General features: G+C 38.2%; 1 protein-coding gene across 1 annotated transcript; it reads right to left on the reverse strand.

Annotated features, from left to right (window-relative positions):
* Positions 1 to 31,731: 31,731 nt before the first annotated feature.
* Positions 31,732 to 96,335, reverse strand: LOC114645949 (solute carrier family 13 member 1-like). Its single transcript, XM_028793878.2, has 16 exons — positions 95,958 to 96,335; positions 70,693 to 70,821; positions 64,771 to 64,907; positions 61,869 to 62,050; positions 61,047 to 61,092; positions 60,737 to 60,785; positions 55,979 to 56,017; positions 54,857 to 55,002; positions 48,071 to 48,190; positions 46,047 to 46,148; positions 45,852 to 45,953; positions 45,668 to 45,768; positions 45,320 to 45,450; positions 42,710 to 42,871; positions 41,317 to 41,454; positions 31,732 to 34,224 (listed from the first exon to the last, which is right to left on the reverse strand). The coding sequence occupies exons 1-16, from the start codon at positions 96,054 to 96,056 to the stop codon at positions 34,087 to 34,089; spliced, it is 1,821 nt and encodes a 606-aa protein (XP_028649711.1). The 5' UTR covers positions 96,057 to 96,335; the 3' UTR covers positions 31,732 to 34,086.
* Between the last annotated feature and the right edge of the window lie 47,844 nt (positions 96,336 to 144,179).

Consider the following 144,179-nt stretch of genomic DNA (forward strand, 5'->3'; position numbering starts at 1 on the left):
GTAAATATTTTTAAAAAGAAAAAAATTCTCATAATTGCTTAGTACAATTTAATGTTTTTAGCCAAACTTAGTTTTCTAATTTCTATATTGTTCCCAAAACACCGAACCTGGGAAATAACAGTTCAATTTATTAGCCCAGGAGTCCAATTAAAAACAGAAGTTGGTTGGAACAAAAACCTGCAGCCACAGTGGGTCACCAGGACCGAGTTGGAGAGACCGACTCCAAACTGATGCAGGTGCTGCTTACCGTAACTCACACTGACTCATTCGCATTGTGATCGTCTTCTCTTTGTAAAGTTACGTTGTCACAAGTATTACGTATGAAGTAAATGTTCATTATATTAGAATGAGAATAGGAATATACCTACATTTAGATCTGCAATGTTAATCTCTCTGTTACGTTGTAATGAGTAAGAAAGTAGTGTTTATAAAGTTAGGCATTCAAGATCTGGAAGGATATGTGAGAAGAAGTAAGATTATTGTTTTTGGCCTGACCATGTGCTAGCAGCTGCAGAGAATACAGCTTGTATTAACAACAGAAATCTGTCTCCATCCAGTTCTTTTTGTTCCCAAAAAGGATTCCATCCATCTTAGAAGAGAAAGCGTTGTTACATTTGGTGACCAGCGGTGTGGCAATTCTTTTTTTTTTTTTTTCTTCTGTTTCTTTCTGGTGGATGATTTGTACTAAGGACGGGTTTTTCTGACAACATAACTTTACATTACTCCCTCCCTCAGGAAAGAAACGTCCACGTTTCTAGCCTTATAAGTCTACAACCTAGAAAATACATCAACAAGTTAACAATGTAATATTTTTAACCCATTACAAAGTCTTTAAAACGTTTTGGTAGGATGGTAGGGCGACGAAGTCGTTGCTGAGTTGGCTCCTGCGGAACACCTTTAACAGGAGAAAGTGCTTCTAAATTTGTCCCAGATTCCAGCTGAACAGCAGGATTATTGTTTGTGTCATGTCCAAACTGAGTCGAGTTATATTTACCCAGCTGAACCTCAGTTTCCTGTTGCCTCTGAATAACTGGTACAAAGGAGAGCGAGCCAGATAGTGCAGTCAGTTTAGGTAACTTTCCTGAGGGAGGGAGTAATGTAAAGTTATGTTTCACAAGTATTAAATTAGAGATCTAAATGTATGTATATTCCTATTCTCATTCTAATATAATGAACATTTACTTCTCTAATTTAATACTTATGACAACATAACTTTGCAGATTTATATGGTGTATAAAATGTAATCTTTCGTACTTTTAAACCGCTTAAAAGAAAGTGTTCTAATGACTCCGTTAGAATGTCAGAGGATGACAACTTCGTTACCAGAACTGACGTGTAACCTAGTCTGCTGCACCAGTTCTTCCATGTTTTCAAAGAGTTTAATCGATATAATAATATAAAAAATTTCTTCTGGTAAATCATCAATTGTCTCTCTGAGATACGCGATAACATCGGCAGTACTAGGCACTTTTTTGCGCTATCTCGTTTATTTCCAGCTCCTGTTCTGAAATACTGAATTAAGTATGAGCAATATATAGAAGACGATTCACCAATCAAAACACAGTAACCCCTAGAGCCCACCCTCTTAACTTTGACGAGTGAAAGTGACAGTTTTATGTATTTCATAATGCGTTTGGAGGAATATTACGGACAAAATTAAATAAATAAATAAGCAACAAAAACATTTTTCACGACATTTATTTTTGCTCAAATTTCCTAGTACTTTTATTTATTTGCGCTTTTATTTATTTTTATTTCTTCCAAAGTGTTCCTGTGTATTTTTTAGGGATGAAAGTAAAAAAAAAATCCGATATAGTACGATTTAAATTGGATATTGCACTTGAACATTTCATAACAGCTTTTTGCCAATGTTTAATAACCATCCATCCATCCTCTTCCGCTTATCCGAGGTCAGGTCGCGGGTGCAGCAGCTTGAGCAGAGATACCCAGACTTCCCTCTCCCCGGCCACTTCTTCTAGCTCTTCCGGGAGAATCCCGAGGCGTTCCCAGGCCAGTCAGGAGACATATTCCCTACAGCGTGTCCTGGGTCTACCCCGGGGCCTCCTCCCGGTTGGACGTGCCCGGAACACTTCACCAGGGAGGCGTCCAGGAGGCATCCTGATCAGATGCCCGAGCCACCTCATCTGACTCCTCTCGATGCGGAGGAGCAGCGGCTCTACTCTGAGCTCCTCACCCTATCTTTAAGGGAGAGCCCAGACACCCTGCGGAGGAAACTCATTTCAGCCGCTTGTATTCGCGATCTCGTTCTTTCGGTCACTACCCATAGCTCATGACCATAGGTGAGGGTAGGAACATAGATTGACTGGTAAATTGAGAGCTTTGCCTTACGGCTCAGCTCCTGTTGAATAACCAATCATTTTAAATGTGAAATCTGTATTTTTTAACTTTCATATCGAGCAGTCTTCAGGACTGTCATTTAAAAGTGTGACATAGCTGTGCTTCTTTACTTAAGGATCCGGAGTTTGCCTGTTCGCTCTGTACTTGCTGGGATAGGCACCAGCACCTCGCGACCCTAAAGATTAATCAGGCATAGATAATTGTATGTTAGGGTAAGGTTCAAAAGATAAGTGTATTTCTTACAAAAATCCATCTTAAAAAATAATAATACTTAATCCTACCTAAAGCATTTCACCGTAGATTCTATTATATCGTGTTCAAAATAATGAAGACAAAAGGTGCTGCTATTTTAATCTGAGAGTGTGTGATTAGTATTGAGGCAAATAATGTTTCTTTATGCACACATTCCTGAGAATAAACAACCTTAACACTAACATTGTAGTTTCTGTAAAACATCCTTTCTAATACAAATTCAATCACATTAGTCTGATTTCAGGTTCATACACTATATGCCATTTCACTAGTTCTGCACAACCTGTATTGGTTTGATTCTTTAAATCGAATTAAATATATACATACTGTATATGCTTAATGGACTAATATTTCATCACATAAACTTAAATTTGTAAAAGTAGAAGTTATTGCTAAACTTTCAGGAAACTGGAACTGATGCAAAGAGGAGGAAAGCAGTACAAGGGCAAAAATGGCAGAGAAAGTGTGGCTGGAGTATAGTGTGATATTAGGTTTTTAAATTTTGATACTAGTTTTTCAAAATTGGATATCAACATCTACAAACTTGATATTGTGGTTTTGAAATTTAATCTCATGTACTGAAATATTAATATCAAGGGGTTAAAGATTGAAATCTACCTCTGAAAATTAACATCAGCATTTTAAAATCTGATGTCAACTTTTGGAAATTTGAAAAAAGGGTGACTTAATCTTTTAACGATATCAAAATTAAAAAAAAAAACTAAAATACTGAAATTCTAAACTTTGACACCAGGTTTTTAAAATTTGCCATAAAGTGTTTAGAGACTGAGAAATTTGAAAACAGATTTTAAACTCTTGACACTGGACAAAAATACCTGATAACAAATTAAAGCAAACTTGTGATACTGAATATTAAAACCCTTGATATTGATTTCCTGAAACTTGAAAACAGATTTTGGAAATGAGATATCAAAATAAAAAGTCACTTTATACTAGAATTCTCAACTTTAGAAGAACCAAATTATCAACAGGCTAATTAAAAGGGCAAGCTCTCAGTTACAGAACACACTTTGGACCCCCTGGAGGTTGTAGCACCGGAGAGAATTAAAACAAAACTGAATGCCATTATGAACAATGCGGCACATCCCCTCTTTGACACAATAACACTGAGTACTTTCCAGCAACAAATTATTCAGAAGAAGTGTGTCAAGAAACGTGACTGGGACTCCTTCATACCAACAGCAATACATCTGCATAATGCTTCACTGTGACTGTGACAGCCAACTCAGAACTTTACTTTCTTTTTAAAATTTTGTTCCTTTTTAGTCATTCTGGTGGGTGTTCAGACTATAGTGTGCATGTATATTTATTTCTTTACTTATTTACCCATATTATTTATTTACTTAAATGGTCTTCTGTTAAAAAGTCAAATTTCTCCCTGGGGACAAATGAAGTTCAGTTTATGTATACAAAATTCAAAATGTCAGTATCAAAATTGAAAATGACAATATATCCGATATCAACTTCTAAATTATGATATCCTGTCTGTATCAGATCTAAAAATGTACCATATCAGTGATTTAAATTCTGATACCTCAAAATATGATTGAATGCTAAAAGTTGGCTTCTGGAGATAATGTGGTTCAAGCCATGGGGATGTACACAGCTATAGACAGCAACAACAATAACGAAATGTCTGGGGAGGCTATACCAGAATTAGTTTTAGTGTGCAGACTCCTTTAATATTAATATTAACCTACCTAACGAATAATATTTATCACTAATTTGCTAATGACTACTGATGTGCAAGTTCACACATCATTTGCATCACAAAAAAATCATTCAAACAATGGGGCGTTGGTGCCTGGTGAATTTCAGTTGTCAGCAATTATTGTTAAAATCTTTGACATCATCATCATCATGATATGATAAAAGTAGAACGAAATACATTTAAGCATTAAGAAAACCAATAGCCTCACAACCATCCACTGTCCAAGAAAATATATTGGCTATGAAGTTCCTAAACTGAAACAACAGCTCTTCAAGTTTATAATCAAACTTTTTGTGAAATAAACAATGCCTAGCCACAATAACAAAACAGAACATTCAGAATACACAAACCGCACAACTCAAGCACAGAACTCGGAGACTGTCTAGCAGCATGATCTGCTTTCTTTTTTCAAATTACTGTGGCTACCTTTAATGGGATTTAACTTTTTGTATCTTTTCACTGCTTGTTCTGCATACAGTGAACCTTTACTGGTAAAAGCTTGAACTAGAAGTGCAAAAGTGGAATCTTCTTATATAATACGCTACCATGGCTGTTTGTCTGTCCAGGATTTTAAATCACCTGTAGCTTGCAAACTGTTTCACCTGTTGACCTGAAATTTGGTACACATATACTATGTGACCTCTACTGTCCACTTTTGGGGTGATGATTTTTATTACTCTTTTTATTTTATTATAGAATTAACTCTCGGCAGTGGCCACCAGGGCAGCTGTGTGGTGCATGCGTATGGGTGCCATTCTCATCCCTACCATCTTCATCATCACTTCCCCTACCTCTTCATATCTTAAATCATTCTTGAGGCAGATTGAACACTTAAGTGCCAGCTTAAGTGAAAAATTAAGAAAAACGTACTAAGTAACTGCAACACAAACACTGACTTATTCAGTTTTAATGCGAAAAGATGCCGACGAAAAAAGAGAAGAAGCGGACCGCTAGGGTGGAGAAAAGAAGAACTGCTCAGCAAGCAGCAAGCGCATCAACCTCTAAGCAAACGAATAGTAAATGGACAGAGAAAGAGGATGAAAACCAGGAATGCTCAAGTCAAGTGGATTCATTGCACATTATCGTGCAGTACGCTGTTACTGTATATATATAAAGAAGTCAGTCTTCATTGTAAGGCTGAGAATGAGAAGAACTAGCCTTCAAGTCCACTCCCTAAGCTGGAATGTTCAGGTTGCACATGTGCTCACATACCCAAGAGTTAAGTGGGCACACTGCAGGGCCTATAGAGATAGCCTTATGAGCTGGAAATAGGCTTGTAGCACACAACAAGGAGAGAATTTATATTTATATAAAAAAAAAAAAAACAATATTTTTCTAGAAATTACATTAAACATAAGAGGGAAAACTGGAAAAGCAATTGCTTAAGAGAAAGTGGAGGGTTGTTATAAACATTCTAAGAGAAAATAAAATTACTGTGGGAATGTCATTACTTATTTTTGAACATTATCTGGTTGGGCTGAGCCTCACTAGTCCTTAAAGCTGACGTCTCACTGGAAAGCTGTATACACTTATACATACTGTACATTTTAATGTACACATCTCTCGGCATAACCTACTGCTAGTGCTCATGTTTTAATCCCGTCATTTGGCCTGCATACTGTATATTACAGTAAGCCTGGGCCAGCAATGTCACACAGTCGTTGCGTGGAGTTTACACATTCTGTCCATGTCTGTTCAATTTTTTCCGGGTATTTCAATTTTTCTGCCACCATCCCAGCAATGTACAGGACAGGTTAATTCACCCTTCTAAATTGGCTCCATTTGTTTAAGAGTGGGTTTCTGCCATATTCCAGATGCCACCAGGACTGTTGCACATATGGCCCTGAATTTAATTTATGTTTGTCATTTTATCAGTTCCTACAACAGAAAAGGCTTTACTTTGTTCAGTTGTTACAATTGTAGTATTAGAATGGGTGGAGTAGCAGTTCCTTATGTTTTTGTGTTAGCTTTGGGACTTTGTTTTGTATATTGGTCTGTTGACTGTGGTGGTGATCTCTAAAGGCAGTTTTCAACCCTTAGTGGGTCAAATGACAAGGTCAGATAAATGGCATCACTGTCCATTACACTACCAAACATCAATCCTGAAACAACATTTTACAGAACTGATATTTTAAACAAAACTGGATTTATATTAAAATGCTTCAGGACATCTGAATCAACCGAAATTGCAATGAGGAATCACACTGACTGTTAAGGTGCATGTGACACAGAAAAACTGTAATTGTACAAGAACATTTAGAGGATCTGTGTCAAACTGGCAAATGTCAACAGTGCTTATGGATACAAATGACTGAAACTCTTAACATTTCACTTATACATACAGTATTGTGGTTTCTCTTTATTATAAATTTGTTGCTAGTTTTCCTGGACTATTTTTGGAATGCCGTATACACCATTATAGAATTATTTTGGGTTGCAGAATCTGTTCCAACCATGATTTTTTAGCTCAGTTTCTATTTTAACATTGTCATTAATAATAATAATAATTGTCTGCATTTTCTCCCAATACCATCTTGTTTTTCATATGCACTGCCATTTTGATTATTACTATAGTCTTCACAATGTTGTCATGCAACGTCACATGGAGATGCACGGCCCTGACATCATAATGGTAGTTGTCATCTGAAACTGCAGGTAAATCAAAGAAATTCTCTGTGCTATTGTGGTTAGAGATAGGGAAGTTTTTTTTTCTTCAAGGTTAAGAGCTTCTAATTTCTGGCTTTATACTTTGATTTCTGGATAGTAATTTTGTTTTGATAAAAGATTGGATGGACTTCATTTATTCATCCATTTTTTAAAATCATCTTATCCAGTTCAGCATCAAGTTACAGCAACTTAGAGTTATCAATCCTTCTATCCTAATCATCGTTGGGGTGTGAAAGAAAAACTGACACAGACCCAGGAAGAGCAGCCTAATTTAAAAGAGACAATGACTGAGATAGCTTCAGTCACATGCAGTCAGTAACTACCAGAAAAAACTATTTATTTTACAGTATATGTACAAGGGGTGTTCAATTATAAACAGGAATTTTCATGCTGTTTTCTTATAAAGAGTGCAAGGTAGACATGACTCCTTGGACAAACACATGCAGTTGTCATTACTAGTGCTAGCTGCTCTTTCTCCCCTTCCTGTCAGTTGTAATCAACGTGTCGGAGAAGGAGGTACACAGTAATGTTGTGCACCTAATTATTATTAAATGTTTGAGAAATTAAGGAGTTATTCCATCTCAGATTTATTTGAGACTTAAAAATCAGTTAGGGGATGAGTGTCTCCCTCAGTCGAGAGTGTATGATGGTGCAAGTCATTCAGAGAGGGACTATCATCTGTTCAGTCCACTTAAAGAATTTTTAGGAGGGAAGAAATTCAAGTCGAATGAGGAGGTTATTGACGCTCTGCAAGAATGGGACAACATGCAGTCAAAAGACTTCAACTCTTCTGGGATTAAGAAGCTACCTGAGTGCTGGAACAAATGTATTGTAGTGGCAGGAGACTATATAGAAAAATAGTGTGTGAGTCGTTTCATTGTATTCGATAAATAAATTATACTTGAACTCCCCTTGTATATTCTGTGTATATACGTGAATACATATACACACACGTACTGTATAGATGTATACAAAATGCGTGCCCTGAGAATGTGAAAGACTATATGTATTATTATAATTACTATTATTAAAGTGACTTAGAAAGAATCAACAATTTTCAAAAACATGTTACTCAGTAATTATGCATCATATAAACATGTAGTCTGAAATGATTTGTAAGTGATCTCCCTTAACTTTTTTTAAAACCTTACACATGCTAAATATGTGTCCCTTGTGACACATGGTTCATATCAACCCTGTAATCTAATTAATTCCAGACCCTTTAATACACACTGTACAGGTGTTTCCTCAAGCTCCAAAATCTAAAAAAGGGTGGCTACAATTTCGAGCATAGTACTTGTTATTATGATACCTGGTTGATGAGATGAGTAATATATTTGGATATATACATACATTTATACATACTGTGGTGGATGGCCGGGACCCTTGCCCACCCAGGACGCCTCTTCTTTGTATGGCCCGGAGGAACAAATATGGACAGAACAGTACCTCCCCTGGGATGCTAGAGAGAAGCCCCCATGCGTAGCAGTGGTGCCTCGGATTCCAGCAGGACTCCATGGGAGATGGAGTTCTCTACAACCCTGTTGGGATTCAGGGGTGCCGCCAGGGGGCACTGCAGTGGTTCCTGAGCCCATGTGGGCAGTTCTTCCGCCACACCTGGAAGTGCAGCCAGAAATGGAGCCAGCAGCCACCACTCCGGGAGCCAGAGTCGGGAGGAGGGAGACAAAGTTTGCCAGAGAGGAATGGAGGAGAAAAGAAGAAAAAGTATTACATGTGTTTGGTGCTTATTGGGACTGTGTTGTGCCTGTGGGATCGGGGAAGGCATTACCCACAGGCAGACGAAAAGAAAAATAAAACATTTATTTGTTTTATAAGTGTGCCTCCCTTGTCTGTCTGTGTCGGGTTGGGTGGCTGGCACACCCCCTAGTTGGCTTGTTACAATACATACATACATACATACATAAGATTTAGATTTGTATAACAGTGAGGATAAAGAGAAGCAGGACACACCAAACATCACAGAAAAAATTAAAGAGGTCCTGAGCAATTTCAACTCATAATTGTTGTTTATGCTTTGTAACATGCACAGATTGAGAAAACATATCAAGTAAACCAGACTAAGGTCCTTTTTAACTGCAACATATTTTAATTTCACTGTGACATTTCCAACCAAATGATATAATGCATATGGTATTTCTCGACTATATTGAAATTATATTTAAACTTAAAGTAGGTGTCACGCACTGGCATCACTTATAGAGTTATGTAAGCAATTAGTGAATGAATGTACGAGTACAGTCAGCTTCAGTTTCCAACAGACACCAGTGTTGCATTAATGGTGGGGCGAGACTTACTTTTTCAGTTTGTCAACGTATGAAATGTCAGCATGCCAATCTCTTTGTATTTCAATCTTTAGATGTATAAAGTGGCCTATTCACATAACGACAGGCCCCATTTTGAAACCAAGACAAAAGATAGGCCTGCATAGTTTGACAGGGTGTCACCTGCACACAAGTTTGCTTAAATTATAATCATTCAGTTTATGCATTTGACTGTGTGAAAGTTGTTTTTTCACTGTCTCACATTCATTAAGTAATAAGAATGAGATAAATCTTTTGGCTATAAGCAGCTTATTCTTCATTTAGAGAAAGTCAAAATTAAACTCAACATATAATCATCTTTTAGGAAACAAACATCTTTGGGGCAAGAACACTTTATGTTCAAATTAAGAATTAGAGAGCCTGAAAGTCAGGCAAATATAGATTCATCTGCTTTGGCAAAGTCCAATTAATGCAAGGTATCCAAGCACAAACTGCATATTCAGTTCAGTTAATTCACACGTATGTATGAGCAGCACACAGGATGCTTACACATAGTTAAAATAAGTTCAAAACTTTACAATATTGACATTTTAACATTCTATTCATATTACGGTAAACTTTAAAGTAGAAATGCTCAAATATAAATAATGTTATGAATTTCTTTTAATACACTGTAAGACTTAAGGCCAGTTGGCAGGAGAGGAGAAAGGAGAGAATAATAAAGACCTCGATTTGACAGCTGTTCTGAAAGAAATAGACCTCTTAGGGGTCCATGGACCTTTATAACAGCCCAAGATGTAGGTTTGCAGACCAACTGGATATTCCCTTCCTTCAGGACATACTACAATATCATACTCTTATGCTGAAATAGACAGCTGTGTAGTAAAGTATTCCAAGTACTCTGAGGTCTCTGACAGATTTCTTCAGTAGAGACACTTGGCAAAGTGGCAGTGCTTAACAGAATGCCGAAAGGAGAAACTAAAACAAGACCATCTTTAAAATGGGAAAATTATAAACAAATACAGATTTGATATATGAAAACCTCAAAAGCTTCTTTAAGGTTATCCTATAAAGTAGGCAGTCTTCCACTGGTATTGAAATGTTAACACCACAGGGGCTTCCCTTATAAAACAGTTTTGGGGATCTAAAGGCTGAACAGTTTTATTATCCTTGTACGTTCTGGATGCCCAAAATCTTGTGATTATAATGTACAATCGAGGAAATTAAGTAAAAGGGAACCAAATCTGTTTAAAGCTTTTAATGTTGAAACCCTCCACCCTCACCTAGAACAGAGCGCAAATTAATAATAAAATGAGAAAAAAGAGACACTATATTACATAACCTTATATAAATTAAAACAACAGGATTTAGCAGTGACTCAAGCAGGAGCTCAGCAAAGTTAAAGTAACTTTTATAAAATCTTGCCAAAATTTAAAGAAACTCTGCACAGTTCCATATAAAGAAAAACTGATATTTGTTTCTAGTTTAACCTCATATAAAGTATCATATTCCCACTGAGTTAAGGAGGGTTCCATTAAGATTTTTCCAATTGAGAAGAATTAGCTGGCATGCTAACAATGTAGTGTAGGAAATTATATAAACCAGTCTAGAATAACTCTAATTCTGCTGTAAGATGATTTGCAATAATAGAATGTATTATTTGAAAGAAAATATTTTCTCATAATAATTTTGGACAGTCCTAAAACATATGCCCTAGTGAGGCTGGAGCTTCCAGGTATCTTTCACAATTGAAGTCTAATCCCTGATAAATTTAAAACAGTTTTAATTTGGAAAGGTGTGTGCAGAGACCAATTTTAAGATGGATTACAGTGTGTTTTGCACAAATTGAAGAATAGTAAATTATGTGAATGACTAACTTCCACTCGTTGCCTGAGATATTGATAGAGAGGTCTGTTGCCCAGGATTGATAAAGGTGGTTTAGTGGTGAGCTCTGTGACAATATTTGATACAGTCTGGAAATGCTGCCAATATTATTCTCCATACTAGTTAAAACATTTTCAAGTATGAGCGCTGAAAGTGAAATGAGGAAGTTAGGCAAATTATTTTTAAAGTCCTTAAACTGTAAAGAGAAAACTCTCCATTGAAGGAAATCTAAATTTACAAGAAAGCTGATCAAAAGGTGCAAACATCCTATCAACATCAAGATCTCTGAAAGTTAAGATGCCTGGTGTCTTCCAAAATGTAAATGCTGTTCATTTGAGAGAGGGCTTGAATGCAAAATTATTCTGTAATAGAGCAACAGACCACTGGGTTTCTACCTTAAAGTGTTTTCAACATTGGTTACATACCATAAGTTGAGTGAGTGAAGAACATTTTGATTACTAAGGATCTGCACTGGTATCCCGAAGGTTGCCGGTTCGAATCCCCGTCACTGCCGAAAGAGACCCTACTCTGCTGGGCCCTTGAGCAAGACCCTTAACCTGTAATTGCTCCAGGGGCGCTGTACAATGGCTGACCCTGCGCTCTGACCCCAAGGGGTATGCGAAAACTAACAAATTCCTAATACAAGAAATTGTATAAGGCGAAATAAAGAACAAAAAAAAAAAAAAATATAGGGGAAAAATAAAAATGACCAAAGCACTAAGCATAACACAGAGTGAGGAGTTCTTATAAGATTTTCTTTCCAGATACAACTAGGCCAGTGCATATTCAGCGCTGTCTTCCCCTTTCCATTACCTCATATTACGAATAGTTGCAACCCAGCAGTATAGTTAAGTCAGGCAGCCACCTTCTGCTATTGATCTTTGCAATATTGATTTTTTTAATAAATAGCATTTTCCTCCTACAGAAAAAAGATACTAGAAACAAGCTATTAAAAATATATTAATAAATATAAGACGACTCTAAAATACAAATACAGTTTTACTTATATTAGTGTTGCCTAGTAAAGAGTTGACCATCTATCTGCATCTTGTCTGGTGCTTTCTATCAAACTGACAAAATTTAGTTAAAAAAGATCTTTACATTTCTTTGTTATTGTACTGGACAAAGCAAGCTTAGATCTTATAGTGTGATTTATGATTACATATTTCAAATTATTTCAATGTTAGATGGGATTGTTTGTAGTTCTGATTGAATAGACTTTTTAAATCTTGAAATTTATGTTTGAATGTTTTTTTATTTAACTTACACTGTAATGTATTTATCTGTAACAAATTTAGATTAATATTAAAGAAGAAAAAAGGGGCTGGTAGGGGAAGGAAAAAAATGTTAAAACTACACATTGGCCTTTAGCTGATTCCAACATACGTAAGAACTCTGTGTTGGTACTTCAAAGAGCTGGAGCATTTCAAATTAACTGAAGGCCACACACCCAATGGTGCAAATACCCCATAAATAAGTTTTAAACAAAGATGTGAATTAAATGTGCGCATAATAAGAAAACATTAATTTTCCTATATTTCTTGGCTGAAAAAAGAAAAACATTTTTGACAGGGCAGTGACTTGAGGGTTATAAAAAGATTTGTGTCAATAAAGGCTACTGCATGTCACATTCCATGACTTTTCCAGCAATTTTCAATCATAGGCTACATAGATACAGTCTTAGCCAGTTGGCAGCGCAGTCCTGTGAAGCCGGTCATGTAATGTGTCATGCCTAGCAACTCACTCCAACGAGTCTGTGACTCCCACTGATAAAGTCAAACAGATTTTTTTTTGTCTTTATTTGTAGGGGTGGGCTCTGTGTGCATGAGAGTTGATAGCCAATGAATGCTTATCGGAATGTGTAGCTGTGTTTTCCCTAAATTACCAAAGTTAAGCAGCTCTAGCATAAAAAATGGGATTCAACAAAAGCCTGACATGCTGAAATGATTCCACAGACAAAATAGATAGATAGATAGATAGATAGACAGACAGACAGACAGACAGACAGACAGACAGACAGACAGACAGACAGACAGACAGACAGACAGACAGATAGATAGATAGATAGATAGATAGATAGATAGATAGATAGATAGATAGATAGATAGATAGATAGATAGATACTTTATTAATCCCAGGGGGAAATTCACATATTCCAGCAGCAAAAATATTAAATTAAAGAGTAATAAAAAATGCAGATAAAAAAACAGACAATAACTTGAATAATGTTCAACGTTTACCCCCTCTGGTGGAATTGAAGAGTCGCATAGTTTGGGGGAGGAATGATCTTCTCAGTCTGTCAGTGGAGCAGGACAGTGACAGCAGTCTGTCACTGAAACTGCTCCTCTGTCTGGAGATGACACTGTTTAATGGATGTAGTGGATTCTCCATAATTGATAGGAGCCTGCTGAGTGCCCGTTGCTTTGCCACGGATGTCAGACCGTCCAGCTCTATGCCAACAATAGAGCCTGCCTTCCTCACCAGTTTGTCCAGGCGTGAGGCATCCTTCTTCTTAAATATCTTCATTTTTAAAAGTTTTAGTTAAAATTCAAAGTAAAACAGTTCACACACAAAAAAAAAAGAAAATTGAAATAGCAAAAAAAAAAAAGAAAAGTTCTTGTTAAGAAAAGTTCTGTTCAAAGCTTAAATCTTGTTACATTTCAAATTGTTACAAATCACTTCCAAATGTTTCTGAACCATTTCAAAACGGTCAGAAAACTGTATGCCTACCCCATTTCTAAGCTGAAAATGGGTCTTTTAAGTCCCTGTGTACTGGGACCTGTTCTAAACAACAACTGACACAATTAAAACACTGCATCTCAGTTATAGCAAGAAAGTTTTCTCTCTTACTAAATTATAGGGGGAAAAGACTATACCATTGTCTATGAAAGAAAATTATATTCTATTGAAATTAAGCAAACACTAATATATTCGTCATTGTTGTTATTGTTTACATCCCTCCTCGGGCAGACGTGGAGTCAGCGAGTGACATCATCCATTCTGCTGTTGCTAAGTTACAAACGCAGCACCCTGAGGCGCTTGTGCTAATCGCTGGAGACTTTAGCCATGTGACGTTGGACAAAACATTACCTGCCTTCTCCCAGTATGTGGACTGTAATACCCGGGGAAATAAGACTATTGATTTACTGTATGCAAACGTTAAAGACGCATACAGCACCACCCCACTGCCTGCGCTTGGGAAAGCAGATCATAACCTGGTTCTGCTTCAGCCTCACTACAAACCAAGAGTGACGGTCCTACCTACAATCACACGATCATTCAGGAAGTGGACCCTGGAGGCAGTGAAGGCTCTGAGAGAATGTTTTGGAACTACAGACTGGGATATCCTGCAGGGATCACATAGTGAGAACATTGAGGAGGTTGTTGACTGCACTACTGACTACATCAACTTCTGTATGGACATTGTAGTTCCAGTAAGAACTGTACGCTGCTATGCTAACAACAAGCCATGGATTACAAGTGACATCAAGGGCCTTTTGAACCAGAAGAAAAGGGCTTTTAAAGGCGGTGATCAGCATGAGCTCAAGCGCTTGCAGAAGGAACTCATAGTCCAGCTCAGGGAGGCGAAGGAGCAGGAGAAAGCTGGAGCAGAAGTTGCAGAATAACAGCGTGAAGGAAGTGTGGGATGGGATGAAGATCATCATTGGCTGCAGCTCGAAGCGGGGTACCACCATCGAGAGAGATGTGAAGAGAGCAAACCAGATGAACAACTTCTTTAACATGTTTGACCACCCTAACCCACTCTCACTCTCACCTCGGAGAACTGCACCCTCCACACATCCTTCTGCTGATACCAGCATAGGAGAGACATCCCCACCCATAATTACAACAGCGCAGGTGAGCAGAGAGCTGAGGAGACTTCGTGCCAGCAAAGCAGCGGGTCCAGATGGAGTATCACCACGACTGCTGAAGGTCTGTGCATCGGAGCTGGGGGGTCCTCTACAGCGCATCTTCAACCTGAGCCTGGAACAAGGGAGAGTCCCGAGGCTTTGGAAAACATCTTGCATCACCCCAGTCCCAAAGGTATCACGTCCTAGTGAGCTGAATGACTTCCGGCCTGTTGCTCTGACATCACATGTGATGAAGACCACGGAGAGGCTGCTGCTTCACCACCTGAGGCCACAGGTTCAACACGCCCTCGACCCTCTGCAGTTTGCATATCAGGAGAAGGTGGGAGCGGAGGATGCCATCATATATATGCTACATCGATCCCTCTCCCACTTGGACAGAGGCAGTGGTGCTGTAAGAATTATGTTTCGACACTTCTCTAGCGCCTTCAACACAATCCAACCTCTGCTCCTTAGGGACAAGCTGACAGAGATGGAAGTAGATTCATACCTGGTGGCATGGATCGTGGACTATCTTAAAGACAGACCTCAGTATGTGCATCTTGGGAACTGCACATCTGACATTGTGGTCAGCAAAACAGGAGCGCCACAAGGGACTGTACTTTCTCCGGTCCTGTTCAGCCTATATACATCGGACTTCCAATACAACTCGGAGTTCTGCCATGTACAAAAGTTTGCTGATGACACTGCTATCGTGGGCTGCATCAGGAGTGGGCAGGAGGAGGAGGAGTATAGGGACCTAATCAATGACTTTGTTAAATGGTGTGACTCAAACCACCTACACCTGAACACCAGCAAAACCAAGGAGCTGGTGGTGGATTTTAGGAGGCCCAGACCCCTCATGGACCCCGTGATAATCAGAGGTGACTGTGTGCAGATGGTACAGACCTATAAATATCTGGGAGTGCAGCTGGATGATAAATTAGACTGGACTGCCAATACTGATGCTCTGTGTAAGAAAGGACAGAGCCGGTTATACTTCCTTAGAAGGCTGGCGTCCTTCAACATCTGCAATAAGATGCTGCAGATGTTCTATCAGACGGTTGTGGCGAGCACCCTCTTCTACGCGGTGGTGTGCTGGGGAGGCAGCATTAAGAAGAAAGACGCCTCATGCCTGGACAATCTGGTGAGGAAGGCAGGCTCTATTGTTGGCATGGAGCTGGACAGTTTGACATCCGTGGCAGAGTGATGGGCACTGAGCAGGCTCCTGTCAATCATGGAGAATCCACTGCATCCACTAAATAGTATCATCTCCAGACAGAAGAGCAGCTTCAGCGACAGACTACTGTCAATGTCCTGCTCCACTGACAGACTGAGGAGATCATTCCTCCCCCAAACTATGCGACTCTTCAATTCCACCCGGGGGGGTAAACATTAACATTATACAAAGTTATTGTGTGTTTTTTCACCTGTATTATTATCAATCTTTAATTTAATATTGTTTTTTGTATCAGTAAGGTGCTGCTGGAGTATGTGAATTTCTCCTTGGGATTAATAAAGTATCTATCTATCTATCTAATATGAGTTTAACTCAAAGCTTAAACTTTCTAAGATTGGCTGTTACAGGAAGTACAATGTATTTACTGCAGCGATGAGGAATAAGGGGTTTTGGACCACAAAAACAGAAGACAACCTCGTCTGTGTAATATCTTTGTTTTATGTATTGAATGGAAATATGAAAATAAATAAATTAAATAAAAAGGGCAGCATTTGCATCTGAATTCTGCATAGCCGTTAACCCTTCATACAATGCCAGCTGTATCAGGCAGCAAACATTTTGCTGTCAGAAAAAAGGATGAGAACAATTGTGCAGAAAGTAAATGTGACACAAGTCGTGTAATAGGACTTTGGCTTAATTCTGGACAAATTGCATGCTGATAGAGCAAACTGTTTAGGTTCTCTCATTTTAAAAGAGAATCTTATGTTGTTGTTATGCAGTATTCCCAACAATTACTATAGTTTGTTTTTTCATATATTTAAAGACAAGTGGTTATATTTACAAGAAAGTATACCTGTTAATGTACACTGTGCTTTTTAGACAGAGATCCTATAAATGATCTCTTACTACATGTAAGAAAATCATGGATTTGATTTTAAAATGAGTACAACAAAAATATATAACCCTGCTGAAATGAACTTTCAAAGCTATTTATTTTTGGAATTTTTAAACTGTAGATTTAGCCTGTTTGAGAAATATATTGATTAGGACACTTGCCAGATTTCTGTAAAATATGACTAACTTTGCATATTCATAAAAAAATAAATGTTTTAATAAAGTCATTTAGTTAAACAAGACTCATCATTTTCCATTCATCTAACATTAGCAGAATACCAGACTGTGTCCAATATTCTTGTTGAACTCATTTAAAAGCATGAACTGGCATGGCCCCTCTTAATCTTGCTTTATTTAAGTATTCCCTTATAGTTCATACACTGGAGTGCAGGAATTAATCTAGCAGCTGTGTTACATTCTTCTTGTAATTTTGATACTACAACTTTGCCCAGTCTTTCAAATGAAATAATACTCAATGAATAGTTGAAAGTTAAAGCTGAGTCAGGCAAGAGTACCCTTTTGTCAGAACTTTTATTTGCAAAAAAGATAAGAAAATACCATAAACACAAGATATAAATATTTCAGGGTGGGTCTGTAAAAAATCCAGACATGGATGCTAAATTCCAACATAGACCGCATTCAGCTTACAATTACATATAAGAAAAGTGTTTAGTGAGGCATCAAAATCAAAACTAAATACATAAAAATGGGAGCATATACTATGGGGCCAAAAGAAGGAAAAACTTGATTTACAAATGCAAAAGAGGAAAAAGGTTGTCAGATCACTGCCAAATAATAAGGAAAAATAGATTATTATAAGCAGGAAAAACAAAATTTTTGGTAATAAAATACTGCTGATATTATTACACTGCATACATTTATTACTACCCAAGATGATAATAAACATAGTAACATGCTTGTGTCTAAGTGTATAAAGGTGGCCAGAGAAGTTACAATACAAGGAAAGAAAACAAAGAAATTACCATTACAAATAAGAGAAAGTGGCTAGTATGTTGAGACACTTAACAAATTTCATTGTCGAGTGAAGCAAAACTGCTAAAGGCACCAACATTTGCCCTACTTTAACCAAATATAGTTAACTTGAAAAATAAGGACCTGTAAATGTTTTAAATCTAATATTAGACCATCTTGAGCCACCAAAAATGTTATATGTTCCATGTCATCAGTTCTACAAATTTTTATAACTATACTGAAGGAATCCAACCATTGGGTATATTAATTGTTACAGACAATGCTAAAGGCACGGCTCCTGCACCTCTAATGTTGTTTACATCATTGTAATACTCTTCACAGTATTCACTGGCCTCTCAGGTCCTGCAGATGGGACAAACATTTCTATGCATAATCAGTGTGATCACTCACAATTGCTTTGAATTTTGCCTTGTCCTTCTTGAAATATTGGTAGTATGAACTGAACATGGGCCACCAAATCAGAAAGTATTTTCTCAGACCACTGTGCCAAAATGGAGAACTCCTTAGGGATAGCAGCCAAAGAGACTTCTGACTTTATAAGAAGGGAGGTCATGGGTAGCTGCAAATTGTTTTAGCCAATTGAACATCTCACGTCAATGCACTGACAACAAGATTAAGGCGTTTGCACTACTGACCTCAGTTTCCCCTATCATATCACCTACTGCTCCTTGTGGAACATCTACAAGTTGAGCAGTCTCATTACATGGGATTGTAAAAAATCTGCTTCAAGAATAAGAAATGTCAATGAGATTTCTTCTGTGAGCCACGGGTCTACACAGAATTTTTTTACAGATGGTAGGATGTCAATTGATTAATGCTTTCAATGATCAAAACTCTGGAGATGTACTGATACAGTAAGGTCCATAAAAATTTGGACAGAGACATCTTTTTTCTAATTTTGGTTCTGTACATTACCACAATGAATTTTAAATGAAACAACTCAGATGCAGTTGAAGTGCAGACTTTCAGGTTTAATTCAGTGGGGTGAACAAAATGATTGCATAAAAATGTGAGGCAACTAAAGTATTTTTTTAATACAATCCCTTTATTTCAGGGGCTCAAAAGTAATTGGACAATTGACTCAAAGGCTATTTCATGGGCAGGTGTGGGCAAGTCCGTCATTATGTCATTATCAATTAAGCAAATAAAAGGCCTGGAGCTGATTTGAGGTGTGGTACTTGCATGTGGAAGATTTTGCTGTGAACAGACAACATGCGATCAAAGGAGCTCTCCATGCAGGTGAAAGAAGCCATCCTTAAGCTGCGAAAACAGAAAAAACCCATCCAAGAAATTGTTACAATATTACGAGCGGCAAAATCTACAGTTTGGTACATCCTGAGAAAGAAAGCAAGCACTGGTGAACTCAGAAACACAAAAAGACCTGGGGCCTCATGTATAAACGGTGCATACGCACAGAAATGTTGCGTACGAACGTTTCCACGCTCAAATCGCGATGTATAAAACCTAAACTTGGCGTAAAGCCACGCACATTTCCACGGTACCTCATGTCCTGGCGTTCGCAATTTCTCTGCTCGGTTTTGCAGACTGGCAGCACACAGCGTCAAAGCAGTGCTACTGTTCCTGTGTGGTCACCCTTTCTTTCTTAGCTCCACATTCCTGACGCGGCTTTATAAATACACTGAAACTAACTGCATATTGTTTATTAGTGTAATGCATCTGATTGTAATTAACCTGCAGCAATATAATGGTCCAGGGAATAGCCATAGTATTCCAAATACCATAACTGCTTTAGCGTTGTTACTCTCAATGCATCTTCTTCTTTCAGCTTCTCCCGTTAAAGGTTGCCACAGCAGATCATCTTTTTCCGTATTACTCTCACTGCACCACTCGGAGTATTTATATCACTTTATCTGAGTGGGGAATTCTCGGTATACAGCATGAAGCAGACGCTGCCTCAGCCACGGCAAAACGCTTCAGAGACTTCCCTGTACGGACTTCGCGGTTTAGAAAAAGTTTCATCCCAAGAACTATAAACGCACTCAATCAGTCCATCAAATGCTCCTTGTAGAACTGTTTGGACTTATAAGTACAATCACCTCACTGTAAACTTGGGATACATTTATAATATTGCACATCCTGCGTCACTTTATAAAGCACGTATTTACATTTGATGACGATATCATTTTTAAGATGAAATGCAGCAAAATATGTTGATTATATTATACAGATAAAACTTTAACTTCATTTAAATAATCTGTATTGTTAATAATTAAACATGTGAGGACACGGTGCCGCAGCGCTAGCTAGTTCATGGATTGTTCCTGCATTGCGTTGTATTCTTGGTCGTGCTGACGCGACACTGGAAGGATAGACGGATAGAATAATTAAACATGTACTACGAAGATATTTCAATGTTCCTTAAAAGTTTTGAAGAATCTGCGTTCTAAGCTTACAAATGGCTTCACGTCTATTACAGAGCTGATTGTGTGGCGATTGGGTATTTGGAGAAAGAAAAGTAAGGACAGGAATTGGAGGTTAGTACGTTTGAAAGAGACAGTACTCCTGCAATAAATTATTTCATCAAAGGTCGTGCATGGCGCAGCAAGCCTCTTGCGTGATACATGAACAAGCACTGTGCCACCGTGTTCCCATGTTTAATAACATGCTTTAACTCCTATCATCATGAAAAAGATATCACGTATACATCTCAGTATTTTAATTATTCAGAGAGCTGTAATATCACGAATGTAATGGATTCTGTGTCCTGTCAGAGAAAAAGAAAGCCCATTTAAGAAGCAGGTAGTGATTCACACACATAGAGCACATAGAAGATCAAATACAGAACAAAGCATTTAACGTGCTACTTTAGTTACAATGGGATTTGATAATCTAGTAAATTAAACGATTTTAAGATGAAGTTTATGATGTTCTACTTTAATGGCAAAATAAACTACGTGATTAAAGTGGAAATTTCGAGATTAAAGTTGACATTTCGTGCTTTTTTCCCACTGTGTGCCTATTTTTTTGTCTGTACCCTAATAAGCTTTCATATGACACTCAGACGGTGGGCTCCGATCTTTTGCCTATTTCGGGCACTGTGCGACTTTGTGAACTTGAGCTTTCGAGTTTCTCCGACACTCTGTCACTTGATCAACTTCATTTTGTTGCTTATATAACTGTTTAAACCAACAAATAGTACGTTTTTCCTTTGCCTCCATTTGGTATTCGCTGAAATTCTTATATTTTCCCCCGTGCTTTTCCCATTGTCTTTTCACAGAAGGCTGAGCTTAAGGGCTATTTATATTGATTTGCATATTCAAAGAGGCGTAATTCTGGGAGGAGTTGGGGCAGGACAGAAGTCGCGTACACGTGCGTTACTGTTCACGCTGATCGGAATTTATGTAGCGGAAGAACGTGAAAGTTTGTGTACGTACAGATTCCTGCATCTGGATTTTTCTGTGCGTACGCACATTCCTGCTTTTGTGCTTACGCCATGTTATAGTGTGAGTTCTACGCACTGCATTATGCATGAGGCCCCTGGACATCCACGGAAGACAACAGTGGTGGATGATCACAGAATCATTTCCATGGTGAAGAGAAACCCCTTCACAACAGTCAACCAAGTGAACAACACTCTCCAGGGGGTAGGCCTATCGATATCCAAGTCCACCATAAAGAGAAGACTGCATGAAGGTAAATACAGAGAGTGCACTGCAAGGTGCAAGCCACTCATAAGCCTTAAGAATAGAAAGGCTAGATTGGACTTTGCTAAACAACATCTAAAAAAGCCAGCACAGTTCTGGAAAAACATTCTATGGACAGATGAAACCAAGATCAACCTCTACCAGAATGATGGCAAGAAAAAAGTATGGAGAAGCCATGGAACAGCTCATTATCCAAAGCATACCACATCATCTGTAAAACACGGTGGAGGCAGTGCGATGGCTTGGGCGTGCATGGCTGCCCGTGGCACTGGGACATTAGTGTTTATTGATGATGTGACACAGGACAGAAGCAGCCGAATGAATTCTGAGGTGTTCAGAGACATACTGTCTGCTCAAATCCAGCTAAATGCAGTCAAATTAATTGGCCGGTGTTTCATGATACAGATGGACAATGACCCAAAACATACAGCCAAAGCAACCCAGTAGTTTATTAAAGCAAAGAAGTGGAAAATTCTTGAATGGCCAAGTCAGTCACCTGATCTTAACCCAATTGAGCATGCATTTCACTTGTTGAAGACTAAACTTTGGACAGAAAGGCCCACAAACAAACAGCAACTGAAAAAAACGCTGCAGCAAAGGCCTGGCAGAGCATTAAAAAGGAGGAAACCCTTTTACAGCTGTGTTTGGTGTTCTTCCAGATGGACTTGAATTGGAGAAGGACAAGCAAACGGTGATTGCATTCACTACACTCTTGGCACGCAGACTTATTTTGTTAAATTGGAAGAATCCTAATTCTCCTCTGATAAGTCAGTGGGAAACCGATGTTTTATATTATTTGAAATTGGAAAAAATCAAATTCTCAGTTAGAGGATCTGTACAAAATTTTTTCAAAATCTGGCAGGATTTAATCAATATTATTTTAGAATAAGAGAAATAACTATTACCGCATTTAACTCCCTTCTCCATCTCTTATTTACATATATATTTACTTCTCCCTTTCTTTTGTTTAATGTTGCCTTATTAAAAAGCCTTAAGCAATTTTCCTTTAGCTAAGCTCTCCTTCTCAGGGGTGGGGTTTGATTTGTCTTCAATTTTGTTGGGTTATAAATTGATCTGTTTGTATGGAATGATTACAATGAAAATTAATAAAATAAAAATATAATCTAATAAAATTCATTGTGGTAATGTACAGAACCAAAATTAGAAAAAAGTTGTCTCTGTCCAAATATTTATGGACCTAACTGTATATGTACAGAAGTATTTAAAAATACATCTGATCTACTTAAATTAAAATTGTCTGCTTTAGTATGATGTAAAAATAACTGGTTGGATTTTTAAAATGAAATGGATACATTTTTAGGATATTCCAACTCTGAATATAGGCGGCTAAGCATTGTCCTCTACTTTACACCTTCATACAAAATGGTAATAGTTTGTTGACAATTATACACAAAGCAAGAAACAAAACTAGACAGCACTTCATACGTAGGTTGGGTGTTTTTATACTGGGTAGAAAGAAATCTACCGATGGGTGTGTATTATCGTGATATTTCCCTCTGCTTAACCTTTACCTAGGGGTAAGTATACTCATCATATTCGATACCGAGTTGATCTCACTGTTACACCTTAAGATTAACACACACATACTTTACATAGCTATACGCATACACACAGAAACTCAACCGTGCCCTATGAATGACAGACACACAGCTGGTTAATCTCCAGCTCGTTAAACCACACAAGTGCCTTATGAATAACATAACTTGTCATTCTCCTAGCACTTCATGAGACTTACATACACACAGACCCCAACCACAACCGTGCCCCATGAATGACACGCATACAGCTGGTTAACCTCTGGCACTTTCAACCACACAAGTGCCTTAAGAATAACACAGCCTGTCACTCTCTCAGCACTTCAAGAGACTTACTTATTACTGGCACAAAAACATACAATGTTTTAAAGATATCTCAAACCTAAATATTACTTTTGGTCTACAAGAATACATTTAAACATACAAAGGTTCAGCACTCTTGACTATAGGAAATGTATCAGCTAAAAGTGCCTTACATTACATACTGTTCCCTACTTTGGGTAAAGCTCTCACCCTCAGCCCTTAATAAACCTCGCAGCACAGAGGTAATGGCAAATCTCCAGCTGCACCAGGTGGTCAAAGATATCTACCTTATTACTTCAATCACTCTAGACATTAAGGCAAAGCATAGAAAGTTAAAAGCAGCATGGTATTTTTTACAGGAATAATGCCACCAGTAGAACAAAGAATAATAGAAAATAGGACTGATAGTACAGTCTATATAAAGATAGTCTTTAGAAAAAGCTTAGAAAAGTTAAAGATGAAAGGATGAATGTCTCAGGCAGCTTGTGATCTAGCACTTGTAGTTATTCATGATGCTTCTCTGACGATCAGATGGAAATGGCCCCACATTGCTGTCGCTCTGTTCTCTTCCGACATCTTTGTCCCTTCTTCCTCCCTCCTATATCGCTGTTGAGACGAGGCATATTTATTATAAAATTCTACCAGGGGGTTTTGTAAGATGCGATTGTTAGATATTCTGATTGGATGGCTGTCAATATGATGAATTAATTCACTGTCCATTTTCCAAACAATAAAACTTTTTTGATGTTGCTTGAGGTATCGGCAGGTCTTCCTTTCCCAGGCTGTAAACCAATTCAGCTACTTGTTGTCCCAGTTGCCCAGGTTATAAACTAATCATTAACTTTAGGCACCAGCATGTCTTCCTTTCTTTGTTGGAACAACTGTTTTAAAAGTGAGGTACAACTGGGAAGAGGATATGCTTTGATGTGTCCTGAATTTAGTTCATCTGTTGTTGTCTTGAGCAAAATATAACAAAAATATAGAACAAATTTTTACAGATTTTGTACCCCATAACAGGGTTGCATTGTGTATATTTAAGTTTAAAACATTTACATGAGAGAAGGAAAAGGCTTCTGTTATGAAGTGCTGAGTGTTGATTTGTGAAATTGAAGTCCTCTGTGTAATATGATACAGTCTACCAAAATGTAATAGAGGCCTTTTTAATGACATAGTGAAAGGAATTAGTCAATTCCCAATTACCATCTACAGTATTTACCCATACAACTTCAAACATTACCAGTTCTTTGTCCGCATCTGCATCGCTCAACAATAATAAGGCACAGGAAAACAATGTAAATGTAAGGCACTCATTAATGCTCAAACTGCTTCTCAAATTTTCAGCTTTATGTGGTACGTGAGAAAGGCCAGGGTTTTAAGAGAGGAAATTATGAGGACCTCCAGCATAACTAAAAAAGAAACTCTGCCCTAACATACATTTTTGAGATATTTTGAATGTTTAAATGATGAATCAGTTCCCGATGGTGACGCAACACCACTGTACACATCAAACCTTTGCAGTCCACGCCTCTATCATCAAAGGCAAAGATGTCAAAATGATGTGGTATAATAGCTGTTTTAGGAAGCAATTATAGTTCTGTTTTTAAATAGAATTTGTATAAGCTGTAACACCTACAAAAAACAAATACTTCAGCTAATCATTTATAAAAGAAGTTTAACAAGATGTTATATGCCCTAGAGAAGGTGACACAGGTGCTTTGATGAAGATAAGGGACACAGTAGCATGTGAAAGGGGATATAATTATGTGGAAAGTAATGTTTTGAATACAAAAGCGAACCAGAGATATGATTATCAAATGATTTACACAATACAGAATGTACATCACAGAAAGAAAAGACGATGGGTGGGAGTACACACAGCATAATATGCTTTAAGGCAGTTAGAAATAAACTGGTGGCACAAAAAATTTGTTTGCAGTAACAATCAGGTACAGATGTTCTAACAAAAATCACAATTACCTATTGACTGAAGAGACATGGGCAGGAATAAAGTAAAAGAAGCACAGGGACATATGGATAATGATTTGGAGTCGTAGATCATTTTGAAAGTAATGTCAGAACAGAGCTAGTGATAAGAGCAGGAACAGCAGTGAGAAAGATAAAGTAACACAGAGCAGAGCCAGTGTTAGGAAATCAGCAGATCAGACATTAGACCAAATAATGAGCCCGTCCTTGAGGTAAAGCTGATGAGGCAGAAGCAAAAAGAATGAGACTACTAGACTGAAAGAGAGAATTACAAAGTGTAGGCTTCTTTCAGCATCTTGGCTTGCAATTTTCACCAAACTATGTGGGTTATGGGAATGCAAAGACTAAATACAAATTTTAAATATATTACATATGCAACATTAAGTGATCAACTATTTTTAACTAACACATTTGAATGATGAGTAGCAAAGTGGCACAATGGCTAATCTTCTAAGCTTAGCTTTGTCACTGTCTATGACAGTTTAGGTTGACTGCTCATTGTAAACTGTCTTGGTATCCCAAGTGTCAGGAGGTGCCTCAGTATGTCCTCTAATGAACGAGTTCCCTATCTGATTAAAGTGTAAAGATGTCAGCTTTGGTAAATTCAAGTCCTTTGAGTATCTTGCCGTTGTTATTCATGGAATTTCTCAGTTTCTAGTATTTTCTGTGTATAGACCTCCTACATACAATGAGTCTTTCTTTGAGGAATTCTCAGACTTGGTGTCAATTGTAATTACGAACTATGACACGTTCCTAACAGTCAGTGGCTTTAACTTTCATATTGATGATCAGTGTGACCCGAAAGTAAAAGAATTTGTGAACCTCCTGGACTCTTAATCTGAGCCAGCACATTAGTCAGCCTACACATAAAGCAGGTCATACGTTAGACTTAGTAATTACTAAAGGACTAAAAGTTGATGTGAAGCAGATCATTGATGTTTGGTCTATCAGACCATTTTCTCTTACTATTTAATACAGAAATAATGATAGAAAATATTCATGAGAAACATATTGTTAAAAAAACGCTTCTTTGATTCATCAGCAGCTTCAAAATTTTCAAACATTCTAAGCAACCAGTGCATTTGTAGTGCTTACTACAATAGCGAGGATAATGTAAATAGTAAGGTGGAAAATTTTAATATTAAGGTGAGAGCTGCTGCTGACATAGTTGCACCTGAAAAAATCTTCTAGCACTGTTATACCATGGAAGACCCAAAGAGTGTCTGATCTAAAGAGAATATGCCGGAGAACTGAGCGTAAATGGAGAAAAACTAAACTGATTTTCCACTTTGAAATATTGAAGGTTAAAATAACAGAATACAACAACACAGTCCATCTTGAGAGGCACTGCTATTTCTCTAAAATTATAAATAACAATGCTAGTAATCCCAGAGTCTTATTCTCTATGATTGATCATCTGCTAAATCCAGGTCACTCAATGGAATGCCTCCAAAAAACTTCCAGTGAAACCTGTGAGACTTTTGCTGTATTTTTTAATCAAAAAATTAATATTAGAAAAATATAGTACATCTCCCCAATACTGAACCTTTTAAACCCAGATACTCCATTTTAAACAAATTTAATTCTTTCACCAGGATAGATTTGCCTGATTTATATAAAATAATTTCTCAACTGAGACCCTCCACCTATGTCCTTGACCCAATACCAACAAGTCTTTTCAAAGAAGTATCAGGCGTGCTAATTGATAGCATTCTTGACATAGTAAACTCGTCATTAGATACGGGGTCTTCTCAGACTGTCTTAAGACTGCTGTAGTTAAACCCTTGCTCAAGAAAAATAATCTTTACTCCTCTGCTTTTGAAAATTTCAGACCTATTTCTAACCTGTCTAAACTAAAATTCTAGAGAAGGCAGTCATTATGCAGCTAAATGATCACTTGAATAAACATTCTATTGAGTTAAGTTTTAGTCGGGTTTCAGAACAAATCACAGTACAGAAACTGCACTCGTTAAAGTAGTAAATGACTTGTGGATAAATGCAGACAGAGGCTATTTATCAGTTCTCATCCTCTTAGATCTGAGTGCCGCATTCGATACCATTGATCACAATATTCTTAGAAATCGCCTTAGTCAATGGGTGGGCCTCTCTGGCAGTGTCTTAAATTGGTTTGAATCCTACCTGGCAGGTAGAAAATTCTTTGTTAGTTGTGGTAATTATACTTCATATACAGGTGCTGGTCATAAAATTAGAATATCATGACAAAGTTGATTTATTTCAGTAATTCCATTCAAAAAGTGAAACTTGTATATTCAATTCATTCATTACACACAGACTGATGTATTTCAAATGTTTATTTCTTTTAATGTTGATGATTATAACTGACAACTAATGAAAGTCCCAAATTCAGTATCTTGGAAAATTAGAATATCAATTAAGACCAATGCAAAAAAAGGATTTTTAGAAATGTTGGCCAACTGAAAGGTATGAACATGAAAAATATGAGCATGTACAGCACTCAATATTTAGTTGGGGCTCCTTTGGCCTGGATTACTGCAGCAATGCGGCGTGGCATGGAGTCGATCAGTCTGTGGCACTGCTCAGGTGTTATGAGAGCCCATGTTGCTCTGATAGTGGCCTTCAGCTCTTCTGAATTGTTGGGTCTGGCGTATTGCATCTTCCTCTTCACAATACCCCATAGATTTTCTATGGGGTTAAGGTCAGGCGAGTTTGCTGGCCAATCAAGAACAGGGATACCATGGTCCTTAAACCAGGTACTGGTAGCTTTGGCACTGTGTGCAGGTGCCAGGTCCTGTTGGAAAATGAAATCTGCATCTCCATAAAGTTCATCAGCAGCAGGAAGCATGAAGTGCTCTAAAACCTCCTGGTAGACGGCTGCGTTGACCTTGGACCTCAGAAAACACAATGGACCAACACCAGCAGATGACATGGCACCCCAAACCATCACTGACTGTGGAAACTTTACACTGGACCTCACGTAACCTGGATTCTGTGCCTCTCTTCCTCCAGACTCTGGGACCTTGATTTCCAAAGGAAATGCAAAACTTACTTTCATCAGAGAACATAACTGGACCACTCAGCAGCAGTCCAGTCCTTTTTGTCTTTAGCCCAGGCGACACGCTTCTGACGCTGTCTCTTGTTCAAGAGTGGCTTGACACAAGGAATGCGACAGCTGAAACCCATGTCTTGCATACGTCTGTGCGTGGTGGTTCTTGAAGCACTGACTCCAGCTGCAGTCCACTCTTTGTGAATCTCCCCCACATTTTTGAATGGGTTTTGTTTCACAATACTCTCCAGGGTGCGGTTATCCCTATTGCTTGTACACTTTTTTCTACCACATCTTGTCCTTCCCTTCGCCTCTCTATTAATGTGCTTGGACACAGAGCTCTGCGAACAGCCAGCCTCTTTAGCAATGACCTTTTGTGTCTTGCCCTCCTTGTGCAAGGTGTCAATGGTCGTCTTTTGGACAACTGTCAAGTCAGCAGTCTTCCCCATGATTGTGTAGCCTACAGAACTAGACTGAGAGACAATTTAAAGGCTTTTGCAGGTGTTTTGAGTTAATTAGCTGATTAGAGTGTGGCACCAGGTGTCTTCAATATTGAACCTTTTCACAATATTCTAATTTTCCGAGATACTGAATTTGGGACTTTCATTAGTTGTCAGTTATAATCCTCAACATTAAAAGAAATAAACATTTGAAATACATCAGTCTGTGTGTAATGAATGAATCTAATATACAAGTTTCACTTTTTGAATGGAATTACTGAAATAAAACAACTTTGTCATGATATTCTAATTTTATGACCAGCACCTGTATTATATATGGTGTTCCACAAGGCTCTATCCTGGGTCCCCTGCTCTTTTTGATCTATGTGCTTCAGTTAGGCCAGATTATCTCGAGGAATAACGTGAGCTACCACAGCTATGTTGACGACACACAGCTGTATTTATCAACAGCACCGGACAACCCCGACTCTCTTGATTCACTGACCCAATGTCTCAGTTGTGTTTCTAAATGGATGAGTAGTAATTTTCTCAGACTAAATAAAGAGAAAACAGAAATTTTAGTGATTGGCAAAAATGGATATAATGAAGTTCTTAGAAATAAACTTGGTGCATTAGGATTAAAAGTCAAGACAGAGGTAAAGAATTTAGGGGTAACTATTGACTCTGACCTGAATTTTAAATCACATATTAATTAGATTACTAGGACAGCATTTTTTCACTTAAGAAATATAGCAAACGTTAGACCTCTTATAACATTGCTAGATGCTGAGAAATTAGTTCACGCTTTTGTTTTAAGTCGACTAGATTACTGTAACGCACTCCTCTCCGGACTACCCAAAAAAGACATCAATTGATTGCAACTAGTGCAGAATGCAACTGCTAGAATCCTAACTAGGAAAAGAAAATCCGAGCACATCACCCTAGTTTTGATGTCACTACATTGGTTACCTGTGTCATTTAGAATTGATTTTAAAATACTGCTTATGGTTTATAAAGCCTTAAATAATCTCACTCCATCTTATATTTCAGAATGTCTTACACCTTACACTCCCAATCGTAACCTTAGATCTTCAAATGAGTGTCTGCTTAGAATTCCAAGAGCTAAACTTAAAAGAAGTGGTGAGGTGGCCTTCTGCTGTTATGCACCTAAAATCTGGAAAAGCTTGCCAATAGGAATTCGCCAGGCTGATACGGTGGAGCACTTTAACTCTTTCAAGGCTGATGTCGACTTTTGTCAAAAGGAGGAGTTAACGATGATAATCAACTGTAAACTGTGACAAAACCAACCATTATGTTAGACTCTTGTTGGTAGAAGGAAAGTTAGATTCATTGATTTGACTGAGATTCCCTGTGCTCATGTGAGTAGCAAGGCACACACAATGGCAAAAATGGCACTGACATCTGGCGAGAGATCAAAGCGAATCCGAAAAGCAAAATACTCCGTGGACAATGTCTTGCCTATTATCTCTGAACTGGACTATGACTTGTTGGACTCAGATTTTGATACAAGTGATCAAAAACGAATGTGAAGTTTCAGCTTCAGCTGATCGGTCCCCAGCTAGTCATGGTACTGATAATGTTCGCCAGGGAGGACTGACACTTAACAATGATAAGAGGTAGAATCCAGATTGTAATGCAACTGCAACTGTGAACTGCTGTCCCAGCCACGTGAAGACAGCCTGGCAACAAGCCTGCCGCTCATTCTTGGCAAACAGGCAGCCACAGCATGCAGCAACGGACGTTTTATGTTGATTTCTGTGTGAAAGCATCATTTTTTGGAAAAAATATTCAGCCCTCAAAGAGTTAAAAAAAACTGCTAAAACACATTACTTTAACATGGCTTTCTCATAGCTTCATTTTAGTTTAATCCTGATGCTCTGTATATTCAATTAATTATTATTTATGATGGCTTCAAAATCCGTACTAACCCCTACTTTCTCTTCTGTTCTTTATCTGGTTTTCTGTGGTGGCCACCTGTGCCACCACCACCTGACCAAAGCACCGTGATGTCCCTACATTGATGGATTAAAGGCCAGAAGTCCACATGACCATCATCATCAAGTCCTTCCATGAGAACCCTGAATACAATGAGGACTGATTGAGGTCATTGATGTTAGGTAGAATGCCTACCTAATGGGCTGAGTGGTCTCGTGGCCTTGGAACCCCTGCAGATTTTATTTTTTTCTCCAGCCAGCTGGAGTTTTTTTTTTTGTGTTGTTTTTTCTGTCCTCCCTGGCCATCAGACCTTACTTTTATTCTTTGTTAATTAGTGTTCCCTTATTTTAATACTTATTTATTTTGTCTTTTTTCTCTTTCTCTATCATGTAAAGCACTTTGAGCTACATTGCTGGTATGAAAATGTGCTATATAAATAAATGTTGTTGTAGTTGTTATCCTGGGCAGGTTCCTGCCTTACACATAATGTTTCCTGCAGTCTTGAGTGCGTTTAATAAATGAATGGAATTGTGAATTATACCAAACAGATTCAACGATAACCACCATTCTCTTTAAAGAAAAGCCCTACAATTGATTTTGCACCAGAAATGAAAATCTACTTTGCAAAATGCTTTGATTTTTACACCACAAGGAATACATATATTACTTCAGGAAAAAAAAAAACAAACAATGTTAGTCTCAAGAAGAATCAATATTAGTCAATAAAAGACCATTTATTTACTTATGAATTTCAATAAAATGGTTTTAAAACAAATAAAATATAAACTTGTACATTATAAATCAAACCCAACCCATGAAACTGAGCCGTAAATTGCTTCAAACAGCCCAATAATGACACAAAGTTAAAGTTTGCCATCTTGCACATACTTGCATCATCATAAAAACCTGACCAGCAGGATGCAATATAAAATTCCCTTGATATTAAGGATTAAAACAATGTGATCATCAAGTCTCTGAAATACTGAAAAAGTACTTAACAGTGGCACAAAAATTAGTTGTTTTTTTTCTTATTACACACAATACAAAATGTAAAAATATTTAGGATATGTGTAAAAAGAAAAGATTATATTTAAATAATCACATGGAGTTCACACACTAATCACATAATAATAAAGCCTATTACTGTGCAGCCTGCTGCTTCCAGGCTAAACAATAAACCTGATGTAACAAGTAAGTATGGTCACGCATGTGCGCATGGACACCACCTGGAAGGCCCAGGTAAGCCTGCCAATTTCGCTCCAGTGCGAGAGGGGGTACTGTGTTAACGATATCTCCAGTTTCCACTGCAGCGCCGACCAAACCCTGGGAGATGACGCCTATTCCCTGCCTCCACCTCGGCATCTAAACTTGCCCCCTCCATGTTCTGACTTTTTTTAACAAACGACACAGGGATGTTGTCACTTTTGGACACACAACAACTGGAGATAGTGTTATCCAGTCCTGTCAGGGCCACAACACTGCTTTTCTTTTGTTATTATTATTGATGCTCAGCAGAGTAGACAATTCCTGTTATTAAATCAGACTATACAGCTTGATACCCTGAAACCTTGTACCCATGTCTCATGGACTCTACAGAGTATTTTTGATGCATTTTACTGCCAATCTCACAAAAGTTGATTTTATTTTTGTTTAACACACAAATTGAATATTGACTTTTAAAATGCAAGATGTTTCTCAACTTGCTCTTTAAAGTCATTATGTGAAATCAGCAGAGGGCTAAACTGGAAAAATTCTATAACTAGAGCGGTGTAGGTTTTCCATGTCTCCAGTACACCACCAGTTTTCAATTTGACTGAAGTTGGTGAACTTAATTTTATATTTAAGGCCAATCATTAAATGTATGAGTACAATTTGTGTTAAAAAGCAAGTCATTGATACTTTAGCTGTACTAGATCACCTGAGCACTACCAATATTAGGTGGCCATTAGTCTCAGAAAAAAAAAAAAAAACATTTTAGTAGTTTCTACCTGTACATAGCCCTTTCTTGACATTTTACTACTATTTTTTATATAAAACAATATTTTAGCTCTTGCCTAGAACAATAACAGGGATGTAGTTAAACTACTGCATACAGTGTATAATTCTGATTTTCAAGTTATTCCATCTGCATTTGCAGAAACGCTATGGATATTAAATGGATATTAAATGGATATTCAATACAGTATTACTGAATTCCTGCATATAAAAAGCTCATGAGGTCTTTTCTACCAGGCATCATTCAGCCTTTCACAAAAGCTGATTTAGTTCAAAGTGTGCCACAGTTGTTCCATGTGAGTGCAGCACAAATCACTGCAAATTACTTTCTGTTGCAAGTTTAGCTCAATCAAGCAAACAAAGGATTGGCTGTTCAGATGTTTAACTGTTTGATGTGTTTAATTAGTGCTGAAAGAAAACTTTAGTGATAAATATCTGAAAAATATCCGAGTTAGAAAGTTTTACAAATTAAGCTAATCAAGTTTAATAAAAAAACATTGGCAATAATTCATACGAGACAGTAGCAAATTTCATTTGACTATCAGCTTACCTACAAATAATACAGTGTTTTACATTTTCAGTTTTAATCTTATGTCTTCGTAAAAGGTTAAACAATCTACCATGTTTTGTTTTTAAATAGACCAGTATGCCCCAAATCCCTGATAACAAGACACTTTACACTAAATCTTCATAGAGAACATACAGTGGTACCAAAAGTCATTGTGCAACAAAAATCACAGCAGACTGGTAATGATTTTACTTTCCATGTTAACCACAATATGAACAAAATTTGCAGATTTTAATGATACATAATTTACATAACATACATAACATATCCTTATTTATAAATTTACTATAAACTATTTTATTGTAAGCAATGTCTATTTGAAAAGTGCTCTCCTATGACTCTCTCCACCTGTCTTTATATGGCCTACTGAGTGGCTATAAAATTAAACCCCATGCACATCACACACACACTCCTTCTCAAAAAAAGTGATGCCAGATGTTGTGGTTTGAGAAAAGGCTTCAACCAATGAGCATTTTATTATGTCCAAGGAAGAGAGGCAGGAATTTCAAGGAGACAATGTTACATTCTTCAAAGGTGCCCATTTAGGAAAAGTGTTCAGATTAAACAGGGGGACTCCCCAGAGAAACACTGCTAGCAAGACACAGATAATACTGATAATGTTCACTCCAAGGCCAGCTTTCACCTGGGAGGGAAAAAAAAAAAACAGAACAAAACAGTGTTATCACAGTATTGTGCTGATAATCGTATGAAATAAACAACAAATAACCATAAAACAAAATATTAGAAATACAACATTTCACTGCTGGCTAACACCACCACAGTCCGGCGTTTCAATCCTTATTCCCAGGCATAATGTCTGTGTGGAGTATGCATGTTCTCTCCATGTTTGAATCAGCTTTCCACTGGTTTTCCTTCTACATCTCAAAGACAAAAATTTTAGGCAAGTAAAGTGTGTGTGTGCGTGTGTGTGTGTGTGTGTGTGTGTGTGTGAAGGATCCCCATGATTCATTAACATTCCTGGTTACTTTCCATATTGTGTCCAATGCTGCCAAGTATAGGCACTGGATCAATGTGACCCTAAACTTTGTGAATTTCCCATTGGGATTAATAAAGTATCTATCTATCTATCTATCTAAACTGGATCAGTGGTTTCTGAATTGGACCAGGAAATGGTGGAACAGTAGTTCAATTTACAGGGTGTTCAAACATAAATCATACCCTTGGAGAAAATGAAAATGTACAATATGTTCTTAAAAAGAAGCTGTCAGCAGGTTCCATGCAGTTTAAATTAATGATAAGTATTATATTATTTTAAAAGGCACAGACACCATTACACAACACAAATCTTGTCTGGAATTGCACAGATTCATTTCTCAAAGACCTCAGAAGGAAACAGAGAGGAAATGCAGTCAAGTGCTTGGTCATAGTTACTTGCAGTGCACTAAACTATGGGTGTCTGTAAACACCTGCATTGATTACTAAAACAGCAACCACATTTGTCCCACCATAGTTTGTTATTTTAGCAAGTTAGATGTCAAGAATCAACTTAAGTACACTGTCCTCCACAAACAAGCAATGGAATTGAAAATGGCCTGTAAAAGAAATACATAATACTTAGCTGAAGACTGCAAGATATGAAAGAAATGGGAATATGACAGATGGCCTAATTCAATTTTTAGGCTAAATGAATCCTTAAACAACAAAGATTGTAGAAGAATAATGAGAACTAAGAAAAGCAAGATAGACATTTCTAAAAGGAAACGTTGCTTGCAGGGCATAGTCTGGCCTTCTTCCTAATTATACTATAAAGCTAACTTTTGATGAAGAAAAGCAAAATTTTAAATCTTGTTAAATAATCAGGGGAAATCTTATGTTCGTAATTTCACGCTTGCAATCCAGATGTGTATTCCAGAGGTAAACATCAATCAAGATAAGACGTCAGTGTTCTGTTACATTACAGCATCTTTCTAAATCCAGTTCTCATTGCATTTGTCACTGTTAAAAACACTGTCAATACTGTCATGAAAAGAATTTTATGAGGAAAGTCAAAATGTAACAAAATGCAAAATTTATTTTAGATTAAAAACATTTCCCATTATACAGGCTTAAAGTGCTGTCAAAATATATAAATTAATTTTAGTCATTCGTCATGGGCTCCACAGAGACAGTTGCACAGACAACAACTGAACCCATATTCCTAAAGTTGTCAGGCAGTCATGCTGTTTAATGTGCTTTACTCTGCATACGTGGTTCTTGTGTTTTTCCAGTACTTGTGTTTCTCTGTGCCATTCCATCACAAAACACACTACAAGAGCCACATTCATTCAAACCAGGCCAACTTTTTATTACCAATTAACCTAAAATTCATATCTTTAGAACTGTGACAGAAAACAAAATATCATGAGAAAACTCAAACATCACACAATATTTTATACAAATATTATATATTATATATAATTACATAACCTCTCTAGAAGAAGTGCCCTGTAAATGCAGTTTCGGTTAAGACCACAAATTGGATTTGGTTGGGTAATGCTTATTGTTTAGCAGTTAATGAAAAAGCTCTAAGTGAACTCCAAGAATTTGAACCTCAAATATGGAATTATAAAGCTGGCAAAATGACAGAACTGCAATTTGTTTTTCCTGTACTGACATTTTGACAAAGTAGTTGGACATCAGGTTTTGAAATTAAATCGATCTGTCTCAGGGTTTCCTGCAAACTTGTCTATCAGCTCCAACCAACTTTCAACCAGACCTCTATCTGGTCCTCACTGCCATCTCAAAATTATATTCGACCAACTACTCCTCAGTTCTGCAACTCTCTCATCCAACCAAGCCACGCTGCTGTCCCAGCAATGCCTGCTCTCCTTACCCCTACACTTCTACAATGGTATCATCTCTAAGGTGCTCAAAATGTTCTAATGTGTTTTATTATTTCTGGTGGCTCCTCTAGAGGAACCAGGTTTTTATTTCAGAAACTGAGATTAGATAGTCCTGGATCTCAGAACAAAATCCAGCTTGCTATACTGCGATTTGGCACTTGTGGACTGGCCAGTGTCAGAACACTGGATTTCAATTGGCTCATCCAATCTTGAACAAGTGAATCAAGATTAACGCGTGTTAAGCCCTTACAAGTCAAGCATTGAGCAGCCAATTAACTACGGACTACAAGTCTGAAAAACAGAGGAGGCAGCCTTCATACAAAGCAAGAGATGCTGGTGGCTGTACATGATGATTATCTGCATATCTGACAAAGGAGGACTGATACAGCAGCTGCCACAGCCAAGGAAACAGATGGTTTGGAGGAATATCACTGATTGAATCAATGCGTACAACAGTTACTGAGTGAAACCCAGGTAATTCTTGTGTGGTAAATTGTTGCATTGTACAAAATATACCCCTGATGATAATACTCTACTTGAAAAGGTTATATGCCCTCAACTAAGCATTGTACTCCACTTTCGTAATATCAATGATAACAAAAGACCCATGACTGTAAGTGTTCAGAATATATAGCGTTGTTCTAGCTGTTACTGTGACAGATGTGAACAATTTTCCTGCCTGCATTTAACCCTATATTGTCCAGTAATTACATGTCAAAAAAACCCAAAGGTTAATTATTTTCACGTACAAATTTGCAACAGATGATTCACAGCGCCAACTCTTTAAATGGCAATTTATCCTGTTCAAACCTGAGACTCCAGATATTTGGCCTCAACATTTGTGCACTAATTATGTGTGTGGCATCTTATATCATTTTAAGAATGGATAAGAAGACACATTGATATATATATATATATATATATATATATATATATATATATATATATATATATACATACTTGGGAATCATTCATAAAAGCCATCAGAAAAATGAAGTACAATACAATGCAGAAACAAAATTGTTTTCTTATTCTATTACAGAACCCCAAGTTGAAAATATGTTATTAAGCATACCGAGTATAGGCATCCACTAAAGAGGAGAGTCTTCAGAGGCATATCTTTAAAAGGGGAGGAACTCCACAGAAGGGCTGAAGGTGTGCTTGTTCCACCAGGGAGTCTATTATCGGTTATAACTGCTCAAAAATGTTGAAGATTTTTTTAAATCTGATAGCACTACCTGCGCCTCAGTAGAATTCCTTTGTGATGCTGATTATTTAATTCTGTTTCAGGAAGATAGTTCGAGTATATGTATATGTGAGCTGATGCCACTTCAACGTTAGGCACACTTTCATGGTCACTTTGCCAATATGTGTGGTATCTCTAATTTAGTGTGGTTAGAGTTGTGTGTCTATGTAGACTGTTTATTTAAGAAGGGGCAAGATATTTTCAACATTTCAACTCTTTTCTGCTTCTTAAATAGTGCAGCTGGGATCAAAATTTTTGACAAGATATTTATGAACTTTTATCTTTAGATTGAATGCTTTGCTTATTAATTATTGAAACCTCAAAGCTTTAACCTTCATGTTAAACCTGCTATTTGCAGATTAGTTTCAGAGCATTTGTTGCCGAAATTACTGAGCTGGATTTCATCAAATACTATTTTCTGGAACATGCAAATCCTGAGCTTGTTCTAAAAACAGGATTAGCTAATTATCCTCATCTTTGGCCTAATAAATCACATAATTCCAGCTTAATCTGTTCCAGAAATGCAGGTTTGGTTAAATCCAGGTTTTCTGGAAGGAATTAGTCCAATTGCTGTGAAACCCACTTTACTTAAACCAGATTGACACTGCTTTCTGGAACAGACCCAGAAACTTTTCTATTTTGGCAACATATTCTTTTGCTCACAACATTAAAAATACATCTTGACACTGATTACATTACTAATGAAACTTTATTAAGCAGTGATCTTGAAAGAAACACAGATCTAAGAATGTAAAGAAAATGCTTTCATATGGTGAGAAGTTTAGAGTATTTAATGATCTCAATAGTCACTGTGCATATCTGTCTCTGGGTTGTTCCTGCATTCTGCATCATGGACTTTGTCTTGCATGTCTATGAGCCATCGTATTTGTCTGCTCCTCAGTTGCTCCGTATTCAGGATTATTTATTGCTTGTCAATGAAGCTCAGTATCTTGTCCTCTTATTTCTTCCAGGTCTTCATCAATTAATCACCTTTTACAATTTGCTGGATGCTCAGCAGAAGTTGCTATTCTTTTTCTTTCTACCATTATGGTGGTCATCAACTGATTATGTGATAACTTTGCCAGAACCATATGACCACAGATCACTTTGCCATCCTTTATGTATGTTTAATAAAGTTCAATGCTCGCTGATCAATAAACTGAATACTTACCCTGGATTATCAGTTCTTCACAGGAATGAATGGTGCCCTGGAGAATTATCAATAGATGGCCCTGTGCTTTAAATACAACACACTTTATGCCCACCAGTTTTCTGCTACTTAAAATGTTTGAATTTCCAAAACATATCAGGCTATATTCAGGAATACTTTTTGCTTACCTATGTACATCAGCGTCACCATCTGTGGTGTTCCCAACACTCAGTTGGTGTCACTGCTCTTTTTCTTTCTGCCATTACTGCGGTTATCACTTCATTTCACTTCACTTTGCTGCCTTTTATGGCCACCAGGTTATCACTATCTAAAATTTCATATTCAGGATTACTTGTCATTTGTCTATGTGCTTCAGTTTCTTGTCATCTTACTCTTTCTTGTTCTTCATCACTTAGTCACTTTCTGCGATGTGCCTATCACTCACACTGTTCTTCTTCTTTCTGCCATCATAGTGGTTAACACTTGTTTCTTGATTACTTGACCAAAAGTCATGGCCACCAAGGTTGCTGCTACCTATGTTTTTTTTAAATTTCCAGAACGTTTTAGGTAATAAGCTTTCGATTAAGACCAAGATCAATGTTCAATGTTTTAGCCCCAGCAGCTCACGAGCAATAACATGATAGACAGACCTTGGCATTTTACATTTATAGAAAATAAGACAATCCAGTAGTCCGTTTATGGTGGTTTTCCTCAAAGCCTCCAAGATCATTCCTAAGAGAAAGGGGAGACTAACATGCTTGAAACGTTGTACTGACCACTGACCTTAGAAATTTAGTACTTATCAAGCTAACTGGTAACTAACAAATTGCTTGTTTAGGCATTCTGGTGTACTCTTGCCACAATGTACAAGGCTAAAATTCACCACAGTAAAACCCTGCTTAATTATCACTTATGATTTCTAATAGCATTAATAACATTAATGACTAACAAATAAAGAATTCTAATCATTTGTATCATCAGAAATGTTAATCTTTCTTGTCAGTTTTAACATGCATGCTTATTAGAGTGAATTAAATCCTTCAGACTGAACAATAATAAGAGTGCATATTTCTCCACCTTTACACATGACGTCATGTAAAGAATGAAATTTAAAAGGCATTTCTAAACAGGTTTTTCTGACTGCTTTTGCAGCAGCATTTCTGTATCTTTTCTGCTGTGACATTATTTGTTCACCCATTTACTTAAAACTCAGGTTATTAGGAAAGGAGAGGAAATCCTCTAGGGCTGGGTTTCAATGCAGCAAAACGAAGTCGTCTCAATAAATGAAGTACACAGTTAAATCAGTCCTGAGCTGTCAGGGAATTCTTGGGCTTTCTTCTTGTTTGTTTGCTTATAAAATCTTCACTATAATGTAACAGTGTCTGAAAACCAAATAAACTGATTTGGTTTTGCACTTCATCATTGCTCACGATTATTTATAAGTGGTCATTTCGCTTCGTCATTATGTTTATATGGATGAACAGAAAAAATGTTTCCACACTTCAGCTATTCCCAGGAGTTTAAAAAATGTAAAAAATAATTTCCTAATGATTTCAGTACAAACTGACAATTTATTAGCATACTTTGTGTCATGTATTTGTACACAAACATATTAACATAAACACATACTGCACTTATTAGTAAACCACAAACACGAGGATAGCAGTATTTACAACACAGATGCTTCCACATAGTGCACCTTATGCTAATAACAGAAGTAGGGTCTCACATTAAACAACTTCAATTTCCCATAATTACAGCTATCAAAACAGTAAAAGAAAATCTAATGGTTCTTAAAAGGCAGGCGAGAGCAGTTATAGATGTGTTTTTGCCCAGAGTACTAGTGATTGACGCAGCTCAATATGACTAATACTTAATAAGTCATGAAATGTAGAATGATATTGGCACAGAAACAGAAAAGAAAGATGTTATCAAAATTGTTCAATAGGCGGAAGCACATACACAACTCCAGGAACACAATTTGCATTAAGTAAGAAAATAGAGAAATGTCATCATGGATGATCAGGAGGAGGAAGTATATACTGTACTCCAGAACTGCAATGTGCATTAAATAATAATATAAAGAGAAAGTGACTCAAAAATTTAACACCAGCCGAAAATGATTTGCCAGAAACCTCAGGGGGCTGATAATGCTTTTTGATTGTGTTGCACACAATTCTTACCAGACTGTATAAAGTAGCAGTGAAAACAGAAAACACAGCAGACGAGAGAACCAAAAAAGATGAGAAATTCAGGTCAGATGAAAATTCCTTTACTCTGTTCCAGGCAAATGGCTATATACTGTACATATGACATTAGTATAAAGAACTACTGTATACAGTATACATGTCAAGAACGTCTGAGTCTGTCACGCAATCTAACAATTTTGATTAAGATATGGTTGTATGTTATAATGAAAAAACAGGCCCCCATTTTCTTTTATCATTTTTGTGTGTTTGTACAAATGCAAAAAGAGAAGAGATATCTTAAACCTACCATGTCCAACACTTTTAGATGTCCATATGAAAATACAATAGCATTTGGCGGATTGGCAACAGGCAAAAGAAAGGCACATGAAGTGCTAATTGTTGCAGGAATAACGATAAAGAGAGGATTCACATTTATTCCTTCAGCCTAAAGTGAAAAAAAACATACAGCTTTATCAAAAATTGAAAATTAAGATGCAATAGAAAGCAATTTTCCCTTATGGAATTTTTTAGAATTTTTTTAAAGTAGTAACCTAGTTAAACATGCAAGGGTCTCCTTAAATGTACAGTAATGACAGTTGTTTTATACAAAGCTTTTCAAGGACTACATACAGACTTTGTGTTTATATATTTTATATATATATTTTATATATATATATATATATATATATATATATATATATACACACACACACACACACACAGACATACACACATACAATAAGTTGTATACAAGTCTATGTATTGCAGATCTAGATAATTATAGTATTTTGGTGGTTTACATTTTTCTTTAAGCTGACTGTTTGAATCTAACCATATTAGCAAAATGTTTTGTTCTGTGAGAGATACACTTGTCTTTTACTGTTACGTTTCTTCTGAGTAAGTATAGATTCCTGATCTGTATAGTTACAGTTAGTGTCACTCACAATTTCGTAATCAGTCAAACAGCATGTAGTGGACTGCTGACCAAAGAGTCCACCTGAAGAAAACATGGAAATGCCATACGGAAGGTTCAATTCCTAAGAATCTAATAGAGTCCCAGAGTTGTAACATAGCAAGGCAGTTAAACATAAATTCAGCAAATTAAACCCCTACAACACATAACAAATAAGAACAATTTCCTTTTCACATAAATCAAGAAAATAAATTCTACAGAAAAAGCTTTACAGTTTTATAATGTGCCTTATACTGTAGATTCCTTACCATTCAACAAAATTCTTTAAAAGTATATTTTCTACTTCCACAGTATGTAAGTAAAAACTAGAATATCTGAAAAAGAACCCACACAGATCCAGGGAGAACCAGCATACACCAGATCGAGAATAGGCCAGAACCTAAACATCACCGTGCCACCCCCATTTCTAAAAGCTGTCCATTATAAATATAATACAGCAGGTATTATGTACAGTATAATGCACCTGCAGTAAATGCAAATCAATTTTAGACAAATAAATGGAAATCAAGACCAAATACTATTGTTAATATATATTTAATATATAAAGAATATCATCAATGCATACCAGGGTAATAATTACCATTACGGCCATGGAGCTCCAGGGACATTATTTAAATTGCTTACCTGGGCACGGACTATTGCATGTTTTCCTAGGGTTCTTGTGGGTTTTTCTCTGGCTAATGCCGACAACTATCTATAGTATCTCCATTTTTACATGGCTACTTACCAGAGTACATAAAATAGGCTGAAAGATTGTAATAGTGGCAGGGTTGCTTGCCACTTCTGTTACTATTGTTACAATGAGGCAGGTCAAGAGTATGGTCACCCACACGGGAAGGTTGCTTAAAGGCTCTAGTTTGCTTCCTATCAAGTTTGACAGACCGGAATCCTATACAAAAAATAAGGAAATTCAGAGATTTAAACACTTCAAGTTATATTTAGTCCATTTGGAAGGTAATGTTGTAGCACTAAAACACAAAGCAAACCCAACAGAAGAAAAAAATGGCATGTCGCTTTAACAGAAGTAAATTTCATGTTAAAAACACTACAAATAAGAAATCAGTCAGCAAACATTGACTTGGTACAAATTAATACAGTACAGTGATCAACACAATATGCATGCTATAACATCACATTGGAGCTGTGGTGTATCACAAACTAATATTAGGACTTGAGTAATGACTGATAAAAATTAAATGCTGGGCATCTAGAAGGTTAGCAACAGTTAGGATGGACTATTTGAACTGGTTTCTTTTTATCTTCTGAAACCAGAAACTCTGTCCTGATGGTAACAATTGGAATTATCAATGTAAATGTGCGAGTTCTGTCTGACTAACTACACTCCACTCTACAATATACATGCTTACTAAACAGATCTGTCAGATTTGCGCAGTTTTACAATTTTGATTCATCTTGTCTTGATGCTAACAATAAGATTTCCAAACTAGGTGAGAGGAAGATAATGTGCACTCAATACAACATTTATAAACAAAAACATATCAGCAAGGACAACGAGACAGATTACAGAGAGGAGGTCACATTCCTGGTAGAAAGGTGCTAGGGCAATAACCTCACCCTCAATGCTAGCAAAACTAAGGAACTGATCGTGGATTTCGGCATTCATTGGACTGTGGGAGGAAACCGGAGTGCCCGGAGGAAACCCACGCAGACACAGGGAGAACATGCAAACTCCACGCAGGGTGGACCCGGGAAGCGAACCCGGGTCTCCTAACTGCGAGGCAGCAGTGCTACCACTGCGCCACCGTGCCGCCCCAAGATCAAACAGACTTTTAAAAAAAAAATGGAATTTGTATTTTCTTTGGTGCTTTGGCTAATCATTACCTTGTTTAGACTACAGTGTTCACCATCAAGTGTAGATAAAATGCTAAGATTTTTGTAATTTTTTTAACCAAATTTTCCAGATTATTATTATTATTATTATGCCCACACTTGAACTCCATCTAATGGAGCTGGCCATATTTTGCTTTTTTTCCCCCCACACTTGAGTCTGTCACACAATAATAAGGCAGAGAAAAATTTCAGATCACCTGTCATATTCCTATAAACCCTACTGAAACTAGAAGTTTACGTTTACTGTCCTGTTTGTACTACACCTTCAAGGATTTTAAATTTAATGAAACATCTGATTAAATAAATAAATGCATAAAACGTGAGTCATAGCCATGCTTGCGCAAAGTATGCTATTTAGAGCCAGCTCATAAATTTTTTTGTGAGAATACACCCTGTGATGTAACAGCTGAATTTACTTACAAATTGATATTCTTATTTTTAATACATTAATGCAATCAGCACATCGTAAAATGTCAATAAGCATATTTTATATTCCACAGTACACTTTTAAAAGACAATTATTCTCTAGCACTTTTCTGTAATCTGCAGCACACAGATGCCCATCTGAGATTTGGTTCCTAGCCTTGGATCCAATGCCCCAGGATAGACTCTAGCCGCTGCAGCACTGAATTGGATTAAGCAGGTTCCAAAATGTTATGTAATAGTAAACACCATTGGGGGGCACTTTAAAATTAAATTATAGTTTGCATTCTTATTCTTTCTTTTTTAACAACTTAAACACAAGCAGGTTAAGTCAGAGATAGACAGATAAAGGAACAGGAAACGTTATGAATTACAGTCCAATGTTTTCATTACTAGGACAAATGTAACTACTGTGACAGACAGCCGGGGCCCATGCCCAGCTGGGACACCCCTACTGTATATGTTCTAGGGGAGCAAGCATGGGCTGCACACTACCTCCCCTGGACCACTTGGTGGCAGCCCCCCTGGGTGACTGTGGTGTCTCAGATAACCACAGGGCTTCATGGTAGATGGGAGTTTTCCATAGCCCTGTTGGAATCCGGGATGGCCACCAGGAGGCACTGCAGGGGTTCCTGGGCCCGTCTGTGCCATAGTCCAGCCATACCCAGAGGTGCAATCGGAAGCAGGTGGTCAAGCTATAAAAGGAGCCACCAGCCACCGCTCCAGGAGCCAGTGTTGGGAGGAGGGAGACAAAGCTGCCAAGGAGGAGTGGAGGACTTGAAGTGTTTATTTATGCTTATGACTTGTGGTTTTGTGGGACTGTGTTGTGGTTGAGGGACACGGGGAAGACGTGGGCCCCCAGCTGAAGAAGAAAATTAAATACTTTTGGTTTATCTTAACGTGCCTCCGTTGTCAGTCTGTGTCAGGTCGGGCACATATAGAACGCCTTAATACGCTATCTAAAGTAAAATGTATCTGCATTTAATAGGCCATTCTTGGCCTAGCCTAACGGATTGACCGTAATTAAAATTCCTTAGCAAGAAAAGAAAGTGTTACTTTGTACCTGGCAGCCCTTAGCCAGGGCAAAGCCTCCGCCAACCAAGATCACAATTTGCCAAGGCATGGCACTTTCAAACTCTCTCCAAGAGATCATCGGTTGTGATGGTGAGTCATCATCAGTTTTTGATTCTCCACCTGTAAATTAAAATTCAAGAGCAACCAACATTAATAAAAAGCCCACAGGGCACCCTTGGAAAGAAGCATTTACATTCATAACAAATGAACACACAAAAAGAAAAACCCAAAGGAGTGGATTGGTTTTCTTCTTAGAAGGAATAGGTTTCCTCTTTACAACCAGTTATAAACCTCAGGGCAGCAAACAGTGTTAAAATTATTTAATTAAAGAACATACCTTTGAAAGGCCAAGAAAAAAGTTTTGGCTTCTTTGAAGGAATAATAAATAATAGAAATCCTAAAAGCACTCCCGATGTGGCATCAGTTTTGAACCCCTTCCTAGAAGGAAAAAAAATGTAAAAATTACAGTTGATGTACCGGCTTATGTAGTGAAATAATTAATAACTACAATAAATACTTACGGACCAAACAAGGACTCCCAACCTGGTATGAACCCCGGGTCCCTCGTAAACCAAGACAGTGCCATCAAAATAAAGATAACTAAGGTAATAATCTCTTGGTAACTAGAATTGAGGAAAAAAGTATGTTAAGATACATTTGTGTACATTATAAAATGTCTACAACCAAGTATGCACTAAATATCCAAAAACACCTACCTAATGCCTCCTAATCTGTCATATTCTTCTTTAATTGATTTTCTAGAGACATCTTCTTTCTTGCTGACTTTCTTCCTTTTAAAGGGAAATAATTCCTTTAAACTACAAGCAAGCAAAAAGAGCAATTATTTCAGCAGGAGTTATTTCACTAAATGTTTTCAGTCACAACTCAGCAGTCTAAATAATAATGGGCCAATAATAATAATGACAAAACAAAAAGATAAAAGAAAACTTTTCAACACCCACACACTCACAAAAACTGAACAACATATTTCTTTTTTCTTCTTCAAATGCCAGCGATGGGAACACCTGCCAAGGGGTGGTGCCAAGGTTTAGAAAAACAGTTGTGGCTCTGGTTTAATAAGCATCCCTAGCAGGTGTTTGATAAAGGTTTGTTTGTTCTGCACCTGAACATGAAATGTCTAATTAATTCTAGTTTGAGAGGCAAGAAAATATCTCAAAGGTCTTAGGTGTTTGACTGCAAGCTTAAGCCTATATCCTGGAGTCGGCCTCCGACGTGCTCTTTAATGAACAAAAGATCTCCAGCACCATTTAACATTAGGTTTCAGAATAATGGCTCCAAGTGTAAAAGGAACACTTCCCAACCAAAAAATTCAAGGGTCAAAAAGCAAAGTCCATAAAAATAAACTATTGCTAGTGTTATTTTAATATATTGCATGTTAACATTAGCTTCATTAATCCTTCCACTGAGAACAATCAAATTATTATTGTGGGAAACTGGAGTCTGCCCCAGAAGCAACCTAACCTGTGTACATCTCTTGTCCATTATATATCACTCTCATGGATACCAGACCATCTTTAACTTACCAATTCATTTAACATACACTTTTTGGGATGTGGGAGGAAACTTTGCACAAAGACACAGGGAAAACATACAAACTCCACACAAGCAGTGACCTACTTAAATTTTAACCAACTCTTCTGGAGCTGTGATGCTGCAGTATTAGCCATTGTACGATCATGGATAAATTAGTTGAGAAATATAAATCACAGCTTTGGAATGTGTGGTATAAATGTTGGTACAGTTGAATTACAGTAGTCCCTATACATTTCACTGTGTCAGATATATCAGAATATAGAGAAATTCAATTTTGAACACTAGCTAATTAAAAGATACAGTGCCTATAAAAAGTTCACACTCCATTGTACAATTTCCATTTTTATTGTTTTATAACAATGAATGACAGCGGATTAAATTAAACATTTTTGACTGTGATCATCTGGAAAAGGTTGTTAAATGTCAAATTATCTAAACTTATTACAACTAATAAATGCAAATAATTGATTGCCTAATTATTCACCTCCATACAACAACACACCATTACTGCTACAGCAAGATAGTACAGAAGTCACATAATTAGTTAATTGGAGGTCACTTGTGTGCAGTCAACATATTACAAGCACAGCAGTATGTGGAAGGTCCAACGTGCTTGAGAGTCAGTTTCCTGGCAAAAACGGCAGCATGAAGACAAAGGAACACTGGCCTAGAGATTGGAGCTGGATTAAATCCACTGTGACTCAACAGTGAAAAACAATAACACATGAAACTCTTTATAGGCACTGTAGCACTTCAAATTAGTCATTATTTTGATTATTAGTATTGTGACATGAACACAGGATGGTTTGTCAGACCATTTCTTTTCTAATCATTAGAAGGATTTATTTATTATTTTTAGCATTATTCAGGTCATTCAAAATATTTAACAATTCATAATGTCACAATTATCTTTAATAACATATCCCAACCAATTTAAAAATACATTTTTAAGCATATTCCCAAAAATAATACATAACTAAATAGCAGAAAAATTGACGACTTACAAGTATATTAAACAACTCTAAAATATTTCCTTGCTATGTATACTGTATCTAAATTGTAAAGAACTTGATATTAAAGGATGCTGTTCAAATATTCTGCTTTTTGTTCTTGGTTATAAAACTCTACCATCAATGATAATTAGCGTAAGCATCATCTGCTAAAATATATTCATATTACAACCTACTTTAGATCAAGAAAAAGCCAGTACATCCAGATCCAGGAGAGAATAAGAATTATTACTGCAGCAGGGAAGGAGAAGATAAACCAGGATCCAAAATTGATGCATTTGCAATCAGGGTAACGTCTGTATAGAAAAGAAAAGGTAAAAAGTGGTTGATTTAGCTTCTATAACCCTGGTTTTGCCTTTAAAAATCTTAGAAACATTAAGGAATGCTACACTGGCTATTCCAAACTAACTTACACTTTAAATCAGCCCAACAAAGTCAATCACTTATACCAATTTCCATATTACAAACAAGTATAAAATAAAGTTAACATTTGGTAAAATCAAATTGACATATTTTGAAAAGCAGAGAAAAAGTGATTAGAGATTAGGGGAGTAATACTTAGATTATGTCTAACACTAAAACTATTATGCATAATAATGTGTATGTGTATATAATAATAGGACAGAATATCCTCGTGGTGTCCCTCCACACTCATAAAAATTACAAAACATTCAAGGGTATTAAAACTATGTTTACTATCAAAGTACTGTACAAGGAGAGCAGAAAACGAAGGCAAAAAACAAAGTACAAATGGAAAACAAAGAAAACCCTGTTGCCACTCTTGGTCTTCTTAAGCAGGCCATGACATTCTTTCCATAATATTGGTGTATTGGGTGTTCACCTATTTACCCATCTCAAAAGTGCCACCTAGCAGTCATGTAATAGTATGCTTTTATCGTAATTCTTCTTCAAATTCTCTTGACCATGAGGCATCTTCACCGCCCCTTTTGGAGACAACTTTTTTTGGCTATGGGAATGCTAAGGAGGACTACCCTCTAGTAGATCCCAATGTCCCAGCCATCACAAGTCCACAGAAGCATTTAAAGGGTCTAAACTCTTGTCAGCACTCACTGCATGCACTTTTACTGTGTAGACAGGGTTAGACATCTGTTGAGTTGCCCAGGTCCTGATATCCTGGCTGAATATTACTGGTTTGCACTAAGGCTGTAACCCCCTCTCGCACACAGATGGTCCTGCATGTTGCCCTTAGGACACAATTCTCAGTTAGGTGAACCATCTTGTACTGGTCTCCATCCTTCCACACATGCACATACAATTGTTCTTTCTGTTTTGATCTATTCCATTCTAGTACTACCATGACACCAGACAACATCTTGACAGTTGAGCCATTCCCACATCTAGCCTCTCCTAGAAATTAACTTTAATACTTTCCTGAAAGTTTGGCAGAAAATTTGAGAGCACTGCTAATTTTTAACACCAGAGTCCTGAGTTTAGACACACGAGTTTGTTAACTATCATTGTGGAGTTTGCTTGGTCTCCCAGGTGTCTAAATGGCTTTTCTCTAGTTTTTCAGGTTTGCTGCAAATTTTGATAGATTTACTTGGTTAAGCCAACTCTAAATTATGTGGATGTACAAATGCTATGCATTGGGTTGGCTGATATGCTATTCATGTTTGTTTGCCACACTGCGCATTGGCTCAAGCTCTAGACTCCCACAACCCCATTCAGAAATAAACAGGAATAGAAAATGAAAGAATGAAGAAATGCATTTGAGAGATGGCCAAAAGAGATGACATACACAAGAAAATACATTCCAACTTGTTTTGAAATTACAAGAAAGAAATGTAATAGCTATGTGGCATATGCATTTATTATGTTTGGTACCTTTCTTATAAGCATGGCTTTGCTAACATTAGCCAAAGAAAATCATTTATGTGAACACAGGCAACTATAAGCTCTATGAAAGATGTGAAGTGTGGGTGCAAGTTCTTACTTCCACAGATACATGCAGGAGATTTCAATGAGCTTCTGGTAGAACAGAATAATTGATTATAAATATGAACACTTTTCAGAATGTAGAGGAAAGCAAATTGAATCTTACACTGTATCTACCTGTATATTTGCCATAGTCCTGTGGATTATGCTGTCTCTGCTCTGTGGAACTGTGTTCAATATTCAACACTGTAATGGTCTTTGTGGATTTTACAAATTTTTCTGTATGCAAGTCAGTTTTCTTCAGTAACTTTCTACGTTAGCTTTCTAAACTGGACTGGTATGATTCAGTATGAAAGTTGCAAAACAGTGACAAAAGAAAGCCGATAATCTCACCCAGGATTTGTTCCTGTGTTATGCCAGATGCTGTAAAGACAAGCTCAGGCTCCCCACAGCCACATATTGGATCAGGATATCGACTGATGTACTCCACATGTTCAAATTAAATCAGAATGCTCTACAAGACCTCCAAATTGATACTACTTATCACAGACAAGCACAGTATCAGTTCATTCTCAGCACATTACCTGTACACATACATTTACATGTGCAAATATACACAGAAGTAATTTTAATGTTTATATTTTTATTGCATTTTTTATAAGTTTATTCAAATACATCACCTTCAAAACAGCTCTATTCTTAGCAATCTTATCTAAAACAAGACATGGACATATCATGTAAGACATCAACTAACAATTATCTGACGCCTCTACCCAAGGCAATTTATAAGTTTAGAATATATTAAAACTGCTTCCATAAATATTTTTTATAATCAGAGTAAAGAAAAGTTACAGTAAAGTAACCTTTGTGCCTAGGGTCACAAAACAGTCAGATGGAGGAAACAAACCAGCAACCTCATAGGTTAAAGTCTGAAACCTTGACCACTACATCACAAAGCCTTCCAATAATCATGCATACATACAATATGCGATTTTATTTCTACCTGTCTTTTTGGCTACAATTCAACATAATATACGTGTTTTTGGTACAACATGCAGACAAGATCTTGAAATGTAGTTATTATTTGAACAAACGTTAGAACAAGCAAGACATAGGACTTGACCCCTTGCATGGTTGCTGGTACCAAACATCTTAAATTCCACTCCTTCCAGGTTCAAGCAGAAAGATGAGACACCAGCAGGTATGTAGTAACAAAACTACATTGGACCACTGAAAATTGGAAAAATGTCATTTGTCTATATTAATCTCTATTTCTGCTGTACCAGGCAGAAGGCAGGGGCAGAATAAATCCATCCCATGTGTGTAATGTGTTGGTAATGCTTTCATGACAAACATTAGTTGTTTTAATACCATTTGGCAGTCCTTTGAATGCCACAGCATGTCACAAAGCATTAATGGCATGCACAGTACCCAGATTTCAATCCAACACAGCACCTTTAAGAGGTCGAACAGCGAGTTCACAGCATGATTTTATGGTTGAAAAACTTCATGTTGCATCTAATAAAATGACCACGAAATGTATATATGTTTTTGTTGGAATGATATTTGTACACAACCACACACCCCACCACGAGGTACTCAGAGCTGTGGAAATAATCCTGCACTGCATGGGACTTTAGGTGCCTCGTGAAAAGGCACTTAATTGCCGAGTGTGCAAACACACCTACACTGGCGCAACATAAACAAAAAGCCCATAACTGTAATTTTAGAAGAAACCTCTGAAATCCGGGATAGAAGGCACATTTCAGCAGATAATTACTTCATACAGCACCTTTGAAATTATGTGGACCTTAAATACATACAAAACTATTTATAGAGAGTTACACTGGATGGTTCCTTGAATTATGCAAACATTAGGATTTACTTGACTACCAATTTTAACACATGAAAGACTTATTATCAGAAGCCAGGACCTTATTAGTCAAGTTCTTGCATTGAAACTTCCTACAATTTTCATAGAGGACTACATTATGAATTTTCTAATTGAAACTAATGATATTTATGCACCTGATACTCATCAGATAAGCAGCCATAAAGCATGTATAACCATAATGAATGAACATGTCATACATTAACTTTGCTTCAAGATGAATCAAGGACTTCCATCTTTTATGATGTTTTTCTTAAAAAGATCCATTTATATTATGATATTTAAGAACACATTTAGCTTTTATAGTTTACATTTTTCTTTAAATATTTTTAACGCTCCCAAAGGTTGTCCAGATTGTGTTTTGCTTAGAGCTGAACTAAGGCCTTCCAAGAGGCATATTATTTTTTCTTCAGTGCCACTGAAGACTATCCGGTAACTGAAAAGGTTCTATTATTTTGGCTTGCATACTTTCCCCTGAAACTGATTTAGTAGTTCTCTGCTTTTTCAATAGGTAGATATTTTTTTTCTGTCACTGAACCAAGGAGATCTACGGTGAATTCATGCAAATAACTATTTTGTGAAAGTTTCATTGAAACATCTAACAACAATTCAAAACTACCATGTTTTGATATAGCTTTAAGTGCTCTCCATAGAAAGAAATGGCAAGCCAGCAATTAACTTGGAATCAGACTCAATAATGTAAAGCATATGGTGTCAGCAGGTTGAGAATTAATATGCCAATCATTCCTGAAATTTAAGTGACCAAATGTTAGTTTATTTTTCAGTGAATTTTAAAATGGGCCTCAAAAAAAAAAAAAAAAAAAAAACAGTTCCAAGAGAAACTGAACAACTAGAAGAATTTCTGAAGTCAAACACAGAATCAGATTATGGAATTTGAGAAATCTTCTGATAACCTGAACCTTGCCCCAGGAGATTTGGCTGGATGTGTGTGTCCTGCCAGGGTCAACTGCTAACATAAGTGAATGCTGACCACATAAGAGTCTTGCCTACAGAACAGTTCCTTTCATTGAAACAGATCCATGCATTGCTCTTTGCAAAGTAAATCTTTTCAACTCTATTAAATTCACCAATCCTTTTTCTAAGCTTTCTTATTGCACGTTACGGTTGTGGAAGAATAAAGCCTATCCTCTCCATCAGGCACAAGACCAGAATTAGCTCTAGATGGGGCACCAGTTCATCATGGTGGACACACACATGCACACACCCACATTGTCTAACAGAGGGCCAACTTACACAGCAACATGCATCTTCTGGATATTCTACACAAACTGGAATATGTAGGTGTTAATATGAAAACTTCACACATTCAATCACTAGAACAGGATTCCAAAAGAGGTCTCTGGACCTCTGAAACAGATATGAGAACCACACCACCCATTTCCAATAAATATTTATTGTACCATATATATTGGTTATAAAGCATCTCATTACCTATCCACCTATTTTCTGAAACTACATAACAGATGTTTGCTAGAAGCCAGTGCCTTTCCCAGCAACTTTAAGGCAAGGCTGAAAATTACACTTGACTGGATACTGGTTAAATCACAGGGCACACCGAACAGCACTCATTTACCCAGGGCCAATTTAGACACTTCAGCCTAACATGAACATTTTCAGCATATGGTGGGAAACTAAAAGACCAGAGAAAACCTTCATAGAAATGGGAAGAAAACACAAACCTCGTCCTTGGGACTTTGACATAACAATGCTAAAAGCTACAATTCACTTTTCCCTCCCTGAAACTATGTATTATTTCTTATAGTCTCTACACAGGCTAAAATGACAGGGATTGAATTCATTTGGATTTCAGTAATTACTTTTCCTTCACATGTCTTCTGAATTTCATATTCAATAGCTTATTGGGATAAAATCATTAGCAAATATAAATGTAAGAGACTACCTTTTGTCATTGTTGACTATGGTACAGAAAAAGCATCACTCTAGTTTTACTGATGCACAGCAAAAGAAAACGTTCAGCAGGTGCTAAACTATTGTGGGACATTGCCATCTGTGTTGTCAGTTTACGTTTATCTGTGCTAAATGACATGATGTGGCAAACATTCAAGGAAGAGATCACAATGAAATAAATAAAAAAATTCTATAGTGCATCATAATGGGGTTGTGCAACGCAGGCATTCTGAAATTAAAAGCACACTAAGTATTGAACACACAAAACTGATTGTGTACTTCTCCCTAACGCTTATAACACTTTTCAAAGCAGAGGTTTAACCTTACACCCTGCACATACAAAAAGCCAGTAAACCCACGCCAATTCTTGCTAATGCCTCAAGAGCTACACTCATCTCTTTTACAGTAAAGTATGCTTGAAAGTTTCACAAATCACACTGGTGTTATTTGGCATTGTGCTCATAAGTAAGCAAGCCTGTTCATACTGCTAATAAAATGGGAATGTATGAGTGGAAACACCCACATTTTTATAACAGAGACACAGAGAGACACACAGACAGAGAGAGAGATAAAACTAAGAAATAGCTTTCTGTTTTATAGGGTCTTGTTATAACAAACAGAAGAGACATACTGTAAATTCAACCTGTGAAACTATAGAGAAACAGGAGAGCTCCTTGTGAAAAAATTATTCATGTTGAAATACACATAGGTAAAACTACTGGAGAATTACGTAGCACTTTATTATACTTCTTATGTGAAAGTGTAAATGAATGCATCCCATCCAGGGTGGGTTCATGATGAGATAGCCCTTAGCTCCCAGCGTCTTTGAACTGGATATAATGGCGATGCATATGAACATTTTCAAATCTACTTCATCTGATTCAGGATTGCATCGGCCTGAAGAGTTTCCTAGCAGTAGGATTGGCCACAAGGCAGGAACCACCTTGGATGAAACACCAATTCAGATCAGCGGAAACACATTACTGAATACATAAATTATTATTAAAAAAAAAATTCTACAGTACATATAATCACAGCAAATACAGTAATTGTGAAATAAATGTCATTAATATTGTTCCAAAGTATCATTTCAGCACGTCCATATTTCCAGTTTCCAAATCTTGCATACAACTAGCAGCCGATGGCTTATTAAAACTATATTTTATATCATTATATAAAGGCTTTATGTGTTTGAGATAGAAGGATGAGAGTAGAAGTAGCATATGGTTAAATGCTATATACATACGTATCAAATTGTTCAGCAAAAATTAAATTAGTTGAAGTCCCAGTGATTGTTGTCATCCCACCAATAGTTGAGGAATACGCAATACTGAGAGAAAGAGCTTTGCACATCATGTGGTCCTTCTTGGTCTTGTATGGCTGCCCAGTTGTCTGTTTATGAAAACAAAAAATGGATTAACAATTTCACAGATAACTGGGTAACAGGGGTGAGTATCCAAAAAGAGCAGTTCATCATCCATTCCTAGGAACCTGATAGAAAATTTATTCAGACTATAAATTCAACTTTTAATTTATCAGTAATAAATTTACATATTCACCATACTTGGACAAATATGATAGCTGGAGGAAAATGTATAGCTAGAATTACAGAAATGTATAGCTAGTTTGAGAAAAATGCATAGCTAATATGGTAAAAAATTGCAATTATTCATCATATATTATATATATATATATATATATATATATATATATATATATATATATATATATATATATATATATATATATATATATATTATATGTAGATATAGAGATGAATCAAACATTATACCTTCAACATAGCAATATTCTTTTGTAATTATTTCTTTAATATGGACAATAAGCTTGTAACATACTCAATGAAAGTAAAGATGATACATGAATCCTACACAAAAAGTCTCATTCCAATTAGACCTGACTTGCAACAGAAGTGTTCCCGAGTGTTAAATTTTGTTTTAAAGTGAACTACTCAAAGGCTTACATCTTTTCTTTTGAAACCAGCAGGAGTGTTTACATTCCAAATATCAGTTAGATGTTAAGCTGGGAAATGAGGAACACACAGTATGGAGGCACAGCAAATTTTGTTGACTTTTCACATTGTTTTGTTCTGCCTGTTTTGGTGCTTGTTTTCACTCACAGACAAAAAGACAAACTATTGTGTTGATTAGGGTCTTTAAACTGACTGGTTCTAGGAGACTAAGACAGATTAAATACAAACAATGAATAAATGTGCAAACGTGTGGATGGCAGGAAAAGAAAACTGACTGACAAATAAGGAATAAATAAGTAGCTCTATTTTGAATTCATGTGACAACAGAGCTGATGCCAAGTACTTCCCTAGGTTTCTAAATATGTGGAAAATAGTTACCTTATTAGTAGAGGTGAATCCTCGAAAAGGTTGCTTTTCCTGTAAATGAAAGAGAAATCAGATGAACATGTATTAAATAAGAGGTTTTTTATTTTAAGCTCTCCTCTTGAAACCACAAAAAATGTTTTACCTTGACAAGCATAATGAGATTAGTAGGACAGCATAAAAATGTGTGTTATAATGCTAAAACAAATACTTAAAAATCTCTCTATATATCCTCTACAAAATATTACTTAATTGTTTTTAATTTTCAGAGAATAACAAGTTGATCCTGTAAAGATCTCAGAGACAGAATTACATGAACTGCATCAAACATTTAGTGAAGAAAAAAACTGCAATTGTAAGTAACACCCAGAACTTAATTCTTTTCATAAACTATACGGTGAAAGGAAAGGAGACCAATGAGTATATTCTAAACTATTATTTTATTTACTCATGTCTAGGACTTAAATGATAGAAATGAGAGAACTAAACAAGGAGACAAGCTTGGGCTCTAAACATGGGGTCTTGAGCTTTACATTCTAACTCCACACCACTTGTGCTAGCCATTTTTTTTTTTGTAATTATTTTTTATTGAGTCAACCAAATCTGAAACAAAACAGTATGAGGGATGGCCGGCCAAATATTCCGGTCCACACCTCCAGGCCGCCAGATGGAGCCCTCCCAGCAGCATGGAAGGTCCCCAAATTCCAGCAAGGCATTATGGACATTATGGATACCATGGGGACCACCAGGAGCCGCTGTAGGGAGGCTTACAGAGTGCTACGTGCCCTATAACCCGGAAGTGCGTCATGATCACATGACCGGAAGGAACGACGTGCTTCCGGGATGAAGAAAAGGACTTTTAATCTGACCCGGAAGTGATGAGAACTTATGGATTGTTGGGATGGAACCACTTCCGGGTCAGGGACTATAAAGGACTCTGGGAAACCCCAGACGAGTGAGCTGAGCTGGGAGGAAGGGTGGCTAAGTGTCTGGGAGAGGAGGAGTGAGAATTGTATTAGTAATTGATTATTGAGTATCGTATAGAGTTTATGAGTAGTGTGGAGTGGAGGGTGCTTAGTGCACATTATTGTAATAAAAAGAATAATAATTGTACATTTACCTGGTGTTTGGCGTGGTACCTGAGGGTTCAAGGGAGCTCTAGTGCCCCCTACTTTTACAACAGTTAAACAAGAACCTACTCAAGACCTGTGAGGAATGATTAAGAAGAATAATATAGAAAGTCCTGGGGCAGGCACAAAAGATGGCAAAAGCACCAACCACTAGGCCAAAAATCTAAAGGGCAAAAAGGATTTAAATAGATTCCCACATCACTGACTTCCAGTCACTTAGCTGCACAACAAAAAGCCATTTCTCCATCTAGGAACTGGGTAATTAATCCATGGAACAGCAATTTAGAGTTACAGAAGAATTCAGAAAGAAGACTTTCACTATTTAGAAGAAATAGATTCAATATTAACTTTGAAGAAATGTATGTGAGGGGAACAGCACATTAGATAAATGGACCCAATTCTTTATGAAAAGGAGAATAATACATGGCCAGAACTTTGTTAAAATCATAGGTGATCTGAAACGCAACAATACACTTCAATCTCTACTGGCATTTGCCTTAATCGAAAACACAAGTTTGTTTGTGGCAAAGCAAAACGGACACAGTGAAGGTGCCAATATCATGCAATACTGCAAAATACTGTAAAACCATCTGTCCAAAATTATAAACATTTCATGATTTTGGTTAATTTATGCGACATAATTAACTGACATTAAATTTGTCATTCTGAGCTTCAATATTTAACTGCATAACAATATAACATTAATCTGCATCCAGTCCTGCATGTAGGCCACCCAATCTGCAGGGAAAACCTGGGGGTTGGTGGCGGAATTGGCACTCCAGCCACCATAAAAAACCTCACATTGGTTCCATTCCATCTGAACTAGTGTGGTGCTGAGGTGTCACCCGTTGCATGGCTGCACTCGGGTCCTAATCTGGGATCCTAAATTGGTTTGACATGTGGTGGGTCCGGCAATGTGCTGTATCAGCACGTGCTCCTAACCGCTTATAACAATAGAAGAACAACATATAATTTACTTTAAAAGTGAATTAAATTTTGTACTTTCAGTGCAATTTCAGTATGGTAATTTAACAACAGCAATAATAATCATTTTCATAAAAAAAAACAAAAAAAAACCTGGAATTAAAAATATTAAAACATATATTCAATACTTTGATTTCTGTATTTGGAAATAACTGAAAAAATCACGATGAACATACACAAAGATGGTACACGATACCAGCACCAATAGTAATATCATGGAGACAAGTAACACCCAATTTAAGACTGACTTTACTTTCATAATATATCAATTTCTTCCATTACATAAAGTTTGCATTATTTAACATTGTCATTTGTTGCAGTACAATAATGAGTGTGCATCTCTGTTTCAACTTATTGTTGACTAGTGCTCCACTTTCTGTCTTATCCCTAATGCTGCGTGCAGTCCACAAATGAATTAAGAAAGCCTGACAATGTTCATGTATTAATCAGCCCGAATTTGTGCTGTACTTAATGTAGACAGAATAATGCAAATAAGTAAATGCACAAGTGCAATTAACAGCACCTCAGACGACTAGGAATATTTGGTCTTGCCATATGGTTTAGTTATTGTGCACACAGTATTCCACATTTTCTTGAATGACATATTGGGATTCTATGTGCTGGTAAATATTTATGATATTTTCATATCTTTCACAGTATAAGTCAAATAAATCATTGAAAGTGTATGACAGAACTCTTTCAAACCAAACATATAATTGGTTATTTCTAAAATATTTTCATTTCAATATTTGCATTATGCAGTTAGGAATAAGGGACAAGTATAGATCATCCCAAATTAAAGGCTGCACTGCAATGATCTGTTTAAAATTTCTTTAAACTAAAACAAACATTTACTGGTTTATGCAAAAAATTACAGAAAATTCACTATATTCTTTATAATCAGGACAACATTTCCAAGTATCAAAAATTAAAAACAAAATAAAAAAAAACAGGAAATGCAGGTCAAAGCACAAGAATTAGAGCATTAACCACTAGGGCAGCTCTAAATGATGGCATTTACAAAGCCAATAAGTACTCTGTGTTCGAGCAGACCCACCGTCTGGTCATTCCCTTTTTATTTCCCCTGCCCCTCCAATCATGTGATTGCTACTTAATTTGTGTTGCAAAGAAACAAGCACAGACAGGAAAGGCAGTGGAACCAAGGTAAGAAGGAAGTGCTAGTCCCAACTAATGCCTGAATGTTAATGTAATGTGTTGAGTATGTTATGAGCAAGGATGAACTAAAAACAAACAAGAGACAACTTCACATTATAAATATGTCCAAAGGTGGTCTGCAGTGCCTTTTTAATTAAAGGGAAGGGAGGACCCTCCAGGTTCAAGTTCTCATCTTGCAAGCACATAATGACATGTAATGCAAGCAAATCAAATAATCCAGCATTAACCCCTGTTGTCTGAGGTCAACTATCACCACTGGTTAAATGGGTCTGGTAAAAAATTTACATGGAATACAGAATAAATAAAATAGAGAAAAATGTTTCTAAGTAAAACTACTTTATTTACTTTAGTTATAAATGCACTAAAAAGCAAATAAATACATTTTTCTTTAACCACAATTTTCATGGTTATATGTGACTAAATAAAATCGTGGGGTGCACATAAATTAATTGATTCAAACAAGGGGAGGGGAAAACAAAAAAAAAACAAAACAACAGACACCTCTTTTTGCAATCCATCCCAGCACTCCCCCAACTGCCCTTCATGGTTCATGCCAGATGTTCAACAAGAAAAAAGCAAAGCATTATGGGGGCCATGAAAGTAGCTTGACTCCGTTGTGGGTGTTGTGTGGCTAAGTTGACACCACTCTGCATCAAGCCTGGAAATTTATCAGTATGTGCTTAATACACATATATAAAACACATTTAATGGACCACCTTAATCATATATATTTATTCATCAAGGAATGTAACACCCAACAAATGTCAAGGTCTACTTAATACAAGTGCAAGGCATTTCCCCTAATAACTGTAATGGCAACAACAAACCTTTTATTTCCATATCTCTATCTAGGTACACCATTATATGTTACACTCTTTAAAAACATACAAAAGCATAAAACAGGACACTGTATATTAAGTGCATGAATAAAGCTATTTATCTTCTTTTTTTTTTTAAATATATATCTTTGCGAGTAAAATAAGATCCAGTCCACGTTGACTACATTTTCCAGCTCACATGCGTTTGGTACACAAAAAAAAAAAAAATTCCACAGAATTCCAAAAAACATCAACATCAAAAACAACATTCCAAAAAACATGTGAGATAAAAGTATGATGAAACTACAAATCTCTCTAGTTACTGCATATGATGTGCACTGTTTTTTAAAATATTTGGTTAAGCTTATAAACCACTGTATATACCAGATTTAGGTAAAAACTATATTAAATAAATAAAATCTGTCAAATAACTACTGCACACTATAAACGAACTGGTTCATGTTTGCCAAAGCTGTAGCAGTTCTCCACCAAAGCAGTATCAAGTACCACTCTGCCAAGAAAACACTGGTGTTAACATAAAACAAAACAGAAATCATCTAGTTCAGCATGAAACAAACAAAATGATGCAAAATAGCATCACATTTAACAAAATTCACTTTAAACACTTAACTAGAACTGTCATTTAAGTTTCTTTCAAACATTACCTCATCAAAATCACCAGTGCTAACTGTGCAAAATTCCATTATGCCATTGCTGGAAGAAAATGAAGATGGTCAGAACATGTTGTTAGCATTGCGTTTTCCCTCTACTTCTACATGCCTCGAAATTTAGTTGAAAAACAAAACTTGCCAATTCATGGAAGAACACAGTAAGTAAAAGAATAAAAAAGGAATAATTTAGAATGTTCCTTGCCTCTTTTATTATAATGTCTTTGTTACTTTTGCAGGAAAAAGAAAATGTAACAAAGCTAACCTATATGAAATTATGTAATGGAGGAAAACAAAAATGATTTACCTCTCACAAGAAGTTTCCAGCCTTTTCTTCTGATCATTACTGTTATCTATCGATTAAGTAAAAACAAAAAACACTGATTTTTCAAAGCATATGCCATTAAGCAAACTATAAATAGAAGACAGAATAAGCACTTTTATCATCGGCAATAAGTTACAGACCATGACTGGAGGAAATGGGTCTTTAAATGCCAGAGGGAACTGTTGGCTTATAAGCAAAGTTGAGTACAGCATCAGTGCTACAACACCAAAACGCCGTATCCCAAGATCTGTGAAGATAGGCTAAAAATTCCACAGTCTTGGCAGACATGTCTTATACTTAGCACAATAAATACCAAAATAATGCATCATACTGCTTAGTAAAAAGATTTATGAAATATCATGTTTGAATAGAAGCAAGGTAGAAAATAACATAAAAAAGGTTCTAGACAGAAAAAATTGCAATCAATTGTGATCACCTAATATAATAATGAAGAACATTTTATATGGTGAAATATAACATACTCAACCATTTTATTATAAAGCAAAATAAATAAAAATGGCACTCAAGTGAAACTCTAGAATAAACACAACATTGGAGTAAAGGCTTGTAGAGGAATACATGGCACACTGTAGGTAAAGTTAGACTTGTGTGAAAATGACCCCATAGCCAGACCACCAACTATCCTCCATGTCAACTTTAGACTGGAATAATGAAGAGTAAAACACTAAAAATACAATGGAAGGGAGAATATGATGACTGTTTCCAGACTGTTAAGAAATGTTTCTATGTTTAAAAATGTAGTTTACAAAAAGAAAGATTCTTTGATTCTAAATTACTTCTTACCATTTTCAAATTCAACCCCATCCTCTTTTGAAGTACATTTCATTGTGGTCTTAATTTCAGGCCTTGAATTTCTCAGCTGGCAGAGAACTGCCTCAGCAATGGGCATTACCATGGCAGCGGTAGAGGTATTGCTGAGCCACATGGACAGAAAGGCTGTGCATCCCATGAAACCAAGCATTAAACTGAAAAAAAACAAAAACAAAAAAAAGGCTAAAGTACTGGACAGTAAATCATGACGATGGCTAAACCAACCTCACTGACTTACAGCATGAGTCTAAACAAGCTACTAATGTTGGGTGTCTTTCCAGAAAGCTTTTTTAATGCAAAGTACTTCACGTCACTTAGTTAAGATCATTCATTAATTAGAGAGTGTTTCCCAAAACCCTTCATACTTAACTATGGTTACCAGACATTTGGCAAAAGGAGGACATGTCCTCCTTTTCGGAGTTGTGTACTTTCACCTAAAAAGGTGAAAATGTCCGGCTTTCATCAATCACTGACTTGACCGTGTTATTGGCGGAAATTGCACGCTATCATCTCTATGTTTTCCATAAATGATCTGTTTTTATCAAAAACAAAACATGGCTACACACCTATGCCCACTTTGCTATTTTGTGTTGTCCGTACTTGTCATACAAAAATGCAGTAGTGTTTTATCTAAAAATGTTGTTCAGCAGTAACACTAACAAGAGGAAATGCAAATGAAATGAGACTACATGAAAACAAAGTAATTGTGTTTTGGTGAACGACACACCGAAAATAAAGCAAAGTGTTTGATTTGTGATTCTTAAGTATCCATTACAAATGGGGGTACCTTTTTGTGACCTGTCAAATTAGTTGTTTTTAAAGTTTTCATTGTAACACATAGTTCACACTGTGTTTCGTGAATAGAACGGGACGCGGTCTCCTTTGTCCTCCTTTATGACTTTCAGTGCCCTCCTTAAGGTTTGCAGGTATCTGGTAACCCTATACCTAACCTCATTCGGTTATTAATGAGTGATCCAACCCATATAATAATAATAATAATTCATTACATTTATATAGCGCTTTTCTCAGTACTCAAAGCGCTCTATGTTACAGGCTACCCTAAGAAAACCACAACAAAAAAAAAAAATACTGACGCTCTTATTTGTACAATGTAACAACAATAACAACAATAATTAATAGGTCAATTCTGCAAAATAAATTAAAAATGATAATAGAGACTATAATTTAGCACAAATTGGTTCTTTGCAGTTTTAACACCTTCAGACAAACTGAGTACACAATGAGTTAACAAATCAAATTTGGTATGTAATCAGGCACATCTTTAAAGTAGGAAGGTGACTTGCACCTTACTATCAGCAACAACAATAGCAGTTTTCTAAAAAATTGTACAACTCAACTGGAGACACCATTTAAGACAGCACCACACAAGAACCCAATTTGCAGGTCTAAATGCTCTTTTCTTGGCAGAAATGAACCCCTTGGACCATCTCAGTAATAAACAACTAAAAGAGAAATACAGCCTGCCCAAAGATAACATAAAACCTTTCCTTGGTCTGATGCAATATGAACTGGAACCAGTAATACTGCAACTTCTGAAAGCTGGTGACGTATACAACCTCAGCAAGGCTGCTTTTGAAAACAGTTCAGCACTTCTTAATATTTTGCCATTTTCTCTACAAGTTGTTGATAACTTCTAATTTGTGAAGTGTTGCTTCTCCTCCCCCCGCACAACCCCCATATTGATGATCGCACTTTTTCTGATTTGTAAGGGAGCCACATCACATTTTGAGCCCATTTAGAGAATTTCTTACTATTTGGTTAAATTAATTTTACCTATTCGTCAGGTTTTTAACTTCATTACTTTTTTTTTTTTTTTTTTTTTTTTTTTTTTTTGCATGTTTTAATCGATTTTTTTAAATTATTTTTTCATTCATTTGAACATGTCGGGTGTGACAATATAACATATATGTGACCATCAAAATACATAAGATCAATATTACTGCTATCAACCATTTATGCTATTCCGATATGGACGTTGAGGAGAAGCCATCACAGAAGAAATTTAAACCTATTTTTAAATGTTGGATAACAAAGGGCTTCAGGAAACACCTGCATATCTCACTTGTTTCTTACCTACATTGTTCATTATCTTGTTTTTTACTAACCAAGATCAATTGATTTTGGGAAAAGCAATCTTTTATCAGCAAGCTAAATGTAACAACTAGCCTCAAACCAGTACTGTTGACTCTGAATCTGGCTTTCTTCTGGCCAGTTCATACATGCATACGCAATCAATTATCAAATCTGTTTAATTCAGTTACGGTGGTTGGTTTTTATCCAGCCAAAAATCAGTAACAAGACAGGAGATGACACTGAATGGAATATCACTTCAACGCAGAGCATGTGGATTTACTCACTTATAGTGATATAGAGCTATCAATTAAAGTACCAATTTGCTACACGTCTTTACAACATGGATGGAAAACTTGAGAAGCTACAGGAAAAAAAAAACCACAACAGAGACAAGGAGAACGTACACGCTCCCGAAAAATTGTGAATGGGTTGGGATTTGAACTCAAGCTTCTACAAATATGGGAGTCAGAAGCACTGAGAGAGAGAGAGAGAGAGAGAGAGAGAGAGAGAGAGAGAGAGAGAGAGAGAGAGAGAGAGAGAGAGAGAGAGAGAGAGAGAGAGAGAGAGAGAGAGAGAGAGAGAGAGAGAGAGAGAGAGAGAGAGAGAGAGAGATAGATAGATAGATAGATAGATAGATAGATAGATAGATAGATAGATACTTTATTAATCCCAATGGGAAATTCACAATGTGTTACTGTGTTAGCCCAGTTTTTCCTTGGTGTTAAATAATCATAACTGTCCATCAAGAATTACAGAAAAAAAGCTATTTTTTATTGTTTACCTGCCAGGATTTGGACCAACAGCAAGCACCATTCGGAGAGCAATCCTTTTATGCAGATTCCACTTCTCAATTGCTGCTGCAAGGCAGACTACTCCAAACAAAAGCAAGTGAATATCTTTGAAGTACTCAGCCGCCACCTAAAAAAGTAGTTCCATATAAACTTACAAATCAAGAAAAGGAAATGTGGCACTAGCACAATAAAAAATAAAACCGATTATGTGCCTACAGTAAATAAAAATGTAATATGTGCTCATTAACAAAGCAGGCCATAACATATTGAAGGCTGTACAGTTTATGCACATAATTTTAATACAGTTATCCACCCATCCATTTTGTAACCTGCTGAACAAGTTTAGGGTGGTGGGGCAGCATTTACTGCAAGGCAAGAACAATTTCTGAATGGTACTCCACTCCATCATGGGGCACATAAACACACGAACATTCCCTCACAAACAACCAATTTAAAGTTGCCAACTAACATAACTTGTATATTTTTGTATGCACTGAAAACCCATACTGACCCAGGAAAAATGTGCAAAAACCTACAGGAAGCGTCTGAGCCAGGACTCTGAAGCCTTGACACAAAAGCTCTAATGAATGTGCCACTATGGGGACCCTTAACCATTTTACCCCAATTAAAGGCAACCCGATTTTTTTTTCACACTGCAAGCTAAGGTGCATAAATAAATAAAATATTTGACAAGGTAACTCCAAGGTTCTTTAATTTTCTTACATGGTTTCTCATGGATTGCATAAAGCAATATTTGTTATTAAATAAATGGCTCCTTGCTATACCACCTTTTTGATAAAAAATTGAGTTCAGTAAGCAGAAAAAACAATTGGGAAAACTTACAGGGCTTTCTTCCCCATGCTCCCCAGGCAGGTTAAGAGACTTTCGCAAAATCACATAGTGAATCAGAGGTAAGGATTAAACAAGCAGACTCAGGGTTTAATACAGTCCTCTAGCTCAAGATTGGAAAGCCATACACCATCCATCTTTGTCAACTAGTATAGCAGTGCCAAGCCTCAACAGAGCATGGAAGGGCATTCTAACTTGTTAAAAGAAAAGCTGTTCCCTTCACGTTGGACAGAAAAATTTCATTTATGACAACAGAGGTTATCTGACCAAAAACAACTGGGAGAAATAGGCAAATGCAAATTAGATGGCCATCTAAAAATTTCCTGAAATGACACAAACCTGAATGGTGAGCTTTTAAATGTTATAATTAATTTTGAATATTGTAATATATATTAAAATACTGTATACTAAAATTTTATTTATAAATGCAAAAGACTTAACCTGCCAAGTTCACGCTAAGTTCTCTGGAATGGATGTGTGTTGACAACTTTGCAAACTTTCTGAGAAGACTGTGGGGCCATTACAACAACAAGAAATCCCTTTCCAGATGACTATTATGCAAAGACATTTTACCAACAAATTGAGAAATTACATGCACTACTTTAAACCTATCAGTTACCAGGGCTGGGAGTTCAAAAGAATCAAACAATGGGTTAAAACCTTCTGACACTGTCAGGGTATCCATGGTAATGTTTGGATGTGAAGAATTGTTCTTTTGATATTGTTGACTGTGGCTCAGATGGTACACCTACGGGTTGTTGGAAAGGACATTATTGAATGTAGGCTGAGAGTGAAATGTTCATAGTAATCCCTTAAGCCAAATTGTGACTGTGTTTCTCTGAACAACCTCATGTGTTTTCAAATGCCTAACACATCTTTGCTACCTAGTCTTTACTATTTAACTTTTGTTTTGTTCTGGAATGTAATGACACTATAACAATACTTAATACAGAAGACGGGTTTTATAAAATTGGGTTAACAGTGTCTTATTTTGCACAAAAGTGACAGTCTTTGTTGAATATTTGCATAGAATATATCAATGATTCTACGGTACGTTTGATGACATTAGCTATGCACATAATGTTGTGGTCAATGATGATAAACTCATTTATGTTTATTTTGTAATATCCACTCTTTTTTCCTCTTATGTATCTATTTATAAAATACTAATACATTTCATGCATACAAAAATTTGTCCCAGAAACTTGAGTTGTTAAATGAAGTGTTCAAAACATGTGGCCAGTAAGGCACTAAAGAAAATGTGAATCAAAACTCCTTCAAGCAGTGGCTTAAAGTTGCGAATGATCTTTCTCCAAATGACCACGTTTTAACAGGGTTATTATGGCTGATGAATCATGAAGTTTCTAATACAACCATAGCAAAGCATGCAGTGAAAAACCACGGAGTTCACCACAGCCAGAAAAAAACAAAAAACACAAGCATGGTCTTGAACTGCAAGTGTGACATGCATGCATTATTCAGCCATGGTAAACTTTGCATTTTCCACTGCATGCTTTGCCATTGTGTTCCTGGATCGCACTGGAAGCAACACGTTTCATCATCCAGAATAGTGCTATTAAACATTTGTTCATTTGCAGAAAGGTCAGTAGCAAGTTCAAGCCATCACCATTTTTGTTCATCTGTCAAGATCCATGTTAACATATTACGTAGTTTCTTGTAGCTTCTTTTGCGACGGTTGATTGACATTGTACTTTTAGTAAGATTTGAGTATTCAGGTCATTTTTGTATTTCTGCAGTTTAGACAAATACTATCTTATAACCTCATTGCAAAGCAGAATATACCAACGAGCAGCTGCAAGAGATGAAAGACACAGAGAGACAGACAGACAGAGGTTAGGAGCACACGCTGATACAACGCATTGCCACACCCACCACTACTAAAGTCACAAGTGGAGAAAAAATGAGACAGAATTAAAGAGATGTAGTGCTAAAAATGTATATGTTGTTATTACAGCAAGGCTCAGGACAATTGACAATTGATGCACTTATGGAAAATTGTAAAATAATATCTTACCTAGGACAAATGCTTTGATGTAGAAAATTGGACTGCTACTGCCTATGGAAAACTTATTTTGGGCACACATCAGCCCCCACTGACAAAAGAAACAATTAAGCAAAAGAAGCAGTTGCAGCAGGAAGAACTAAATGAACAACTTTCACTGAAGTAAGTCTGCTTACTGATCATGTTAGCAGCACACTACCTTAATGGTCCAAAGGATCATGTTGTGATTGCTTATTCACCCATGTTCATTTCAGGGTTTTTTGGGGGGCTTTCGTTTGGATTTACACATCCCAAAGCTGTGAAGCTTACATTGAACCAAAGAGCTTCAAAGTATTAAGATTACAGCATGGATCTGGGTCAATAGAAACCCTAGAGGTGGCATTATTTATGCTCATTTTCAAAAACAGTCCACCATATTGACCGTATACATGAAAACTTTGCCAATGCTGGTGGCTGTGACAGGAGAAACAACCTCAGGATAGCGGCAAGAATTTGTGATGAAAATTAATTACTTCCAATTTTGTTTTATTGTCATAAACACCCCTCAGAAATGCTGAAAGAATTGTTTTCCAAAACAAACAATTTTACTTCAAACTTAAAGTAATCAGTTGTTCCTTAGTTTTTTTTTGTTTATTTAAAAAAACAAAAATTCCTCATTGAAGAATATATGTTTCAAATGATGCAGAATTATTTCAGAAATAAAAATGAATGATTATTGCAGATTTAAGATTAGCAATGATATGGTCAATCAGCTGTGAGATGCAATAATTTTTTTTAACTTGCAGCATCATTCATTTGATTGTAATATAGTGAAAATGGAACAAGTTGCCTATCCAACAATGAAAATTGAAATGTATATGTTACAAAGTAAAAGCTCTAATATAGCTACATGAAGCACTTTAACAAAAAGTGAGAAGATCTGGTTAAAGTGATTTGTAAATATTTATATCAAATATTTTTATAGTAAATTCACTTGTTGGAGGAAAAGTGACATTTCTGTACTTTGAACCTTAATTCCGATAGCTTAAGGAAGATGTTTCTCTTATGCCTTTTGAGTCATAAGCAACCCTCATATTTTTCTACAAAAGTTTCATGAGTTAAGGGAATGCTTCAACCAAAAATATTTTTGATCTGTTTTTCAGCCATTGTGGTTTGTAGTGGTGCCATAAACTATTTTTTTTTTTTTTTTTTTTCTCAAGTATTAACACTAGAATCCCTGAAGCCTACAAAGAAACTCATAATCCTGGGCCTCCATAAATTCCTTTGCGCCTCTCCATTAGGGTCTTTTGTTTTGCAAATGTGTTGATCAGCACAAGCACCCTACTCTCCCATCCTCTATGGACGCAGCTCAACTCGGGGGGGGGGGGGGGGGGGAGTTCTCCCAGCGCAAAGCTCTTCATCTGGTGTGAGGTGCCTGGAGTTGTATAGGGTAAATAATATATTGTTATTTGGAACACATGCATTTCATGTGTGTTCCATGTCTACAACGTTTTAAGTAAATGTATAATGTGTGAAGACTTAAGTCCAAATATCAAATAAACACTTTTACAAAAGTTATATGTATAACAAAACAAGTACGCTTTTTATCAAGAATATAATAGAAGAAAAAGAAAATTGGTTTAGTGTACGACACTGACATGACGACCGTTTGGGTGGTGAAGTGGTAAGAACTGCTGACTCATAATCAAGAGGTCACAGGTTCGATTCCGGCTGCTTCCCAGAATTTGAGTAGTGAGCTGTTCTTATTGTTACTATTATACAATAAAAACATACATTTGATTTGAGTCTGTAACAGCCGGTGTAAATTTAAGGTACTTGTAAAGGTTATCTTTTTTCTTTTTTTAATATATTCGGTTTTATTCTCTTAGTTTCATTCACGCTCCCCTCGATTTGACACTGCTGTTTTCAAATAAAGACGTGCTATAACAGAGGTGAACTCAGATGAGGATGAGAAGAGCATGCCAAGCTTGCCAAGATATCATGCAAAGTTCTGTTTGTGATTATGTTTTGTGATGGTCTTTATATAAAAAAACAGGTCTGTATCGAAGGAGTGACACTTCATAGGAGTAACATAACAAAGGAGTGACATAAATACTGTATTAAAGGAGTTACATTTTATTGGAGTGACATAACAATGGAGTAACAAATTACGATTAAAATTTTATTTAAAAAAAAAAACAAAAATTATTAAAATTAACACAACTGAAAGTACACTCGCCAAAAAAATTGTTGTCGCCTCACCTACCACTTGGATGGTTGGTTGGATGGTTGTCACTCCTTTGAAATTTATATTTGAGGTTTCACTCCTTTGTTATGTCACTCCTATGGCATGTCCCTCCTTTGAATAGGACCAAAAATAACATTTATATGTTACTTATATAAAAGCCACATTGAATGCTATTGCCCTTTTTACCTTGATTTATTTACTCATATCCCTATAAAATAAAAACACTGACCTTTACACAGATCATTGTAGACACGGAACACACATGAAATGCATGTGTTCCAAATAACAATATATTATTTACTCTATACAACTCCAGGTACCTCACACCCAGATGAAGAGTCTTGAGCTGGAAGAACTCCCCCGATAGCCCCCCTCTCAAGTTGAGCTGCAGTGGTGGGGGGGATGGGATAGCAGGCTGCTTGCGCTGATCGACACATTTGCAAAACAAAAGACACTAATGGACAGGTGAGAAGAAATTTAAGGTGGCACAGGATTGCAATTTTTTTCGCAGGCTCCAAGGTTTCTTGTGTTAAAGGAGAACAGATATATCAAAAGACTTGCCTCTCCTCCTCTTTTATTGGTCAAATGTCCCGTTTTCAATTGAAAAATATGATTACATGTGAATGGGCTTCCTGTTTGTAAACTACTTTAAGTTTTCAGAGCTTTTACTTAACAACATTAAAATCCTGAATTTTGAATGGTGTGAACATATGATTAGATGATTATTTTTGGGTGGAACATTCCTTTCAATTGAAATAAAAATGTGCAAATGATTACGTCAATAGGTCAAAAGAAAAACACACACACAATTACCTGACTGGATTTCATAATTCCAAATATGGGAAATAGAAAGGCTGGAACAATAGCAGCTGCACCAAGCGGAACGGCTTCGGAAATCCAGTAAGTAGCAGTTATCAACAAAGTGTAGGCACATGCAGCTTCCTAAAGAGAGGGAAAGAGGTTCATAGAAACATTAAGAAAGCAGCCTTGAAGACAATGATACTTCTATCAAGATAGCATGTTTTGATAATTCTTAAAATAGCAGAGTACAGGTTAGGCAACATTGGTTGTTACTCACAACCAGGTTAATAAATCTTTGGAATGTACTGACAGATAAGAATTATATATGACTGCATTGTTAATAAAAGGCTTAAAACAGTATTAAAATACAAGTATGCATAAATCCAAGTATAAATCCAACATTATCTATGCAACCCTTTGAAAACATTTACTTCTGTTTTGAGGACCTCCTTTTCCATATATAGAAATCACTAACCATCCCTGCCAACTTCAAGTTTCAGAATCCAGATTGTTTGATCATTGACACTGATGTCATCTATTCGCTGTTGTTCACCGCAATTAATGGCTCAACGTACCCACGTATGTCTTATGTAAATATCAAGTACATGACACTCCCAAGTATATTCTCAGGCTGGCAGAACTGGTTCTCGGATTTAATGCACACTTTAATAATAATAAAATAAATTCTTTGCATTTATATAGCGCTTTTCTCACTACTCGAAGTGCTCAGCAATTGCAGGTTAAGGGACTTGCTCAAGGGCCCAACACAGCAGAGTCCCTATTGGCATATACAGGATTCGAACCGGCAACCTTCCGATTGCCAATGCAGATCCTTAGCCTCAGAGCCACCACTCCACCTAATAGTTTTTAATTACTAGAAAACTGAAGTCACTAAATGTATTAGGGTGGGCTCTGCTATTCCAACATTAGCTGGGTGAAAGTGCCTTGGTCAGTTTAATAGAAATACAATGGACTATGTTGAAGCAGCATCCTAATCCAGAATTCAGTTTCAAGAACGACTTTCCAGTCTTCACTTATTTCAAGTTTATCACTGATGTATCTTTACCTCAATATTATTTGACGTAACTCTGTTCACTCCCTCTCCAAGACTAGAAAGCTCTGTTCATTACAAACCAATATTCTTAACAGCTCTTTTATTTTAAAACACACTAAAATCTAACCTAATTTTCAGCTTCTCAGATTTCAATGCCTCAGTTTCAATAACACAATTTTCCATAACAGGGCACTTACTGTAGAATGTGAAGTATGTATCGAGCTAATTGATCATTTTCACACTGTTGTCAAACATCCACTCCAGGCTAAAAGTCGACCCCACAATATTCACCCTAAAAAAAGTAAAATGTAACCAAAACAACATCCCACTTATCCATTCTACCTTAACTTTTTTTTTTTTTTTCTTGTCAGGTCATTAAACAAACATTTCCCTAACTTTCCCTAACTCCCTGGGCTTTAATATTACAAAGCAGAGCATGTGCGTTTCCACTAACCTTATTTGATGTTTTTTGGAAAAATGTGTTTTGTGATCTACATTGGCAAAATAGAAAGACGACGAGACAGCTATTATTTCCTGAGAGCATACAGTATGTAAGGAGCACATTTCACACCATTCTGTTGGATTGCAGTTTACGACAAAGATTCATTCTACATAAATTAATGTAACCTCAAGTCGACCTCAGAGTGAGCCAAAGTTCTTTCAACCTTTTATTTCAACTTCCTTTATTTATTTATTACAAAAAAAAAAACATGTGAGACTGTATGCAGCTTTGTGCATTTATGCATCCAGCTAAAAAAAAATAATCTAAGCTAAATACATTCACGACATTGTAGTCATTCGGAATGTTCCCTTGAAAACTAACCTATATAATGAGGGCAAATGTTTAATAGTTAACAAAAAAAACAAAAAAAAAAACGAACGTAAATCCTGTAACTAAAACAAGTTGGCAACCTTTTGCTTTATACCATACCATTTCTAAGCCCATTTAATATCCTTAGTAGGAAGCAAGAGGGAAGCATGGCAGAAATGATCCCTGGACAGTCCATCACAGGGTCTTATTGCTTTGTATGTTATAGTATTGTTCCTGATTAGTAAGTAAAAGTAATATTGCTCAGTCCTAATGATGTCACATTTATATTCTGAGAAACAACTATAATCAATAATAAACAGATATTGAGAACAATCAATTTAACAAAGCATTAGATATTTTAAAACAGACAGGAGTCTGCACAAAACACTGTGCCAGTTAATAATGACAATGTAATGATTAATAATCTAGCATAGCACAGTCAGTAGCACTGCTGCCTCACATTATCAGGGATAGGGGGTTAACGTCTTACCCCAGTTATTCTGGGAGTTCTCCTCGTGTCTGTGCGAGACCGTCTTCAGGGACTAGAATTTTTCCCTATAAAAAAAAAAAACTGCATATGATGGGCTGATTGTTGACTCTAAGTTGGTCCGTCATGAATGAGTGTGCCCAGTGATGCGTCAGTGTTCTCGCTGGATCTCGCCACATGCACAATCCTGCTAGCAGAGGTTTAGTCCCCCAAGATTGTGTAACAGAATAAACAGCTTCAAAAAACTGAAGGGTGGAATACAAATCTATTATCTCAGTATATCTAAATTAAACTGCAAGTGGTATATTTTAAAAAGGTATACTTTCAGATGTTTCATTTTTTTTCCATAGATTTTTATCATTAATTCATTTTCAGGGCTGAATATGTCTTTTTAAATAAGAAAAGAAAAACAAAAACCATGGATGGGGTCATGATGGGACTGCTGCCATTCCTGACTGATGACCTTTTTAATGCTTCTTTAACTGCAACATTTTGACATTACTTGAAGGGAATGGCAAGCTGATTGCTTGCAAACATGAAGGTCTCACTCGCAGACATATTATACCTCACTTTCTTTTTGAATTATATCTGAATGTTAAAATAGCCCATTAATAAACAGTGCTATAAAAAGGTATTCAGTCCCTTCAAGATTTCCTGCATTGATAGGACACCAGAAGTTCATCAGATATTTCAACTAAAGGCTAATATTGTATAAAACTGAAAAAAAAATTAACATTTACCCTTCTTTATTAAAGAATCAAAAGCAACACAGAGTACAGAAACTCCAAGCCGAAGTTTCCTGTAGTTATATATCACTATCCACATCTTCTTAATCAGATTTACTCCACTCCAGTCCAGTCCTAGAGGTCTGCAGGGGCTGCAGGTTTTCATATCGACTAGTTTTGTGATTGGAAGCCAAGCCAAACAGATAATGAAACTTGGTATTTAATTATATGGATTGTTAGTGCTTTCACTCTTCCAAGACAAATCATTATCACATTGAAGGTTTTTCATTTTCAGAGAATATTATTCGTATGTTTTGAGGTCTGGAACAGATTTACCTCTTGGTTATTCCCTTCTCTCACATGTAATTCAAAACAATTTATTAACTCAGATACTTCATGATGCATACACACAGGTTTAAATGGAAGCATGTTAGCCGGAGAGTTACTGGTTCTTTTCTCATTTGCAATTCATTATAAAGTGATGGCTGATTAAGAAAACAGGAAACAATTAAAACCTTAATGCGGCCGTTTAAAACTAAAAATGGCAATGAATTGTTTTGAATTGAACCAAATGAGTTCACTAAAACTAAGTCCAAAAACCATATTGCTTTAGTAGTAAATGAAAGAGTTCTAATTAAAAATTGGTTAAATCAAAAACCTGCAGCCACTGCGGACCTCCAGAACCAGAGTTGAGTACCCCTGGTCTAAATGAATTTGACTACTACTACTTTAATTCAAAGTTAGCTTGTGGGTCTTATAGGACAAATTTATCATTTTATATGTTGTCACAATCTAAATAAATTTTAAGTCTAAAACCTAAACCTTAAACCAATCTTTTGCAGGCAGACTTTCATGTTTTGTGACTTGGGACCCCAAGTGATGGCATACCTTCTATGTCTTGATGCAAAAAAGCATTTCCAAACTACATTATGATACTATCAACCAGTAAGCTTGACAGTCAGTGTGAACTTCATATTGTAAAATGCAGTCGAGACATATTTCAGCCCGTCTCAGCCATCACTTGAACTTCACCCACTTACATTTTGAAAAGCATGATGTGAGCAAACCCATTCACATTATCAAGCAGCATTTCCACCTTTCTTTGTCTACCAAAGACCTGTTACCAGTGTATTTCTCAAGGATATATTCAGGAACAATGATTTTAACAATTAGTGGGAGTCTTAGAGAGCCCTAGATATTGTTTCATTGTCTTTGTAACTTCAGGGAATATTTTAGGCCTAGGTGTTTGAGGAATATGGCAGAAAATCCACTCCCAAAAAGATCACCGTATATACTCACGGATAAGTTCTCCCGTGGATAAGTCGGGGACTTGATTTTACCGTATAATTTCTGGTATTTTATAATGTTGGTCGTATAAGTAGAATGCGGAAAACTCACACTATTGGGACAAGTGATTATGATATGCTAATGCCCACCTGAGAGAGTAACCATGGAGCACACTGCCTTTTTCTTCCATGTGGGTGCGGCAATGCGCTGTATCAGCGGGTTCTCCTAACATCTCTCTCTGTCTCTATTATGCCTACGTGACCACGCGGTAATACCCAAACTATTCTGAAGCAACGTTTGCACTGATTTGCGTTTTGTATCTCAAACCCTCATACACCTTTATTGTAAGAACATCCCTTATCTACAATGGAGCATTCGATCAGAAGAAAATATGAAGCTGGTTTTAAATTAAACATTGTTGAAGTACTGAAAGAAATTGGTAACTGCGCTGCTGCAACAAAATTCGATGCATCTAAGAAACTGATGCGATTGGAGAAGGCAAGAAGATGAAAAAATAAACATAAGTGTCACATTTTTGAACGGGCGTATAAGTCAGGGTATGATTTTATGATTGATTTTTCAGGTTTCAAGACCCGACTTATACGTGAGTATATACGGTAATTACTGTCCAGACATCTATCCATTTGCAGATTTGGGAACGCCTTAGAAAATTATGGAATGGTACTCTTAGCCTTTCCTGGCAGGAGACATCAATGAAAATGTTACCATTAGTTTTCAGGAATTCCTTTTGATTGCAGCATAATGTGCCTGTAGAATATCTGTGGTGACAATTTGACTTTAATGATTAAATTCAAAGTTCAGAAAGATTTAATAGCCAGAGCTGACCTTTGCTGGGCTGAATTCATTGGGGATCGTGATCTGTGTGATAGTTGCATGTAAATGTATGTATGACCATAAGATAATTAAGATAATTGCTAAGTTTATAAAGTAACTGCTGCTTGTCCGATTACTTTTGACTATAAACAAATAAAACCACTTACTTCAACCACTTCACAAAAAGAAAAAAACAATTAAAGGTTAGCTTTGAATTTTATGTGTGGACATAGTTTTAAAAAAAAAAAAAAAAAAATGGAAATTCATGAAAATACAAGTGGGAACTTTAAAAATTCCCACAATACATGAGGGCAGGATAATTCTGTTAGCTGGAGGTGACACCGTCAATGACTGAAAACTCAACACGGTTGCTTCTTCACTAGCTCCCCTCATGACATATGATGTGCTCAAAGGCACTTAAATCTTCAATCTTACCCACTTAATATAACTTGCACACATATGCACATCTGTTAAACATAGTGCTAATTAGAGCAGCAGACAGAGTTTACCTATGATTTTAGTACCAACAAAGAAGTCACTGGAAGGACAGTCCCACAGAGTATACACATATACTACAAATAAGGGAACAAATATACCAACATTAGCTAGGAAACAGCATAGAAAGACACCATGATTGACACCTTTTCCCTTTTTCCTTTACATCAGTAAGAACTAAATGGACATATTGGTCTAAAAAAAAAAAAAAAATCTTACAATTAAATGCTGACCTAAAAAATGAAAGATTTAATTAATATCCTACCTATAACATTGGGCTGTGATGCTTCCAACAGAAGTCTGAGATGTTATTGACATTTCTGCACTTCAGTGATTTATATTTTCTGAGTTATACTGCTTTTGTTTGATTATATTTATACCCAATTTGTTTCCTAATTTGACTATGCTGCAGTCTTACTTAATAATAATAATAATAATAATAATACATTTTATTTATATAGCGCCTTTCCCATGCTCAAGGCACTTACAGAATATAATAAAGAACGGCAGAATATACAGTATATAGCATTGTACAAACCAGATAAATAAATAAAGAAGATTAAGACAGTAAATTCTGAAAAAAAAACAGACAGCATAATTGATGTTCTAGCACACACACACACACACACACACACAGGTTACATGAGCAACTTGACAGAGAAGTAAACTGAGAGAAAGGTAATAAACTCAAGTAGAGCTAAAAGCCTTCCTGAACAGATGAGTTTTGAGTTGTTTTTTAGAAGAATTCATGGAGTCAGCTGACCTGATTAATTTTGGTAGGTCATTCCAGAGTCTGGGCGCTATACAGCTGAAGGCCCTGTCACCCATAGAGTGTAGATTAGTGAGGGGCACAACAAGATTACCAGAATCAGAGGACCTTAGTGGGTGGGCAGGCACATAGTGATGGAGAAGGTCACTGATGTAGTTTGGCGTGAGGTTATTTAAAGCTTTGTAGGTTATTAGTAGGATTTTATATTCGATTCTGTAGGACACAGGGAGCCAGTGAAGACGGAGCAGGATGGGTGTGATGTGCTTGCTGCTGCTGGTTCGAGTAAGGACTCTTGCAGCTGAGTTTTGAATAAGCTGGAGCTGTGATATAAGATTAGAAGGGGCACCTGCCAGTAGGGAATTACAATAATCGATGCGGGATGTGATAAAAGCATGGACAAGTTTCTCAGCATTAGAGAAGGAGAGGAAGGAGCGAACACGGGATATGTTACGGAGGTGAAAGTAAGAAAGTTTCTTAATGTGATTTATGTGGGCGGAATAAGTGAGGGAGGAATCAAAAATGACACCAAGATTTTTTACAGTAGAGGCAGGTCTGATGAGATCACTGCCAAGATTGACTGGGAAGGAGCTCATTTTATTAAGTTGCATTTTAGTCCCAATTTGCAGGAGTTCAGTTTTATTGCAATTTAATTTTAAAGAGTTCTGCTCCATCCAGGTTTTAATTTCACTAAGGCAGGTTGTGAGCTGAGAAAGCTCTGATGAAGTTTCACTTTTAACATTGAAGTAGAGCTGGGTATCATCTGCATAAAAATGATAACCCAATCCATAACTACGGATAATATGGCCAAGGGGAAGCATATAAATACAGAAAAGCAGAGGACCAAGGACAGAGCCCTGAGGGACTCCTTGTGTGACTGGCACGGAGTTGGATCTGCTGTTGCCAAGACTAACAAACTCTTGCCTATCAGTCAGATAGGACTTGAACCACTGGAGGGCAGTGCCAGAGATACCCAGCATGTTCTCCATTCTGGACAGTAGGATGTCACGTCTGACTGTGTCAAATGCTGCACTGAGGTCTAACAGAATTAATATGCTAGTTTGTCCAGAGTCTGCTGCCATAAGCAAATCATTGGTTACCCGTAGCAGAGCAGTTTCACAGCTGTGCTACAGCCTGAAACCAGACTGAAAGGGTTCCATCAAATTATTAGAGGTTAGGTAATTGGTGAGTTGGGAAGCTACAACACGCTCAAGAACTTTTGACAGGAAAGGTAAGTTGGAAATAGGCCGGAAATTGTTAAGATTGTCAGCATCAAGGCCAGACTTTTTTAACATTGGGGTTACAGAAGCAATTTTAAAAGTGAGCGGCACAGAGCCAGTGTCAAGGGATGAGTTTATTATTGTTGTAACAGTCGGGATTATGGCATGAAGGCAGGATTTAAGTAGTGTGGTGGGGATGGGGTCCAGTACACAAGTAGTCGGCCTCATCTTACAAAGCAGGTTATTAACAAACGCAGAAGTGACTGGTGAGAACTTAGAGAAGGAGCTGGATGGAGTGGGAAAACAGGGAGAGATATAAACAGATGATGTATTTATGTTAGTTGAATTATTTAGATCTTTAATTTTGTTACGGAAAAAGTGGAGGAATTCCTCACAGACTTCAGTAGAAGAGGTAGTTGGACCAGATGCGGGTTCGAGTAGTTTATTAACTACAGAGAACAAAACCCTTGGGTTATCATGGCCACTTTCTATTATTCTGCCATAATGGGTGTTCTTGGCAGAAGTTAGTGCTTCTCTGTAAGCTCTTTGGTGGTCAGAGAAAGCCTGGATGTGCACGGTGAGGCCAGTCTTACGTGACATTCTCTCAAGGCGTCGGCCATACATATTTAAGTTTATTATACTTTTCATATTGATTGGTATTGTGTTTCATTATAACATTTTTGATCTGTGTCTGCTGCACCATGCATTGCATTGTCTTTCTTCAATTAATGTTTCTGTACCATGGGGGAAGGCAAAAATGTTTTCATTGTACTGAATGTAACTATGAAAGTGAATTTAACTGAACTCATTTTCAGAGATCAAATCAAATGAAGTTACAGTTTATCTTCTTTTTGCTACTTAAAGAAAGCATCGATAATGCAGGTTGAACCATTCCAGCATTTCAGTCCTTGAACTCGTAATTATTCATGTTATTTTCTCGATTTCTTAATTATGCTTTAGATTAAACATCTGAAAAGCCAAGTTATGTACTGCAAGCTACTATATTTCATTTTTATAGCAAAATACTAAGGTCTGTTTGGTGATTCCATTATTGTAAGTCTTGAAAAACAGAAAAAACATTTTGGATTTATCATCCAAACAAAAAGTTGCCAGTCTTTTATTTTTTTTCTTTAAAAAGAAGCACTCACCCACATTTTTTACGTTTTATGCAGTTATGCCAATGGGAAATCCTTATAAACTCTTGGCACAAAGTTAAATGTTTGTTATGTTAAGAATTAATGTTAACCATTTTCAAAAAGGATGAGTGGCATGATGGCACATTTTCAGTTAGGGGCTGCTATTTTATGGCTCCAATAACCAGAGGTCAATTGCAAGTTCACTCAGAATTTGCACATTCCTCTCAGGCTTACATTTTTTATTTCCCTCCACATATTCTATACTCCTCACACATCTGAAACAGATTAAATTAGGTTGATTTATGATTTATTGGGTTATTATTGTCACGTGTAATGAGTACAGTGAAATTCTTACTTGCATGTGCGTATTAATATTCTCCTTGGTGCCATAATTAGCAAATATAACAACCACACCTTAAAATTTCTGTCTTACCTGAAAAAACCTGGGAGCGAAGTTCATAACACTATATACAAAAAGGAGGCATTAAAAATTATAGAGGTGTTTGGATGGACATGAACGTGTGTGTTCTGTATTGGACAAGTGTCTCATTTAAGGATTCGGTCTGAGCCCAATGCTGCTGTGATAAGCTTTGTCCTCACTCTAAAATTCTGTAAATAAATAGATTCAGAAATTGTACATGTATCTGCTAAAATGTATAAGCAGAGAACTATACAAGACAGCAAATTTAACTGTCAAACTTTTGATAAAATATAATAAAGACAACATATTCTCAAACCAGATATATAAACTTTCATACATTACATATAAAGAACGCATAAACGTTAAAGCACACAAAAGTCAAAAAACTCAGTCTTGCTGTTGGGATGTAATTAGGGGAACAATCATGAAGTGAAAGTGCTGTATTGCTTTTGGCATATTTTTATATTCTCTTTTTCTCAATAGAACATTCTCAGATCCACTTAATGCAATTCAGAGTTGTTGATTTCTTAAAATGTTAATCTCACTGGAAAGAATAAAGAATCCAAATCCAAAAGACTCCTATGAGAAATTCTACAGCCAGTGTAGCTAGCAGACACTGCATACTGTACTGTATATAGCATTTAATGTAAACAGATCATTCCATGGATTCAAGAGTCTATACTGAAGATGTTGCGAAATAAAGGAACAAGGAATTGCAAGGGAAGCCCTTATAATGGGATCAGTAAACTCTTCTCGGCCTCAGACCCTGTCCTTTTCTAATTTTGGGAAGCCACTGTAAGCACATACACCAAGGCAGCCAAAACCCAAGGGATTCAGTCTCCTCCAAAGAAGGTCATGGAGGCGAAAAGAGGCCTGCTCATAATTTTTTTTTTGTTCTTTATTTTGCCTTATACAATTTCTTGTATTAGGAATTTGTTAGTTTTCGCATACCCCTTGGGGTCAGAGCGCAGGGTCAGCCATTGTACAGCACCCCTGGAGCAATTACAGGTTAAGGGTCTTGCTCAAGGGCCCAGCAGAGTAGGATCTCTTTTGGCAGTGACGCGGATTTGAACCGGCAACCTTCTGGATGCCAGAGCAGATCCTTAGCCTCAGAGCCACTACTCCGCCCTGATCAATGGTAATGGTACTGAAACATACGCTTACGTTCTTTCCCAGGCATACAAAAGCCTAAGGTTTGAAAAAGAGGGTCATTTGATAAACTCCTTCAAAGCAATCAGAGCTCAGACTGCTCCAGGCATCCCATAAGATCTGCCAGAAGGTTAAAGACATTAATTTAAAAGAATCTCACTCAGAAGCTGTTCATAAAGAGAACTCGTTTGTCTGGATTTAAGAATGCAATTGGGGCCTTAATTTTTATTTTTATTTGCCACAAGCCCTCTAGCAATTGCAATGTGCATTAATAGGGAAAAAATATTAGCAAATGATAATCGTACATTTAGCTGAAGCCCGACGCATTTACCCAAGGCGACTTACAGGTTCAGTGTTCATTTGACAATTGGTGCACAGGTAGGTTAAGAGAGTTGCTCATTATCACATGGCAAGCCTGAGGTGAGAACTGAATCAGAAAGATTGTGGCTTAAAGAATATTCAACCCAAAAGTTATATATTAAAATAAATATTTTATTTACATGTTACTTGCCCCATGTAATTTGTAGTGGAATCCAAGAAAAATTTTTAATCTCATGTTTTCAAGCAGAATGGAGAGAAAAAAGTTTGACACAATAGAAGCCAACATGGACCAATGCCGTACAACAGTAAATGATATGAAAAACATCCATAAATAAGTGTTGCATAATTCACGTCAGTTATCCTGTTGAATGCACAAAACTCACAAAATGCATGCTTTTTCACTAAAACATTGCTAAATATTTACTTTCAGAATGATGAACACACATCATAAACAGGAAACCTGGAGACTCATGGGAATCAATTTTTGAACTGAAGACAGGACTCTTGACCAATAAATGTGGAGGAGAGGTACATTTTTCCATGGATGTTTTTGTCATTTGCCATTGTATAGCTTTGGTCACGATTGGCTTTTATTATATAATAAACTATATTCTCTACATCCAGCAACAAAACATATGATTAAAAATGTATCTTAGCCCAAAAATATCATTTCTGTATTTCTTTAAAGTATAATGACTAAGCACCTACACCATATGACCCAAATAATGAGAAATTACACTAGCTATAGGTGAAACACTGCACACTACCTAACACTTCTCTTTGCAAGATATTTTCTTCAAGTAAATTCGACGTATGGGTGGTCAATACAGTTTGATTTACAGTTTCAACTATGAATCCAATCCAGTTTTCAATTTGGATTCTTGAGGCCCTTGGAGGTTTCCAGAACTACTGCAGTGGTGAACACGTTTAGGCCACTACTCTCTGTACTCTCAAAGCTAATCAGTAGATGCAGATGTATTTTGGTGTGGCACTAAAATAATTACAATGGATAAAAAGAAAACTGTTTTATGCTACAACCTTCTACTCATTGTCACTAGCAAATGCTGTGTAAAAGTTAAATTGCAGTTCAGGTCTCTAATTAAACATTTTTATAGCTTAGTAAACGTTTTGCAGAGTTCACTACATTTACAACAGTTTTAGGAACACCAAGTAAATTACAAGAAATAAATATTAAAATCATTTTTAAGTTCAGTGTAACATCAATAGCTTGAAGGTAAATTCTAATTCTTTTCATTTGGTTGTATGATGTATAAAAAAGACAGCATATTAATTTATTCCTAAGTACTTTATGAAGCCAAATAATTAACTTTGCTGATTCAACAAACAGCTATAAATGAGGTTGACGATACAGAAGCTCCCTGCAGATACAAAGTAAAAGGCTGTTGACTACCATAGCATGTCATTTTGCCTTCTTCAGTGTGTTTATACAGTATATAATTTTACTGTGTCATGGTCTTCCAAACTATTTTCAGAAACATGTTTACTTTATTCATTTGTTGGGCTCTTTCCCTTTAGTTGATCTCCATAAACTTGACTGCCTACATCAATTATGCACTTGCTCTCATTACTCTCTGTACCATACTCTGTACTGTCAGAATATACTTTCATATTTACAACCAATTCTTTGATGAGTGTTCATTAATGAATATTACAAAATAAGAACATTTTGAATAGAACAGGCCATTCAGTCTAACAAATTCTATCTTCCTTAATTCCTCCATAATAACATCAGTTCAAGTTGTTAATACCCCCAAAGTCCTACTCTCTACAACACTCCTTGATAATTTATTCCAAATACCTATGGTTCACTGTATAAAGAAAAAATATGTAATGTTTGTGTGAAATTTACCCTTAACAAGTTTCCAACTGTGCCCCAGTGCTCTTGAACTCAATCTGAAATAACAGTCTTGATCCATTGTACAACCTCATTTCATAATTTTAAACATTTCAATCATATCTCCTCTTAATCTCCTTTAAACTGAAAAGGTTCGACTCCTAGTCACTCTTCTATGGACGTTTTGTAGCTTTGCTGTTTTTATTGTAACCCAGAGACCAACACTGCACTCAGTATTCCAGATGTATACTCATGAGCAGGGCTGTGGCGTCAGACAATTTTGGTTACTCCTAATAAATTTTAATTTTTTTTTTTTTTTTTTTTTTTATTTTTTTGTTCTTTATTTCGCCTTATACAATTTCTTGTATTAGGAATTTGGTAGTTTTCACATACCCTTTGGGGTCAGAGCGCAGGGTCAGCCATTGTACAGCGCCCCTGGAGCAATTACAGGTTAAGGGCCTTGCTCAAGGGCCCAGCAGAGCAGTGGCATTTTTGGCAGTGACGGGGATTCGAACCGGCAACCTTCAGGATACCAGCGCAGATCCTTAGCCTCAGAGCCACCACTCCGCCCCAAATTGTAATGAAAAAAAAAAATACAGCAAGTTCAAATGTCCCATTTCACAAACAACAGTCATAATTAAGTACTTCTCTGATGTAAGAATTAAGCCCAGTGCATAGCTGTGTTACTACTAGTGTGAAGTTCATCTGAGCTATTATACAACCTGACTTTCACATATTGTAATCTGGATTATGGTACATTACAAAAAATGTTTTCATTTTATTTCAGATATAATGTGTTTAACAAGTTAATTTGAGTGTAAACAAGTGAAATGATGTAGGTGTGTGCTATGGCTTGATGTGTGTTCAGGGGTTCTTGTCTTTTGTTTAAACTGGCCAATACGGTAGAGAGTCAGCTTCCTAGCCAGTAGTTCTGTGGTTAAATGATGTGTATGTTGCCTTCCTTTAATCAACATGGAAAATACATTAGCATATTAAATACAGAGGAGTCCGAGTCAGAGGTACCAGAAACTAAGGAGTCGGAGTTGGAGTCGAAGGATTTATCTACCGACTCCACAGCCCTGCTCATAAGTATACACTACCATTCAAAAGACTGGGGTCATCCAGAATATTTCATGTTTTTGATAGAAATTAATACCTTTTATTATCAAGATTCCATTACATTGATTCATAAATATAGCCATAGCATTACTGGTATTTAAAATGTCTATTACTGCTTGAAATGATTGCTTTGAAGAGCCTAATTTTCAGCAGAAATTACTTCAGTGTTCTATTGGTAAACTCCCTTAGCGTAACCTAAATTAGTAATGCTTACTGGCTAATTGGTTACTAGAGAAACCTTTGTACCTGTTAATATACACTTAAATAATTCAGACCCCAGAATGTATATAACATGTTATTATATTTAAATGCTCCAATGTTTTGATCACTACTTTGTGTCTCCTACCTCTCCTGTGCAAGCTAAACGCAAAAGGAGTCCCCTCAAACTATTTGTCTACATCCCAAGGATAGATCGACCATCGACATCTCACACACAAACCCCATATTGACATGGCGAATGCATTCATCAGAGAAGGCCAACGGATTACATTGTGTGCTGTTACTATATATTTGAATATCACCTATGGATGTGCTACATGCCAAAGTGCACAATGATTTCGGGTATCGTAAAGTTTGAACAAGAGGAGTACCTGATCACAAGCCAACATCCTTTGGTGAATTTCAGCAGGTTTCACTCTCTCCACCCAAAGAAATCTCACTATGGCATGCTGTCAACAATAGTGCAATCCTGCAGCAGAGCATCCATGTTCATTTGACCTTGGCTATAACTAGACTAAAAGGCAGAGCGCCGCCTTATGCACGTTCGAACACCCCATACGCCATCACAAACCGGCTGTATTGCATCAGGTTCTATCCAATGCAGTTACTCGTATGAATATAAGGTGGTGAAATGCAAAATTTCACAAGGAAGAATACTAGCAAAACAATTAAAATTAGGCTGACTGAAGATTTGAAATTCATTTAGAATTTTTTAAATAGTTACCCTGTAACACATCAAAATATATTTCAAATTCAGATAGAAATGTGCCAGACCCATCAATTATGACAGGTTAGATGTTTTATTTACCCAGATGAGTATATGTCTTCAGTTGCTCTGCACAAGTAGTGTTGGATGATTCAGGTTTCTTTCACCACATAACTAGTAACAGCAAGACTAAAGCTGGCTGGATGGTTTTAAACAACACTAGTTTGTTTAAAAGGAGTGAGGCTCATTGCTGTAAGTAACATTATTGACACACAGCATGCTGTCACTGTTCAACTAAGGGTGTAGCCAGGGTTATTTAAAATAGATACTCAGTTGCTGTACATCAAAATGGAAAAACTAGTAGGAGCACAACAATGGAATGCTATTTGTGCATAGCATGGTCAGAGATTCAGGCAGTTCACAGCAATTCTAGACAACTAAAATGTGCTTGAATGCGAAGAGGTGTGGCCACAAGTAACCAGTTTGTCAGGTTGTTCCATTGTCCAATTGTTCCAGTAAGACGCAATAATGAATGGTGCAAAAGCAGGGCATGGAAAGATAGCAGTTGCATACAGCTGTAGAGTTGCTGCTCATCTGGGGCCTCATGTATAAACCGTGTGTACGCACAAAAATGTGGCATATGCCCATTTCCATGCTCACATCAAGATGTACAAAAACTGAACATGGCATAAAGCCACACACATTTTCGCAGCAGCCTTGGACACTGTGTATGCACATTTCTGTTCAGTTTTGTAAACAGGTAGCACTCATCATCAAAGCAGTGCTACTGTTTCTGTGTGGTTTCCCTTTATTTTTTTATATTCACATCCATGTTGCAGGCTCTATTAAGTACACCGAAATTAATTGCATATTGTTTACAAATGTAAAGCTCTTGATTATAATCAGTCCGTAACAATATAGTGGTGCACGGGGTGGCCAAACTATTCCAACTAACAAGGCTGCTTTAACATTGTTAGAAGACATTGCAAATAGAAGATTTAGAAAAGCACTTATTTAGATATCATACTGATTTATTGTCCCATGATGATGACTGGCGTCAAAGTCGATTTAGATTTTCAAAAGCTATCCTCTTGAGACTGTGGGCTGAGCTGGTGCTGGCTTTACAAAGGCATACTTTGAGGAATTGTGCTCTACCTGCTACTCTGCAAATTCTGTCCACCCTCCGGTTTTTAGCCACAGGAGCTTTTCAACATGAACTGGCTGACTAGTCGGGTATTTTCCAGTCATCACTGAGTCACGCCATGCCAGCTGTATGGGATGGCATTATCCGCTTGTCATAGAAGATTTCCTTACACTGGGGTTTAATGGGCGAGCATCAAAGCACAATTCTCGGCAATGTCCAGGTTTCCAAATTTAAGCAGAGAGATCAACTGCATGCACTCTGCTATAAAGGCACCTTCAGAGAATGAATTTGCTTATGTAAATAGAAAGCATCTCCACTCTATTAATGTGAAAACTGCCTGTGATGTGAAAATGTATCTCATTCATGTTGTCGCAAGATATACAAGAGTCTCGCCAACAAATGAAACATCTCGCTGCTCAAACAGTGTGAGCCCTAGAATTCCTGCATCTCCCCCGGTGGTGTTGACATTCAGATGGTGGGCTGCTTCTTGCCTTTTCACGTCAACTTTGATACCTGACCACTTCTTCTTTATTTCGGGCACTGTGCAACTTTCTGATTTTGAACTTTTGACTGCCTCCGCCACACTGTGCCACTCCAATTTCCTTTTGTTGCTTATACCACTGCCTAAGCCACAAAATTGCATGTTTTTCCTTGCCTCCAGTTCACTAAGCACACCTCCATTTTCTTAAAATTTTTTTTATATGCTTTTGCCGTTGTCTTTTAACAGAACACTGAATGGAAAGGACTATTTATACTAACTTGCTTATTCAAATAGACAAAATTCTAGGAGGAGTCAGGATGGGTCTGTCGGAATGAGCATGTGCATTAAAATTCACATTAATTGGGATTTATAATTGGAAAGTACGTAGAACTTTGCTTACACACAGTCTTATGAATCTGAATTTTTTTTTGTGTTTATGCATAGTTCTAGTTTTGCCCAAACACCATGATTTAGTGTGAATTCTATGCAAGGCATTACACAGGAGGTCCCAGATGTTGATGATGATTTTCTGGAACCAGAAACCATATTTATCAAGCATCTCAGAGTACGAAAACATTCCTAACTGGCTCAAAAATCTTATAGTGATGTAATTTGGTTCTACTCTTAGAAGCAGCTCTAAATGCATTTTATTAATTTTCTTAAGTTTGAAAACTATTCACCAGTTCACCAGGATTTAGGAGTACTAATGAGCTGTCCTAGCTCACTAGGAGCTGCCAGAAGATGGCATTCAGGCAGGATTTGACACGTCAGTCAGTCAGTCATTTTCCAACCCGCTATATCCTAACACAGGGCCACAGGGGGTCTGCTGGAGCCAATCCCAGCCAACACAGGGTGCAAGGCAGGAACAAATCCTGGGCAGGGCGCCAGCCCATCGCAGAGACTGACACGTACATCCTTGTAAAGGCAGACTGGTTTGGAAATGCTCCACAACAATGAACATTAAAAAAATCTTTTGATTTGACAGAGATGGAATAATATTCAAAACATTATAATATTCCTGTTTGTTACATTATGAATCCATCTATGTAGAGAAGCCATGCTTTCAGCTGAAACTAAAGTGTTAATTACAGTGTATCCGGAAAGTATTCACAGCGCATCACTTTTTCCACATTTTGTTATGTTACAGCCTTATTCCAAAATGGATTAAATTCATTTTTTTCCTCAGAATTCTACACACAACACCCCATAATGACAACGTGAAAAAAGTTTACTTGAGATTTTTGCAAATTTATTAAAAATAAAAAAATTGAGAAAGCACATGTATATAAGTATTCACAGCCTTTGCCGTGAAGCTCAGAATTGAGCTCAGGTGCATCCTGTTTCCCCTGATCATCCTTGAGATGTTTCTGCAGCTTAATTGGAGTCCACCTATGGTAAATTCAGTTGATTGGACATGATTTGGAATGGCACACACCTGTCTATATAAGGTCCCACAGTTGACAGTTTATGTCAGAGCACAAACCAAGCATGAAGTCAAAGGAATTGTCTGTAGACCTCCAAGACAGGATTGTCTCGAGGCACAAATCTGGGGAAGGTTACAGAAAAATTTCTGCTGCTTTGAAGGTCCAAATGAGCACAGTGGCCTCCATCATCCGTAAGTAGAAGAAGTTCGAAACCACCAGGACTCTTCCTAGAGCTGGCCGGCCATCTAAACTGAGTGATCGGGGGAGAAGGGCCTTAGTCAGGGAGGTGACCAAGAACTCGATGGTCACTCTGTCGGAGCTCCAGAGGTCCTCTGTGGAGAGAGGAGAACCTTCCAGAAGGACAACCATCTCTGCAGCAATCCACCAATCAGGCCTGTATGGTAGAGTGGCCAGACGGAAGCCACTCCTTAGTAAAAGGCACATGGCAGCCCACATGGAGTTTGCCAAAAGGCACCTGAAGGACTCTCAGACCACGAGAAAGAAAATTCTCTGGTCTGATGAGGCAAAGATTGAACTCTTTGGTGTGAATGCCAGGCGTCACGTTTGGAGGAAACCAGGCACCGCTCATCACCAGGCCAATACCATCCCTACAGTGAAGCATGGTGGTGGCAGCATCATGCTGTGGGGATGTTTCTCAGCGGCAGGGACTGGGAGACTAGTCAGGATAAAGGAAAAGATGACTACAGCAATGTACTGAGACATCCTGGATGAAAACCTGCTCCAGAGTGCTCTTGATCTCAGACTGGGGTGACGGTTCATCTTTCAGCAGGACAACGACCCTAAGCACACAGCCAAGATATCAAAGGAGTGGCTTCAGGACAACTCTGTGAATGTCCTTGAGTGGCCCAGCCAGAGCCCAGACTTGAATCCGATTGAACATCTCTGGAGAGATCTTAAAATGGCTGTGCACCGACGCCTCCCATCCAACCTGATGGAGCTTGAGAGGTGCTGCAAAGAGGAATGGGCGAAACTGGCCAAGGATAGGTGTGCCAAGCTTGTGGCATCATATTCAACAAGACTTGAGGCTGTAATTGCTAAATGTAAATGGGATTTCTCAGTTTTTTATTTTTAATAAATTTGCAAAAACCTCAAGTAAACTTTTTTTCATGTTGTCATTATGGGGTGTTGTGTGTAGAATTCTGAGGAAAAAATGAATTTAATCCATTTTGGAATAAGGCTGTAACATAACAAAAGGTGGAAAAAGTGATGCACTGTGAATACTTTCCGGATGCACTGTATGTTACATTTTTTGGCCATAGGGATAAGGCAGCTTTGTAATAACAATAATTTGTCACAACACAAGCAATTGCAGCAAATGCAATTACAGTCTAGAGAGATAATACAGCACCATCACACAGGTGGTCATGGATGCAAACTGTATTGTAGTAGCCAGCTCTCTCAAGATAAGCAGTGCAGGATGGAATTGACAGTGAAAGGCAGTCATAGACTCATGGGACATTGGATAAACAGAGTCTATCAGAAGATAAGGGATCATGGAGACATAAGACTCTGGAATACTATTGGGAACAATGGAAGAGTGAACCCAAGTATAGTAACGGTGCGGTAATAGCTGTGGCTAATTTCAGTAATGGTTATTTTACAAAGCATTTACCATAACAACAGGATTCTTCTGGAAATACAGCTGTGAAATGTACCCATTATCAGGCTGAACTCTCATTCAGTATGTGTGTCTCAGTCCATCCGTCTCAGTGTTTAATGCAGAATTATTCATGATGTTGAAAAGTACCAACAAGTTCCTACTTTATTAGGTTTTCCTTCTTCTTCTGCATTATTGTTATCGTAATCTTTTGGTAAAGCCTCAACATTAGTATAAGAAAACTACAAAATGTCAGTGTGTGTGTTAATTTGCAGCAAGGAGTACCAAAAAGTTGTGATGTTATTCATTCTCAAGTGTAGCCTCTTACTCTTCACTGTGACTGGGCCAAGGATGCTTCCTAATTTCATTTAAAGTCCTAATCAGAGGTAGGACAAATTCTTATCCTAGTCAGACTATTAGTGAAATTCCAGGAGTAATTCTGAAATGCTTTATAAATATGGGCCTAGGTCTAGCAAACCTGGGGGGTCATCCCTGAAACAAGATGGTATAACAACCACAGGCTAGCGACAAAATCACTGAGGGCCCAGTGCTGGCATAAATGGTTGAACTGGAACCAAAGTACTGACTTACTCTGTTCAGTTGGCATCTTTCTGCTCCATGACTTTCGTTATGATTTTAATACAACATATTAGTCAAGCAGGGGGAAGTCGGAACACCATGATACCCTAACATTCAATCAGAGAGCATGCGGTAGCTTTCATCCACATGAAGCTTTAAGCACTGTGATACAATAACATTCAATCAAAAACTTTCATGACCCCAAACTTCAATCAAAAACTTGGCACTTTCTATAAACAGAAATTGGAAGAGGCGAGTACCAGCTCACTCCAGCCACTGACTGGCATCAAGACTGTCTGGATCTAAACCTAACACATGCTGTTCTGGTCTCTGAATGTACTCCGCAGGAATGTGCCCATGAAGGAGAGCAATGCCCCATGCTTACTTAGACAAAATGTTTATATCCTTGCTGTTCCTATAATGAAGGGGGAAAAAAAAAAAACATCAGGACTCAGCTAATTCAGTCATACTAGATGGGCCTTCATTCAGTAGGATGACAAAGTTAATGGCAGACAGCCTTGACCAGAATCAGTGATTTAAAAAAATGAGGCAGAGAGTGGACACTCTCTGGGCACCGTTGGGCACACAAGCACTTACCTGAGAAGCTGCCCAGATATGATAACTGACTGTTGACAAATGGCGAGGAACCTACTAAATCAGCTATAAAGAGGCCCTTCATTGTGGGTTGTACTGAGCTTAGCCCGTAGGCCTTAATGCCACACCCAACCAAATGAACACCCGATATTCAGTGCAGAATTAATAAAGCAGCTGTTTTCCTGTCCTTATGAAAGACACCAGAGATGTGAGGAGTCTTGGAGGTTTATTTTCTCCTGGAATGCTACTGACTGGACATTTCATTTTCCTCTCCTTGATTGTCAACTGGCCAATATCTCAATGACAAGAATCCATTTATGTTATTTTATCTTACTACATGTTTAATATATTCTGCATTTTTATGTTTGTGCATTATGTAATTTGTACATTTTGTTTACCTGTAAGTTTGTTACAGTGCTTTGAGTCTGTAAGTAAATGTTATACAAAAAAGCACTGAAAGATCATGTGCAGACGTTTGGCTTTCTGTCGCTTGCTGTTACTGTGGGCTACAAACAGTTTCTCACAGAGTGCAGTTAGTTATTTCTAAAGCACATTTACAACAACCAACATTATTCAAACTGCTGTACATTAAAATAAATAAGGTAAGAAGAAATACATTCCAAGACAGGTTAAAAAAAAAGTAAAATATTATAAGGAACCCATTTTAATTAAAAGCCAAAGAGAAAAAGATGCATTTTCAACATAGATTTAAAATGGTCACAGCAATGATAGACCGGACAAGCAGGTAGATTGTTCTGAAGTCTAGGAGCTGCTGTCACAAAAGCATTCACACCTTTAAGTTTTAGTTGAGCCCTTGGCATTACTCTGAGCATCTGATCAGAAGACCTAAGCTGGCAAGATGGAATGTAAAGGTGTGAAAGGTCAGAGACACATTATAGAGATAAAGTTCTATACATACTAGATAGATAGATACTTTATTAATCCCAAGGGGAAATTCACATACTACCTGTGCTACCCGTATAAGACAGTTTGAAATCTAAGTAATCAACATAGACCTCAGCGTTAATGTTTGCATGGCAGGGAACCCATCAGGTTGCTTTCTCTCTGTGACATGCTATTTGGTATGGGATTCATAAAAGCGGTGCTAATGCTTGTGATGCACCATCTGTTGGATAGCAGAGACATATTAACCAGACAGACACTTGGTGGATTCCAGGTAGATTTTAATAGCTTAGTTTATCCTAAAGTTTATAAATAAGGAGACTATTGATTTATTACATAAACTAACAGTGCTGGATGAAACACAGCTGGCAGCAGTACTGAAGTATCAATGAAACTATGTATTCATCAGCTTCTACTTATTGATTTATTTTTATTAGAGATTTTAAAAATCTCTAACCAAAGGAATATTAAAAAGTTTATATGTCCATTTAAATAGGGTTTATACCTGTATATTAAACTACATGGCTGTGCAAGTCTCTAATGTATTTTTAACTTTCTTAAAACCAGATTTACCTAAAGCTTTTGCTTAAGCCACAAAATCTCTATCCACTGCATAAAACCAGCCCAGTACTTTTATTTTTGTCCAGAACTTAAAAAGTCTAATTCAACCCCCAAAATTCAATAAATCTTAGCTGTAAAACTTGTATTAAAAGCACACAGCACACACAGGTAAACATAGGTGTGTCGTTTCCACCCACCTAACAACAGCCATTGTTGAAAATGTGCAGCTATCCGGCAAAAACATCCTCAACGCGTTGCCAGATAACAAACAATCTTTAGATAGATTTCACCATTTAGAAATAAGGATGAAAAATCAATGACTATATGTGGGGGTATTTAAGATTTCAGAAAACTAGTGAGGGCGGCACGGTGGCGCAGTGGGTAGCGCTGCTGCCTCGCAGTTGGGAGACCTGGGTTCACTTCCCGGGTCCTCCCTGCGTGGAGTTTGCATGTTCTCCCCGTGTCTGCGTGGGTTTCCTCCGGGCGCTCCGGTTTCCTCCCACAGTCCAAAGACATGCAGGTTAGGTGGATTGGCGATTCTAAATTGGCCCTAGTGTGTGCTTGGTGTTTGTGTGTGTCCTGCGGTGGGTTGGCACCCTGCCCAGGATTGGTTCCTGCCTTGTGCCCTGTGTTGGCTGGGATTGGCTCCAGCAGACCCCCCGTGACCCTGTGTTCAGATTCAGCGGGTTGGAAAATGGATGGATGGAAAACTAGTGAAGATCAATTTAATTTTGTACCTTAGATCTCACAAATCTACACTAGACTAAGGAGGTTTGAAAATGAACTGATGTATGGTCAGATCCTGGCCAGCCACTGTTACACAGTGATCACATTCAGCGTTAGCCATTATAATAGCAGTTAGAGCTCACTCCCTTAAGAAAGAATATTTTATCATATCAAGTTGGCAAAAAACTGTACAGTACACTGCAACATTAGATTTGTTTACAAAAGCAGCTAAGATTGTTTTTTACATTCTTTCCTAAAAAAAAGGTTACATCCATAATGCAAATAACTTTCCAATGTTATATTTGAAGTGCAAATAAATATTCATGTGTCCGTATCCTCTTAGTGATTGACTATCTCAGGTTCAGAAATATGTGCTTCAGGCTAATGTCAAAGTGTCAGCTAAGGCCCATTTAAATTCGCAATACATGAAAAAGGAACAATTTTTAAAAGCTGCATTACCAGTAATACTTAAAAAACCTGTTCTCGGACTTATTTTGAAGCACACCCAACATAGTGTACTTAAAATAATTGAAAGCAAGCCACAAACATTTTAAAGAAGTGCAATTACAATAAAAAAAATTACAAAATATAAAATTTAGGAATAAGAACAGACCATGCAGAAAAAAAGACTCACAGTATATACTTTAAATACACTTGCATGCAAACACACATATGTAACAAAATCCATGAACAAGCTGTGACTTGCAATTAAAAATGAATGAAATTACATTCTTTCCATGGACTCTCCACTACAGGAAAAAGAATCCTTTTTATTATTTATGGCTGATATTTTAAAGTGTTTCTTTTAGTCACCATGCCTAAGTTCAGACATTATCTTTTTTCTTTGGACAATGCCGGTTGGAAAGTTAAACAAATCTACTTTTAATAGCGTCATAGTGCTCAGCATAATCCTTTGCAGAGGCGAAGCTTCGTTTTACATGGAACATATTTCAGCAGGATTAGTTTATTGCGCTAAAAAGGAAACACTGAATGTGTGCATACAGAATGCGTTTGCTACTTTTCCAAGCAAGAGAGTTATTTTGACTACATACAATGGCAAGTAATTATATACAATATACCTCTCAAACTTTTCAAGTAAGCTCTTGTGATGCTTTAACTGGCTTAAGCAAAAACTTACAGCAAGTATTGGACTAAAGGTGACAATTTTGATTTTTTCCCCCTACTAGAAATAAAAGAAAATAATTTTGATCAAATTTAAAAACACCAATAATGTATAAATACTTAATTGTATTCATAAATAATGTGGCATACAAAAAGGCAGCTCGTGTTAAATGTTACATTTAAACAATGCTAATGGTAAATGTGCAGCTCCCATACCATTTTACATAAAAAGCTATATTCCGGTCTTCTAAGCCAACTTCGTCTATCACATAATTTTACAGTGAAATGGCCATCTATTCATCCTTGCTGTGGAAAAACAAATGTAAAATAAATTCAAAAAGCACATCTTTGGTGTCTGTGGACACACTGTGTGCAACTGTAACGTAAAAGTTGGGCTTAAATTTGCCCAAGAAACAAGTTCCATAAGTTTGAATATTAATTCTACTTTTAAAACACCTTACACGATATAGTCGTCTTATTACTGAAGATGTAATGTGTAGGAAGAGCGTTACCCCAGCCAGATTTGGGTCCTGCCTTGCACCGGGCATTAGCCCAGACCCTCCTGACAGGCAAAACTAATGGATGGGTTAGCACGATTACTTAGTCATGTGCAACAGTTCTCATGCACACATGCAGGCGCAGAAAGCTTACAATAAGCTGCGTGTTCTTTTTAGTTTAAACAAAAAATGATGTGGGAAGCTGACGGCTCGTCCAGCGTATATTTACATCAAATCCAAGTATTAACATCACCTTCCCGTAATTACAATTTTGAAAAATGTTTTGAGAATCTGCTGGTCCATGCAGTGTTCATGTGCGTCTCAATCTAATGAAGTTTGTAATTTGGCATCACCAAACAAATCTCACTAAATGCCGCTCCAGTCATTCAATTGAACCTTCCCTTTTTAAAGGAGGTTTGCTTGATATTCCAAATTCTTTCCGTCTTACACAAATATCTACAGAGCAATAACTGGCTATAAAGGTGGCGACTGGGACTGTATGCCCAGGGATGGAGAGCTACAGGCACACAACATACAGTTTGAAGTTTAATGAGAGATAGCAGGAGAGCCGTTAGTTTCTTGCTTCAAACAAAACTGAGCAGTAAATAAAAGGGTGTGAGAAAATGTCTTCTTGTCTCCTCAGAGCTGCTCGCACATTCCTCGCAAAACAGCTCTACAAAAATAAAATGGGAATAAAAAAAGTATACACCCCCAAATGAGGACAAAATGCATCCGAACAATGGAGGTTGAACTACCCAGTCGAACAGGCAGAAAACACCAACCTAATTAAACTGTACAGCCCATTTAATGCCTGGCGTACACAGCTGCAGCCCATTTTGTTATTTCCTCTACCTAACAAAGCCTGAAGAACTGCCGCGTTGTCACATAGCACGAATTTCAAACGCCGGTTACTCAACATTCATCACAAAACAGCCCACGTTGCCTATCACAGCAGGAGAATGAGCAAAAGCCAAAGAACAACCGCCACGTAAAAAAACACATAAAACTCCAGAAAGCGCTTACCTTTGTTTGAACTACCACTGGCAAAGGCAGCAAAAGGAGAGGAGTGAGAAGAACAATCAGGGCATCTTTGTGCTTCCATACTCGTTTGATGAAACTCATTACGTTCAGGACACAAAACACGAACTGTAAAGCTTACTTTCAGCTTACAACAGAAGCGAAAGGTGAACCGATTTAAATAAAAAATAACAATAATAAACCTAACCAGCTACCCTAAGACATAAAAACTCCATAATGCGATCTCCGTAGTGTCTAAATTGAGAGGAAAAGGAGAAGAATGACTTTTAAATCCTTTTGTTATCCCATGCAAAACACCGCATGCAAACTTTCCACGACGCGGGTAAGTTGTACATCATAGTCACCGAGCAGGTACCCATCGTTTTCCTCGCCGCTCAGAAACACGCCCCCGGCGCAATGTCACACCCACTTCCGACTTACCTGAGGCGATGAAACGCGAGATGGGGCGGAGCCTCCCTTCTAAAATCTTTTTATCCCTTTCATCAAGAAACCTAACTTTTTCCTTTTGTCAGCAAAACGCGGTTTGCTGTGCACATATTAATTTCCTAAACGTATTTTTGGTGTTGTCAAACATACTGAAGAAAAGGAACATGGAAATGATCCAGTTTAGAGCACTTTAAGTATTTGATTGCAAATACTTAGGAAGGTCTTTCAGTCAGATATATTCTAACTGGGTCGTGGTGGATGCTGGAGTCCATCCCAGCTAGCACAGGTAGCAAGGCAGGAACAAATCCTGGTCAGAGTGGCAGTCTATTGCAGGGCAAACTAAACAACCCCAAAACCACACTGGGGCTAATTTAGTATCACCAACACACCTAACTTGCATGCTTTTGGACTTTGGGAGGAAGCCTGAGAACTCAGATTAAGCCCACAAGGGGAGAACATGCAAATTCCACACAGGGTGACTCAGGATGTGAACCCTATTCTCCTTACTGAAAGGCAGCAGCGCTACCACAGCACCACCCATTTAGGAAGGTGACATACTGTATATAAACCTAAATAGAATAGCACTTTATAGATTAATAGTACAGAAGGTGAACAGCCCATAATTGTCCAAAAGACTTAGAAATCTCCCAAAGACAAAAAAAAACTTAGAATTTGATGTTAAGTTGATGTGGATAATTTGTCATCTAACCATACTTTTTAATAGTTGTCATGTGTACAGTGTATAAATGCCATCAATTTTCCCCATAATCAGTGATTTGAGCTATCTGCATTTTTTTTCACTCAGGTGGTGAACTATCATTGTGGTGTATTTGTAGCCAGAATGCATGGTACTTATATAAAAGAACTCGTGCCTCTGACCAGCTCCATGGTGCAGAGGGAAGTCCTCCCTAAACTTTGCATATCCTCCTTAATTTGTATGGGCTTCCCCAGATATCACATAGGCTGGTGACTCCAAAATTTGCCTGGCGTCACTAATACTGAGGGAGAGTACTTGCATGTGAGGGTGGTGGGCAGTGGCCTGGACTCCAGTCCAGAATGATTTCCATACCTTATGTTTGGTACTCCCCTTAACAGGGCAGGACACATCAGTATAGAAAAGAAAATGAGGAGAGGATATACTGTAGCTAAATCAAAATTTTTCCTCATGTAATGTTGAAATGATAAATGGATATAAAGTACATATACATACTATACAGTGGATTCAGAAAGTATTCACACCAGGGTCCTTGCTATTAGGGGCTTAACCTGCTTAACTACCCCACCACCATAAAATGCCACAAGTGGAAAAATGGAGGAACTTGAAGACTCCCCCTGGAGCTCCTCACGGAGTTTTGCATGAGTCGTCCATGCATAGTAGACAGTAATGGTAGGAAGGGGTTCCTGGGCTCTTGAAGAACAGGGGACCCCAGGGACCAGGGGCTGGGAGATACCTCCTAAATGATGCCACTGATTCACACCCCTTCACTTTCTACACACTTTATTGTTAATTTAAAATGGATAAATCTGGCAATTTAAACTCCTTAACATGATAACAAAATGAAAACATGTTTTAAGAAATGTTTGCTAACTTATTAAACATCAAAAACTGAAATCTCTCTGTCATACAGCTATCCAAACCCTTAATTCAGCACTTTATAGAAGCCGTGTTTGCACAATTTGCAGCTTCAGGACTTCTTGTGTAAGTCACAATGAGATTTGCACATAGACTCGATAGGGGCAGATCCTCTCAAACTCCTTTAGATTGGATGAGAAGCATCTGTAAATTGCCATCTTCGGGTCTCTCTACAGATGTTCTATAGGATTTAAGTATGAGCTTTAGCTGGTCCACTCAAAGAAAGTCAGACTTATATCAAAGCCTTGCCTGCATGCACTGGATCATTGGCACATTGAAAGATGAAACTTTGCCCCAGTTTGAGGTCAAGTGCACTCTGTAGCAGGTTTTCTTCAAGGACATTTTATATTTGACTGCATTAATACTGCCCTCAATTCTGACCAGTCTTCCTGTCCTTGCCACTAAGACGCACTCCCATAGAATGATGGTACGCTTCCGTATAGGTATGGCATTAGACTTAATGCTGAAGTTCTGCCCAAAGTGTCAGATTTTCCCTCATGCTCTCTGGCTCCTTTCAATGCTTCTTAGCGAATTCTAAGTGGGAATTAGCCACTGTATGTTAAACGCCTGATTGATGGAATGGTGCTGAGACAGTCATTTTTCAGACTGGTTGTCCCATCTTATCAGAAGACATCTGAAGCTCTGTTAGAGTGACCACTGGGTTCTTGGTCATTTTCGTCGTCTTACCTGGTTACCTAGTTTGACTGGCCAACCTCGTCCTGATGTTTCCAGACCTCTTCTATTTCATAATTAATGAGGCCACTATGCTCCTGAGAACACTCAAAGTTTTAGAAATGGTTTATACTCTTGCTCTAATCTATGCCTCGCCACAATATTATCATGGACATCTTCAGAGAATTTCTTGGACTTCAAGGCTTTGGCTTTTTTGTGTGAATTATGGGACCTTATATATAGGTGTGTGCTTTTTCAAACAGTGACAATCAGTTCAGTTTTCCACAAGTGGACTGCAATGAAGTTCTAGACACATCTCAAAAATAATTTAAGCAAATAGGATACACCCAACCCTGTGCTGCCACCAACTGTGGCAATTAAGGCCAGATTAAGACCACCCACTGACTGGCCCCTGGTTGACTTGACGAACAGAACTCCTTAACAGAGAGTTGATCATATTTTAAACGATGTAGTACATGGACATCTGGCCAATTAATGCAGCATGGTAATTTTCACTATTAATGTAGCACGGTCACTTGATTGTTTCATTGAGTGGGAGGAAAGGGTCTCCGTTGGTGATTTCAGCCAGAAACACTACACAAAAAAATGTATAGACAGTCATTTGGGTGTCACCCCGTGCAGTCCACACCCTCCACACTCCGCTAGTAACACCACTTACCTGACCACAATATAGAGTGCTACAGAAAAGGGTCTGAATAATTACATAAATGAGAGATTTCAGTTTTTGATGTTTAACATGTTTGCCAAACTTTCTGAAAGCATGTTTTCACTTTATGCGGTGAGCTGGTGCCCTGCCCAGGGTTTGTTTCCTGCCTTGTGCCCTGTGTTGGCTGGGATTGGCTCCAGCAGACCCCCGTGACCCTGTGTTGGGATATAGCGGGTTGGATAATGGGTGGATAGATGTTTTCACTTTGTCATTGGGCTAGTGAGCGTAGATCAATTGACAAAAATGGTAAATTTATCGATTTAAAATTAAATATACAACACAATAAAGTGTGCAGAATATATATACACTAGTTGTGTGTGGTCTTCGAGAAAAAAACAACCCAAGGGTGCCCTAGCAGTTTTACTATATTCGTGAACTTGGAGAGGTGTCACCTAACTCTTAACTCTTAAGAATTACCCAGTGCAAGGATGTGAACCCACCTGTGCTTGCTGCCCCACTGTCTTTCATAAAAAGACACTGGTGATACCATATCTTAGGTGTATCGCTGGCATATGAGTCCTATTAATCTTTGTTTCAAGAAAATACCTCCAGATAGACAATGTTTTCAGTGAAAGGTTGAAGGCTTGCCCTCCGTTGCTGAGGCGTTTGCTTAGTTTCGATGTTGTGTCTCTTCATCTGTGTGATTAGCATGATGTGGCTGTTACGTGGCGGTGTTTGCAGCACACAAACCTTTCGTGGTCAGAAGCGAGGTGCATGCAAGCCCTGAAAAAATGTAAAAGTGCATGCACGTGCCATCTAGTGGCTGTGGTTGAGTGTGAGTAGAACGGACTGCTCCATACACACACACCGGTCTCTCATTTATATGAGGGACGTTCAAAAGGTTTCGGCACTTTTTTTTAACTCTGTTTATTAAGAATTTTAAAAACAAATTACAACACTTTTCTACATGCTCACCTTCGTTTCAATGCAATATTTCATTAATGCCCAATTACTACTCCTCCCGCCACTCACCATTTCCAATGAAAATATAAAAGTGCGGAAATTTTTTGAACGTCCCTCGTGTATGTCTAATTGTCATGCATGCACATCAGAGGGTCTCCTTCCGGATTCAGCTGAAGGTGTGTAATACCAGACTGAAATGAGAGAAGGTTCTGCCACTAACTTTGTCACCTGTTTCTACCCCCACAGCTCTGAGAAGACTCCCAGTGAGGACAACTGTCTCCTCCCACCCTGAGCCAAGTACTAGAAGATAAGATAAAATATGATTCCTTTATTCCAGTACACTACCTAAACCTTGCTCAAAACTATAATTTAAAAAAAAAAGCTAATATCTAATATTCTCACATATACAGCTCACACATTGCACAATTGTCAGCATATGCAAAAAAAAGGTTTCTTTTAACTATTGCACAAGCTACAATAATAACTAAATAATGATGAATATGATATTTCACAATTATGTCTATAAGGTGTGTGATTTCAGTACAGAATTTAGTGTAGTGATCACTTTGTGGTAGAAACCACACTCAAATGTACTTATATCTCTTCCTTGAGGGAAGAAGTTCAAAGAGTTCAGCTGCTGGGAGATACAAGTCCTTTATAATGCTGGAAGTCTTCTGCAGACATTGTGAGGTGTAGATGTCTTCCAAAGTAGGCAAATGTGTGTTGTAATTTTCTCTGCTGTCTTTACGATTCTCTGCAGAGCCTTTTTTGTGAACTGCTGAGCTGTTGCCATATCACATGAGTATCCCATGAGTCAGAACACTCTCAAAGGAACATAGACAGAAAGATACCAGAAGCCTTTGTGACAGATCAACCTTCCTGAGATTTCTTAGAAAGTAAAGTCACTATTGTGCTTTTTTAACCAGTGAGTTTGTGTGTATTGTCCATGTGAGATCTTCTGAGATGTAGGCACCCAAGAACCTAAAACTAGAGACTCTTTCCACTCTGTCACTGTTTATATACATTGGCTAATGGTCATCCTGCTTCTTCCTGAAATCAATGATCAGTCCTTTAGTATTTTTGGTGTTAAGTATCAAGTTATTCCCTAGGCACCAGTCTGTCAGTTTTCATATCTCCTCCATGTAAGCAGACTCGTCTCCATCGGTGATCAGTCATACTATTGTTGTATCGTCTGCAAATTTAATGGCATTGGTGTTGTGGGCTGGTATGCACTCATATGTATGCAGAGAGTAAAGGAAATGGCTCAGCACACAGCTTTGTAGTGCTCCTCTGCTGAGTGACAAAGTAGGGGAGTGGTGGGGGCCCATCCTGACTGACGGTGGCTAGTTTGTTAAAAAGGCCTTTATCCACAGGCAGATATTATGCTGGAGGCCTAGGTGGGACATCTTGGAAAACAGTCTGCCGAGTATGATGGTATTTAAAGTCAGGCATCCCCAAGAGAAGGAGTGTCGCTTTGAATCGAGGCAGACCAAAGGAAGGAACCCCCCATAGAGACAAGACCTGTTCAACCAAGTAGCAGCTTTGAGTTAAAAGAAGGCTTTAAAGTTTTGCAGTGCCATCGTAAGTTTCTTTTTGTTACTTTTCAGTGAAAGAATTAAATGGAACAACCGAGTTGGTGTCCCAACAATTCTTTTGAACGTGGATTTTTTACCAGTCGACCACTATTTACTATATATATTTAGTTCTAGTGAATAACCTAAATTAGTACAAAGGTAAACTGCCAGAGGTTAACAAAGTTTAGGTTACCAAAAACTGAAAAATAATATAATATCCAGTGTTATACAAAAATGCTCTTTACAGGGAAATAGTAATGGGTTAACAACTTAAAGCTTTTCTGCAACTTTAAGCCATGAAAGTTGATGTAAACAATTCCTACATGTGTCCCAATTTTTGTTGAATACTTGCAAATCTTTTTTCTCTCTAAAAGCAGTGTTGGCACAAACTGTGCTCCTACACTGTCTGAAACATTATTTGGACAATATTGCACTGTGTATGTCTATCATGATGGTGATAAAAGTGCAATTATCAAATGGTTATATCCATTAAAAGTGTAGGTCTTTCCTTTACAGAAATTGCAAAGAAAGCCTGTGTGGACTTCATGTTCTCCCCATGTCATTATGTTTTCTCCAGGTTGCCACTGACGTCTTAAATAGGTGTCTCTGAATTTGTCCAGTGTGAGTGATTGGGAGTGTGTGCATTAAGTGTGGCCTTGCGATGGACAAGCATTATGTCTGGGGATTGGTTCCTGTCTTGCACCTGGTGCTGATGGGATCTTTGCAGTAGAAAAAAATGGTACAGAAAATGAATGCACTGGCAGTATATTATCTGAAGTAAGGACTGATTCAAGAATGATACAATATGGCATATGATTAAATGACCATTCAGTTGGTCAAATCAATTATAACATCATAAGCCAATGCAATTTTTTCTAATAATAGCATTATGTGAAGTAAGAACATAAGAGCAGCACTACAAATTAAACACGTGCATCACAGGAAAACATATACATTCATTTTACCTGTTAGTAATAAAAAAAATGTAAATTATACTCTCTTTTAAAATTCACTGAAAATAAAACCTCAAAACGTTTCTGTAACAAAGGATTTTGAGTACCACTCTGTTTTTATAATACCAACTGTCACTTACTCTCACTAGTCATTGCTTCTGCCCCATGGAGCAAATGTCCACAGTTGGAGTCCTGAACCTGGTCACTGCCTATGTGCCGTCTGCTTGGTCTCCCTGTGTATGTGTCAATTGTTCTCCCACAATGACAAAGACACTAAACATATAAGACTTTTATTAGCATTCCTAGATGTCTAGTTTTCCTTGCATATTACATCAGTGTGTTGCTCGCTGGGATTTGGGTTGTTGCACTTCATGGTGGGTAATAAAAATTAAACACAATCATGGCAGAGAACCTGAAAGCTTCACTGTCTCAGTAATGGATTACGTAGTGTACACATCAGAAACTTTTAGAATTCCTCCAAAAATCCATCAAAAAATGTACAATTTTCAGCATTTAAATAACTGATAATAATAGAACAGAATTGGTGTTTAAATAAAAGGCATTCATAGACATGGCTTCCTGTAGCAGCATGCATTAAGTTCAAATCCTTGATGCTTACCTACAGATTAGTCAGAGTAGCTGCACCTATACATATTGACACTTGTGATGTCCTATGCTCCTTCTCGACCACTCAGGTCTTCTAATGAATGGCATCTGGTGATGTCACCTCAGTGTGGCATCAAATATCAATCCAGGTTCTTTTCATGTATAGTTCCTAACTGGTAGAACAAGCTGCCCACCTCCACTCACAACTCTGGCTCCCTCGACATGTTTAAGAAGCATTTGAAGACTCTCTTGTTTGGTGAATTTCTGTCTTAACTGATATTAGTTGTTAAGTTTTTGTAATCTACATGTTTTAACTCACTTGTATTTTGTTTTCTGAGCTCTTCATTTGTGATGATCAATTTTGTAACCTTGTCTTGGCCCACTTGTTCCCAATCAGTCCCCAGACTGATGTTTACTCAAATATGTTGACATCTTTTGTAAGTCGCTTGGATAAAACTGTCATCTAACCAAGGAAATGCACACTGAAGTATGACCCAAAGAAGACAGCATAAAAATGCTTGTACATAGCTGAATGGAGTGAATTGTTGCAATATAGTGATTACGCAAAAAATAAGCCAGGACACTAAACAGTGAAAACAATAATTAAGAAAGACTATGAGGAATAAAATTCAGATAAATGAAACCAAATAACAATTGAAATGGAATTCAATTTGTTTATTCTTGTGCATAGAAGGCTGTGTGGGGACCGCATCCTCATCCATCCTCATCCATCTTTAAAATTCTCAAGGTTATCAATAAAGTTCATTTGATTAAATAGTGAATCGTGTAGTGGAGGAGACTAGTGGAAGTTAAGAGAAAGTAAATTTAAGAATAAAATCAGGAAGAACGTCTTCTCACAAAGAGTTGTGGGAATCTGAAATAAGCCACAGGATACTAAGTATCTGGATGAGATACTGAGACAACTTACAGTAGCTATTAGCAGAAAACATTAGCTCAATGAACTTAAAGGTGTCACATCACTTGTGAAACTCCTTAATGTTCTTATGTTTCAAAGGAGAAGTATGTTTTTTTTATTTGAGCTTTTCTACTTGAAAGTTAACACAAAATTCTGTAAATTTGTTGCATTTTCTGTAAATTTGTTGTAGTCTAAGTAATCAATATAGCAGGGACTTTCTTAGGCATACGCTAACTACACATTCACGTAGGGCCTCAACCCGGCCCCGACTTACAATTTTTTTTTTGTTGTTGTCGGGCTGTGGGCCTGGGACCCCTGTCATGCCCCTGGCACTGCAGCCGTCTGTGCCAGTCCCTCACGTCGTGTGTCATGATGCCCTCCTCATCCTAAATTTTATCGTTCTGAGTCAAATTCAGAGGGGAAGGGTAGGAGCAGGGGGCAGCAGGCAGGGAATCGGGGATGTGGCCGTGGGACTGGGAATGTATAAATAGCGATCGCTCAGTCTGGATAAACCATTGCACAATGTGGATCGGTGGTGAATGGTGCATTTTGAGACTATCATATGTTATTATTTGGATTATTAGTTAAACGTAAAGATAATATATCACATAGGCCCTACATCCTAATCCTCGTTCCTCCAAGGCCCGGTATTAGCTAATCCCTACCAAACTTGGTTTGGTCTTTGGTCGTCGGTTCCTGTAAATACTTGGTACTGGTAGGCTATTTTGATTTTCTGTTTACAGGAACAGTTTACCGCTTACAGTTTAGTTATCCGTTCCATACGAGTCTATTCTGGTCGACGTAGTCCATGCAGATGAACTGAGATAAAGTGTACATTTACTTACTGAGTTACTCGATTGGTACTGTGTAGGAATAATGTCAGGAATGAAACGAAGCTATGACTCCGGGTGTACTAAAAGGAAGAAAAGAGCAGCTCAAGAAGCTTTTATTTACTACACTCCACTCTGCATACACACATGCATACATGTAGGCCTACTGGTCATCTAAGGCTTTTTCCAGACATTTTGTTAGAACACCTTCCTGAGCTACGGGGGAACTCCGCCCCCCCGGACCCAACCCCCATTTGGGGCCTGCACATCCGGGGCCTGCACATTTCTGAACCACGTAGGACCCCCAAACTGCTAAGAACGGTCCTGAATATAGACCTCTGCATTAACATTTGCAGTGCAGTGTGTCCATTCGGCTCCATTGTCTCTGCTACATACCATTTAGTAAAGGATTCGTAAAAGCAGTCTAATGTTTGTGATGCACCATCTATTGAATAGCAGAGGCATAGCAAACAGACAGACACACAGACAGACACTTGTCCTTTTATTTAGGTGGATTTTCGCAATTTAATTGCTAGAAGACACACAGGGCTCTATAGCTCTGCAAAACAGAGAGCACACATTTATATGTGCTGCTTAAAAACTGAGTAGCAACTCAACTACACTTTTAACTGACAAGTGATATCAGAACAAAAGACCCAGAAAGTAAATGTCCATCCATCCATCTTCTAAATCCGTTGTATCTTCAGCAGGGTATCAGAGAAGGTGGAGCCTGTCCCAGCAAGCATTGGGCGCAAGGCATGGACAATTCCTGGAGAGGACATGAGTCCATCGCAGGGTAAACACACACACACAAGGGCTAATTTAGCATCGCCAGTCCACCAAACCTGCATGTCTTTTTCGAACCATGGGAGGACCCGGGAACACCCTGAGGAAAACCACATGGACAAGGGGAAAAAAAACAAAATAAAAAATAAAACAAATCACTAGTCAAAATGTGGAGGACATAATGGAAGACTGCATCCAAGTTTGTCATCCTGCAAAATTCTCAAAAGATATACATCAGAATCAGACCATGCATGTGAGAATATTAAAATGAATTAGAAGTGGGAACTTGAAAGGAACGCAGAAGAATTCCAAAAACATAAAGAAAGAGTAAAAAACAGAGGCAGAGTCTAAGCTCCACATGTATAAACTAGGGAAATAATAATGCTGTTAGGAGCAATCAGATGTCGAGTAGAAGAACAGAGTGAAGGTAAACAAATATATAATAACATAGGATGAAAGACAGAAGGGCCAATTAAGAGATTAAAATCAGTTAAAGAAAATATTACTCACTGAGCAAGCACTTGAAAGGAATAACTGAGAGGCCACACAAGAGCTATGAGCAACTGATTGCGCTTAAGTCCTGTTATCATTGTTATCAGCTATGAATGACCATTATCAGATCTCAATGATCACATACAAATGGACCAGTGCATACCTCTTGAGTTTTCTAGTGGACTTAGTGGGCTTATCATCTAAGGTTGGTTTTTGCCTTGTGCCTGATGCTGTAGAGACAGATTCTACCCTCCTCACACTGAATTGAATTTAGTGTTTGAAAATAGATGAACTTATGCATCACAAACTGAATCAGAGATAGCAATGCTCATGTGCATTAACTACGAGTAAGAATTTGTTGAGGTATAACTGATGTCACTTGAAATTTGATCTTGCAATCAATGGTGTTTCTGCATTCAGGGCAAACAGGGCCCTGTTCCCTTTTTTCCCAGGTAACATTGCTGTTTTGCAGAAATCAAATTTGTAAAATTGCTTCAGTAATTTAACACATTGTTAAAATGTTTATAGCAAACTTAATTTAGTCATCATAATGAAAATTTTCTAATCTTCCATAATATGCTCTATCTACAAAAAAATCTTTAATTTAGAGTATAAAAAATTGCACAGTATGTGAAATTACCCCTTTCTAGGCTGCTTGGGCACGCCTTTGAACTCTGCAGTATTCTCGGCCTACTTTTGCTCCAGTGTGTGCACATACAGCCTGAACGTTTCAGTTCTGCCTTACGGGCTTTTTAAAGAGTTTAAAGAGTGCATGTACATCTTGCATTTTTGGAGTAGTTGTCACCACTATCATGGATCACATCAATTACTGACATTATGTACAACAAGATTTAACACTTTGTCCAAAAGTGAAAAATTGAAAATGTAGGAATATTCACATATATTTTTGCTTTCAGAGTAGAGTGTTTGATATTTTCTATTACTGTCATTTGGTGTGTCTTGAAATATAAAGATTTAGGGTGTTACTTGGTCACTCTGTTTAATGTGAGACACTTTCTTCCAAAGAAAATAAAGAAAACAAGAAAAAAATCAAAGGACTTCAGTCCAACGTTGAAATTGTTCCTTCCTATTAGAAAATTACATTTCCTCCACAGAGGATCTGTCCTCTTTGGGTGCAAAGTCCAGAATGAACTTCAACTTCGGGCTGTTCTTCTTCTTTAAAAGGGGAAGGACAAGAAAGGGCAAGCAAGGCTTCTGGAGACATGGTAGAAGTGATGTCACTGTTCACCTAAATTATCTTCCTCCATTTTAACTGAAAATAGGTAAAGGCAATAACTGACTGTATCACACCTGGATCCTTCCATGAAGCACTTCTGAACTTGGTCTGACCCTACAAAAGGCTGGTGGCCAAATCTCTACATTTTTCCCTAGTAGATCCAATCAGTCCTGCCAGATCGCTCGTTCCTTTGTAATAAATGATCCTGTCTCACCAGCAGATACTTAAAACCTAACCACAGCTCATGGCTGCTGCCACCTACCATCCAGGCTGACCAGCTACACATTAAGCAGACCCACCCACCATCTATCTATCATTTGTTTTATTCATAAATGCAAGTTATTTTGTTTTATCTCATCACATGAATGTTCTAGTCACCTTCCTAGATGGTTTGGCATCCTGTTGAGAAATTATCAAGCTGGACAGCTGGGAGAAAATGAACTTCTCTGGAATTCCCAACCCATCACCATGACTCTCTTAACAGTGTCAACAGAGAATAATAGGACACACAATCCTGTTTTTGACATCATTCATTTTCATAAAGCAGTGTGTATGAGGCAGTATTACAAATTGAATATTGATTGATATAGTTTAGAGAATCCTGGTTCCCCACAACCCAAGGGCATGAATGCTAGATTAATGGTTGACTCTGTATTGACCTGAGGTAAATGAGGTGGACTAAACCTGCATTTCAAAACAATAGGCACAATTCTCCCTCCAAGACATGAACTCTGGTTCTATTCATTGAATTGTCCTCCTAGACTAGTTGAAGAAATCACACAGAACTCTCAGTTTGAGAGACTATTGATGTGTGCAAGGGGGTAACATCAATTCTACACTTACGGTATACTGTACTTCTGCATAGGCTTCTTCACCTAATGGCATCTTGTGCTGTGTTCTCTGTTCTATCCTACCTTGTGCCTGATGCTAATAGAAAAAGTGAGTCCAGAAAATGAATGAATGGAAATATTATGTGAGTAAACTGGGCAATTATTAATTGATCTAGAGATTATTGTTGCTATGTTTCCAGTAAGATTTTCATATGTTTGTAGCTAAAGTACATGTTCAAAAAATGAGTAAATGAAAGGATGGATAAAAGGCAGTGTCACAATAAGTAGACAAAAAGTCAAAAAAAAGGTTGGGACATCAACATAGATCTTAACTCTAAATTGGGTACTTTTTTCCAAAAAATGTTTAATAAAGGCGGTGCGGTGGTGCAGCAGTAACGCTGCTGCCTTGCAGTAAGGAGACCTGGGTTCACTTTTTAGGTCCTCCCTGTGTGGAGTTTGCATGTTCTCCCCGTGTCTGCGTGGGTTTCCTCCGGGTGCTCCGGTTTCCTCCCACAGTCCAAAGACGTGCAGGTTAGGTGCATTGGCGATCCTAAATTGTCCTTAGTGTGTGCTTGGTGTGTGTGTGTGTACACACCTTGCGGTGGGCTAGCGCCCAGCCCGGGGTTTGTTTCCTGACTTGCGCCCTGTGTTGGCTAGGATTGGCTCCAGCAGACCCCGTGACCCTGTAGTTAGGAAATAGCAGGTTGGATAATGGATGGATGGATGGAAGTTTAATAAAGAAGAAAAACAATTTGGTATAGACTTCTCTCAATCAAAAACTACCAATAGTACACCAATGAATGTCATTTTACGTCACATCAGTTGGGATTATGTTTCTATGAAAGCTATCTTAACAAACTCAAGCCTATTTGAGCTCAGTTTTAACTATATGATATTGTAAAATGCTATTAAAACATGCATTTTTGTACTCTAATACATGCAATTATATTCTATTTTTGCTGTTATTTTTAAATATTACTGATTGCTAAAAATATTTGATAAACAAAAATATGCCCTCATTGTATTTGATGGAGTCAGGTCAGGTTGGGGAGCATGTACTGGCACAGCACGTTGCCACAACCACCACATGACGAAACAGCTCAGGATCCCAGTTGGCAACCCCCAGGCAGACACGCGGTCCAGTCCCACCCTCCAGACGCATCTATCTGCCACAGCCAGGTCTTACGTAAGTGTCCCCTTGGTCTGGTCTAATCATTCGGGTCCTCAACAATGAGGATCCTGTGAGCCGAATCACCCTCTGGGAATTGCACCACATGGCCATAGTGCCATAACCTATGCTCCCTCATAATGCAGGTAATGTGCCTCATTCAGGACTCCATGAGCAACCGCTCTTTCGACACAAAGTCAAACAAGTAGTACCTGGGGATTCAGAAGGCATCCAGTTTTTGTCTCAGGTCACTGGAGAGCGTCCATGTCTCAAAAGCATATACCAAAACAGGCAGCACCAGGACTCTAAAGACTTTGGACTTTTGTGCTTTTGCACATATTTCAGGAGTGCCACACACCCCTTTCCTGCGACCTCATGACCCCTCATGCTCTCCCAATTCTTCTACTGACTTCATAGGAAGAGTCACCAGAGACATGAATAACTCTGCCAAGGTAAGTAAACTTCTCGACAAGTTCGACACTCTCTCCGCAGACAGACATACTGCTGATGGCTGTGCCTAAGAGGTCATTAAAGACCTGGATCTTGGTTTTCTTCCAGAACACTCGCAAGCCCAGACACTCAGACTCCTCACTCACTCTCTCGAGAGCCCTGATAAGAGCGTCCATTGACTCCACAAAGATCACAGTATCGTCAGCAAAGTCAAGATCTGTGAATCTTTCTTCACCAACAGATGTCTCACAGCCTCTGGACCCCACAACCTTGCCCAATGCACAGTCAATGCAAGCACTGAACAGAGCAGTAGAAAGAACACACCCCTGGCGAACCCCAGAATAAATTGGGAACAACGCAGTGGTTCTACTTCCACTCTGAACAGCACTCAGAGTACCAGTGTACAGGGAGGCCATGGCATCCAGCAACTTTGAGGAGATCTTGTGAAGTTTCAGGATGTCGCACACTGCAGTTAGATCAAGTGATTTGATGGAGTAAAAAAAAAAAACTTAAAATGCTCCAGCTTTCAAAACAGTTACTTAAGTCTCCCAATGTATCACAATGTAACACCCTGCATACATTATATAACTTATTAAACACTGGCTTTACTGAAGTATGTAACTTTATAAACAAGGGGTGAGAAAAAGATGATTTGATAGCTAAGCTGCACAAAAACTCCTCAAGCAGCCAATAATATCCTTGCTTTTTTTATTATGAGGATTTCTTTTCAGGAATTGAATAACAATTTTTTGATGTGAAAACATAAATGCATTGTCAACAATGGGCAAGTACTGGTTTCAAAATGAGCTTTATTACTTATGTATGAAATACCTCATCAGTATATTCTGTTTGTGGCTTCTGTTTGGCACCCTTTCCCTTTCCCTTTCCTTAATTTATTGATTAAATTGGACAGTCAAACCATCCATTTATATATTCTAAATTTCATATTAACTGGGTGCCAGAAGCATGTATTCGAGAACCAACCCTTAGGATTGCATTCAAACAAACTGAACTAACTTGGCATCCCAAACTGCCCCTAAACTTATATTTTAACATGCCAAGGGAGTCCAAAGTAAAAATCAACAGAAATATGAAGTGAACGATGACAATGCTCCACCTGGGTGCTTACTTCAATTGTAAATCATAGTAAGAAATAAAACACAGTTTCATCGTGAGTCAGTGCCTGGGCTCAACAAACATGAATTTCAAGCCACATAAGAGTGCAAGAAAGCAAATAAAATGGATTTCGTAGAAGATAAAGCAATCAGTTTTCAGGTTACTGCTCAAAAGGGTTGGGGAGGAAGGTATCTTATTTTTGTTAAAAAGTAACTTAGATTTAGAAGAACCTGCAGAACAAGAAAAGCAATGAATGTAATTACAATTAAGTGAGAGCTTGAAGCTGCTCCTACATTGAACTGCACTCGTATAATCAGATGGTGAGCTTCTACTTCTGTCAATCAGAAACATCACATAGTGCGCTGTATTACTTACTGCAATATCATAAAGAAATTTGTTTTATTCACCAGGCTAGGTTATTTTAGTATGTATTATGATTAGAAAGTGAGCTTTAAATCCTAGGGCTGCTTCTTCAGGCATGTCCTGTGACCTTCTATGGGACCCTGCGACTGTCTTGTGACTCCACCTGATAAACAGATGTGAACAGACATACTTGGGAATGTGCTTGAGTCAGAAAGCTATTATTTGTAATAAAAGCTGTTAGTCTTGTTTGTTTTTTTCAACTATTTAATGAAGTTCTATAGTGGACTGATGTCCCATGCAGGACTGGTGACTTTTTGCACCCTGGTGATGAAGTAGACAAACATAATGGATACAGAAAATAGTGGATGAATAGAATTTTTAAAGCTGTTTGATCAAGATCAGTTGAAGGAGCTTATTCTCTTCAGGCAATTATCTGCACCCATATTGATTTTAAATGTTAAGGAGGGGATGCGGTAAACTAATAAAATTAAAACCAACGTAAACAAAATACATATGGTATGGGTGAAATAAAATACATGACAAAGTCTGGCAGATGTTCTAAACGCTAAGACAAACAGTTGGTCGGGGCCACCTTAGTCCTAGTACCTCACAGCTCCATGGTCTGGGGTTCATACAGCAGGCTGCTTGCTGTCTGTATAGATTTAGTCTGCATTGTTTTTTGTGCGGGCAAAGGGGGGCATGGTGGCGCAGTGGGTAGTGCTGCTGCCTCGCAGTTCACTTCCCGGGTCCTCCCTGCATGGAGTTTCCATGTTCTCCCCGTGTCTGCGTGGGTTTCCTCCGAGTACTCCGGTTTCCTCCCACAGTCCACAGACATGCAGGTTAGGTGCATTGGCGATCCTAAATTGTCCCTAGTGTGTGGGTGTGTGTGCCCTGTGGTGGGCTGGCGCCCTGCCTGGGGTTTGTTTCCTGCCTTGAGCCCTGTGTTGGCTGGGATTGGCTCCAGTAGACCCCCATGACCCTGTAGTTAGGATATAGTGGGTTGGATAATGGATGGATGGACTTCAGGACACAGGCTCAAAAAAGAGCATGCAAACTCCACAGAAATAACACACTTACATGAGCTTTAATAACCCAATTATTCACAGAAGCCTGATTTCTAAAATGCCATATTCCAATTATTATAATAATTCCAAATATTACTCTTATTCCAATTAGAGAAATCGGGTAATTGGAATCTGAGAAACCTGATTAACGGATGTAGATTTCTTTGCAAATGACCCAATTATTTGGCCATGTAAACCCATAGCCGGCTACTGTTTAGAATTTAGTAGTTTGCACATGACCATTGCAATTGCAATGCATTGCATTTCCTTTCACATGCTTTCAGCAGCCATGGGTAGAAGCGTCTACAAAATAAATTTCCAGAGGCAAATGTTCAAGTGATCACACTATTCCTTCTCCTCGCTGAAATAATCTGTCTCAATATTTCAGAAATTGCTAAATTGATGTTGACGAGTGGAATGTACCATACACAGCAGCATTGTCTCAAGAACAGTAAGGCAAAATGTTAAAAGTTACAAGCGTTACATAGTCTTATCTTGAGTTATCTTATTGAATTAAAAATACCTGCATTATTAGTCCAGCAGCACTGGGTTTGAGGCAAGAAGCCCACGTACCTGGTGCTTTGCAGGGCTCAATCTCACAGCCAGGCAGGAAAGTGCACACTGGAAACAATCCAGTAACTGAAACCTATAAATAAAGGCATCAATTTTATAAAACATTAGGACCAAATTTATTACAGGCATCATGCTTATTTTCAAATTAATGGTGACCGATGATGAAGTTTAACTCGTTTTTGCATAATTTAATGACATTGGAGCATTTTGACAAAGGAGAACTCCATAAGATTACTTGCACATGTAAGCATGGATTCTTAAGACATCAGGTTTCTGCCTTGATCAGGTCATTCACCTTAACTATGTGTGCACATGTAAATGCACTGATTGATTGGGCTGGGATCTGGAGCTGGAGAGCTAATTATTATGCCAGTCAATGTGAAATATACATTGGTTTCTATATCCTATATCATGGACACGGGTCGGATGGAGATTTTAAAGGAGAAAAGGGAAGGAATTTTGTGTTTGCACAGTCGCTTAACTGTTTGTCTTCTCCGGCCTTAGTTTGAAAGAGCCAAAAGAAGCCTCTCCTGAATCCGCCTTTCTCTACACCTCTTTTACCTCAATGGCTTAATTACCTCACTGTGACTGCTCTCTGATCTTTAGCCAAGTCAGAAGATTTCTGCTTTTTTGCAATTCTTTGTGTGTGTGAGGGAGGTTACTGTTTGTTATAATATTTATTGAACTTCTATAAAAAGCTGTTTCCCCTGGGGACAAATAAACTAATATCTATCTATCTATCTATCTATCTATCTATCTATCTATCTATCTATCTATCTATCTATCTATCTATCTATCTATCTATCTATCTATCTATCTATCTATCTATCTATCGGTTTAATCACCAAGAGTCATCATTTGCAGGACAGCCAGCCAGCTCTAGAAGCAGTGCTGTAGCTGTCTTTGCCACCTTGTTTGAGTTTTCCATCTTACTCTTGTGGCTAATAAATGGGTTTACCCACTAACCCTTTCTGCTGTGCTGTCTGTGTTTATTGTTTACATCGTTTAATCCACCCCATGGTCAACTTTTGCCAAATTCCATTTCTGTGGTGTTGAGCATAACACAGGAGCCATCCCTAGACAGGGCACCATTCCATTACAGAGCACATTTGCGCGCACATCCATGTCAACACAGAGATGCCAGTTAATCTAGCCTGTTTGTACCTGGGATATGGTAGGAAATCCAGAGTATCTGGAGAAATCCTAAGGAGACAATCACAGCACAGGAAACTTTCAGGTGGGCTTCACACACCTAAGACTCTGGAGATGTCAGACTTTAGTACTTACTATTGTGCCAATCAATATGAAGTATTCATTCATTTTTCAACCCACTTAATTAAACTCATAATCATGGGAAGTTTCAGGAACCTATTCTAGGAGCATCAAAGTGTACATTTATGTTCTTGTCAAAACAGCTTTGCTAGTTAGTCTAATCCGCACATCTTTTGGAAGTGGGTGGAAAAGCCAGTGCAGACAAAAACAATATGCAAGCCTCACATAGTCAGTGACTGAGTTATAATTTCAGACCAGGATTCTGAGATGGTGTAGCAGCAGCACCTCTTAATGCAAAACAGATGCAGATGGTACAGTAAACATACAAATGGTTAGCACAGGCATAGGTAGCATAGGCATATTTTTATAGGGCAAGGGTAACCAAACCCAGTCCTGGAGGGCCATGTCTTTTGCTGCAGAAATTGTGATAATAAGTAGCTGCATTTCACTGAATATGGAACTGAACCCCCAGCTCTACACTTTATTTAATAATATATTCCACCATTACGCCCTGGCATTGTGCCTTTCATCCAAACATTCACACACATTTCTACTGCTTTTGAATTTTATCTAATGTGCCCAGTTTCAGGGAAGCCATTTACTGTATTTAATAAATGCCAGGTCACTCCTGCTGGGTGACTGTGATTAACTTCCCTCTGTGTCCCTCATCCGAAAGGGTGCTTTTACAAAGACAACACCAGACTTAAATTGAAAAGTAAACTGAAATGTCAACAGCAAAAATGCATTCTGAAACTAGAAGCCCTTGGCAATTGGAGGTAACTTACAGAACCGGATTTCAAGTTGGAGGAGAATGCTCTTCAGTGAAGGCCCTCAGGGTTTATCCTTTGGATCATTTCTCTTTCAAATCAATATTAAAGACATTGATTTGAATCCTCTAGGATGAAGTATAAAAATAATAAGGGACTACTTCAGCTCATTTATGTTTGGCAGAGTGTCCAGTGGGGGCTACATGGTCATTTGGCCTGGGAATCCCTTCAGTTTCTTTTGTTCTCCAGAATCTTGGCAGCTGGAGTTTTTATTTTTCTGTCCTCCTTGGCCATCTGACCATAGCATTGAACTTATCCTTATAATAATTAGAGACAAAAATGTAGCAATGGAAACCATAACTATGGAACTTACTTAATCTGTTGCTTGTCTATTTGTATTATGTTAAGTGTGTATTGAATCATTCTCATTTACTATTTTTGATATTTCATTTATTTATTCATTTATATGTAAACTTTTTACAAATGTATTAGCATTCTTTTTACTTGCACATTTTTCTGTAGCATCTTGTTAAGCACTTTGAGCTACATGCTTTGTGTAAAAATGTGCTATTGAAATATTTGTTGTTGTGAGATTCTAGGATAATCTTAAAGCTGGACGGATATCAAATACTGAGAAAGCAGCAAAAAACAAAACAAAGAAAAATCTGGATATTGTTCAAAACTTGAAAAATGTTGTTTAATGCAGAATGCAAAGTGCATGCAAGCAAAAGGAACCTGAGGTATAAATTCAACACGGGCAATGTTGTCCTACAGAAAAACATTTAAGAGTTTATTCTGATACCATCTTATCATTTTTAATGATGTACAGAAGCAGATAAGAAGGCTAATGACATGATATTGTTAGAAACAAATATAAATCAAGAGATATTATATTCAGGTTGTAATGCATTAGTGCACGGGTGTCAAACTCCGGTCCTGGAGAGCCACAGTGGCTGCAGGTTTTCATTCTAACCATCTTCTTCATTGGTGTCCAGTTTTTGCTGCTAATTAACTTCTTTTGCTTTAGTTTTAATTAGCTTGACTCAGGCCCCTTATTTGTTTCTTATTCCTTAATTAGCAGCCAAACAATAATGAGACACAAAACAAGCTGCCATATAACCTGTGTCCATCACACGATATCTGAAAATAAGGAAAGGTGATGGTCTCGGTAATGTTGATCTCTCAGGTCACCAAAACATCTTGACGGTGTTCTTAGAAAAAAACAGAAACATCAACAGTTCAGGAAATGTCTGCTGTGGCAGAATGAGAGCAGCAACAAGCCATGGAATTAAATAACGGCTTTAATTAACAGCAAGAATTGGCCTCTCATTAAGAAACTGGTTGGAGTGAAATTGGTTGGAGTTTGAAATCCCAGTTTAGCTGGTCATCTGTTGGCTTGTTTCACATCTCATTTCTGTTTCGCTGTCATTTAATGAAGAAAGGAATCAATTCAGAGGAATGAATCCTTAAAAAATGAGCTATTAAAATGAAGGGAAAAGAAGTTAATTAGCAGTGGAAACTGGTCATTGATTAGGAAAAGGGTTAGAATGAAAACCTGCAGCCACTTCTTTACACAAGCAGCAAGTCATGGAAATGACCCTTGTTATTGCCCTGGTTTACATTTTATTTTTTGTGCATTTAATATTTTTGTTGTTTCCATGCTTCTTTGTTTCTGTTCTTCTTTGATTATGTTTTCTTTAATGATTCAATTTATAATTCTAGTGTTTCTATGTATTTTCTATGTCTCTTGTATTTTGTGAGTGGTACCCCAAGAGGCGGGGCCACCCTGACAGCACCACTCCTGAGCTCTCCCCCTGGTTATTTAGGAGTGGCGCATTGTAGTTGTGAAGGAGCTCTGTAAGTGCTGCCTTTTGTTTGGAATTACTTCTTTTCTTCTTCTTTGTCTTCTTTCGGCTGCTCCTGTTAGGGGTTGCCACAGCAGATCATCTTCTTCCATATCTTTCTGTCCTCTGCATCTTGTTCTGTTACACCCCTCACCTGCATGTCCTCTCTCACCACATCCATAAACCTTCGCTTAGGCCTTCCTCTTTTCCTCTTCCCTGGTAGCTCTATCCTTAGCATCCTTCTCGCAATATACCCAGCATCTCTCCTCTGCACATGTCCAAACCATGTCCAAATCTCACCTCTCTGACTTTGTCTCCAAACTGTCCAACCTGAGCTGACCCTCTAATGTACTCATTTCTAATCCTGTCCATCCTCGTCACACCCAATGCAAATCTTAGCATCTTTAGCTCTGTCTCCTGCTTTCTGGTCAGTGCCACCGTCTCCAACCCATATAACATAGCTGGTCTCACTACCGTCCTGTAGACCTTCCCTTTCACTCTTGCTGATACCCGTCTGTTACAAATTACTCCTGACACTCTTCTCCACCCATTCCACCCTGCCTGCACTCTCTTTTTCACTTCTCTTCCACAATCCCCATTACTCTGTACTGTTGATCCCAAGTATTTAAACTCATCCACCTTCGCCAACTCTACTCCCTGCATCCTCACCATTACACTGACCTCCCTCTCATTTACACACATGTATTCTGTCTTGTTCCTACTGATCTTCGTTCCTCTCCTCTCTAGAGCATATCTCCACCTCTCCAGGGTCTCCTCAACCTGCTCCCTACAATCGCTACAGATCACAATGTCATCAGCAAACATCATAGTCCACGGGGACTCCTGTCTAATCTCATCTGTCAACCTGTCCATCACCGTTGCAAATAAGAAAGGGCTCAGAGCCGATCCCTGATGTAATCCCACCTCCAACTTACTTCTTTTGATTATTTAAATTGATCTGTTTCTTAGATTACTTTTTCAGATTGTGTATTGGAACTTAATTACTGTGGATTGCCTCTTTATGCAACTCCATTTTGCTCTTTTGAGCTTTTTCTTGCATTTTTTTCTTTTTAGAAATAACCCATCATTTAAGGTTTCTTGGGTTGCTTTGTTTCTTCAAGCCAAAGTTTTTTAATGGTTTCTTTTCCCTTGGAAGATATCCTAGATGTTATAGATATGTTAAAGGCATTTTGAACTTTAACACCAGTTTCCTCAGACAGTATTATGGGAGTTGGCTGCATTAAGGTGAGGCTGGTTTGGACAGACCGGTGGAGAGCCTGACCTGCTCTGGTGCTGATTTCAAGGCCTCAACACCTTTTTTTGCTCTGATCCTGACTCCATTTCATAAAAACACAGAATACTCCACAAAGGTTTGCAACAAATAAAAAAATGTTTTTCTATAATAATTAAGTAATGTATGACTAGTGATGGAGCATTTCAGCCAGCCTGTAGCATTGGCAAAGCCTACATTTTTATTGCCAAACTTTCTTGCTACAAAAACAAGCGGGCAAATGCATAAATAAAAGAATCCAAGTGAAAAGTTCAGAGCTGGGAGATCAAAATGCACCATCACCTGAGCTAAAAACATCATCGGTTGAAGTCAAAAGCTGAAGCCAAAGTTCTATTGCTAGAAATATAAATCAAAGAAAATCAGTATCCACAGTTTTGAGAGAGAGAGGTTGAGAGCATTGGATGACCTGGAAATGAGTGTCACTGACCTTTATATAGTTGGACTGATGAAATCACAGGTTGCGACCTCTAGTCATTCCACATGGCAACCACACTAGCAACAGCACACAAAGAACTTACAAAATGGTGGCATCCAAGAAAAGGCACAAAATAGTGTCAGAAAGTATAATGAACAGCAGGCATGGGCTGACGTCCTGGTCAGGATGGTTCAAGGTTCCATGGTTTAAGGTTCCTGGCCAAAACCAGGAGATTGACAGAAGGTGGTAACACCATAGCGGATATGATGGTGTCCCAGAAGATCTTAGTTGAGGAGGCCAGTATGCTGGGATGACAGGCGAATGTAACTTATCTAAACAAGACACTAGATGGCAGCATCCCTGAGCTATGGCTGGCAACTGTAGTCCTGGAGGCTGGCCCTATCGGCCTCCATGGGGTGCTGCAGGGACTTGTGCACTCTACTTTGTGGCGCTTCCAAGGTCTTGTATAAGAGGAGCTACTGTGCCTCACTCAGGTCAAGTCAGAGTTGGGAGAGGAGCTGGACAAACAACACTCAACCTGGGACAGAAGAGATAGGTGAAAATATTGTATTGTGTTTTGTTGCTGTGCTATATTATGCTCACAGAGAAGAAGTCCATAAAAAGTACTTTGTTAGTTAAATGTATGCATTATGAACCCAGGACTGTGTTTGTGAGGTTGTGTTTGAGGTTTAGGGGTGCTGTTACACTACCTACTGGTCACAAAACATATTTCAAATGAATCTGCCTCCCAAAAAAACTATACCTATGCATAGAGCAACAAGCTGAAATCAGAAGAAAAGGAAAAAAGAAATAAAATTCAAAACTACTTTATAACACACCACCTTTGAAAAGTATACGGATGATATATGGGACAGTTTAGCTATTAGCTTTCCAATAGTGAAAAGTGAAATGATTTGTGCAAAACTGTATTCACAACAAAGCTCAGTGAAAACAAATAGCGTTATGCTTCCAGCAGAGTTTTTTGCCATTGATAGAAGAAAAATATGTTTAAGTCTTGTTTGGAAACATTTACACCGATTAATTATGCATGCGTCTGCCAGTCATTTGGTATATATGCAAAGATTTATAGTGGACATTATCTCTGGACTCCTTTCTTGTCAGGTGTACGCATTTTTTTGCACCATCCGACATATTCTGTTACTATGATCCCTACTTTGCCACTTATGATGTCAATCTTGGTGAGTGTAACCCCAAAGACGTATGTGAGAAAGAAAAGAAGTTTAACTTTTCATGGAGCATGGTGTGTGCATAACCTGAGCCTCTTCTGTAGGAATGAAGGAACTGGAAAAGGCAGGTGCTTGGTAATGGCAGTGTGGGGGTGTGATGGGAGGACTGGCTTTCCCTGTAGTGAGTATTCTTTGGAGAAAACAATTAATGTGCATGATGGTATATTTAAGTGTGTCTTTGTGTGGAAAATATGCAGCATGTCACATTTTTAAAATGCACATTGAACTTCTCCACGGTGATGTGAACTAAGGGCATCGAAAGAATTGATTTGACAGGTGTGCTACCTGAAATCGGGAAACTGTATGCAAATCGAAACTTGCCTGTTTTACTTATTACCACTTGCCAGGCACGCTTGACAGAGTGGATGGTCTTCTCTCTTTACATTCTTTTGTTCTAACTAGACAAATCCGTGATTTAATTTGTTAAAAGTCTATACATTAAACACAAAAGCCCACTAAGCAAGTAAACCAGTCAAGGAGAGTTTCCATATAGACTTAGTTTTGCTTCTTATTGTAATGAACACAGTCCCAAAGTCCAAAGTCATGCAGGTTAGGTGTATTGGCGATCTTAAATTGTCCCTAGTGTGTGCTTAGTGTGTGTGTGTGCTCTGCGGTATTGTTTCCTGTCTTGCGCCCTGTGTTGGCTGGGATTGGCTTCCGCAGACCCCCGTGACCCTGTAGTTAGGATATAACGGGTTGGATAATGGATGAATGGATGGATGAACATCTTAAGCCACTACTGCCCTTTGACATTGACTCCTTATTGTAAATGAGCAACAGAGTCTTGGAGGTGAAGCCTGTCATCGGAGGTCTGCCATTTGTTGGTGAAGTGCAGTGGATAGTGTTGCTGCTTCATAGATGTGGGTTTAGCCTCTTCTTTGTCTATGTGAAGTATTCATGCTAATTCTGTATCTGTTGTTTAGTGGTTAAGGTTTGGACTTCAAATCCTCCTGCTGAAACTGTGTGACCATGAGAAACTCACTTCACTTGCCTGTGATCCAACTGGAAAAACAAACAGAAATGTAACCAATTATATCACATAAATGTTCTACGTTGCCTTGGATAAAGGTGTCAACCAAATAATAATACATTTTCCACCAGGTACACTAGTGTTCCTATAAAAATCAAAACTACCTGACTTAGGTTCCAAGATAATCCATTCTCAACTGCCGGTCTTCTAAAGGATCACACCTCTATAATAAGAAGAAAGTTCAAACATTAAGTGCACAGACTCCTCAAGGTGGGGTTTCTCACCAGGTTCTCTGGTGTTCTTTCCACATCCCCCAAGACATGCATGTTAGGTTCATTCGTACATTTGGCTATTGTGTGTGTGGACCCTTTGACAGAATGACATCTTCTCCTTGGCTCTTTTATTACATTGGCTATGGGCTCCCATAATCATTCAGATGGGTTAGGCTGATTTGAGAATGGCTGGATGAAGAGCTGATGGTGTCAGTGTTATTCATTAACTTTAAAACACAATGTATTCATCTGACTTCTGTGCTATAGTGCAACCTGCTCTGACCAGCTAAAAGCATATCATAACATACTTAGACCTGCTTGATCCAGATCATGGTTGTGGGGGTCTGAGCCTATCCCAGTAGCATTGAGTACATTGTGGGCCACACTAACTCATAAGGGTTCAACTTTAGAATGACTAATTTAAAGAATACACATAATTAAGGACCAGAAAAACAGGAGAAAAAATCCAGTCAGACACAGGAGCAATGAGGGAGGCAGTGGTGCTAATAACTAATGCAATTTGAACAAAAAGGCCGAATTTTGGTTTGTTCAGATTCAAAGCTGGCTGTTCCTCACCATAGACAGCAGCACCATCTTTCCTCTAACCTGTTTCTGAAGGATTCCAATTGATTCTTGCTTTTATTCGTAACTTTGAAAGTTTCCTTTCACATCCTTAGCTTTATATTATATCCATAAGTCCATTTCCTATCCTGCTTATACAATTCTGGCTTGTGAGGAGCCAATGCCCATCATAGCAGGAGCCAGCATCCTTGAGGGAGCCAGTCCATCTCAGGGCACATGCACACATACATCATCGCTCAATTACACCTGACCAAATGGTTACTGCATGACAAACATAAATTTCAACAAGAACACCAAAGAAATAGTAGACTGGTTACATAAAAACATTTGCTAAATTTACCAACCTCCAAACATAAACAACATTATATTTGAGAACCAAAGCTTCTAATCTTTGTAACTTGAGCTTATCAGCTTCCTTCACTCTAATTTTGCAGTCAGAAATTATTAACAATGCAAATGACCATCAAAGCCATAATGTCTTCCAAACTGCAATCTGAAGATATCCAAGTTTCAATGTCATCATGTCCTTCAGGCTTCAGGATCACCCCTTCCTCAGGGCCAGATTTTAGTATCGTTATAAAACAGACACATCAGCTATTCAAGTATACACCCAACATATAATCTTCATTGTCCTTTATCACTTACACTCAATTTTTGACTCCGTGGCTCTCAGATTTTAAAAGCAGATTTTCTTTTTTCAAAATATACCCCAGTAGTATACCACTTGCATAATACTGGGGTGTCAATCACCAGAAATGACTTAACCTCTATTTATCAGTCATTTGCTTTTAGATCTTTAATTTTTAAATCTTGCATGCTGTTACAAAAACCCACCTCATGAAAACAGTAATAAATCTGAGAAACTGATTGAACCAACTGGTCGGTCACAGCTGTCAGTACATGGTAAATATCATGAAAGTCTTTGTGTAACCTGTCTGCTGTTTCTTTGGTGTTCTTGGTGAAATATGCTGTCTGCCAACTTTAATAATAAAATACATAGTTTATATCGGTATATCGGTCACAAACATAAATAAAAAAACAAAAAATGAGTATGAAAATGAAGAAAATGCTGATGCAGATCATTCATAAAATAGTCAGAACAGTGCCCCTATGGTGCTTCAGTATATCCCGTATGTAGGTCCATGCGGGCAAAGGAAACATTAAGAAGGGCATGAAAAACATGTGCCTCAAGTGCCTGCAGATTTGATCATATGCTAAAAGCTAAAAATGATCTTTACTGCTAAAAGGTGATATGCTGAGGCAAAATACCCTGGTAAACTGCACATCACATGTACCGTCAGAGACAAAAATAATTTGACTAGTGATGTGTCCGCAATTCCCAGCATCCAGCTTCAGAGCTCATAGGCAAGCAGAACATTGAGTAGCTGAGTGCTGTACCTCAGTACAATAATGTGACCTGACCTTGAAAATCATCATATTCATTCATCCATTTTTTGTAGCCACTTTGTTCGGTTTAGCACCAAAGCCTATCCTGAGCAACACTGAGTGAAAGCCTGGACCCATCTCTAAAAAGGGGCCAGTCTATCGCAAACCATAAATAATAACATCATTATTGTGAGATAATACATTTATTGCCCAAAGATTGATCTAAGGTGCAATACAAAGCATGTAGTTTGACATCTATTAAACATTGTGCTTCTTACATTTTGGAATTATTTCTCCAAAAACAACACTACACTCTGAGATTCAAATGTGGCCTGATTATCCAAAGCCCTTTTTTCTCAATACGTCTGTCCACCACCACCACCAACAATGTGAACTATTTGTATAGCATATATCCATAAACAGTGTGTAGCTCAAAGTGCTTTTCAAAATGTCAAAGAAATAACTACAAGAAAAGAAAAAGAAAATTAAATTAGGTAAGAATAATAATGAATAAGTATCATTCAGGCTTACATAACATATATAATCAGTATAAAAGCAGAGTCCTTATACAGTATATAGTATGTGGACCACCAGGGCGCATAGAGCCACCCTAACCCCGACACAGACAGGCAGGACACAAATTGTTACACAGCACATCCTTATTTTTCAGCTGCCAGTTCCAAGCAATGTACAAATAATGGCCACAATGACAGCACAGTCTTTTCCTTCTCTGTCCTCTCCTCTCCCAGCAAGCTTTGTCCACTTCCTCCCGACTCTGGCTCCCCGAATAGAGTGAGGTGGTCCCTTTTATAATGCACCCAGATGTGCTCCAGGATGACCTTCCTGCAGCACTTCCTGGTGTGGCAGAAGTCCAGGACGGGTGTGCCTGGATTGTCTTCTGGCGGAAGTGCTGTAGTCCAGTACTCCAGAATTGTCCAGGCGCACCCTGGTGTTGGACACGGTCCCCAACAAGATTGAGCTTCCAAGCTCCAGTCCTGTGGCCCCGATGCAAACTAGAGGGGCTGCCCTCTCGTCTCCCGGGGAAGGTATCGTCTCTCTCCTGGTCCTTCCTTCCTCCAAGCATCCCGACTGGGCCAGAATCCCAGTCGTCCATCACACCATGCTTTAACTTTTTTATACTGGTGCCAGTGCCTATTTTTCCGAAGAATGCATCAAACATACAGGGCTTGCCACACTCTCATGGAGCACGTATTCTCACTCTGGCATGTTCCAGAACTCTTTTGCAGTCAGTAACATATTTTTTGTTGTCCACTGGCATTATGTGTTACTTTGGATGTATACACTGTAAAAGATAGCCTGGACACAGACAGACACGACACCAGATGTCCACAACACACGCGGTTTATTTCTCTTTCCTGCACACACAGTATACAAACCAGTACCATAAACTCAGTTCTTATCTTTTCTTCTTCTCTGTATTGCCGCCTCTACTCCACTCCTCGCAAGCTCCGTCCTCTTCCACCCAACTCCAGCTCATTGAATGGAGTGAGGTGGCCCCTCTTATAATGCACCCAGATGTGCTCCCTGATGATGTCCCTGCAGCACTTCCTGGTGTGGCGGAAGTGCTGCAGTCCAAGGCTCCTTAGTCCTTCCGGCGCCCCCTGGCGGTGGTTATGGATCCCCACAGGGTTGAGCCTCCCAGTTCCGTGGCTCCCACACAATCCAGGATGGCTGCCCTCTTGCATCCTGGGAAAGGAATTGCCCCTCTCCCGGTCCTCTGCTACTCCAGGCCTCCCAGTGGGGCAAGGTCCCCGGCCATCCATCACAACACTCAATTTGAACAATTAATACCTCATACAGAGTCAACAGACACAATTCTCATTCTTTCCCCTTTCCCACCCTTTCTATTTAAATAATATTGTGTGTTGGGGTGGTGCCCTGAATTCCAAAGGACATGAATGCAAAAGTTTGTCTAAGAAATGTCCCCTTAGGCAGTCTGAGGTCCCTTCTGGGAAGTGTACAACTGCATCTCAGGGAGAGTTCTTCCTAAAAAGAAATGATAGCTGACTGTTCTTCCCTTTGTGTGTCCCCATTTAATGAGGAATAGGCAGAATTCTTCTAGCATCCCCTCTGACCTTTCTTGACTAAGCTGGACCCTTTATTCTTGTGGTGTCCCTCCTGAGTTTGTCCTGATTAGTTCATGCATCTCCTTCTTAAAAAGCAGGTTGAACAGGTTCTGGTGCACCTGCATTTCTCAAAGGCCCTTTTTGTAGATACCTCTGTGCTCCCTGAAGGTTTAGAATGAAGAGGCAGTGGAAACTATGATAATACACTCGTAAAATGTGACAGGAAGGGCCCTTGTGACAGCCTCTCACACATACTAAGAAGAATTTTTTAACACAAACTTTCAAATAAAAAGAAGAAAAACCCTAATTTATTCGACAGGGATTCTCACTCACTCTTCTATCCCAGTTGCTGTCTGTCTTTCTCTCATTGTTCTCTACCTGTTTCCATCTTGGTTAGACAGACTACACTATAAATTCTCTTCCCATCTCCATACTCTAATATGGTCTGACTAAAAGGTTGTTTTAAATTCCTTCTCAGACTCAGTGACAGCAAAGCCCTGGATCCATTTCTGAGGTCAAGGGAGAACAAACATTTGCTATTCCCATATGTTTTCCTAAGCTCTGTCCTAGAAAGTCATGATGGCTGTAGGTTTTTGTTCCAACCCAGTTTATTAAAGAGAAGTACATTATTGCTGCTTATGTACTTATTGCTCAAGCCACATTTTTATGCATCATTTTAGTTGTCTGATGTGTTATGATTCCCCACCCTTAATTACTTTTTTTTCTTAAACAGCTGCATTCCCTGTTTTTTAACTACTCTTTATTAACAATAACATGAAATGCGGCAAAGGAACCAGCAGTTCTCCATCTGACTTGTTTCCATTGACACCTGTGTGTATTCATCATAAATTATCTGGTCTAATAAAATATTTGGAAGGAAACAGAAGAAAACATTGAATTACTGAAAATTACTTATCCGCTTCAGGCGGCAAGTCATTTGGATGAGACCTTTGGAAATCAAACAGTCTAAGATTATAATAACCTGACGTGGCAGAATGAAAGCACTAACAAGCCATAAAATGAAATAAGATATGCTGTTGTCAAGGATTGGTTTCTAAATTAGCAGTTAGGTTGGAACACATACCTCCAGTCACTACAGCCCCTCCAAGAACTGAAGACTGACCCCTGGTCTACTGCAGTAAAAAAAATTACTTTTTCTCTCCATATCTTTTTCTCTCTTTCTCAGCTTTGCCATATTCCCTCTTTCCATTTGGACCTCCGCTCAGGACTCTGACGCCAAACCACCCAGTTCACACTTACTCCCTAGGGGCAACTGGGCCACTAATGTTTTCCAGAATATAACAAATTTTTGCGACAAAAATACTTCAGCTGTCTTCTACTGGTGCCCAAGCCTTATCCCTTTCTGAAGAACACATCAAATATCTAGAGGCTACCTCTAGTGGACCCTGCATTCTCACTTTGGATGGACAGTATATTATGTACAGAGTAGCTACAGTATATTGTTATGTTTATTTATTTAATGTTTTGCATTCTATTTTGTCAGTTGTTGTGAGTAGAATTTCATTATTCGTACTCTGAATCACAATCTGATTGTATGTGTGGTAACCTACTAGGTAACACTGCTATGAATGTAATTACCAGGCTGTCAAATAAACAAACTACACGCCGTGGCACAACGTAAAGAGGCTTCGCCTCTGACACTGACGTCCGAGGTTCAATCCCCGAGAGGGGTGCAGTGAGTGTGTACACCTGATGAGCCCAAATAAGGGCAAAACACGTGTTGCGTACTCTTTGCATTATTTGACAGTAAACTATGCAACATTCTATGATCTGCTTGTCGCAACTGAGAGGGTCCCGTGGCAGATGTTTACCGACTTGCAAACCAACCACAAGCACTACCTGGTAGGTAACCACCCATACAATCAGATTGTGATTCTGACTACGAATGCTATGAATATATATATATATATAGTGGAATACCGGGGGTGTACAGCTCCCCAAACCCAGACATAGACTGGCACAGAGACACAAGTCCTAGGCAACACATGTTTATTTCTCATGGGGCACTGCTTATCCCTGCTCCCCACTACAGAGCACAGTGCAAAAGCACCAGCAGTAATGCTCAGTCCCTTCTTCTTTTTCTTCTTCCTTTCTTTCTCTCCCACCCCCACTCCTCTTCCAGCAAGCTTTGTCCTCGACCTCCCGACTCTCTCCCAGCGTGGAGTGAGGCGGCTCCTTTTATTCAGGTCTTGGAAGCACTCCAGTTGGTTCATCAGAATTACCTGGAATCACTTCCAGGTGTGGTAGAAGTCCATTATAGGGCTCTGCAGCTCCCCCTGGAGGCCCCCACAGAATCCAACAGGGCTGCACCAAACTTCAGCTCCCAGCATGCCCTGCGGGAATCTGTGGAGCCACAGCTACCCAGGAGGGCTGCCCTCTAGCATCCCAGAGATGGTATTGCCTCAGCAATGCTCTCTGCCTCTGCCCCGGTCCTTCCATTCCATTGGCGTCCTGGCCAGGTGATGGCTGTGGCCACCCGTCACAATAGGTATATACAGTATGTATGTATATATATATATATATATATATATATATATATATATATATATATATATATATATATATATGTACACTTGTAAAATACAATGTCTGTCTGTATGTTCCCTATTTACTCCTACACCCTTTGTCCAATTGGGTTCATATTTTGCATAGCTACTCTCTTGGACCATATGGACAAGACAGATTACTTTGGAACCCAAATTGTTGACCCCGAGAGTCCTAGTGTTTTTTTTTTCCTGTGTGCTATAGTGGGCACACTAGTGCCAACTGCTCACCCAGAGGAAGTGAAACATCTGAACAGACTAGTAGACAAAATGACCACAGCTTAACATTACTCTGCGTGCTCCTTCTATCTACTGTAATATATAAAGGAGTACTGTGTGCTTTTGTAGAGGCTGTTGGGTGAGGCTTGATCGAGAATGGAAGTGCAGTGGAACACAAAAGAAAATCAAAGGGATGATGTTTAACTCCTGATTTGTTGGCTTTTCCTTCATAATTGAAGCACTATAAACTGTCCACCTTGAACTAAGAGGACAAGTCAGATATGAGAGTGGTCGCGGTTAAAACTCAGCAAGTTGTTACCACAAGTCTGGAAACCATTCAGACCTGAAAAGAACAAATTCTTGACTCAGCGGAGTAGAGACAGTGACAGAGATGCTGTGTGTATGACGGATGGGACGGCTAGCAATAACAACAAGGACACATTTTATAAAGTACATAAACCTTTGATTTCTTTCCTTAACCCATTCTGCAAATGCATCCGGGCAATGCCGGGTTCTTCAGCTAGTATAAAACTGAGTATCTGTCTGTATGTTCCCTATACCATCCTACATGCTTTGACCAATCTGGACCAAATGTTGCATAGCTGCTCTCCAAGAAGACAAAAAAGCCTACTATGGAATCAATTATTTTGACACTGGGGGTCCCAGTTATTTTTTTTTGTACAGTTTGCACACCAGTACCACCTTCTGGCTCAGAGCAAGTGAAACATCAGAACAAACTGAAGCTATTATATATAGTACACTCCACAGCCCATAATGACAAAGTGAAAACATATTTTCAGAAAGTTAGTGAATTTATTAAAACTTAAAAATTGAAATTTCTCATTAATATAAGTTTTCAGACCCTTTGCTGTGGCACTCCAAATTGTAGTTAGATGCTTTCTGTGTGCTTTAATCATCCTAGAGACGTGTCTAGAACTTCACTAGAGTCCACTTGTGACAAATTGACTTGATTGGATGTCATTTAGAAAGCTCCACATCTGTAAATATAAATACAAAGTCTGACAATTCACAGCACATGCCAGGACAAAAACCAAGCCATAAAGTCCAAGAATCTCTCTGTAGATCTATGACATCCAGTTGTGGTGAGGCATAGATCAGCACAAGGTTATAAAACCATTTCTAAAGCTTTGAGTGTTCCAGAAACACTTTATACTCAATAATTGTGAAATGGAAGAAGTTTGGAACCACCAGGTCTCTTCCTACAGTTGGCCATTTGGCCAAATGGAGTAATCGGGCAGGAAGGGCTTTGGCCAGGGATGTGACTTCAAACACAATTGTCACTCTAAGAGAGCTTCAGAAGTCATCTGCTGAGATGGGAAGGATGACTACTTCAGCAGCAACACTGCATCTGTCAGCAGTTTATGGCAGTGTGGTTAGATGGAAGCCATTCTTAAGTAAAAGCAGTGGCATAGCTAGGGGTGGGTCGGAGGGGGAGGTCCACCCCAGGTGGTACATTTTTGGGGGCAGTATTATTGACCAAAAGGCTCAGTACAATTTGTGTGTAAGCAGCAGGGTTGGGAAATATATCACTCATGAATGAAAAAACTAAAATTCTCTGATTTTTATCCATAAATGCTTCAAAAATAATTTTCAGACTGTCCTTCTGTGACAGCATCAGACACAGCAGTTGAAATTTATGAAGCAATAACAAAAATAAACATAAACAATAATAATTTCTCGGAAGATAAGCAACTAATTTACAATTTATAATTCCGTTTCGTTATCAATCCGAATGCGTTCTTGCTCTGCGCAGAAAACATTCCCACCTATCACTTGTACACTACACTGGTTCTGGTTTTCGCAGCGTAATTATATTAAACTAATAATTAGAACATGGCTTATCAGTGCGTCTATACTATATTCTTGTCTAGTTGATGCTTATAAATAATTATATGTGAAAAATTATTGCTGTTTCTCTATATATGAATAAATCTATGCAAAATGTATCTTAATTTTTCTCTCTATATGTCATTTTAATTTTCTATTTAAATAGGTTAACATATTTAGATATATTGGAGCAGGGACAGCCTTAGGCATGTGCAAACTGCAAAGGGCCGCCAAATCCCAGGGGCCGCCACGCCAATATATATTGAATATAAAACTGAAAGAGAAAATAACGACACAGCTGACGGCAATGTGGTCGAAAAACATTGTGTTTTTTGTTAATTAGTACGCTGTATTTACTAATGTCGCTAGAGTCGGAGCAGTAAGCTATATGTAGTAGTATAACGCTCTGCCGTAATGAGAATATCATGGGCCGCCACTTGGTTTCCAAGTTACGGAAACGCGCATATAGAAGCGAAACTAGTGCAAGTGGGCGAGTCGTCTTACAAGCTAAAGTATTAGTGTTAGCGCAATAGTCATAGTGAATATCTGGTCGGATAGGGGACACAAGACATTCGCATACCCATTCTAAGCAAAATGAAGAGATTTCAAGTACACAAATCTGGTTATTTGAAATGAAAGAGAAAGGAGGCTCAGGAGGCTTTCATTGTGTCCCAGGAAGGAGCAATCCTGAACTTTATCACCCAAGGGAAACCTAAATATGTAGAATCCTCCGGCCAGAGTTAAAAAACATAAAATAAAAGAAAAACAAAAAAAACAAGCTGGGCATTGCTGCTACCTCCATGTGGTGCCCGGTAAGAAACAGCAAAAAATGGCAAAACGCAGCGGCAAATTTCTGCAAAAGTTAAACGCTTGTGTCATGAGCACGAGGTGGCTATGCAGTGTCTGCAACGGACGTGGCCACCCGCCGTGCATAAGATACCATATTGACATTGGCGGGCGAAGGGGCCACCGATTCTTTCTCTGCCCAGGGCCGCCACGAGCCTAGAGCCGCCCCTGATTGGAGGGTAACAGATTGAAGCTCTGCACCACCCTGAGCAGCATGAACTCAAGCTACGCCACTGGTAAAAGGCATATGACAGCTTACTTGGAGTTTGGTAAATGGTGTGGACGCTAGGTGGCACTGTTGCCCTTTAAAACCCAACAGACAGACACACAGGATACAGGTAAAAAGCACCAAGAAGTTGTTTAATTCTATTTCTTCTTTAAACAGTGACCCCTAAGCACCACAGCCACAATATACAATCCAATAAACAGAATAATATTCAAAATTCCCTTTCTCTCCATCTCCTCCACACCTCCCAGCAAGCTTTGTCCACCTCCACCCGACTCTGGGTCTTCAGCAGTCCTTTAAATAGTCCTCGACCCAGAAGTGCTTCTGTTCTTTCTCTCTTGTGACTTTCTAGCACTTCCAGGTCAGAAGGAGGACTGAAGTTCTTTAATCAGCCCAGAAGTACTTCAGGGTTTCTGTCCTCGTGACTTTGTACTTCTGGGGTTTGGGGAAGATATGACTCCCCAGGTTCTCTCACAGCATCCCCTGGTGGCACCCACGGTATCCAGCAGGGCTGTGGTATAAAACTACATGTCCCATGGTGCCCTGCAGGAATCCGGGGCACTGCTACACTGCATGGAAGCTGCCATCTAACATCTTGGGGGAAGTAGTGTCCCAAAGAGTTTGACTTCCCCCATCCTTCCACTCTGTGGGCATCCTGGCCAGGTTGAGCTGCCGGCCATCTATCACAACGGTATTTAAAGATTTTCTGGCTTGATGAGACAAAAATTTATCTTTGGGCAGAGCTCTGAGCACTTGGTCTGGTGAAGACGAAACACTGCTGATCACCCAACTAATACCATCCCTATGCTGAGGAATGCCATCATAGTATGGGTGTGCTATGTGGCAGGGACAGGGACTGGTCAGAAGTAAGGGAAGAATGAATGCAGCCAAATATAGAGAGGTCCTTGATGAAAACCTACTCCATAGTGCAGTGACCTCAGTCTGGGGTAACGGTTTAGCTTGAAGCACACAGCCAAGACAATGTTGGAATGGCTTCAGGACAAGTCTCTTACTGTCCTTGAGTGGCCCAGCCAAAGTTCTGACTTTAACACAAAAGAACATCTGTGGGGAGACCAGAAGATGGCAGTTTACAGATGCTTCCAGTCCAGTCTAATAGAGCTTGAGAGGATCTGCCAGGAAGAATAGAATACACTGCTGCAGTCCAGGTGTGCAAAGCTCATTGAGACTTGCCCAGGAAAATTCAAAGCTGTAATTGCTGCCAACGGGGCTTATATAAAGTACTGAATTAAGGATCTAAATAATCTCTCTGAATGAGAGATTTCAGTTTTTGATCCTTAATGAATATACAAACCTTTCTGAAAATGATTTTCACTTTGTTATTATAGATTATTGACATTAGATTGATGAGCAAAAATGGCAAATGTATCCATTTAAAATTAAATCTTCAACACAATAAAGTGTGCAGAAAGTTGAAGAGGTCTGAATATTTTATGAATCTAATATATATATATACATATTTATATGTGTGTGTGTGTGTTTAAAAATTCAATGTATAACCTCATCCATGTCACCTGGCCTTCATGTCCTTTTCTCACAACACAAAAGAACTGTTTAGGCTCTACTTAAAAACAGAATTGTTTGCGATACATAAAAAACATCTGCTGAGGCTCATTTGACCCCGAGGCAGAGGAGGAGTGAGGGACATGTCAATTATGGTATTTTTTAACTGCATCATATTTTGTTCCAACTTGTCTACCCAGTTTCTTGAAGTACAACTGATATTTGGAAGAATATACTATGTAGAAAGTAGGAAAACTACCTGTAATTAATTCTTAAATAACAAAATATAATTTATGACCTACTCCATTGCCAAATTGGAATAAAAACGGCTTTGCTGCGGGGGGTAATGAAATACTCACGTGAATTACAAAAAAATACCTGGAATGCATTGTGTGTGTGTGTGTGTGTGTGTGGGAGTCTGGTGCACATCACTTTTTTCACACTGGAGGGCAGTAAGGACTTTACTTTTCAGAAGCTGACTATTACAGATGTGAACAATTTTTCACGTACCTCATTTATGTGCCTATATACATGAAACTACATGCTTATTTCTAAAACATAAACCACACTGTTGTGGTGATGTTTAAACACAAAGGTCATTTTAAAAGCAATACACTTTATAACTTTTACAGTTTTATTTCAAAACAGATCTAATGAATAGTTCAATTTTTCTCATTGGTCATTTTCAAATGGTGCTGAAGTATTTTAGCGTTTACATCAGATTAATTTCAGACATAGCACAACTGGATTCTTAGCATCATTTCCAGATTTGAGACGTTCATGTAAGCCTTAGCTGTTTAGAAGCCTTTTCCATTTAGACTCACGTTAACGACCTGCCAGACGAAGCCGTTCTCGTCCTGACCTGCGCGTGTTCACAAGGCCTGCTTCAACAGAGTGTGATCGGCTCGTTCTTCTTAACAAATGAGTTGCACATGAAAACTTCGATCTGGTGCAAGTTAGGTTTGTTTTCTTTGTTTTTACTTTTACGTGCCCAGGGTATTATATCTACTGTGTTTTATTTTCCTTCATACTATGTATATTAAGTATTTGTTTGTTATTTTATTTGTGTCTCAGTATTTGTTACTGTTCTTTATCATGCAGGCCTACCTGATTTTCAATTTTTTATCACGATGTTTTATTGCATCAGCATTTAAATACATTAGTAATACAATATATCCATGAATATAGTATACAAATATTAAAATCAAAATAAAGAATAATTTACATACAACAGCTTAATAACTAAATGACTAAAAGAGAGAGTTACATTTTAATTGCCTTTGTGTTTTGTTAGCTGTTCTTAATGACGTTTCTAACATTTTAATGTCCAAACATAGAAGGGCTAACATTTAGAAATTTATACTTATGAACTGTCAGAAAAATGACCACAAGACATCGAGAAGGTTTGGGGCAGCCACCCATATAATTGTTCTCATCTGCAAAACTGATTAAATAATAGAGACATGCTCATTCAACAGAGTCCTAAACAGAACTGACTTCCATGAAGCAAGATGGCAGCTTTAAAGGCCAGTAGCGGAAGTGATGTCATCAATACCGGAACCAGAAGTGATGTCAGTGGCTGCCCCAGAGCCGGGCGGGATTTCCCTAGAATGGTCTGCAAAAGATCAAGAGGGAAAATTAGTGCACTTCGCCACCCCCTGGTCTGGCATGGAATCACATGTATTTAAGCCCTTTAGCTGTCTCCTAAACACACGTGTGTGACAGAACGTATATGACATTTGCTACGCAAAGAAAGCATATTGTGAATTTCCCCTTGGGATTAATGAAGTATCTATCTATCTATCTATCTATCTATCTATCTATCTATCTATCTATCTATCTATCTATCTATCTATCTATCTATCTATCTATCTATCTATTGACTGAATTTTCTATCACTTTATCATCAGAATAAGCAGAAAAGTTAAGATGTTTGGTATAGATCTTCTGGTCATTCAAAAAAGTAAAATAATATCTATCATGATTCTTAGTGCAATGACAGAAGTCGCAAAATCAACTGGAATGTTCAAGCAAATTATAGGAAAAAAAGATCTAAATCCATTAAGTACTCTTGTTCGCTAACTAAGCGGAGGTAAGGTTAAGCCCCGAGGCTGGCGTGTGAGTGAGGAGGGTACTGCCCCCTTCCCCTTGGCCCACTGCGTGTCTCTCGGATTCGTGCAAATAAATTGGTACCACAAGCAAACTATGAGAACTGTGAGTTGGGATGAGAAAGTCGCAAAATCAACGGAATGTTGAAGCAAATTATAGCAAAAAACCCAATCTAAATCCGTTAATTACTTCTCTCATGAAAAGCAGACAGACATACAAACGGGTCTAAAAAACTATAAGAAATTTAACGCTTGGACCACGAAATTATTAAAACTGTTTCTTAGTGAGCACCTATGGGCCAAGGGTAACCTACATTCCAAATTTCAAGTCCCAAGTCCTCATGGTTCGGGAGATTTTGTGATGAGTGAGTCAGTGGTATTTGGCTTTTATATATATAGAATCTTCTAAGATGAGTATTATCGCATAACTTATTATAATAATCACTTACTTTAGGAACAAATCTATGTATTTTATTTAAAAAATTAATTATATCTGTAGTGGCAAGCGGCTGGGGGTGGTACCCAGCCGGGACGCCCAGAAAGACCGGAGGAGGAATTACACGTCCTCCAGACCACGAGGGGGCTACCGCCCCAGTGGCTTTGGGGACCACGGGAACAGAGCTTAGAAGCTCAACCCTATAGGAGACCGTGGTCACCACCAGGGGGCGCCCCGATGCCTGAGAAGCCCTTGCCCTCGGCACTTTTGCCACACCCGGAAGTACTTGGGTGAAGAAGACCAGGCACAACTGGAGTGCTTCTGGGTGCACAGCCAGCACTTCTGCCACACCGGGGAGTGCCGGCAGGCACTCATTGGGAGGCACCTGGAGCACATCTGGGTGGGGATAAAAGGGGCCGTCTCCCTCCATTTGATGACTGAAGTCTGGTGGAAGACGATGGAGCTCAGAGGAGAGGAGTGGAGGCGGTCAGGAGAAGAGAGGCATTGTAAAGAGGCCTGGACTAAGGGTGATTGGTGCTGAGGCACTGGGTTGTGCGTGCTACACTTTATGTAGATAATAATGAATAAATGTGTATTGGTGTTTGAACCTTCGGTGTCCGCCTGTCTGTGTCCGGGCTGTTCCCCACACTGTTCATACTTAAGGCTGAGGTATACAACTCTTTGTAAAATTTTGAAATACAGTAAAGGAACAGATTTCTTTCAAGCCAGTTACAAAGGTATCATTGATATGTAATAATTAAAACCAACTTCTTCTTACGGCTACATGTCTTTTCCACATTACAGAAATATGATTAATGTTCTCTCCAGATTCTAACCATTTTGTACTCAAACTAATAAACCCTCCCTTGGCTTGTTCTGTTTTGTAAGTCATTTAAGGCAATGTTGTCTGAGTCAGAAGCATCTCAGTTTAATGTGTCACTAATCTTAGTACGTATTTCTTAAAATTCCTGTTCATTTTCCTTAGCATACTGTTTGCCAAATTGTATTGAAATTCTTTTACATTTATATATTAAAAATTTCATATCTGGAAGTTGCAGATGGATACTAAAGTTCTTTGGCCTTAGCTTTTATAGCATTGATAAACAGTTTAAAGCGTAACGATTCACAGGTTAGATCCCAGTAAGATGTATTATTTTTATTTTTACTACTTGTATTATTTAAAGTCAATTCTATGGTGTGATAATCCATTACACAAGAAGGTGTGCTTTATTAATAATTGATGTATGAAATCAATGAACCACAAAAAAGTAAAAGGTTCAGAATGAGGATGCACAAGTCTGAAAGCAGCAGATAATGATAAGGAGTCACAAAAGGTCTCCTGCTCCTAAAGAGACAACAGATGGTGTCCTGGGGGATCTCCTCCCAGATCTGGACCAGGGCATCACTGAGCTCCTGGACAGTCTGAGGTGCAACCTGGTGGCGTCAGATGGACCAAAACATAATGTCCCAGAGGTGTTCTATTGGATTTAGGTCAGGCGAGCGTGGTGGCCAGTCAATGGTATCAATTCCTTCATCCTCCTGGAACTGCCTGCATACTCTCGCCACATGAGGCTGGGCATTGTTGTGCACCAGCAGGAACCCAGGACCCACTGCACCAGCATAGGGTCTAACAATGGGTTCAAGGATTTCATCCCGATACCTAATGGCAGTCAAGGTGCTGTTGTCTAGCCTGTAGAGGTCTGTGTGTCCCTCCATGGATATGCCTCCCCAGACCATCACTGACCCACCACCAAACTGGTCATGCTGAATGATGTTACAGGCAGTATAACGTTCTCCACGGCTTCTCCAGACTCTTTCATGACTGTCACATGTGCTCTGGGTGAACCTGCTCTCATCTGTGAAAAGCACAGGGCGTCAGAGGTGGACCAGCCAATTCTGGTATTCTATGGCAAATGCCAATCGAGCTCCACGGTGCCGGGCAGTGAGCACAGGGCCCACTAGAGGACATCGGGCCCTCAGGCCACCCTCATGAAGTCTGTTTCTGATTGTTTGGTCAGAGATATTCACACCAGTGGCCTGCTGGAGGTCATTTTGTAGGCTCTGGCAGTGCTCATCCTGTTCCTCCTTGCCCAAAGGAGAAGATACTGTTCCTGCCGATGGGTTAAGGACCTTCTACGGCCCTGTCCAGCTCTCCAAGAGTAACTGCCTGTCTCCTGGAATCTCCTCCATGCCCTTGAGACTGTGCTGGGAGACACAGCAAACTTTCTGGCAATGGCATGTATTGATGTGCCATCCTGGAGAAGTTGGACTACCTGTTAAACCTCTGTAGGGTCCAGGTATCGCCTCATGTTACCAGTAGTGACACTGACCGTAGCCAAATGCAAAACTAGTGAAAAAACAGTCAGAAAAGATGAGGAGGGAAAAATGTCAGTGGCCTCCACCTGTTAAACCATTCCTGTTTTGGGGGTCGTCTCATTGTTGCCCCTCTAGTGCACCTGTTGCTAATTTCATTAACACCAAAGCAGCTGAAACTGATTAACAACCCCCTCTGCTACTTAACTGACCAGATCAATAGCCCAAAAGTTTAATTGACTTGATGCTATACTCTGATTAAAACGTGTTCCTTTAATTTTTTGAGCAGTTTACATTAAAGATGCACTGCCTTAATTATTAATTGATCAATTAGGTGTTGGCTAATACTGCAAATTGCTGTACGGGTACTATGTGTATAAAAGTATTGCACATGCAGGACGAAATTCAGTGCAGCAGGTTCTTACACTTCATCCTTTACCGGACAATTGAAGAAGATGCAAGCATTCAGATTCACTGCAGTCGAACCCACTTTTGCACTCTGTTCAGCTTCAAATTACTAATGCGAACATTAATTTCAAATAGGTGTTTTGCAGGTATTTTTCAGACACTGCTGTTGAGTAATATAACATATTGACGCCCTACCTGACTAGTAGATTTCTTTTGTAATTAATGTTTTATTGGTTCCCCATTGCCATTGAGTGCATTATAAGAAAACTAGAAACTAAATATATGGATGAAAATCTGTTCTTAATCTCTAAATATTGTTGAAATTAAATAGATTGATTTAAATTAGTCTAAGCAATATGCTAGGATATATACAGGGCTTTATAGTGTAGCAACTCCACAGGAGCATTTAGAGGAAGGGAACACACCCAGAATCATACAGGTACACGCACACACACACACACACACCCAGACCCCACGAGACACACACACACACACACACACATACACACCCAGACCCCACCAGGCACACAGACACACACATTTCTATGAGAAGGTTTAAAGGCCACTAGGACTCAAACTTTATAAGACTATAAGACTGAACAGGCATTGTTTCCCCGAGCCAGAAACTGGATAGACTGTTTAGAAAATGATTAGATAATGATTTTTACAAATAAGTTACCACATTTAAAACATATTGATCTTACACAACTATCTCTATATTACAGTTTTTTACAATTATTTGTCCCCTTCTTCAAAACACTTAAAATGCACCATATCAGTAGACTATAGGAACTAAATTGTATATACTTTTGCAATGCTTTGATGCAAAATGCATTCAATCACCATTTCTTCCAAAATTCATGAATACCTCTCTCAGTCAATGTTCAACCCCAGCAAAAGTCTGTACAACTACAGCAAATTTTTCAGACATATAGATACTCTGTTCAAAACAGGGCGGCACGGTGGCGCAGTGGGTAGCGCTGCTGCCTCGCAGTTGAGAGATCTGGGGACCTGGGTTCGCTTCCCGGGTCCTCCCTGCGTGGAGTTTGCATGTTCTCCCCGTGTCTGCGTGGGTTTCCTCCGGGCACTCCGGTTTCCTCCCACATCCCAAAGACATGCAGGTTAGGTGGATTGGCGATTCTAAATTGGCCCTAGTGTGTGCTTGGTGTGTGGGTGTGTTTGTGTGTGTCCTGCGGTGGGTTGGCACCCTGCCCAGGATTGGTTCCCTGCCTTGTGCCCTGTGTTGGCTGGGATTGGCTCCAGCGGACCCCCGTGACCCTGTGTTCGGATTCAGCGGGTTAGAAAATGGATGGATGGATGTTCAAAACAGCTAACTTTCAGTTCAGAAACTAACAAAATGTAAATCACTGTAAATTGAAATATGCTACATTTTGACAGAAATTAAACTATACATATGCTTGCTTGAAAGACATGCAGTAAATCATTCTGATTTCTTCAAAAGTTTGCATTGCAGTTACCATCTATACAAAAAATGTCATATTTGAAGTGAAATGTGCATGTATACATAGTAGGTAAAATGGTGACATACTTGTCGCTGAAGAGATTTTTCCTCTATTACTGCTGCATATGTAAATCAAGGGCTATCAGTTCATGCAATGTAGTTGTTTGACTTACTGAAACACCTGGTTGTCTTTTCATATAAAGACCTATGCAGGCTTTTTTGTTTGTGCCTCATTACCACGTATACAGAAGTGGCCATGTTTGGATTGGAATTTGGTTTCTTTAGCCAATGTGAGAAAAATGGGTGCATCCAGAGGCAGAGGAAGAAGAAGACATCGTGGAAGTGCAAGAACAGTTATGTCTGATGAAACCAGAGCTGCAGTAATTGATTGTGTGATAAGTCATGGTCTGTCCCTGAGACAAGCAGATCTGAGGGTTCAACTAAACTTGTCTCCACAGTAGCATCGATAGGAAGGGTTTTCAGGCAAACCAACGGGTATTATGCAGTATTTACAGCATCTGAGTGATGTGTATATTACAGCAATACTGTTATTTGAGAAAGTCTCCAGAAATAAACTGACGTATCAGTGCACAATTGTCCTTGTTTCATTACTGCACTGACCCAGCGGTTACTTCCAACAGGGAGAAGGGAAAGGATATTTACACTTCAACAGGAGAATGCAATGGCTGAGATTTCAAAAATTTGCAATGTTAGCACTACAACCATTTCAAGATTGCTATAGAAACATCAGATCATGATGAAAAAGTTGTACAGTGTGCCCTTTGAGAAGATCTCTGGGCATGCCAAAGAACTCAGGTACCAATATGTTCATGTAAGATATCTGCGGTGGTTTTGAACAACACAGCACACGTAGGAATTTTTCTTTGAGATCTTGCACAAACCAGTTAGCTATGAAAATTGGGAACTAATGGTACCTTGTGTATTTTCTAATTAACTGAAGAGAGTAATGGTGGATGAGAAAGGTTTCAATTTGACAAAAACACGCCACTGTGGAAGTAATGTGAACAGGAAAAGGACAAGTGTAGATCTTTCAGATCAGAGAGGGGCTAACATCACCATGTGTGTGGCAATATCTGGAAATGGACTATAGCTTCATAAACCCATTATTAGTTTATAAATAGCATGCATTATTGCTTTTCTTGCTGAACTGTATGAAAGGGTCTCTGCAGAGAGAGATCAAGAGAGGCAAATTTTTACCAGTTTTACCAATGTTCTTTCGTCATTCCTGCCAGGTCATTCCAGGAAGGTGTCTCTATTCCTGCCATCATACTCTACTTTCCTCAATCCCACTGAAGAATATTTTTCTGCATGAAGATGCAAGGCATATGACCGCTGCCCACACAGACAGATGTCACTTTTAGATGCAATGCCTGCTGGGTGTATGGAAATAACAGTCAAAAATATCCAGAGCTGGATAAGGCACACTTAGATTTTTTCCTCGGTATATAGCTGGATATAGCATTCTGTGTAATGCTGATGGAAATCTATGGCCAAATGCAGAAGGCAGGAATAAGAATTTTAAAATCTAACAACATCACATTAAAGTTTGATAAATTCTGAAAAGAATGATACCAAACATATATATGTAGGTTATAAAATAAGCCTGATTTAAAGCATGACAAAAAATGTGGCATACAAAGTCACATAAAAGCATTGCACAAAATTGTTGCACTTTTAGGCTTAGGATTTTAAATATATAAAGTAGATTCTAATATTTACCTCTGATGACTGTTCAGCACTGCAATCAAACACTCTACGTAAAGAATGATTTAACACACAAATTTATTCACTGATTTTGCCAATCCTCTTTCATGGTACATTTGTCATTTCTGATTGTTTCATGAATTAAGATAAAAGAAAACAAAACCACATGCACCATATAGCTAGCCAAAAATCTGAAAATGGTGGCAACACACCATGCCATTGTTATGAAGATATCAGCGCCCTTTGAATTACAAAGACTTCATTGTATTTCTGAGACTCTTGAATCTTGAGATTCCAATATATTGAATTGTGTTGTTTCATAAAAGGATTAATGCACAGCTTAGTTATCCACTTCATGTAGCACACCATGCAACCCCAAATTCCTTTACTGGATCAGTCTTGGTCAGTTGCCGGAGAGGCCAATACTCATGTTACACTTTGTCCCATCTGACAACTTGTCATTTCAAGAGATACTTATGATTTCAGATTTTTATGCAGAATTAAAGACACAGGGCAGCACGGTGGTGCAGTAAGGAGACTGGGGTTTGCTTCCCAGGTCCTCCCTGCGTGGAGTTTGCATGTTCTCCCCATGTCTGCGTGGGTTTCCTCTGGGTGCTCCGGTTTCTTCCCACAGTCCTAAGACATGCAGATTAGGTGCATTGGCGATCCTAAATCGTCCCTAGTGTGTGCTTGATGTGTGGGTGTGTGTGTGTGTCCTGTGGTGTGCTGGAGCCCTGCCAGGGGATTTGTTCCTGCCTTGTGCCCTGTGTTGGCTGGGACTGGCTCCAGTAGACCCCTGTGACCCTGTGTTAGGACACATTTCAGGTATGTGTGGATGTTTGATTATCCCCCATAATTTCAGAATATTAAAAAAGCAACTTGGAACTAGAAAAGTTTGTAGGAATATGGGAACAAATAAATTATTCATGTAAAGTGTAATCTCAAGGGACCAGAAATGATGTTAAAATGAGAATACACGTGTGGGGACAAATCATTAAAAAGTGTGTAGTGAACAGCGGCGAAATTCACTGCTGCAAAGGCCACACTCACAGGGCTTCTTTCCTAAACACCAACCCCCAAAATCTCCGATCTGTGCACTTTAAACCTCTGGGGTATCAGGGAGAGAGCAAAAAAAACTGAGCAAAAGACTTGAGGCTGAGAGAAAATAAAAAGGCTAAAATTGTTGTTATCAATTCAGGAGTTCAGCAGCAGAAGGTAGCTAAAGCTTAATGATGAATTTGCACATTGTAATGAGTGCAGCGACAGAAGAGACACAAAAACTTAGAATACTGCAGCTACTTGGCAGCTATTTGGCTCCACACATTTGAGAAGAGTGTCTGTGTGCTGTGTGCTATGTGCTATCTTTCTGTTACTTTGACTATTGTTTCAATATATATGGCATAACAACAGAGAAGTCAAGCAAAATGACACCTTTTATTGGCTAACTAAAAAGATTACAATATACAAGCTGAAGAAGATTGCCTGAAGAAGGGACCTGAGCTGCCTTGGAAGCTTGCAGATTGTAATCTTTTTAGTTAGCCAATAAAAGGTGTAATTTGGCTTGACTTCTAATTGCATACATAATGGCTAACAGGACACAACACCCTACTACTACTGGCATAACAACAGCAAACAGAGTTTAGATAAGCATTGTAGTCTGTGTAAACACCACATAGTAAAATGCTGTGGCTATATTCTAGCATGGCGTGTTTGCATTTCCAATTAAACACTAATGTTAACTTCCATTAGTTATTTGTTTAGTCAGTCAGATGTGCAGTCAGGAGGTGAATAGGATGTAACCTCCTCATGCTTTTAATTGTGTAGTTAGGCAGATTTGTTGATTTGGGTGCTATGAGTACTGCAATCTGCATCTCCAGCGGCTTTTCATTATTAGATATCTTAACAGCAGTCCTTTTGATGGGTTGTGACACATCATTTACTTCAAATCCATATTTTGCAGTTCATTTTTTCACAAATGTAGCTAGCAATTCTTTTAAGCTTACATCTACACTACACTACACTATTGTCAAAACCGAACAACAGAGAGCACATTTAGTGCCTGTAACAACATATCTTTCACTTCTACCACTAGTTCATGATGATTTTGAAAGCCGATGTATAATGGGATGTTACAGAAAGGTTTTTCCTTTGCAACATGTTATGTTACAATTTTTTACAATTCCTTTGGCACATTTCATGAAACATTCTTAACATTCTCACTACTCTAAGTGAATTTTACACAACAGTTCATACAATGGCAGAACACAATAGTTAATCAACAAAAGCTGGCACTCACACAAAATATTTAAGTTGTTTCACAAAAATAAATAATTCCTTCAGTTAGTCAGTGTCACCAAAACAAAGAGTGCATTTCACATCACACTACGAACCACATCTGTGGATACACAAATTGAGTCTCCTGGTCCAGAACAAGTAACAGTCATTTATTTCCCACAAACAGATATTCCATCAATACTGTCAGACTATGCTTCAGCCAGTGAAGATAACGGTTTAAATATTATATCTGTAAAAACAGAATCTAATTTTTCTCGTTCATCTTCCCCTTTTACAGATTCTGGGTTATCGGACGCCTCTTCTAAAAGTAAACAATTACCAAGTAAGGCAAAAATACTTAAAAAATCTGAAACAAATCACAACAAACAAAATGTTTAGGCACATTGTTGTAATGTCAGAAACAAGGGCAACAATGTTACAGTAACAACGTAACATTACAAGTATCTATGTTGCCTGTACTGAACAATAAAGCATGTAGTTGAGGACAATATATTTCATTAGCAAAAAAAAAAAAAAAAAAAACATACATGAATGTAAAACATTTATATTGGAACACACAGTGTAATGCACCAAAGAGCCAGTCATGTCAGTCAGAGCCAAAAGTAGAAATACACCCAGCACTGTATACACAACAGCAACAAATATCCACAAACTGAAAATCACAACGTTGTACACAACAAAACAACATGCAGAAATTAACACTGTTCACTAGAAAACTTCACATCTGTATGGCCACATATTTACATCCACTTCGCACCTTATATTTTCTCTTTCAATGCAACAG

The sequence above is a fragment of the Erpetoichthys calabaricus genome, chromosome 2 (assembly GCF_900747795.2).
Source record: "Erpetoichthys calabaricus chromosome 2, fErpCal1.3, whole genome shotgun sequence".
Lineage (NCBI taxonomy): Eukaryota > Metazoa > Chordata > Cladistia > Polypteriformes > Polypteridae > Erpetoichthys > Erpetoichthys calabaricus.

Bases quoted from the DNA above. Each gene is read 5' to 3' on its own strand.
- LOC114645949 (XM_028793878.2), bottom strand. From the start codon at position 96,056: ATGAGTTTCATCAAACGAGTATGGAAGCACAAAGATGCCCTGATTGTT. The intron at 70,822-95,957 runs GTAAGCGCTTTC...CCCTCTCTTTAG, and splicing joins CAGTGGTAGTTCAAACAAAG to GAAGCTGCATGTGCCTACAC. The intron at 34,225-41,316 runs GTAGGTTTAAGA...TTTCCCTCCCAG, and splicing joins ATCTAAAAGTGTTGGACATG to GTGAAAGCTGGCCTTGGAGT.